The sequence below is a fragment of the Chiloscyllium punctatum genome, chromosome 38 (genome assembly GCF_047496795.1).
Source record: "Chiloscyllium punctatum isolate Juve2018m chromosome 38, sChiPun1.3, whole genome shotgun sequence".
NCBI classification, from domain to species: domain Eukaryota; kingdom Metazoa; phylum Chordata; class Chondrichthyes; order Orectolobiformes; family Hemiscylliidae; genus Chiloscyllium; species Chiloscyllium punctatum.
In genome coordinates, this window is record NC_092776.1 from 63,182,547 (window position 1) to 63,312,115 (window position 129,569).

The 129,569-nt window shown below is 43.4% G+C and overlaps 1 protein-coding gene across 1 annotated transcript; it reads left to right on the top strand.

The window, feature by feature from the left end:
- The first annotated feature begins 6,988 nt into the window (after window positions 1–6,988).
- tacr2 (tachykinin receptor 2) lies at window positions 6,989–109,240 on the top strand. Its single transcript, XM_072558014.1, has 5 exons — window positions 6,989–7,374; window positions 24,499–24,693; window positions 66,216–66,366; window positions 103,057–103,253; window positions 107,382–109,240. Exons 1-5 carry the CDS (start codon window positions 6,989–6,991, stop codon window positions 107,602–107,604), a joined length of 1,152 nt encoding a protein of 383 aa, XP_072414115.1. The 3' UTR covers window positions 107,605–109,240.
- The last annotated feature ends 20,329 nt before the right edge of the window (window positions 109,241–129,569 follow it).

Below are 129,569 nucleotides of genomic sequence, written 5' to 3' on the forward strand. Positions count from 1 at the left end.
AACTGAGCACTAGTTTCTTACACAATACAAACAAAAAAAGGCATGCAATTTAAATACAGAACATAGTTTGAAAAATCTTAAAAGCAAAGTCTCATCCCATTTCTTGACACTATCTGTTAGAGATTCAAATCCAGAAAAATTACCCCTCTATATCAAATCTTTAAGTTCACAATGGCTGATTCTTTAAAATCCTTTCATGTGAACTGTGAAGTCTTCTTAGATGAATACTCACAAAACTGACAGCTTAGACTTGCACTGCTTTGAATAATCTACACATTTCTGACCAAACAGTCCTTGTTTGTAATTTTCACAAGCAAAACTTTTCTACTGAGTAAAACAGTTCTCTGAACTGATCTACACTCCTTTCAAGGAAACAAACTATCTTTGCTTCTGACCCCAGTCAGGCCTTCACCAAACCATGTGAAAAGCTTTCAATTTCTGTGTTTTCTAAGCTAAAATCAATTCTTGATTATCCTGAACTAAAACAAGCCTTCAATGTTTACTCCAGCTCTTGTAAACCATTAGAATAAAACTAATCTTACATTAATACTGCAGGCACTCCCTCCTCTTTGACACATACTGGATTAGGTCACTGTTCTGGAAGAATAGTTTCATGTAAGAAAGTTTGCTCATGCAGTATTTCGAGGATCCTACTCAGGAAGGGGCAAAACTCAACCTACTGTTGGGAAAAAGGGCACTACAGGTGACTGAGATGATAGTGGAGGAGCACTTTGAGACCAGTGACCATGGTTATATTAACTTTAAGATAAAGTTAAAAATCACACAAACCAGGTTATAGTCCAACAGATTTATTTGAATGTACTAGTTTTCGGAGTGCTGCTCCTTTGTCAGGTAGCTGGTGGGGCAGGATCATAAGATGCAGAATTTATAACACAGGATTGCAATATCATGCAGCTGATACGATATATCATATCTCGTGCTATGATTCTGCATCTTATGATCCTGCCCCACTAGCTACCTGACGAAGGAGAAGTGCTCAGAAGGCTAGTTGATTGGAGTACTTTATATGCAGGCAAAGAAACCTCCAGCAAATGGGAGACCTTTAAAAGTGAGATAGTTAGAGTTCAAGGTCTGGAATGTGGCCACTGTTGGCTGTGGGGCTGGAGGAGGTTTATTTGGAAGTACTAGCTTTAGGAGTGCTTCTCCTTCATTAGGTAGCTAGTTGGGCAGGCTTAGGAGCTGAGGGAAAAACCCAAGTGCTCAAAAGGCGGTGAAGCACAGGGGGAGAGACAGGGACTGGCACAGTGACTAATCAAAGCCAAGAGTCTCACAGACTGACGGAGGATCCAACCTGGAAACCAGACATCGACTAATGGGATGGTCTGAAGATTTGAGAAGAGTGCAACAACTGACACAAAGCCCCTGCAATACAGAATATTGTTGCAACAACACATTGGACCTCTGAGAGATTATAAATATTTTGAAAAAAAATTTATCCATCACCACTCCTTCACCACCCAACGCCTGGAGGAGGAACGCCTTATCTTCTGCCTCAGGACCCTTCAACCCCAGGGCATCAAAGTGGACTTCACCAGTTTCCTCATTTCCCATCCCCCCTCCATCTTCCCCAGTTCCAAACTTCCAGCTCAGCACCGTCCTCATGACCTGTCCCACCTGTTAATCTTCCTTCTCACCTATCTGCTCCACCCTCCTCTCTGACCTATCACTTTTACCCCCACCTCCATCCACCTATTGCACTCTTAGCTACCTTCTCCCAAGCCCCACCACCCTCCCATTTATCTCTCCACCCCAGAGGCTCCCAGCCTCATTCCTGATGAAGGGCTCTGGCCCGAAACGTTGATTCTCCTGCTCCTTGGATGCTGCCAGACCTGCTGTGCTTTTCCAGCAACACACTCCCAACTCTGATCTCCAGCATCTGCAGACCTCACTTTCTCCTAGAGTTCACGGTCTGTCTGTTCCTGTGAGGCTGAAGGGCAAGGTTGGCAGGAATAGGAAGCCCTGGATGACAAGAGATATTCAGGCTTTGACCAGAAAAAAGAAGGAGACATGGCTTAGGTAGAGGCAGCTGGGATCAAGGGAATCCCTGAAAGTATATAGGGAATACAGGTGTTTATTGAAGAAGGAAATCAGGACAGTGAAAAGGGGGCATGAGATAGCCTTGGTTGAGAAGATTACAGTGAATCCATAATAGTTCTTTAAGTATATTAAAGAAAAAAGAATAACGAGAGAGAGAGACTAGGTCCCTCAAGGACCAAAGTGGACACGTATGTGTAGAACCACAGGAGATGGGTGAGGTCCTCAGTGAATATCTCTCCTCTGTTTACTGTGAAGAAATACATGAAGACTTGGGATCTTGGGGAAGTTAGTGGTCTTGTCTTGGGGACAATCCATATCACAGTAGAGGAAGTATTGAATGTCTTAGAATGTATGAAGATGGATAAATCTCCTGGTCCTGAGCAGATATATTCAAGAACACTGCAAGAGGCTAGAGAAGATATTGCGGGGTCCCTGACATTTTAGCCATAGGTGAGGTCCCAGAAGACTGGTGGGCAGTGAATGTTGTGCCCTTATTCAAGAAGGGCTGCAAAGAAAAACATGGAAACTATAGACCAGTGAGCCTAACATCTGTGGTAGGTAAGTTACTTGAGAAGATTCTGAGAGATAAGATATACATGCTTTTGGAAAGAAAGGGTTTGATTAGGAGCTGTCAGCATGGCTTTGTGCATGGGAGAACATGCCTCACAAATTTGTTAAGAGTTCTTTGATGAAGTGACCAGGAAGGTTGACAAGGGCGGGGAGGTGGACATAGTCTAAGTGGATTTCAGTAAGGCCTTTGATAAAGTTTCACATGATTAGGCTGCTCTGGAAGGTCAGATTGCATTGAATCCAGCGGGAGCTGGCAAGGTGGACACACAATTGGGTTAATGGTAAGAAGCAGAGGGTAATAGTGGAAGGATGCTTGTTGGACTGGAGGCCTGTGATTTGTGGAGTGCATCAGGGGTTGGTGCTGGGCCCATTGCTGTTTGTTATCGAAATCAATGATTTGGATGAGAATGTACAAGACATGATTAGTAAGTTTGGCAGTATTGTGAACGGTGAGGAAGGCTATCAGAAATTGCAGCGGGATCTTGATCAGCTGGGGAAGTGGGCCAAGAAATCACAAATGGAGTTTCATATAGATAAGTGTGAGGTCTTGCATTTCAGAATGTCTTGATGAAGGAGTGTCATGATGAAGGAGTGTAGTGGAACAGAGGAACCTTGGAGTTCAGGTGTATGGTTCTCTGAAAGTGTATGGACAGGGCAGTGAAGAAGGTTTTTGGCATACTGGCCTTCATCAGTAGGCAAAAGTGGGTACTGCAGATATTGGAGATTAGAGTCAAGATTAGAGTGATGTTGGAGAAACTTTTTCAGCACCACTCTAATCTTAGTCTTCATCAGTAGTTGAATAAGGAAGTTGAGAACAAAGAACAAAGAAAATTTACAGCCCAGGAACAGGCCCTTTGGCCCTCCAAGCCTGAGCCGATCTAAATGTACTGTCTAAACATGTCAGTCAATTCCTAAGTGTCTGTATCCCTCTACTCCCCACATATTCATGCATTTATCCAGACGCATCTTAAATGAACCTACTGTGCCTGCCTCTACCACCACTGCTGGCAACGTGTTCTAAATGCCCACCACCCTCTGTGTGAAGTATCTTGCACTTAGATTGGATTAGATTACTTACAGTGTGGAAACAGGCCCTTCGGCCCAACAAGTCCACACCGACCCTCCGAAGAGCAACCCACCCAGACCCATTCCCCTTCACCTAACACTATGGACAATTTAGCATGGCCAATTCATCTAACCTGCACATTTTTGGATTGTGGGAGGAAACCCACGCAGACACGGGGAGAATGTGCAAACTCCACACAGACAGTAGCCCGAGGCAAGAATTGAACCTGGATCCCTGGTGCTGTGAGGCAGCAGTGCTAACTACTGTGCTACCGTGCTGCCCCAAAAGGAAAAAAAAAAGAAAACGATGTTGTTGAGGTCGCACTTGGAGTATGTTGTTCAGTTTTGGTCACCTTGCTATAGCAAGGATGTTATTAAAATGGAAAAAGAGTATAAGAAATGTACAAGCATGTTGCCAGGACTCAACGGTCTGAGTTATAGGGAGAGGTGGACAAGCTAAGAGTCTTTAGGAGACTGAGGGGGGAATCTTATAGAAGTGTATAAGATCATGAGAGGCATGGATAGGGTGATTGCACTCAGTCTTTTTTCCAGGGTTATGGAAACTCAGACTAGAGGGCTTGAGTTTAATGTTAGAGTGGAAAGAATAAAAGGGAACCTGAGGGTAACTTCTTTACACAGAGGGTGGAATGAGGTGCCAGTGGAAATTGTTGAGGTGGGTACATTAAGAACATTTAAAAGTCAATTGGACAAATATGTGGATAGGAAAGGCTTAGAAGGATGTAAGCCAAGTGCTGGGAAATGGGGTTAGTGTAGGTTGACATTTAGTCGGCAGGGTTCAGTTTGGGTTAAAGGGCTTGCCTCTGTGCTGTCGGACTCTTTGACTCTATGACTAGTCTTTGTTTTAAACGTTTCTGAAAAGTGACCAATCCCATATGTCATTATTTTAAAGTTCCTAAGAAATGAGCTGTTGGCAGAAGTTGGTGTTGCTCCTAAATAACATGAATATTCATAAAAATCAGACATTTCCCATCATTCATTCCTACAAATTATTTTTCTCCATGTGTTTCCAGATGTTCTGTTGTTACTTCATTAATGCCTGACGCTTTTTCTGTACTCAACAATTTCAAAGCATTGATATTTCATCCATTGTTTACCTCAAAATATTGAAGGGTCTCTTGTCTATAATAATTGCGCAATTTATTTAAATATGGGTGAACACTAAAACATTGTGGTTCAACACATTAAGTAACAGATGTGATCAAGACAAAAACTAAATATTTCACAGCAGTCCACCCAGATATTAGTGAGGTCATAGTCACCAAAATGTTTCCAGAAATTGCTGGAAAAACTCAGCATATCTGGCAGCATCTGTGGAGAGAAATCAGAGTTAACGTTTCAGGTCGAGTGATAGCATGATAAACACATAAGCCACGCTAACATTCCCGCCGCAACAGACAGTCCACCACCCCGACACATAATAACCCCTTCACAGTGTTCAATCCACAGTTTCCTCACCCATTTCTTATCATGTAATCTCGGCAAACTAATGATGCACCACACGCGCACACACAGCGTACACAGAAACTGACTCTTGTACACCATTTATTCCAATGCCAGAATGCTGCAGAAATCCAGTCAGGACTCATCAGGACCAAGATTCCAAGGATTTTGAGCAGGCAGATCAGGAAAAGAGGGACATCGTGTCATAGGAGAGCTACAAACTGCTCTGACCCTCACAAAGACAGCATGGGGTGCAAGCCACAGTATTTGTTTAATGTCTCCTTACTTCCCGTGTCCCACATGATAATTTCACGTTTCTGCTTCAATGAGACCCAGGCTTCTCTTTTCTCTCGAGCAGCTTTTCGCTAATTTTCCAACTTAATGCCATATATTATTTTTAAAAATGATTAATTTTTGGCCAGCCTTTGTTGCATCATAAAAATTTCCCAGTCATCAGCCAACTTTATAAATATCTTCTTTAAATTTCTGTTGTTAGTTATGTTCAAAAAACTATAGAGGTTTATTTTTCAAAGGAATGCATATTTGTTGCAAGTTACCTTAAGGTCCTTAGGGCCGGCCAGGTTAGATTTGAGCAATGCTCACTTTGTACCATCTGGTCAAACACTCCCAGACAGGCAAATTAAAATGCTTTCTTGAGCTGTTTCTCATAAAATCATATACAATCTGGAATTTTCCAACTGAAACGTTATTCGTGTTATTCCTCGACGCTGATTAGTTCATTTCAAACAAGGCCAGGCGCTAGTACAGAGAAAGAATAATTCGGGGCGTGGTCTAAGTATCTCCAATAACTTTCCCACAATAGTGAGGGGCTGGCCAACCTGCTGTACAAAGGGCGTCGCCGCAAGACAGGGACAGTAATCTCACAAATTAAAACTGTTATCTGTTTTAAAACTGTCTAGTTGTGGAAATGTCGCTAATTGCCATACGTGAGTTCTACCAATATTGTACTTCAAATGGGGAAAATCCGTCCAAGGTCATTGTAACGTGGGCATTAACAGAATAAACGTTGACAATGTCCAGACTGATTGAAGAAAGGGATAGCTTATGTCAGTGTCTGTCAGTTTGGTCAAGCTGCACTTGGGGAAGACTGTGTGAGATCTGTCTGGAGTGAATGTCACCAAGCCCATTGCTCCGCCCCTCGGATATACACACATTGCAACTCCTAGCAGCTGGACCAGGAAACCGTTCCTGCAAGCACTGCTCTCATCAACGCTCGTCGCTGGTTAGACATTTGGGAGAGTAATCGCCACGCCTTGGTATTTGCAGATCTTGGGATTGTGAGAAAGTTCGCTGGAAATCCCTTATCAGGTCATCTTGATAGTGAGCTGGGTCTCTGTGATAGTGATCTGGGTCTCTGAGTGATTAGTGAGCTGGGTCTGAGTGTTAGCTGGCTCTCTTAGTGAGCTGGGTCCTGTGATCGTGAGCTGGGTCTCTGAAATAGTGAGCTGTGTCTTTGCGGGATAGGGGGCTGGAGCTGGGTCTCGCTAGTGAAGTGGATTGGGAAGTTTGGCTCCAAATAGGGACAGAGAGTTTGGGTGAGTGTAGGGATGGTGGAATTACGTCTGTATAGGACGGGGTGTTTAGGTCTGTATTAGGGACGAGGGGATTTGGGTCTGCATAGAGACGCGGGGCTTGGGACTGCACAGGGGCAGGACAAGAGATTTGGGTCTATATTGGGACGAGGGTTGGGAGGAGGGGTCTGGTTCTGGCCTGGGACAGGGGGTTTGCGTCTGTGTCGGGACGCAGTTGGTCTGTATAGGGGGAGTTGTGAAGTGTGGAGGCGGTGAGAGCTCAGGCTGGGAGTGAAATTGGGATGAACGGCGAGACAGAAGCGGATCTGAATGAGTCTGAGGTCAGTGCCAACGGCACCTTGGCCAATGCATTTGCCCAGCCAGCCTGGCAGGTGGGTCTCTGGGCAATCGCTTACTCAGTGATCATCTTGACTGCTGTCTCTGGCAATGTGATCGTGGTTTGGATTATTCTTGCTCATCAGAGGATGCGGACTGTCACCAATTACTTTCTGCTGAGCCTTGCGGTGGGGGACGCCTCCATGGCTGCGTTCAACACCGCCTTCAATTTCATCTACGCCGTGCACAACGATTGGTACTTCGGCCCGCACTATTGCCGCTTCCAAAACCTCCTGCCCATCACTGCCGTGTTCGCCAGCATATACTCAATGACGGCCATTGCCCTGGACAGGTAAATAACTCTCTACCCGGGACTGACACCCTGGGACAGCTCTCCACCCGCAACAGTCAGAGGGTTATAGAGTCACAGAGAACGGAAACAGAGTTTTAGGTCCAACTTCTCCGAGCCCACCAGATATTCTAAATTAATCTAGTCCCATTTGCAGGCGTTTGGCCCATATCCCTCTAAACCCGTCCTATTCATATACCCATCTAGATGCCTTTTAAAAGTTGTAATTGTACCAGCCTCTACCACTTCCTCCGGCAGCTGGTTCCATACACTATTCTGCCTGAAAAGTTATTATGGAGATAGTGTGATTAAAAAGGCATTAAGATTGATCAGCTTGGATTGTATGAAATAGTTGTACAGGTTTGGTGAGCTGAATTGCAGATTCCTATTCCTATGTTCCTGTGAAAGGTAGCTTCTCAGGTAGCGATATATCTCTGTGCTTTCTCTTTATGGCAACATTTAACATTACAAGGCATTTCCAAAGTAACTGTTAGGTTTCCTGCAGGCTCATTTCTCCCTGGCTCTCGGGGAGAAAAGCTTCTAATGTCTTTCAACATTTGTTCCATTCAGCCCACATCCTTTGTCTTAGGGAAAATGTTAGAAGCTGTTACTAAATAATTTGCAACTGGACATTCGGACAACTTCAATGTAATCAGGCTGAGTTCACATCGTTTTGTCGTCATGTTGCACATTCCCACAGTGTCTGCGTGGGTTTCCTTCAGGTGCTCCAGTCTCCTCCCACAGTCCAAAGATGTGCAGGCCAGGTGAATTGGCCATGCTAACTTGCCCATAGTGTTCAGGGATATTTAGGTCGGTGCATTTTTTGGGGGCTAAATGAAGGTACTCGGGGAGGAGAATGGGTCTGGGTGGGTTTTTCTTTGGAGGATCGGTGTGGGCCAAATGGCCTGTTTCCTTACTGTTGAGATTCTATGATTTTGTGATGTTTGACCAATATATTTGAGTCCTTTGAGGAAGTAAAATATGCTGTGAATAAAGAGGAACCAATGAATGTATTGTACATAGATTTCCAGAAGACTTTTGATAAAGGTGCCACATTGTTGGTTATTGTGGAAAATAAAAGCTCATAGTGGAGGGAGTAGTATATTGACATGAAAAGAAAAGTGGCTAACAGGAACCAATAGGCATACTTCAGGTTGACAAGAGGGGTACCACAGGGATTGGTGCTGGGGCCTCAACTATTTGCAATTTATATCAATGATTTAAATGAAAGGACTAAATATATGGTCACCAAATTTGCTGATGAGATGAACTATAGCAGATAAGAGCAAGAGTAGGTCATTCCACACCTCGAGTCTGCTCCCACATTCATTACGATCATGGCGTATAATTAAGTTCAATTACCTACTTTTTTCTAAGTTACTGTAGCAATTATTACTTCTTTACTTATGTCGTCTTCACAACTTACTTTCCTCCCAGAAAGTGGGAGTGGGAGTGGTAGAGTCAGATTCATTGGCGACCTTTAAGCGGCATTTAGATAGGTACATGGATGGGTGCTTAATCTAGGATAGAAGTTCGGCACAACATCGTGGGCCGAAGGGCCTGTTCTGTGCTGTATTGTTCTATGTTCTATGTTCTATGTTCTAAAGTAAGGAAAAACAAAAGACCTGAGGATTGGGAAAAGTTTAAAAATCAGCAAAGGGATTGATTAAGAAAGGGAAAATGAGAGTAAGCTTACAGTGATCTTTAGAATTCACTGTAAAAGTTTCTATAGTATGTAAAGAGAAAAAGACTGATGGAACTAATATTGGTCTCTTACTGTCAGAAATGTGTGACTTTACAATGGAGAAGAAAGACATTTCTGACAAACTAATTTTTATACTTAACTTCTGTCTTCATAAAGGAAGACATGAATAACATACCGGAAACGATGGGGAACACTGGGTTTATTGAGAGGGAGGAGCTGGAGCAAATCTGTACTAGTTGAGAAAAGATGTTGGGGAAATTGACGCATTGAAGGCTGATAGCTTACTGAATTTATCCCCAGATAATCTACATCTCAGAATTCCAAAAACCGTACTTAGGTTTACACAGATGATTTAGAGTTGGGGACCAAATATAGTGTGTCAAGTTCACAGATGATACTAAGATGAGTAATAGAGCAAAGTATACAGAGAACACTGAAAGTCTTGTTATGGAGAAATTATAGAGAATCACCAGGAGACACAGAAGTAGGTCTTTTATTTGCAAACAAAAAACCGCGACACTGAGAAAGCAGATTTTCGAATGCCCATGAACCCCAGGGTCCGTGGATTTTTATATCTTTTTTAAATCATGTTTCTGTTAGCTTATCAGCATGTCCAACTATATTAATCACAGTACATAGAACATAGAACATAGAACAATACAGCGCAGTACAGGCCCTTCGGCCCTCGATGTTGCGCCGATCAAAGCCCACCTAACCTACACTAACCCACTATCCTCCATATACCTATCCAATGCCCGCTTAAATACCCATAAAGAGGGAGAGTCCACTACTGCTACTGGCAGGGCATTCCATGATCTTACGACTCGCTGAGTGAAGAACCTACCCCTAACATCAGTCCTATATCTACCCCCCCTTAATTTAAAGCTATGCCCCCTTGTAATAGCTGACTCCATACGCGGAAAAAGGTTCTCACTGTCAACCCTATCTAACCCCCTAATCATCTTGTACACCTCTATCAAATCACCCCTAAACCTTCTTTTCTCCAAAGAAAACAACCCCAAGTGCCTCAGCCTTTCCTCATAGGATCTTCCTACCATACCAGGCAACATCCTGGTAAACTTCCTCTGCACCCGTTCCACTGCCTCCACATCCTTCCTATAGTATGGCGACCAAAACTGCACACAATATTCCAGAAGCGGCCGCACCAGAGTCTTATACAACTGCAGCATGACCTCAGGACTCCGGAACTCAATTCCTCTACCAATAAAAGCCAGTACGCCATATGCCTTCTTCACTGCACTATTTACCTGGGTGGCAACTTTCAGAGATCTGTGTACATGGACACCAAGATCCCTCTGCTCTTCCACACTACCAAGTAGTCTACCATTAGCCCAGTAATCCATCTTTTTATTACTCTTACCAAAGTGAATCACTTCACACTTAGCTACATTGAACTCCATTTGCCACCTTTCTGCCCAGCTCTGCAGCTTCTCTATATCCCGCTGTAACCTGCCATATCCTTCCTCACTGTCTACAACTCCTCCGACTTTCGTATCATCCGCAAACTTGCTCACCCAACCTTCTAACCCTTCCTCCAGGTCATTTATAAAAATGACAAACAGCAATGGTCCCAAAACAGATCCTTGCGGAACACCACTAGTGACGGCACTCCAAGATGAATCTTTGCCATCAACTACTACCCTCTGTCTTCTTCCAGAGAGCCAATTCCTAATCCAAACCTCCAACTCACCCTCAATGCCATATCTCTGTATTTTCTGCAGTAGCCTACCATGGGGGACCTTATCAAACGCCTTACTAAAATCCATATATACTACATCTACCGCTTTCCCCTCATCTACCTCCTTCGTCACCTTCTCAAAGAATTCAATAAGGTTTGTGAGGCACGACCTGCCCTTTACAAAACCATGCTGACTATCCTTGATCACATCATTCTTATCCAGATGTGCATAAATCCTATCCCTTATAATTCTCTCTAAGACTTTGCCCACAACAGAAGTGAGACTCACTGGCCTATAGTTACTAGGATTATCCCTACTCCCCTTCTTGAACAAGGGAACCACGTTTGCTAGCCTCCAGTCCTCTGGCACTACTCCTGTCGACAAAGAGGACACAAAAATCAAGGCCAATGGCTCTGCAATCTCCTCCCTTGCTTCCCAGAGAATCCTAGGATAAATGCCATCAGGCCCAGGGGACTTATCTATTTTCACCCTTGCCAGAATTTCCAACACCTCTTCTCTACATATCTCAAAGCCATCCATTCTACTTATTCGTGCCTCAGTATTCATATCGACAACAATGTCCTGTTCCTGAGTGAATACTGACGAAAAGTATTCATTCAGCGCCTCCCCAATCTCTTCAGCCTCCACACGCAACTTCCCATTACTATCCTTGATTGGACCTATTCCTTCCCTAGTCATTCTTTTATTCCTAACATACCTATAGAAAGCCTTAGGGTTTTCCCTAATCCTACCAACTAAGGAAAGTACCTCACTGTAGCTACACAATAAACCAGTAATGGTAGTTCCCATGATCTCTTTAGTTGTACATTCTACTTAATGTTATTCTAATGTCAGGGTTAGATATTTATTACTAACTCTGCAACAGTGATCTTCATCCCAGACTAACCTGTCATGATAGATATTTAGCTATTCCATCTATTACAATAGTCTCCTGTCTCAAGCCGATTCTGCTAACTATTAATTAGATATTTTAATGTCATGTCCCAAATATTTATAGTCCCAATCCTGTCATAATAACACTTAACAGAGAAACTTGCTTGATTACTTGTGTTATCTCATCTCGCCAAAGATATTTTCAGCCTTAACCTTACTCTGCTAATTGGTGTAAGAGCATTCCACTATTCTTATCCCATCCTGCCTTCCACAGACCACAGATTGCCAGTGGTCTTCATGCTTTAACCATTTCCATGCTTTCATGTTCTTTATTTTCCAAATTCCCCCCTTTGAGACCTACTGGTCTCACCTAGAGAAAGAAGACAATAAGCTCAGCCCCTCTTGTGCCCAATACAAACAATGTAGGTCCCAACACGGACTAAATAATTTTCAGAGTCTGAGACTTAAAGGGTCATTCCTCCATTCCTAGGCCAAAAACCTGTCCTCCAATAACCAGAACAGGAAAAGAAATCCAAGATTCATCACAATCTATGACCCGTGCGTTCTTCAGAAGTATCATTGATGTCTCCACATGGACATATTCCTTGCACCGTGGCAGTTATCAGATCATAATAGTAGAGTGGTGGGGTTCCGTCAGAGGTGCAGGCACTTCCTGGGGTAGCTGAAATGACCACAAGTTGCCATATAGTGACATGAACTAAAAAGGACTTAATAAAAGGTAAAGCACAACAAAAGACAAAGGCAACAGCAAGAAAAACTGCACCTACAATAAGACCAATCTTGACAAACCATGCTGCCCAAAACCCTAATATATTATTTAGCCAATCAAAAGCCTGATGACCAAACCCCGCATTGTCTTTTAGCTCCTGTCTTAGAGTCTTTAGCTTTTTCATTGCTTTAGTAAAAGATCCCCCAGGGCTAGTGGTGTTAGGTATAAAGGTACAGCAATGTTCCCCAAACATCACACAAACCTGTCTGTTTTGCCATGTCATTTTGATAGTAGCATCCAATTGTTCTCCCAAGGCCACAAGGGCATCATCAGTATAATTGATAAATCTCTGCTGGTTGTAATAAATGTAATTAATCCATTCAGCATTCTTGCTAACCCCTATCACTGGGCTGAGAGCCTCCCAGACTGTGGCAATCTCATTGCGGGCCTTAAACTCATTAGGAATATCTCTTGGCTATCCTATGCTATCAATCCGAATTGTCAGATCAGGGATATACCACCGCTTAGTTCGGCGCAAAGCTGACTGTGATGTAGCATCAAGCTGCATGTCTGGCAATATAACTACCTCGTGTAGGAGCATTACACCGGCACAGCTGCCACTCCAGTCAGCGGCAGCGTTGGGTGCAGCCCCCCTTTCTTATCACACAGCCACCGCGTATCTGCCAGTGGGACATGTTGAGAATTTAAAACAGCCCCAAATGTGGTGTCCACCTCTAATTCAATCGTATTCCCACAAAGACCCTTAAAATAGCCTACTGGTGTGGAGCCATTTTGCTTAAAGCATTTAAAACTCAACCCTTCCCGTATCCTGAAAGCAGCCACGGGGAACGTGTAATTAGTCTTATTGGTGGACCATTGGGTACTATAGCCACACCACCGTTGGAGTTACTGCCTGCCCATGTCATCCTGCTGATAGAATGTAGAGGTCTGAAGTAGAAGGCACTAAAACGGGCAATGCAATTGCCTGTAAATTGATAAATCATCCGGATTAAGAGGTCGGCTAGCGTGCTGCAAAGGCCATTGAGTACAGGTGGTCGACTTATAAGACATGGGGACAACATAGTATGAGGGGGTTGCGTTAGTACACAAGAAACAGTCCTGTCTAGCCATCATTACAGCCGTATAGTTTGCCCATTGATACCAGTGATTGTCATGGGCATGTACCCATGTTAGGGCAGCAAGGTCTGCACTTCTAATATGTCTTTGCCTCCCAGCCTGAATGACCCTGGTATTATCAGTCCAGGTCTGCCAAGTTACTGATCTCCAAGTCAGAGTATGCAGGTCGGGCATCAGAGAGGGGGGTATCAGGGCATCCCCCATGTCTTCCCTATCCCTGCTGCCAGGAGAACTATGCTCCACATCTCCATCACAATCATTTCTGGAATGATCAGTATCCCCAAGAACTTCACTTGTACCTTGTTCGGAACCCTATTGAGGGGTGCTAGCCTCCTGTGTAGCCTGCCCGTGTCCAAGTTCCTCAGCCTCAGCTCCACTTACCCCAGTTAGTTGTGCTGGTGAGAGAGCTTTAGTACAATGATTAAGGTGGTACCATATGTGTCATCCTTCCACTTGGATGGTGGTCTGTGATGCCTTAGGTCACTACGAAGGGTCCCTCTCTCCTCGGCTCATTCCAGCGTCTTTGAAAAACCCGCACATACACCCAATCCCCGGGTTTAATAGGTCCTTCCTCATTGACAGGTGTTGGTTCCCTTTGTGTTTCCTGCAGGTGGATAGTCTCATGTATCATAGTTAGCTGCTGCATATATTGCTTAAATTCTAAGCTTAACCGCTCCAAGCTAGGCCCTTTGTATGGGCCTCTCTACCTGGGCACTGGCATAGGTCTACCTGTGAGCATCTCATGCGGTGTTAGATTGGTCATGTGATTAGTCTGCATGCAATAACTCATTAGCGCCAGCAGCAGTGCATCAACCCAATTAAGGTGGGTGGCATGGTGGCACAGTGGTTAGCACTGCTGCCTCACAGCACCAGAGACCCGGGTTCAATTCCCGCCTCAGGCGACAGACTGTGCGGAGTTTGCACATTCTCCCCTTGTCTGTGTGGGTTTCCTCTGAGTGCTCTGGTTTCCTCCCACAGTCCAAAAACGTGCAGGTTAGGTGCATCGGCCATGCTAAGTTGCCCGTAGTGTTAGCTGAAGGGGTAAATGTAGGGGGTATGGGTCTGGGTGGGTTGCGCTTCAGCGGGTCGGTGTGGACTTGTTGGGCCGAAGGGCCTGTTTCCACACTGTAAGTAATCTAATCTAAGGTTGGTGTTTAATTTGGCTTTCAATGTCCCATTGTTCCTTTCCATCATACCCTGTGAGTGGGGATGATACACACACCCAAACCTCTGTTTGATTCTCAAAGACTGCAGCACCAACTTAACTACTTTCTGAATGAAGACAGACCCATTGTCTAAGCTGATCTCCAATGGTATACCAAACCTTGGGATACCTTAATTTGTCAGAAATTTCACTACTGTCCCAGCTCCTGGTTTCAACTTGACTCCCACCTGGCTTGCTGATTTCCCTCTCCCCAGATCTATATCATGCTGCGATCACAAAGTGGCTAGTAATGCATCCAATTGCTCATTACCATATTGATCGTCTGCACTGTCACTGGCATGCTTTGCTGGGGTGTTACCTTGACTTCGTTTGGTTTCCTTGTCAAGTTGCAGCATGCTAGGATTTTAATATAGCTGCCATCCCCAGATTCCCAAGCCCCTGTCGTGAGGATATGCCATACACTCACTGTTTCTACATGCCTGGCCATAGGTCCTAAGTCTTTAGATTGATACCCCTTATTACTAGTAAAGTTACATGTGGTGCGGCGCCTGATATACTATACCACTTTTCCAGGAACGCATTTCTCTCTATTTGCAGGATCATTCCCTGCTCCCCTTCACTTCTCGAATGTTAGAGAGTAGTGACTTCCCGCTGCCACTGCCTCTTTAACACCTCATCTGAGACTCAAATATCACTGTACAGTGCAGCTCAGACTTAGGTGGTCTTGCTTTAGTCAACATCGTCAACACTTCTGCTTCCCACATCTCCCAAATGTCTTGAATATTACTTGCTATATCCCCTATCCAATAAACATTAATATCTTTAACTTCTTGCATCACTCATTGTGTATTGGCCTTTTCTACGACCAAAGCCTGCTGTGTGCACTCCAATCTTACCTCTAATTGTAGTAAAGTATCCCCACCTAACAAGTTAATTGGCATCTCTTTAGGCACTAATATTGGCAGAACTATCTCCCTACCTTCCATTTCTAATCTTACTGGAGCTGTAAATTGAGTTAACTGAATTCCCTGAGAACCCTACAATTTTAATAAATTTACTTGACATGGGAAGGTGAGAGGCATACCACAGCTCTACACAAGTTTATGTAGCTCCAGTATCTATCATCACCGGTGTCTGCCGCCCTTCTATATTAATTTGTATTACTGGTTCTTGATCAGCCTCCCATGCTACTACAAGTGCCCCTACCCATCCAGGTTCTCAGGGCATCCCTAACACATTCCATACGGGTTAACAGGTCCTGCTGGGCCTGTAGGTGTCTGGGAAGTGGCCACTGGGGATTCCCACTGTCTAGGCCTGCTGTAGCACAGAGAGGGGCCCGATCCAATAAGGGCAATTTCTCCTAAAGTGGCCTGGTTGGTGGCTTCCCCAGCACATCATTTCTGGCCCCCTCTGTGCCTGATTATTTATCATGTACCTTAGTCCCCCTTAGTCCCCTTGGGGACCCCAGTTTTGTTTAGGCTGTTGTTTAAATCTGCCCTGCCCTGGATACGTCACCTGCGGGAAAGCTTCTCTAAAAACCTCCATTGCTGGCAAGGGACTTTCTGGCCCCTGTCTGGCTACCTGATAGGACCCCCCTTGTGCTGGTACTTGGTTCACTCCAGTGTTCATTACTGTGTCAGTTCTTATTGGCAACACCTTTTTAGCCTTCTCTTTTTCTTTCTTTTTAAGCTCTTTGAGCTGCATTTGCGCCAGCTTCCTTTGCGCCTCCTTTTGCTGTTCAGACAGTTTCTTTTTGTCTTTTCGAAACCTTTCAACTGCATGAGCTACATGATCTCTAAATTCTTGGTGGCTCATTGATGAAGAAGGGCTTATGCCCGAAACGTCGATTCTCCTGTACCTTTGATGCTGCCTGACCTGCTGCGCTTTTCCAGCAACACATTTTTAGGCTCATTGATGATGTCAGACCCACCACCTCCTCCAGTCTTGACCTGACTTGGGAAGGCAATGCCTCAATGGTGGAATTTTGGAACATTGTGGTCAGCAACTGATTAGTCTCTATGTCTTGCTCTGTTTCCAGTCTCCACTTCTTTAACTGTTTCTCCAAGTATCCAGCCAGGTTTTCACTTTCTCCCAGTGGATCCCCCCTCAGAGCCTGGGGGTCCATTTTGGGTGGATAACAGACTCTTAAGGCCTGCCATACATTATGTCTCACTCGATCAAACCCGACTCCGTCAATCATTGGATTGTCTGCCGCATTTTTCAAACGGGCTCAGATCATTATTTCCTTTAACTTCGGGAGCCCTACCAACCTCACCAGTGCCTTCAAGTCTCCTATAGCCAGCAATCGCCCTGTGGTTTCATCTTCAAAAGCCCTGATCCACTTTCCTGCTCCTTCATGTAAACAGGGCAGCGCATTCTTCAGCCCTTCCAGATCCTGAGTTCCCCAAGGAATGCATTGTGGGTTTCTCCCCTCTTTTATAAGGAGTGGTAGCATCTTTCCCTGTTGGCCTTTTTCCATTGACCGACACTACTTCTCAATAAACCCTCCTCAGGCTCTGAGTCCGATGCTATTTCTAATTCCTCCCATTCTTTAGGTACTGGGGCCTTTTTCTTTCCTTGTCTCTCATCATCCCTTTCTGCTTGCTCTGTGTCACTTTCACTGCTTTTCTCTTCAGCCCTTCTTTTGTATTGCATTGAGTATTCCTCAATTGCTTTTTGTTTCCTTAGCCCATGCAGCACACTAATCTCATATTTCAGCTTTTCCTGCTCTCCTCGTATGGCTTCTATTTGCTCCTGCCTGTCCCTTTTCTTTCTTTCTCTTCTTTCCCTCAGTTCATTTTTGTCTTCCGCACTTCCATCCTATTCTAACTGTTCTTCTATTTCTAATGTTCCCTTTATTACTGGAAACTGCTTCACTGCCTCTTCATTTGAGTAGGGAGGAAGTCTATTCAACTCCTCCACATCTGGGTGAGGCGGCGGTGGTGGGGGGGGGGGGGGGTGGCGGGGGGCTGATTCCTGCTTTTCTGTTTCCTGAAACTGCTCAGCTTGTTCTTTTGCAGCTTTCCTAGTCACCACAGGTGCCTGACAAGCTACCTTCAGTTCCTCACCCTCTTTCCCGAAAAGTTTCAGTATTTCCATCTCCAGATCCTTTTTTTGGCTTCTATTTTTAGATTTATCTTTTAGATTAGATTACTTACAGTGTGGAAACAGGCCCTTCGGCCCAACAAGTCCACACCGCCCCGCCGAAGTGCAACCCACCCATACCCCTACATCTACCCCTTACCTAACACTACGGGCAATTTAGCATGGCCAATTCACCTGACCTGCACATCTTTTGGACTGTGGGAGGAAACCGGAGCACACGGGGAGAATGTGCAAACTCCACACAGTCAGTCGCCTGAAGCAGGAATTGAACCCAGGTCTCTGGCGCTATGAGGCAGCAGTGCTAACCACTGTGCCACCGTGCCTGAGGCTTATAGTTCTTAATTAGTCCTTCCATCTCATTGCACATATGTATATCAAAGGTACCTTCTTTTGGCCTTTTAGTCAATAAATCCTTAGTTCCTTTTTCCCATTTCTCAGAAATTTTTACAATATCATTTCTTGCCACTAGAAATTTCTTACTCAGTTTCTCAACTGCAGTGCCTTTATCCATTCTAACATATATTTCAGTCCAGCTAATGTATTATCTTTGCTGTCATAAATCACTTCCTCATACCATTCAAGTCTGGTAGGGCTTTGTCAGTAGTATAAGCAATCCCTAACTTTATAACTTGCAATTGTCCCTTCTATCAATCCTAAATGTCCTCAATTGCAGTTAGTTAATACACACAACCTATTTTCATTCATTCAGTCTAAACCAATCTAACACTTCACCTTCAAAATGCACCAATCACTAACAGTTTCTTAAGAAATTTCTCTCTCAAAAAAAAATCTTAAATTCTAACAGTGTAAAATAAAATCAAAATACTCCTGGATCTTGAGCTCCAGGGAAACAAAACACAAACATTTAACCACCAACAAACAATTATGCATACAAATCAGATCACAAAGATTAAACTATAAACTCTCTCTCACACACACACAGAATTTCTGCAAGCTACAGCTGCTCTCTCTCTCTCTCTCTATCTCACACACACACACACACACACACACACACACACACACACCAGCCAAGAACGTGGCTGTAATTCAATCTCTGTCAGCCAGAGCCTTACTTAAACAGACCCTTTGTTCATTTCCAAAAGTCCTATTATCCTACAGGCCTTATCTATAACATTTAACAGTCTAGTAACATTATAACACTATGACTATTCTCTGCTATTTCACTTTTAATCATCCACTACCAATCTGCCGGCGTTCTAAACAGGTCTACCAGTGCTTCCAGTAAAACAATTTCCCCATATTTATTCTGCCCTATCTATTTATAGGGTCTTACAAAACAATTGCCCCTTCTTTATTCTGCCCTGTCTTTTTATCGGGTCTTATAAAACAATTTCCCCTTCTTTATTCTGCCAAATCTATCTATAGGGTCTTATATACACCACCGTGGACTTTTTACTCAGACAATTGCTACGTTTTATTCTTACTCACCCCCTACCCCACTGCGCAGTTTTCTTGACCAATTCTCCACGTCTCCTTCAGCAACAATTTATCTCTTGCCTTTGGATATTGGATCGAAGAGCCCCTCCGGCAGGTTCCCGCATCTCCATGTGCCCAAGGACCATTCCAAGCCAACAAAATATAGTCCGAATTCAGCAAAAATGCGAACCTTTTTTTGTTAAGTACCCTTATTCTGTCAGTCTCGGGAATGCCCCTGGTGGACCAAGAAGCGCCCTGTTACTGCTGCCCTCTGTCCAGGTGGGTCTCTGCACGACCCTGCTCGCAGCGCCAAATTTGTTGTGGAGAAAATATAGAGAATCACCAGGAGACACAGAGAGTTCGTCAAGAAGTAGGTCTTTTATTTGCAAACAAAAAACCATGACACTGAGAAAGCAGATTCTCGAATGCCCATGAACCCCAGGGTCCCTGGATTTTTATATTTTTTTAATCATGTTTCTGTTAGCTTATTAGCATGTCCAACTATATTAACCAAAGTACCTCACTGTAGCTACACAATAAACCAGTAATGGTAGTTCCCATTATCTCTTTAGTTGTACATTCTACTTAAGGTTATTCTAATGTTATGGTTAGATATTTATTGCTAACTCTGCAACAGTGAATTTCCATCCCAGACTAACCTGTCATGATAGATATTTAGCTATTCCATCTATTACAATAGTCTCCTGTCTTAAGCTGACTCTGCTAACTATTAATTAGATATTTTAATGTCATGTCCCAAATATTTATGGTCCCAATCCTGTCATAATAATACTTAACTTGCTTGATTCTTGTGTTATCTCATCTTGCCATAGTGATCTTTCAGCCTTAACCTTACTCTGCTAATTGGTGTAAGAGCATTCCACTATTCTTATCCCATCCTGCCTTCCACAGACCACAGATTGTCAGTGGTCTTCATGCTTTAACCATTTCCATGCTTTCATGTTCTTTATTTGCCATAGTGTGCAGGGGGATATAGTTAGGTTGAGTGAGTGGGCAAGGCTCTGGCAGGTGGAGTACAAAGAACAAAGTACAACTCAGCACAAGAACAGGCCCTTCAGCCCTCCAAGCCTGCGCTGCCACATTTTTCTCTTTCATACTAAAACTGTCTTCACTTACAGGATCCATATCCAATGTTAGTAAATGTGAGGTCATCTATTTTAGTTGGAATAACAGCAAAATTAACGATTATCTAAATGGTGGGACAAAGCGAAGACTGCAGATGCTGGAGGCATCTAAATGGTGAAAACTTGCAGTACACTGCTGTGCAGAGGGACCTGGGTGTCCTTATGTATGAATCAGTAAAAGTTAGTTTGCAGGTGCATCAGGTAACTAAGAAAGCAAATGGAATATTGTCCTTCATTGCCAAACCTGGATGTACTGGCGCTGAAGGGTTCACTAGGTTGCTTCCAGAATTGAGAGGGTTGGCTTATCATAGAATCATAGAATATCTACAGTGTGTAAACAGCCCATTTGGCCCACCAAGTTCACTCTTACCCTCTGAAGAATATCCCACCCAGACCCATTCCCCTACTCTATTTCACTACATTTCCCCTGACTAATGCACCTAGCCTCCATGTCCCTAAACACTGTGGGCAATTTAACATGGCCAATTGGCCTAACCTGCACACCTTTGGACCGTGGGAGGAAATCGGAACAAACTCCACACATACAGTTGCCTGAGGCTGGAATCAAACCCAGGTCCCTGGTGCTGTGAGGCAGTAGTGCTAACCACTGAGTACATTTGGGACTATACTCATTGGAATTTAGAAGAATGAGGAGGGATCTAATAGAAACATATAAGATTGTGAAAGGAATAGATAAGATAGAAGCAGAGAGGTTGTATCCACTAGAACTAGGGCATAGCCCCAAAATAAGGGATAGCAGATTTAGGACTGAGTTGAGGAGGGAACGTCTTCTCCCAAAGGATTGTGGATCTGTGAAATTCTCTGCCTAATGAAGCAGATGAAGCTACCTCGTTGAATGTTTTTAAAGCAAAGATAGACAGATTTTTTAACAGGAAAGGAATTAAGGGTTATGGTGAGTGGGAGGATAAGTGGAACTGAGTCCAAGAACAGATGAGCCGTGATCTTATTGAATAGTGAGCAGGCTCAATGGGCTTATTTCTTTTATTCTTATATTTTATACAGACAAAAGTAAATGATATAGAGATTTTTTGAGTGAAGGGGCAAAGATTCAGCCAATGGAGTATAATATGGGAAAATATAAAATTGTCTATTTTGGCGGGAAGGATAACAAAGAAATATATTATGTAGATGGTGAGAGTTTGTAGAGATCTGGGTGTCCTCATGCATGCAAGTATTGAGTAAATCTAATCGGATGTTAGCATTTATTGCAAGGGAAATTAAATACAAAAGTAAAGAAGTTGATCTTCAGTTATAGAGGGTACTGATGACAGCACATCTGAAGTATCATGCACAATATTAGTCAGCTTATTTAAGGAAGGATATAAAAGCATTGGGAGGAAATTTTCAGATTTCTATTTGAGTTTCTTCCTCTTGGCAACCAGATCACATGTTCATATTTTGGAGCAAAGGTGTTCTTAGCAGGACTCCATCTCCATCTCCTTTTCAGTCTGTTTTAAACACAACTGTCTTGTAAAGGCCAGTACTCATGATATTTCCCCCAAAAAACAGAGCAGTAATGATTTTTATTCCTTATTGATATCAAAATATAACAAATTGCACCATTGTAAACAACTGAAGAACAAATGTATTACGCACTGTAACATTCTTCCTCTTGTGAGACATTTTGCAATTATTCATATTGTGATGGTAATATTCTATGGCCTAGTCCATGCGGTCATTTAAATTTAAAATGCAGTGTGAGTTCTGAAAGTCTCAACTGTCTTTTAAATGAGGATTTAATTTACTAATAATATTCTCTCAATATTTGTAAAATATCTTTATTTTCATTTTGCTTAAGCAATGCAGCTTTTCTGTATTCTTGGCCAGAAGACTATATTGTGGTTCTACATTTTTCATGTTGCTTTCCAAAATCTGTATTGGATTGTGCATAGTCTAATCCCTGAGATAATATATGTGATGGGACCAAATGCTTCACAGATTGTTAGGTCTGGTTAACTTTATCAAGAGCAACTTTAGTAATTGCTGCCAAGCCACCTGGCTTTTGAATACTGGTGGCTGTGAATTGTAAACAAAAGAGAAATTCCCTGTCCACATTCTGGGTTCAGTAATTTGCTTTATCCTTCTTGAAAGCCAGACACTAAGTTATCATCAGGGCTTTCAATTTGCAACACAGACTTCTGTTCAGTTTTTAATGCCTTCAATGTCTGCAATTTTTTTAATGTCTTAGTCTATGAAAAACATTTCAACCAGCAAATCACCTGACAAGTGACGAAGGATAATTGAATTAATCTTATCCTGTTTGTATTCTTTATCATTCCCGATGAAGGGCTTTTGCCCGAAATGTTGATTTTCCTGCTCCTCGTATGCTGCCTGAGCTGCTATGCTTCTTCAGCAACCACTCTAATCTTGACTCTGATCTCCAGCATCTGCAGTCCTCACTTTCACCTGTTTGTATTCTGTCAGGTCTGCTTGAACTGAAAGAGATCATAAATTATTTTTTACAAATCTTTTATTGTTTTATTTTGCTTGTGCCATTCATATAATGCAAGTTGATTACAACCTTTGGAAAATTCTAGTCAGCAGAAACCAAGACAGAGCTCAAACACACAGTCTTATAATGTGTAGACCTCACAGTCAACAAACGCAAGAGAATAGTAAACATGTCTTTCTATCAGGGTCAGGTTAAATAAAATGTGCACTATATACACATTATGCTTGAAATGGCATGAATGGTCAATCGTCCAGCTTGTACAGTGACCAGAGGCATTGAAGCTGCCCAGGAAACTAAATTAACTCATTTCAAAAGTCTTCCATATAAGCAAAATTTCTCTGGTTTCTGAAAAGTTTAATCATAATTTCTGGACCCATTTTTGCAGTCTCTTAAGAATCCTTCTGCTGTTAACATTAAGTCAGGCTGCGAAGAATCTAACCATCTGCTAATATTCAGTATGCTTTTACAATCCAAATCAGTTACGTCTACAAGATCATCAATGGAACAGCCAGACTCCAGGCATGCCTCAAGTCCAAATAAGCCTCCTTGAAACCTAGTTCCAAATGTCTTATACTGTATTTAATTGAAAAGTGAACCAAGTGTCTACCCACACCAATCTCATTTGCTGCATCATTGTCAATTTTAAAAAGGAATCCTGTAACTCTTGCCCTCCCTAGCTAAAACTGAACTACCTGCCTTATCCTCCTTGACTGTCTGATGATCACATAATCACTTTCTTCCCAAAGCCCCTTACTCTATGAGGTGACCATCTCCAGAAGAATATAGCTGCCTGGCTAACTGCAGTAATGCCAGCTATTGCTTTAGCTCCTCGAACTGATAACATTTCCTGCACGCGATTGTCTAGGACACAAGAAATGTCCTAGTGTTTATACATGCTACAGGATGTATGCTTGATAGGGGTGGTATGGTGGCTCAGTGGTTAGCACTGCTGCCTCACAGCACCAGGGAGCCAGGTTTGATTCTAGCCTCGGGTGACTGTCTGTGTGGAGTTTGCACATTCTTCCCGTGTTCTGCGTGGGTTTCCTCCGGGTGCTCCGATTTCCTCCCACAGTCTAAAGATGTGCAGGTTAGGTGAATTGGTCATGCTAAATTGCCCACAGAGTTAGGTGCATTAGTTAGGGGGAATAGGTCTGGGTGGGTTACTCTTCGGAGGGTCAGTGTGGGCTTGTTGGGCCAAAGGGCCTGTTTCCACACTGTAGGGAATCTAATCTTCCATAACTCCACTGATTAGATTATTACACTGAAAGCTGTGAAACAACATTGTACATTACTCTGAATCACACAGTACTATAGACAGCTTGACGTAACTGTGCAGTTGATATTCCTCGGCCAGTCCGCTTTACAGATTGCACAAAATGGGTGTGGAAGCCTTGTTGGAATGTTAGAGCTTACTTCCTAGATGCTTTTAAAGGGAAGTTATAAAAGCACCTAATGTAAAACAAAAGAGTGGAGGAATAGGGTTGGGTGAAGTAAGATTGGAGGATGTCTGTGTGGAGCGTGATCATTGATTTGGATAGGTTGAGCCAAATGGAAATGTTTGATGTAATTGTAACAAGAGGATAATATTGAGATCTGATTATCTGCGGTATAACACTTGTTGTATTTCACCACATAGGTACATTGCCATCATCCACCCTTTGAAGCCCAGGCTGTCGTCCAGCTCAACTAAGCTAGTGATTGGGGTTATTTGGTTCCTGGCCCTGGCTCTAGCATTCCCACAGTGTTTCTATGCCCGCATTGTGCAATCAGAAAGCCGTGTGATCTGTAAGGTGGACTGGCCTGGGGATGTCGGAGGACAACATCAATTGACGTAAGAATATATTATCAGTTCCTTCCACTGGTAACTCTACTGCTACAAACGTTACTAATTGTGTACATTTACAAATGAGGACAATTATCCAAAAATAATTTCCACAATTTCATGGGGGAAAATAACATTCTCAAATCTGTAGAAATTTTCATCTCAAGCAACCTACAATTTATGGTGCAAGGACACGAGCCACTTGTAATGAGAAATTATGTGCAAATAACTGTGTTTCATTGGAAGAACCTGTAACAGTATTATAGGTTTGAACTTTTGTTGGTTTGAGGAATTGGTAATTGTGCTTCAACTTGTGATTTGAAAGCTGGTAAGGATCAGAGAAAAGCATTTGCTTTATTATTATCCAAACTGATTGCTGGGTTCCAGTTATGTCAAGGCTGTTTTTGTTGCTATCATTCCAGCATAACACAGTTGATGATCAGTAATGCCCCGACATGTAAGGGTTTAGATTCCTTTATTTTTGTGACCACCTGCAACTGACCTGATTCCCAGATTAAGTTTCTGTACTTTTCTAGGACCAGGGAATGTTTCAGTAAAATCCAGCTAAGATTTGCCAGATGACTATGGGTGCAGCATTTGCCATAGTATGGCAATTCAGAGTGATTCCATTATGTTCTGTCTTCACATCATTTGGCACTGTCACTGCATGAAACGGGACAGACTTTGAATAGGGCTAGCAATTCAAGAGTCAGCATCCATGAGGTGCTTGTGGGCCTTCTACAGCAGCAGAACTGTAACCTCATGGCCCAGCATATCCCCATTCAACTCTTACCATCCAGCCAGGGGATCAATTCTAGTTCAATGAAGAGGACAGGAGGACATGCCAGGAGCATGGCATACACCTGACTGTGTGGAAAATTGCCCAAGTATGTCCTATAATCAAAAAGCATGACAAATCCAACCAAGCCAATTACCACTCCATCAGTCTACTGTTGATCATCAGTAAAGTGATGGAAGATGTCATCAACAGTGCTATTAAGCGGTACCTGCTCAGCAAAAACCTGCTTAGTGACACATAGTTTGAGTTTGCCAGGGCCACTCACCTCCTGACCTCACTATAGCCTTGGTTCAAACATGGACAAAAGGCCTGAGTTCCATAGATAAGGTGAGAGTGGCAACCCTTGACATCAAGGCTGCATTCAACCAAGCGTGGCATCAAGGAGCCAAAACAAAACTGGAATCAGTGGGAATCAGGTGAAGTTCTTTGCTGGTTTGAGTCGTGTCTGGCACATAGGAAGACAGTTGTGGTTGTTGGAGGCCAGTCATCTCTGCTCCAGGATGTCTCTACAGGAGTTCCTCAGGATAATGTCCTAGGCACAACCATCTTCAGCTACTTCATCAATGACCTTCCCTCCACCACAAGGTTAGAAGTGGGGATGTTTGCCAGTAATTGCACAATATTCAGCACCATTTGTGATTTCTCAGATGCTGAAACAGTCCATGTTCAAATACACAAAATCTGCACAATATCCAGGCTTGGGCTAATAAGTGGCAAGTAACGTTCATGCCACACAAGTGCTGGGCTGTAACCATCACCAACAAGAGACAATCTAATTACTGGTCCTTGACATTGAATGGTGTTGCCATCACTGAATCACCTACTATTAATATCCTTTGGGTTACCATTTACCAGTAACTCAACTGAACTTAGCAGGTAAACATAACGGCTACAAGAGTAGGTCAGAGGCTAGGAATATTGTGGTGAGTAACTCACTTCCTGACCCCTCAAAACCTGTCCACCATCTACAAGACACAACTCAGGAGTGTGATGGAATGCTGCCCACTTGCCTGGATGGCCCACCATCTACAACACACAAGAAAGTTAAAGCCATTCAAGACAAATCAGCCCACTTTGATTGGCATAGAAACTAGAACTTTACAGTGTAGTACAAGCCCTTTGGCCCCCGACCTGTGAAACCAATCTGAAGCCTATCTAACCCACATGATTCCATTATCATCCATATGTCTATCCAATGACCATTTAAATGCTCTTAAAGTTGGCGATTCTACTAATGTTGCAGGCAGGCCATTCCATGCCCCTACTACTCTTTAAGTAAAGAAGCTACCTCTGACATCTGTTCTATATCTATCACCCCTCAAATTAAAGCTGTGTCCCCTTGTACTAGCCATCACCATCTGAGGAAAAAGGCTCTCACTGTCCACTCTATCTAACCCTCTGATTATCTTATATGTCTCATTAAGTCATCTCTCAAACTTCTTCTAACAAAAACAGTCTGAAGTTCCTCAGCCTTTCCTTGTAAGGCCTTCCCTCCATACCAGGCAACATCCTAGTAAATCTCCCCTGAACCTTTTCCAAAGCTTTCACATCCTTCCTATAATGCGGTGACCAGAACTGTACACAATACTCCAAGTGCGGCCGCACCACAGTTTTGTACAGCTGCAGCATGAGGTCATGGCTCAGAAACTCAATCCCTCCACTAATAAGAGCTAACACACCATATGCCTTCTTAATAACCCTATCAACCTGGGTGGCAACTTTGTGTGATCTATGTACATAGATACCAAGATCTCTCTGCTCATCTACACTACCAAGAATCTTATCATTAGCCCATACTCTTTATTCCTGTTGCTCCTTCCAAAGTGAATCACCTCACACTTTTCTGCATTAAACTCCATTTGCCACTTCTCAGCCCAGCTCTGCAGCTTATCTATGTCTATCTGTAACCCACAACATCCTTTGGCACTATCTATAACTCTACCGACCTTAGTGTCATCCGCAAATTTACTAACCCATCCTTCTATGCCCTCATCCAGGTAATTTATAAAAATGACAAACAGCAGTGGCCCCAAAATAGATCCTTGCGGTATACCACTAGTAACTGAACTCCGGGATGAACGTTTCGCATCAACCACCACCCTCTGTCTTCTTTCAGCTAGCCAATCTCTGAGTCCAAACTGTCAAAACACTCTCAATCCCATGCCTCCGTATTTTGTGCAGAAGCCTACCGTGGGGAACCTTATCAAACTCCTCACTGAAATGCATATACACCACATCAACCGCTTTACCCTCATCCACCTGTTTGATTGCCTTCTCAAAGAAGTCAATAAGTTTGTGTGGTATGATCTACCCTTCACAAAACCATGTTGACTATCCTTAATCAACTTATTCCTTTCTAGATGATTATAAATTTCATCTCTGATAACCTTTTCAAACACTTTAACCACAACCGAAGTGAGGCTCACTGGTCGCTAATTACCAGGGTTATCTCTACTCCCCTTCTTGAACAAGGGGACAACACTTGCTATCCTTCAGTCTTCTGGTACTATTCCTGGAGTCAATGACAACATAAAGATCAAAGGCAATCCCTGGCTTCCCAGAGAATCTTAGGACAAATCCCATCTGGCCCAGGGGACTTATCTAATCTCACACTTTCCAGAATTGCTAACATTTCCTTCTTGTGCACCTCAATTCCATCTATTCCAGCAGCCTGTATCTCAATATTCTCCTCAACAACAATGTCTTTTTCCAGTGTGATTACTGACGAAAAATATTCATTTAGTGCTTCCAGTATCTCCTCTGACTTCACGCACAACCTCCCACTACTATCCTTGATTGGCCCCAATCTTAGCTTAAAAATGTGTTGCTGGAAAAGCGCAGCAGGTCAGGCAGCATCAAAGGAGAAGGAAAATCGATGTTTCGGGCATAAGGAGGAGGGTGTGCCAAGCAGGCTAAGAAAAAAGGTAGGGAGGAGGGACTTGGGAGAGGGGTGTTGGGAATGCGATAGGTGGAAGGAGGTTAAGGTGAGGGTGATGGGCCGGATAGGGGGTGGGGGCAGAGAGGTCGGGAAGAAGATTGCAGGTCAAGAAGGCGGTGCTGAGTCTGAGGGTTGGAACTGAGAAAAGGTGGGGGGAGGGGAAATGAGGAAACTGGAGAAATCTGTATTCATCCCTTGTGGTTGGAGGGTTCCTAGGCAGAAGATGAGGCCCTCTTCCTCCAGGCGTTGTGTTGCCATGGTCTGGCGATGGAGGAGGCCAAAGACCTGCATGTCCTTGGCGGAGTGGGAGGGGGAATTAAAGTGTTCAGCCACGGGGCAGTTGGGTTGGTTGGTGTGGGTGTCCCAGAGGTGTTCTCTGAAACGTTCCGCAAGTAGGCGGCCTGTCTCCCTAATGTATAGGAGGCCACATCGGGTTCAGCGGATGCAGTAAATGATGTGTGTGGAGGTGCAGGTGAATTTCTGATGGATATTGAAGGATCCCTTGGGGCCTTGGAGGGAAGTGAGGGGGGGACGTGTGGGCGCAAGTTTTGCATTTTTTGCGGTTGCAGGGGAAGGTGCCGGGAGTGGAGGTTGGGTTGGTGGGGGGTGTGGATCTGACAAGGGAATTGCCGTGGGAGTGGTCTTTCCGGAACACTGATAGGAGTGGGGAGGGAAATATATCCTTGGTGGTGGGGTCCGTTTGGAGGTGGCGGAAATGACAAAGGATGATCCGATGTATCTGGAGGTTGGTGGGGTGGTAGGTGAGGACTAGTTGGGTTCTGTCCTGGTGGCGATTGGAGGGGCAGGATTCAAGGGCGGAGGAGCGGGAAGTGGAGGAGATGTGGTGGAGAGCATCGTCAACCACGTCTGAGGGGAAATTACGCTCTTTGGAGAAGGAGGCCATCTGGGTTGTTCAGTATTGGAATTGGTCCTCCTGGGAGCAGATACGGTGAAGGCAAAGGAATTGGGAATATGGGATGGCGTTTTTACAGAGGGCAAGGTGGGAAGAGGTGTAATCTAGGTAGCTGTGGGAGTCAGTCGGTTTATAGTATACGTCCGTTTTGAGTCGGTCGTCCGAGATAGAGATGCAGAGGTCTAGGAAGGGGAGGGAGGAGTCTGAGACGGTCCAGGTAAATTTGAGGTCGGGGTGGAAGGTGTTAGTAAAGTGGATGAACCGTTCAACCTCCTCGTGGGAGCACGAGGTAGCGCCGATACAATCATCGATGTAGCGGAGGAAAAGGTGGGGGGTGGTGCCAGTGTAGCTGCGGAAGATGGACTGTTTGATATATCCAACGAAGAGGCAGGCATAGCTGGGGCCCATGCAGGTGCCCATGGCTACTCCTTTGGTTTCCCCTCAGATGTGGTTGACGATGCTCTCCACCGCATCTCCTCCACTTCCTGCTCCTCCGCCCTTGAACCCCACCCCTCCAATCACCACCAGGACAGAACCCCACTAGTCCTCACCTACCACCCCACCAACCTCCAGATACATCGGATCATCCTTCGTCATTTCCGCCACCTCCAAACGGACCCCACCACCAAGGATATATTCCCCTCCCCACCCCATCAGCGTTCCAGAAAGACCAGTCCCTCCATGACTCCCTCGTCAGATCCACACCCTCCACCAACCCAACCTCCACTCACGGCACCTTCCCCTGCAACCGCAAAAAATGAAAACTTGCGCCCACACCTCCCCCCTCACTTCCCTCCAAGGCCCCAAGGGATCCTTCAATATCCATCAGAAATTCACCTGCACCTCCACACACATCATTTATTGCATCCGCTGCACCCGATGTGGCCTCCTCTATATGGGGGAGACAGGCCGCCTACTTGTGGAACGTTTCAGAGAACACCTCTGGGACACCCACACCAACCAACCCAACCGCCCTGTGGCTGAACACTTTAATTCCCCCTCCCACTCCGCCAAGGGCATTCAGGTCCTTGGCCTTCTCCATCACCAGACCATGGCAACACAACGCCTGGAAGAAGAGCATCTCATCTTCCGCCTAGGAACCCTCCAACCACAAGGGATGAATACAGATTTCTCCAGCTTCCCCATTTCCCCTCCCCCCACCTTTTCTCAGTCCCAACCCTCAGACTCAGCACCGCCTTCTTGACCTTCTTGCAATCTTCTTCCCGACCTCTCCGCCCCCATCCCCTCTCCAGCCTATCACCCTCACCTTAACCTCCTTCCACCTATCGCAATCCCAACGCCCCTCCCCCAAATCCCTCCTCCCTACCTTTTATCTTAGCCTGCTTGGCACACCCTCCTCATTCCTGAAGAAGGGCTTATGCCCGAAACGTCGATTCTCCTTATCCTTTGATGCAGCCTGACCTGCTGCGCTTTTCCAGCAACACATTTTCAGCTCTGATCTCCAGCATCTGCAGTCCTCACTATCTTCTCAAAGCCATTCAATTGTACCAATCACTACAAAGTCTGCCACCTCTCAGCCCATCTCTGCATCCTGTCAATGTCCTGCTGCAGCCTACAACAGCCCTCTATACTGTCAACGACACCCCCAACCTCTGTGTCATCTGCAAACTTGCTCACCCATCCTTCAATCCCCTCATTCAAGTCATTAATAAAAATTACAAACAGTAGAGGCCCAAGGTCAGAGCGCTGTGGAACATCACTCACCACTGACTTCCAGTCAGAATATTTTCCTTCTACTACCACTCGCTGTCTTCTGTTGGCCAACCAATTCTGTATCCAGACAGCTAAGTTCCCCTGCATCCCATTCCTCCTGACCTTCTGAATGAGCCTACCATGGGGAACCTTATCAAATGCCTTGCTGAAGTCCATATACACCACATCCACAGCTCAACCTTCATCAACTTTTCTAGTCACATCGTCAAAGAACTCAATAAGGTTTGTGAGGCATGACCTACCCCTCACAAAGCTGTGTTGACTACATTTAATCAAGTCATGCTCTTCCAGATGGTCATAAATCCTATCCCTCAGAATCCTTTCTAACACCTTGCAGATGACAGACGTGAGACTTACTGGTCTATAATTGCTGGGGATTTCCCTATTTCCTTTCTTGAAGAGAGGAATTACATTTGCCTCTCTCCAGTCCTCAGGTGCGACTCCAGTGGAGAGCAAGGATGCAAAAATCTTCACAAGTGGCGAAGCAATTGCATTTCTCGTTTCCCAAAGCAGCCGAGGACAAATCTGGTCCAGGCCCGGCGACTTGTCAATCTTAATGTTTGAAAAACTTTTCAGCACATCAGCTTCCTCTATCTCTATCCATTCCAGCATGCACACCTGCTCTTCAAAGGTTTCATTCACTACAAAGTTTGTTTCTTTCATAAAGACAGAAGCAAAAAACTCATTTAGGGCTTCCCCTACCTCCTCAGACTCCACACACAAGTTCCCTATGCTATCCCTGATCGGCCCTACTCTTTCTTTGACCATTCTCTTATTCCTCACATAAGTGTAAAATGCCTTTGTGTTCTCCCTAATCTGTTCTGCCAAGCTTTTCTCGTGCCCCCTCCTGGCTCTCTTCAGACCATTTTTGAGCTCCTTCCTCGCCTGCCTGTAATCCTCTAGAGCTGAGCTTGACCCTAGCTTCCTCCACCTTATGTAAGCTACGTTCTTCCTTTGATGAGAAGCTCCACCGCTCTCGTCATCCAAGGTTCCTTTATCTTACCCCTTCTTGCCTGTCTCAGAGGGACATATTTATTCATCACTCGCAACCACTGTTCCTTAAATAGTCTCCACATGTCTATAGTCAATTCTATAGTCAGTTCTATCGAAAATTCCCAATAAAGTGACTGCTCCTTTCCTGTTACTGAATTCAACCTATACTGACTCAGTAGACAAACCCTCCTCAACAACGTCCTTTTCTTTTTTTTTAATTTAGATATTTTTATTAGAAATTTAACATTTTTACAAGTTTACAAAAATAAACAAAACTCTCAAATACAAACATTGATATACAATTAAATCAAATATACAATAGCCAAAATTAACAAAAGAAAAAAAATACCGAAAAAGAAAAAAAAACAAAACTCAACTTTCTACTAATCTAACCTACAACTAACCAGAGTGTATATTTAAGTCTCTTACATGCTCGGAATGTGTTAACATCAAATGTAATAAAACCTGTATTCGTGCGGGATTCCTCTCCTAAGGGGCCCCGGACCAGCCAGGTTTGTAATCTCAATTAAATAAAAGCCCTTGTTAGGATAGCCGAAATATCTGTATTTATGTAATTCAAGAAGGGCTGCCATACTTTATAAAATAATTCGCTCTTTCGGTGCACCATATTTGTAAGGAAGTCAAGGGGAATACATTCCATAATTAATCTGTGCCAATTTGAAAGTCCAGGGGGGCCCTCAGCCACCCAGTTCACCAAAATATTTTTCCTTGTACAGAAAGAGAGAATAGAAAATAGTCTCTTCCCGTACATGTCCAGGGAGGGAAAGTTCGAAAAGCCCAAAAGGAAAGATACAGGGTCCACTTTTATTTCCGTTCCTAAAATTTCTGTCAGGATACTTGCTACTTTAGTCCAATATCTACGGATCTTATGACAGGACCATAGGCAATGTACAAGAGTGCCCACCTCTATTTTGCATTTGGGACACATTGGAGATGCTCCTGCCTTAAATTTTGCCATCGAACCAGTGCTATATGGGCCCTATGAAGTATCTTCAGCTGGATAGTCTGGGTTCTGTTAAAGATAGTAATTCTTCTAGCGTTTTCCCAAATATCATTCCATGTTTCTATAGAGATTTCTAGTCCCAAATCCTGATCCCACGTTTTAAACAGATTGTCCATATCTCCCGATACTTCATCATGTAGTAAATGATAAATAGTGCTGACGGAAGATACCCCCACTGGTCGTAGGACACTACATTCTCTATCTGATTTATAAAGACTATCTAATAACGTAGTCTACTTCTGTATATAGTCTCAAATTTGGAAGTATCGATAGAGGTCTCCATTAGGTAATCCGAATTTCTGACGCAGCTGTTCAAAAGACATCAGGACCCCATCCTTAAATAGGTCCCCTAGACATGAGATACCCCTGGATCTCCAGAGTTTAAAAGGGGCATCTGTAAACCCCGGTTGGAATCCCCACGCTCCCACTATCTGTGCATAGGGGGATGTTTTATGTGAATTACCCTCATTTTGCCGCATTATATTCCAAGCCTTAATTGTGTTTAGTATTATAGGGTTTTTACAGTGATCTGTAATGATTTTCCTCTTGTCTGAAAATAAAAGGTTAATAAGTGAGTATTTTACTTGAGAAGCCTCGATGTCCAACCAGATTGATTGTGGATCAGACAAGACCCAATCAGCTATGTAACTTAATAGGGAACTTAACCAATATTTCCTAAAATCTGGAAAGTCCAGTCCTCCCCTTGTCTGTGGAAGCTGTAGCTTCTTCAGCTTAATGAGGGGCCGTCTATGATTCCAGATAAAGGAACCCAACCAGCCATATAATTTACGTAGAGCCATCCTCGGCAGCATCACCGGAAGCATTCTCTTAGGATATAGGAGACGGGGCAGAACATTCATTTGAATTAGTGCTATTCTACCCAACCAGGAAATTGGAAGGTCTCCCCATCGCTGGAGGTCCTGCCTTATCCTTTCCAGTAAATGCACAAAATTAGCTTTATACAACTGACCAAATACTGGAGTAATAAAAATACCTAAATATAAGAAGCCCTCCAGGGACCAACGAAAGGGAAAAAGGGATCCGTCCACTAAGTGGGGTGTCATAGCAAGGCCACCCATTGGCATAGCCTCCGATTTTGAAAAATTAATTTTATAGCCTGAGAATGCACTAAATTTATTTATAACTTGGATTAGGCGAGGTAAGGACATCAGACTGAGGAATAGAAGAACATCATCTGCATAAAGGGTTATTTTATATTTACCTGTACCAATCCTCGGGGCCGTTATATTAGGATCAGCTCGTATAGCTTCTGCTAGTGGTTCAATTATTAGCGTAAATAACAATGGCGAGAGAGGACATTCCTGACGGCAGCCCCTACCCACACTGAAGCTATCCGAACCTAATCCATTGGTAACCACAACTGCTTTGGGATCACTATACAATGTTGAGACCCATTTGGTAAACACCTGTCCAATGCCAAACCTTTCCAATGTGTAAAACAAATATGACCATTCAACCCTATCAAATGCCTTTTCCACGTCTAATGAAACTACTACTCCTGGTATCTTTCCCTGATGACAGGCTTGAATCATATTCAAAACCCTTCTAATATTATTGGATGATCTACGGCCCTTAATTAAACCCCGTCTGATCCTCCTTTATAATATGTGGCAGTACCCTTTCTAGTCTCAGTGCTAACATTTTAGAAAGGATTTTAAAATCTACATTTAGCAAGGATATTGGTCTGTATGACGTACAATCTTCTGGATCCATTCCTTTTTTAAGGATAAGAGAGATATTTGCCTCTTTCAGCGAAGGCGGGAGACAGCCCTGACTATATGCATAGTTATACATGTCCATAAGTGGACCTGCCATTATTTCTGTAAATTCTTTATAGAATTCAGCTTGAAAACCATCTGGGCCCGGTGCCTTACCGCTCTGAAGTTGCCTAATTGCATCAAGTATTTCTTGGACTGTTAGAGGAGCATTTAGGACCGATACCTGTTCTGGAGTTAGGCCCGGAAAGGTCAAATTTTTAAAAAATGACTGCATCCTCCTAGTCCTATCTTCACAATCCTGCGATTTATGTAACTCAGAATAAAATTCTCTAAAGATCGCAGTAATCTTTTTATGATCATGGGTCAGAATACCTGTACTTTCCTTGATAGACGTAATAGTCTGAGGGGCCTTTTTTTTCTTTGCAAGAAATGCTAAGTATCTACCCGGTTTGTCGCCATATTCATATAACCTTTGTTTTGCAAATAATATTTCCCTCTTAGCCGTTTGAGTAAGCGTAGTGTTTAGAGCTGTCCTAAGAGCCGTAATCCTTTGCAATTTAATAATAGAAGGTCCATCAGCATATGCTGTTTCAGCTGCTTTTAAGCGAGCTTCGAGCAGACGCTTTTGTTCTCCCTTCAATTTTTTCTGGGTCGCTGAGTAAGAGATGATCAAACCTCGCGTGTAAGCTTTGATGGTCTCCCACATCATTGTTGGGTTGCTAGCCGTACTTGAATTAATTTCTAAAAAAGTTTAAAATTCGTGAGAGAAGTACTTTACAAATTTACTATCTTTCATTAGGAAGGTCCATATGCCAATGCCGAGGGGATGTCCCATTGTTCCTCGCCTTAGTTTCCATATATACAGCAGCGTGGTTGGAAATTGCTATACTACCTATTTTACAGGATGATATGGAATTTTTAAAAATTGAGGGGGCAAAAAACATATCAATTCTGGCATGGCATTTATGTGGATTGGAATAAAAAGAAAAATCTCTGCTCTGTGGATGAAGACATCTCCATACATCTACTAATCCTAATTCTTTGTTCAGATCCACCAATTGTCTAGATCTGGGAGATATTCCTGCAGTACTCTTGGGAATCCTATCTATTTCCGGATCCATAATACAATTAAAGTCTCCCCCTATAATTGTATGACGGGCACCAAAAGCCATCAATTTTGAAAAAGCTTCCGTTATAAATTTAAAAGGGTGTGCCGGGGGGCAGTGCAAATTTAAAATCCCACATTCCTCTCCGTTTATGAGGGCTTTGATCAAAATATATCGTCCAGATTTGTCTTTTATCTGATTTAGGATTTTGAAAGGGAAATTCTTCCGAACAAGAATAACAACTCCCCTGCTTTTTGAGCTAAAAGAAGAAAAAAAGGCCTGATCAAATCCACCCTGTCATAATTTCAAGTGTTCTTTATCCAACAGGTGTGTCTCCTGTAGGAGAGCTATATCGACTCTTTCTTTCTTAAGATTTGGTAATATTTTCTTCCTTTTGACTGGCGGATTACTCCCCTTGACATTCCAGGTGCACCACTTAACCGACTGATCAACCATAATCATCTGGGCAAATCTGAGACCCCTCGGGAGGGGAACCCCTATCTAGAACATCCCGAGCATAGAGCATATAAAATTTACAAAAATAAAGGCTCTCTAATACGCTCACAACAGTATAATAAAAAACTATTTCTAAATAAAAAAAATATAAAATGTACCTAAGTGGAGATTTTCCCCCTTGTTCCCAGGGGGTGTCACTTCCTCTCCAAAAGTCCATCATATCCTCTCCCAACCAATGCCCCACCCTTGACCCAGGCGCTCCTCAATAAAATGAGGAGAATTCAGATATAATACAAAGCTAGAGTTAACAGTGAGCACCCTACCCCCACCCACACCAACACCTGGATATATTTGGTAATGCTAATACCATATATAAATATATAACTATAAAATTACAAATAAATCAACAAATAATAATTAAATATAATGATACAAAATAACAAGGGAGAAACAACCCCGCTCCTAAAGACAGAGGTAAAATAGAATAAGGTAACCACCTCCCCCCACCAACATTAACCAAACCCTCCAGCTTATATATATATATAATATATATATACACACACATACATACCCACATATATACATAAAATAATAAAAGAAAACAACCCCAAGGTGGGGGGGGGGCAGAAAATCAAATCCCTCTCCCCACCCCCCATGATAATATTAAACAGTAAGTTCAGAAAAAAGAAAAAAAAAGGGGAGATATAGACCAAAGTGGGGGGAAAGGCAAACCAACATCCATTATCTCTTACAGTTTATCTAAGAGAGTCCAAGAATTCCTTAGCCTTTTCTGGTGATCTGAAGTTATATATGGATCCTTCATGGTTAAAGCGTAGCGTCGCTGGGTAGCGTAAGGAGTACTGAATATTTAAGTCCCTTAAATGCTTCTTCGCCTCGTCGAATGCCTTCCTCTTTCGGACCAGAGCTTGGGAAAAGTCCTGGAATAACATGATCTTTGATCCTTTATAGATCATAGCTTGGGGGTCTTTTCCAAGATTTCTAGAAACTTCTAGGAGTATCTGCCTCTCCCTAAAGCTCTGCAGCCGGAACAGGACCGGGCGTGGGTGCTGGTTCGAGCCGGGCCCGCGTATTGCGACCAAGTAGGCCCATTCTACCCTTACCTGGCCTGATCCAGCTTCCAGATTTAAAAGCTGTGGCAGCCACTGCTCCAGGAATGCTGTAAGCTGGCCTTCCTCTTCCCGTTCGGGAAGGCCCAGCAAATGAATATTTTTCCGATGACCTCGATTATCGAGGTCGTCAATGTAATTCTCTAAGGTCCAGACTCGCTGTTCGAGAGTCCGGACCTGATCCACGGCCGATAGCGCTGCAGTTTCGGAGGTCGCGGCCTTTAACTCCGCCCCTCCGACTCGGCGCTCGATTTCCTGGATGTCTTGGTCGTGCTTCTGCAGCGCGGCCGAGAGTGAGTCCCGTTGATTTCGGGACTCCTCGACAAAAGCGTCGATCTTCGCGTCCAGTTTGGAGATCATCTCCACAAGGCTTGTTACTGTAGGTAAGTCCCCCGGGGCGGCTGTGGACGCCTCTGCTGCAGCTGAAGAGGGAGAGGGTGGGGGAGGGGGAGGGGGTCCTGCTTGCTGAGAGCTGCGGGCTCCCTTCCCTTTGGTCATTTTTACTAAATACTAGACTATTTAAATGTAATACTAAGCAACTATTTAAATTTAACAGCTATTATGAATGATTTGGTGAGTGTGGTGGGGGTGGGTGACCCACTTTACCCAAGTCTTGGGAAGAGCACTATAGACTCAGACTTGCTGGGTCGCTGCCATCTTGAATCCCCCCAACAACCTCCTTTTCTGCAGCTGTGATTTTAGGCAGAGTAGAGGAACAGAGGGATCTTGGGATCCATGTACATAGATCCTTCAAAGTTGCCACCCGAGTTGGATAGGGTTGTTAAGAAGGAGTGTGTTGTTTTGGCTTTCATTAACAGAGGGATTGAGTTTAAGTGCTGCAAGGTTTTGCTGCAAATCTATAAAGCCCTAGTTAGACCAAACTTGGAATATTGTGTCTACTTCTGGACACCTCATTATACGAAGGATGTAGATGCTTTAGAGAGGGTGCAGAGGAGATTTACCAGGATGCTGCCTGGATTTGAGGGCTTGTCTTATGAAGAGAGGTTGAGTGAGCTTTTCACACTGGAAAGGTGACTTGATAGAGGTGTACAAGGTAATGAGAGGCAAAGATAGAGTAGATAGCCAGAGACTTTTCCCCAGGGCAGAAATGGCAGTCATGAAGAGTTGTAATTTGAAGGTGATTGGAGGAAGGTATGGGCAGATGTCAGAAGTAGATTCTTTACACAGAGTGGTAGATGTGTGGAATGCACTGCCAGTGAGGGTAATAAAGTCAGAGACATTACGGACATTTAAGCAACTGCTGGACAAGCACATTGACAGCAATAAATTGAAGGGCGTGCAGGTTAGGTTTATCTTAGATTAAGATAAATGCTCGGCAGAACATTGTGGACCAAAAGGCCTGTACTGTGCTGTACTGTTCTATGTTCTATTAAATTACTAGAGAAACTCAGCAGGTTAAGCAGCATTGATGGAGAGAAAAACAGAGTTAACATTTTGAGTCCAGTGATGCTTTGCCACAATTGAAAATAGCTGGAATGGCTGGTACTCATGGTGATGATGGGGCAAGGAGACTGAACAGAATACATGGAGACAGTGCCCAGAGACAGAGAAAATATAGTGATGGCAAAAAAGGAGGTTCTGTTAAACTGAGAGAGAAAGAGACAAATGCTAGGTAACAAGAGGTGTTAGATAGTTGAAAATGAGTTGGTGTGCTAGGACCAACCTAGGGGTGTGGGGGGAGGGTAACAAACATAGAGCAAGGTGTTCACATTCTGAAATTGGTAAACATGATATTGAGTGTGGTGTGACATTTGAGGCATAAGCTCTTCAATTCTTCTGCTCCTCGGATACTGCCTGATGTGCTGTGCTTTTCCAGCACCATACTCTTGAATCTGATTTCCACCATCTGCAGTCCTCACTTTCTCCAAATTTGATATTGAGTCCTGAAGGCTGCAGAATTCCTAAGTGGAAAATGAGATGCTAGTCTTCCAGCTTGCGCTGAGCTTCACTGGAGCACTTCAGCAAGCCTGAGACAGAGATGTTGGTCAGAGAACAGGGTGGGGTGTTGAAGTGGCAACTGGAGCTGAGGTCATTTTGAGGACATAGCATAGGTGTTCTACAAATGTCAAGGGCAGTCACTCTTGCCTCACCTCTGGAATTCAGCCCTTTTGTCCGTGTATGTACTGAGGCTGTAATGAGGTCAAGACCTGAGTGACCCTGGCACAACACAAACTGAGCATTAATGAGCAGGTCATTGAAGTGTTAAAGCATTTGATAGTACTGCCAACAAACTGAACCATTATTTTTCAGATGATCGAGAATATACCGAGAATTTTGGTCAGGTTGGACGGGGTTGACATTTCATAATGCAGCCTGCTGCTCTCTGTGCCACAATGTCAGGAGTTGGAGAGCTTTCTCTAGCACTCTAGTGCTGGGACTTCATTGACTGCTTTGTAGTGTTCTGCTCATTTCATAGGGACTGGTAATGTGAGTCACGTATGGTGTTTATAATTTTGCCTGTGTACCGTGAGTGAATCGACCTTGCGAGATAACACAAGGTCACTGTCTTCCATTGCATTCTTACAATCTCTGTCACTAAGCAATGTTGCCACTTCACAGAGCTGTCCTGATAGGGAAATCTGATTGAGACAGCGCTTCAGCTCAGCCTCATTGTTGTTGTGAGGTAACTGCTCAGAGAGAATGGAAAAAAGGAAGAGTAGAAACTAGCACTGGGTCAGTGATTGAGGCAGAAGCTGTCATAATTCTAGTTTTGATTGCATCGTGGATGAAGGAATATGAACTGAGCAGGAGTCATGTTTTGAACTTTCTGCTTGTGTCCATGGTAAGTACTGACATAGAATGGCTGGCCCAGATGGCCTCTTTTATGTTATAACTGTTGTGTATTTGCCCATTACCAACCGTCTCTTGGAAATAGCCTCCTCTCTGCTGCAGTGTTAAAGATGTACAGGGCATTGGCACAACGCATTGCCCCAGGTAGACACTACATCAGCAGCTTGGGGTGTCTGTTACAGAAAACTTTCCCACCTCCAATCCTTGGGGTAACAACTGAATTCAGCAGCTAACCATGTTATTGAGAGACACTTGCTCCTGTTATTGGAAACTCAGTTCAGAGATGCCTAAAAACACAGACACAAATTAGGAGCTATTCAGTCCCTCAAGCCTGCTTTGCCATTCTATAAAATCATGGATTATCTTTCAAATCCCACAATCCCATCTATTTCCAATATCCTTTGATTCTCATGCCTAACAGAAATCGATCTACATTGACCTTAAAATTATTCAAACAAAGCAAGTTATTTGTGTATCCCACTTCATAGAACCCTTACAGTGTGGAAGCAGACCATCAGCCCATCAAGTCCACATTGACCCTCCAAAGACCATCCCACCCAGACTCACACCCCTATCCAATACCCATAACCCTGCCTAATCTACCTAACCTACATATCCCTGGACACGACAGATTATTTAGCATGGCCAATCCACCTAACCTGCACATCTTTGGTCTCTAGGAAGAAACCAGAGCACCCGGAGAAAGCCCACATAAACACAATGTGCAAACTCCACAAAGGCAGTTGCCCGAGAGTAGAGCCGGGTCCCTGGTGTAATGAGGCAGCAATGCTAATCACTGAGTTACAATGCCACCCTGCAAAAACTAAGCAACAAATTCCAGAATTAAAGACTGACATAACTGGATAGTCTGATTATTGCAGAGCTGTGCTAATTGTAAGTTTATGGAATTTGAAATCAAATGATTGCAATAACTTCATTGTAAGTAAGTTAAACATTCATAATTCCTTCATTTTGAATGTGCCACTATTGTTCCACTATGTGCCATTGCAGCCAGCAGGTGAAGGATTAGTTTTCAGGAAGCCTGAAGTACATAATACTGGTGACCTTCCCCTGTGCTGAGCACAGAAAAAGTGTGCTGCGTAAGTGCATTAACTCTATGCACTTGTTGCTCCTAGTACTGAGACCATTGCACTCAATACATTGTAATAAAGTACCTCCAAATGGCAGGAGGGAGGCAAGAGAAAGATTCCAAGGAATCCAGCATGCAGTACCTCCCTCAATGTCCCAAAACTCCACTGATTGTTTCCAGTTATGGCAATGGAAGCATGAATTTAGCTCCTAGTCTTATGAGAACATGCAGAGGAAGAGGCAATAGGAACTCTTTTACTTCATTCTCTAGCTTGCTTGGGAACAGACATGGGTTCATTAAGCACAGAGTAAGGAAATTAATATCAGGGAGCACAAGCTCCCTTCAATTAGAAGCTGATATTTTTCTTTCGGATTAAGGGAAAAATATCAAGAAATGATGTCCTTTTCAGCCTTACAATGCTCTTTGGCTTTCCCAGTTGAGCAGAGAGAAGGTAGGAGTCTCTGCTGAGCATTTGCAGTCATGAGGTATTGGCCCTGAATATTAAAAGGATCCTATCCCTGGGATCTTTCCAGTCAGCGTTCAAATTCCAGCTATGTCACTTATATGTAGCAAAACTATCACAATTCTGGATTTTTCCTGCCAAAATGAGACACGTTTAGTTAGTGTACTTATGTGACCTATGTTGTGTGTCCTGACAGCTCTCCAAACCTTTAGGTGCTAGGGAGAAACTGAGTATATGAGTAAGAGTGCTAGCTTGGGTTCAGAAGTTGTATATGGATTGGTCAAGTGTAAATGGACGGTTTTGCATTGGCGAAAACTCTGAAAGGTTTCCAGTTTCAACTTTTGCTGGATGATTAATTCCCACTAAAAGCAACATGACAATAACTTGATTATCTGTTTCTTGTGATGTTGTCTGAGGATTAAATATTGGCCAGATCTAGTGCCCATTGGAGACTGATTAGCAAGGTTAGGTCTCATGGAATACAGGGAGAACTAGCCTTTTGGATACAGAACTGGCTCAAAGGTAGAAGACAGAGGGTGGTGGTGGAGAGTTGTTTTTCAGACTGGAGGCCTGTGACCAGTGGAGTGCCACAAGGATCGGTGCTGGCTCCTCTACTTTTTGTCATTTACATAAATGATTTGGATGCGAGCATAAGAGGTACAGTTAGTAAGTTTGGAGGTGACACCAAAATTGGAGGTGTAGTGGACAGCGAAGAGGGTTACCTCAGATTACAACAGGATCTGGACCAGATGGGCCAATGGGCTGAGAAGTGGCAGATGGAGTTTAATTCAGATAAATGCGAGGTGCTGCATTTTGGGAAAGCAAATCTTAGCATGATCTTATACACTTAATGGTAAGGTCCTAGGGAGTGTTGCTGAGCAAAGAGACCTTGGAGTGCAGGTTGATAGCTCCTTGAAAGTGGAGTCATAGGTAGATAGGATAGTGAAGGCAGCGTTTGATATGCTTTCCTTTATTGGTCAGAGTATTGAGTACAGGATTGGGAGGTCATGTTGCGGCTGTACAGGACATTAGTTAGGCCACTGTTGGATATTGCGTGCAATTCTGGTCTCCTTCCTATCAGAAAGATGTTGTGAAACTTGGAAGGGTTCAGAAAAGATTTACAAGGATGTTGCCAGGGTTGGAGGATGTGAGCTATAGGGAGAGGCTGAACAGGCTGGGGCTGTTTTCTCTGGTGCGTCGGAGGCTGAGAGATGATCTTATAGAGGTTTACAAAATTATGAGGGGCATGGATAGGATAAATAGATAAAGTCTTTTCCCTGGGGTCGGGGAGTCCAGAACTAGAGGGCATAGGTTTAGGGTGAGAAGGGGAAGATATAAAAGAGACTTAAGGGGCAACCTTTTCACACAGAGGGTGGTACGTGTATGGAATGAGCTGCCAGAGGATGTGGTGGAGGCTGGTACAATTGCAACATTTGAGAGGCATTTGGATGTGTATATGAATAGGAAGGATTTGGAGGCATATGGGCCGGGTGCTGGCAGGTGGGAATAGATTGGGTTGGGATATCTGGTTGGCATGGATGGGTTGGACCGAAGGGTCTGTTTCAATGCTGTACATATCTATGACCCTATGACTCTATGGGATCTTTTATATCCTGCAATAAGGACCTGTTCAATCACATACCAAAGTTAGCACCTTCGTGCAGGACACCCTTAGTACTGCTCTGGATTGTCAAGCACAAAGAGATAGACTAAATGGCACTTTACTGAAGAGTGCACAGTGACAGAGGGACATGGAAGTGGGCGTATATTAATCTTTGAACGTGATAGGGCATATTGAGAGAGTGGTTAGCATGGCAATTGGAATCTTGCCTTTTGTAAATAAAGATAATGACTAAAAAAATGGATGTTATGTTGAACCTTCAAATTTGATAAACATATTCAAGATTATTATAGGCTCAGAGAAACAAAGTTAAGAACAGGTAAAAGCAAAAATAAAAGCAAATACTGCAGGCATTGAAAATCTCAAATGAGAACTTAAAAAAGAGATTAGGAGAGCTAAAAGGGTATATGAAAGGATACTGGTAGGTAAAATAAAGGAAATTCCCAAGTTGTTTTAAAAATGCATTAAGGGTATCGAGGGAAAGAGTAGGGCATATTAAGGACCACAGTGGTAGTTTGTTTGTGGACCAGGATGATGATCTAGGTTCAGTTCCAAATGAATACTTTGCATCTGAGTTCACCAGTGAGAGAGGTGATATGGATACAGAAATCAGGGAGAAGGTCTGTGATACAGTTAAAGAAATTGCCACAAACAGAGAGGAGATTCTGAGTGGTCTAATAGGCTTAAAAGTGATAAATTTCCAGAGCTGAATGAAATATATCCTGGGTTGTTGAGTGAGGCAAAGGCGGAAATAGCCAGGGCACTGGTAATAATTTTCAATTTCTCTTGGGCCAGAAGACAGGTGCTAATGTGGTATTGTTGTTCATGAAGGGGGCAAGGAATAAACCTGGAGACTACAGGCCAGTCAGTCTAACCTTGTTAATAGGGAAACTGCTGGCAATAATTCTGAGGGACAGAATTAGTCTGCATTTGGAGAGGCAGCAACTAATCAAGAACAATCAGCATGTTATTTGTGAACGGAAAATCATGTCTGATCAACTGATAGAATTTTTTGAAGTGGTGACCTGTGGCCAGTGAAAAATTGAAATTTTTTGCGAATGCTCCGCTTTTGCCTCACTCAACAACATAGGATACATTTCATTCAGCTATCGAGATTTATCTACTTTTAAGCCTGCCAGACCACTCAGAACATGCTCTCGGTCGATGCTAATTAAAAAAATTATAACACAGACCTTTTCTATGACTTCTATACCTATGTTGGCCCAGTCATTAGTGAACACCAACATAGAGTGTTAATTTCCAACCCTACCTACATCCTCCAGCTCCACACACAAGTTACCACTGCGGTCCTTAATGGGCCCTACTCTTTGCCTAGTTATCCTTTTACCCTTAATGTACTGTATGGTAATTTAGGATTATCTGTTATTTTACCCGCCATTATTCTTTCATGCTCCCTTTTTGCTCTCCTGATTTTCTTCCTAAGTCCCTTTTGCACATTCTATACTCCTGTAGGGATTCTGCTGTTTGAGCCCTCAGTATCTGTCATGAGCCTCCCTATTTCTCTAATCCAATGCAATATATCAGGGTTCACAGGATTTGATGGTCCCACCTTTTACCTTTAGTGGAACATATTCACCCTGTAGTCTCCTTATTTCTGTCTTGAATCCATCCTAAGGCCATGGCACAGACTGAACTAAAATTTTCAGCTCCCAGCCCACTGGCCAAATCATATCATATCTTATTAAAGTTAACCTTTTCCGTGATTGAGAATATTAATTTCAGGCAGATTCTTGTCCTTTTTTACAACAATCTTGAATCTAATGGAGTAATGGAGTAATGCGGCCCGGTGGCAAAGTGGTTAGCGCTGCTGCTTTCCAGCGCCAGAGACCCGCGTTCCCCTCCCGCCTCAGGCGACTAAGGGTGTGGAGTTTGCACGTTTTCCCTGGGTTTGCTCCGGTTCCCTCCCACAGTCCACAAATGTGCAGTTTGGATGAATTGGCCACCTGCAGTGCGAGGTGGCGGGTCGGTGTGGACTTGTTGGGCCGAAGGGCCTGTTTCCACCCTAATCTAATTTCTGAACTAAACAGGCAATATCTAATTCTGCTTTGTGGGTGGCACAGTGGTTAGCACTGTTGCCTCACAGCGCCAGAGATCCGGGTTCAATTCCCGCCTCAGGCGACTAACTGTGTGGAGTTTGCACATTCTCCTCGTGTATGCGTGGGTTTCCTCTGGGTGCTCCGGTTTCCTCCCACAGTCCAAAGATGTGCAGGTCAGGTGAATTGGCCATGCTAAATTGCCCGTAGTGTTAGGTAAGGGGTAGATGTAGGGGTATGGGTGGGTTGCGCTTCGGCGGGTCAGTGTGGACTTGTTGGGCCGAAGGGCCTGTTTCCACACTGTAATGTAATCTAATCTAATGATCATCGTCTGCAAAACACTCTCCCACTGATACTCAACCATTTGCCCAGTTTCATTACCTAAAATTAAGTGCAGGTCCTTCTACACACAGGCTTAAAAAGCAGTCCATAAGATTGTAAAACCACAAGGAATGGAAATGGGATTAGGTCATTTGGCTCTTTGTGCCTGCTCTGCCATTCAATAGGATCATGGCTGATCCAACATTCCTCAAAACCACTTTCCTGCCTTTACCCATAACCCTTGAGTCCCTGACTGATCAAGGATTCTCCCCCAAAAGCTCTTAAATCAGCACCCCTTCATTCAGAGACTCTTCTTTATGCAGTTCCGCCAACAGTTCTAAGTCACTACATTACCAAAAGAACGTGGATACTTTGGAGAAGGTGTAGAGGAGGTTCACCAGGATGTTGACTGGTATGGAGGGTGCTAGCTATGAAGAGAGGTTGAGTAGATTAGAATTATTTTCATTAGAAAGACAGAGGTTGAGGAGGATCTGACTGAGGTCTACAAAATCATGAGAGTTATAGACAGGGTGAATAGCAAGAAGCTTTTTCCCAGAGTAGGGAACTCAATTACTAGGGGTCATGAGTTCAAGATGAGAGGGGAAAAGCTTAAGTGAGATATGTGTGGAAAGTTCTTTACACAGAGGGTGATGCGTTCCTGGAACGCATTCCCAGTGGAAGTGGTAGAGGAGGGCACAATAGCAGATACGTGAATGGGTGGGAGCAGAGAGATACAGATCCTTAGAAAATAGGTGATAAGTTTAGATAGAGGCAGGCTTGGAGGGCTGAAGGGCCTGTTGCTGTGCTGTAATTCCTGTGCTGTAATTTTCTTTGTCCTTTGTTCCCTCTGGGCATAGATTTTCCCATGTGGGGAAACATCCTCTAAGCCTGTTATGAATCCTATATATTTCAATGTGATCACCTCTCATTTTTCTAAACTCTAATAGAGTAGAGTTCCAAAGCATTTAAATTTTGTCCTCCATACCAGTGATCATCCAAGTGAACGTTTTTGGAACTGCCTCCAATGAAACATTTTTTCCTTAGATAAGAGGACCAAAGCTGCTCACAGTACTCCAGAGGTGATCTCACCAGCACCTTGTACCATTGCAGTAAGATTTCCCTATATTTATACTGCAACTGCCTTGAAATAAGGGCTGATATTCCATGAGCCTTCCTGATTACCTCCCACATCCCTCCATATAAATAATACACTGTTCTTTTGCTCCTCCTTCCAAAATGGACAACTTTATATTTTCCCACATTGTACTCCATTCGCCAACTTTTTGATCACTTACATAATCCATCAATATCTCAGTTTGAGTGTGAGATACATGGGTCAGAAACAACTGTGTTTAACTTAAATAAAGGGAATAACAATGAAGTAAGCACAGAGGTGGCTAAAATGAACTGATTGGATAGCTGGCAGGACAAACCTTAAGTAAGCAGCGGTAGACACTTAAGGAGACATACACAGGTGAAGTCCCAGAGGACTGGAGGATGGCTAATATTGTACTATTTTTAAGAAAGTCTGTAGGGAGAAGCTTGGAAACTATGGGCCTGTGAGTTTAACATCAGTAGTGGGTAAGTTATTGGAAATTATTCTGAAAGATAGGATTTACATGCATTTGGAGAGACAAGGATTGATTATGGATAGTCAGGATGGAATTGTGCAAGGAAAATTATGTCTCACAAACTTGATTGAGTTTTTTAATGAAGTAACCAAAAAGATTAATGAGGGCAGAGTGGTAGATGTTGTTTATTTGGACTTTAGTAAAGCCTTTGACAAGGTTCTGCATGGTAGACTAATTGGTAAAGTTAGATCACATGGAATTCAGGGTGAGCTTGCCAACTAGATACAAAATAGGCTTAATGACAGGAGACAGAGGCTAAGGTAGAGGGTTTTTTTTTGAACTGGAGGCCTGGTTTACCACAGGGATTAGTACTGGGTCCACTTTTGTTTGTCATTTAAGTAATTGATTGGATGAAAATATAGGAGGCAAATTTGCCGATAACACTAAGATTGGTGGTACAGTCGACAGTGAAGAAGGTTATCTAAGATGTGAGGTGATACCTTTTGGGAGGTCAAGTACAGTGGAAATTATACAGTGAACACTTCAGAGTATTGATGTGCAGTGGGATCTGGGTGTATAGGTGCCCAAAATACCAAAGATGGCAGAACAGGTAGATGAGGTAGTTAAAAACTGCTTGTGGCATGCTTACTTTCACTGCAAAGGGCATTGAGTATAAAGATAGACAAGTTATGCTGCAGCTTTATAGAACTTTAGTTAGGCCACACTTGGAATATTGTATACAGTTCTGGTTACCACATTATCAGAAAGATGTGGATGCTTTGGAGAGGATATAGAAAAGGTTTACCAGGATGTTGCCTAGTATGGGAGATTTTAGCTATGAAGAAAAGATGGATAGACTGGAGGTTGAGATGCGATCTGATAGAAATACATCAGATTGTGAATGGGATGGATAGGGTGGGAAAGTATGAGGCTTTTTCACAGACTGCAGGGGTCAATTATTAGGGCACACAGGTTCGAGGTATGGGAGGTAAGTTTAAAAGAGATGTGTCATAGAATCCCTACAGTGTGGAAACAGGCCATTTGACCCAAAAAGTCCACATCGATCCTCCATAGAATATCCCATCCAGATATATTCTCCCACTTCATTACCTTTACATTTTCTTCTGACTAATGCACCTAACCTACACATCCCTGAAAACTATGGTCAGTTTAGCATGGCCAATTTACCTAACCTGCATATCTTTGGACTATGGGAGGAAACCGGAGTACCTGGAGGAAACCCACACAGACACAGGGAGAATGTGCAAACTCCAATTTATACTCCATTCATCAACTTTTTGATTACTTACATAACCTCAGTTTGAGTGTGAGAAACATGGGTCAGAAACAACTGCGTTTAACTTAAATAAAGGGAATAACAATGAAGTAAGGACAGAGGTGGCTAAAGTGAACTGAGTGGATAGGTTGGCAGGAAAAAACAGTAAGTAAGCAGTGGCAGACATTTAAGAAGACATTAAATTAACCCTGGGTCCCTGGCATAGTGAGGTAGCAGTGCTAACCACAGGTGAGGCACATTTTTCACACAAAGGGTGGTGAGTGCCTAGAACATGCAGACAGGGGAGGTGGTGGAAGCAGACACAGTAGCAGCATTCAAAAAAACACCTGGATGAATACATGGATAGGAAGGGAATAGAGGGATATGGACCCTGTAAGTCAAGACAGTTTTGGTATGGAAGGACAAAATGTGTCAGTGCAAGTTTAGAGGGCCAAAGGGCATCCTGTGATTTAATGTTCTTTGTTCTTTATTCTACAAAAGGATCTTGATCAATTGGGTCAGAAGACTGAGGAGTAGCAGATGGAATTTAATTTGGATAAATGTGAGGTATTGCTTTTTGTAAAATAACAAGGGTAGGTCTTATACAATTAATGACAGAGCCTTGGGTAGTTTTGTAGAACAGAGAGGTTCAGGTATATAATTTTTTGAAATTTGCAGCATAAGGTGATTAAGAAAATGTTTAGCATGTTTGCGCTCATTGCTCAGACCTTTGAGTTTCGGAGTTGGGATGTCATGTTGAGGTTGTACAGGATGTTGGTGAGGCTACTTTTGGAGTATTGTGTTCAGTCTGGTCACCATGTTATAGATTAGAATGCAGAGGGTTCAGAAAAGATTTAACAGGATGTTGTTGGGAATGGTTTGAGATATAAAAATAGACTGGAAAGGCTGGGACCTTTTTCACTGGGATGTAGGAGGTTGAGGGGTGACCTTATAGAGGTTTATAAAATCAGGAAGAGCATAGATAAGGTAAATAACAAAAGGATATTCCCTAGGGTGGGGGAATTTCAAAACTAGGAGGCATATTTTTAAGGTGAGAGGAGAAAGATTTAAGTTGTACACCAGGGGTATCATTTTACATTGGTTTGTGTGTGGAATGAACTGTCAAAGAAGGCAGTGGGTGCAGGTACAGTTACAGTGTTTAGGGGTGGCATGGTGGCTCAGTGGTTAGCCTCACAGTGTCAAGGACCCGGGTTCAAGTCCAACCTTGGGCGACTGACGATGTGGAGTTTGCACATTCTCCCCTTGTTTGCGGGGGTTTCCTCCGGGTGCTCTCACAATCCAAAGATGTGCAGTTTAGATGAATTTTGCCCATGGTGTTTGGGGATGTTTAGGTAGGTGCATTAGTCAGGGATAAATACAGGGTAGGTGAATGGGTCTGGATGGGTTACTCCTCGGAGGGTCGGTGTGGACTTGTTAGGCCAAAGGGCCTGTTTCCACACTGTAGGGATTCTATTCTTATCTAATCTAATCTAAAAGTCAAATAAGTTTATGAATAGGAAAGGTTTGCAGGGATATGGGCCAAATGCAGATGGGATTAGGTTAGCTTGTGAACATGGTCGGCATGGACTTGTTGGACTGAAGGATTTGTTTATGTGCTGAATGATGCTCTTAGCACAAATATATACCAGTAAGTATGAAAGACTCTAACCATGGCTGACCAAGGAAGTAAAGGGAAGTATTAAGCTGAAATAATAACATGTGAGGAGGCAAAAATCAGTGATAGCCCCAAAGACTGGGATAAATTTTGAAACCAGTAAAGAAGGACAAAAATATAATAAAGAGAGAAAAAATAAATTATGAGGGCAAACTAATGGGGAATTTAAAAACTGACAAAAAGAGCTTCTTTAAATATGTAAAAATGAAGCAAGAGGTGAAAGTAAACATAGGCCCATTAGAAAATGAATCTGGGGAGATAGTTATGGGGGATAAGGAAATATTAAAAGAGATAATCAGATGTTTTGCATCAGTTTTTATGGCGGAAATAAACCTTCTCTAAGATTCAGTGAGGATACTTCGACCATGCCGTTAATATTAAAGAATACAGAAGAGGAATTCAGTACCATCACCATCACTAGATAAGTAGCATTAGACACACTAATGGTCCTAAACTCCCCTGGCCCTGATGGCTTGCATCTTAGGATCCTAAAAGAGGTATCTATAGAGATGGTGAATGCATTGGTTATAATTTTCCAAAAATCCTTGGATTCTGTCCTGAATGCATTTAAGAAACTTGCTCCCTCTAAACCTTTCACGCTATGACTACCTCAGTTGTAACCTTTTCTGATGAAGAGCTTATGCTCAAAACGTCGACTCTCCTGCTCCTCAGATGCTGACTGACTGGCTGTGCTTTTCCAGCACCACACTCTTTGACTCTGCACTTCAGCATCTGCAGTCCTGACTTTTTCCAAAGTTGTAGCCTTCCACTATTACCAACCTATTTCCTTTACAGTTCACTGAAATTTGCCTACATATCTGTTCTTCTATTTCTTTTGGACTGTTATGCAGCCTATAGTACACTCCCAGCAATGTGATTGCTCCTTTTGGTTTTTAAGTTCTGCACATGTGACTTCATTTGAAGGGCCTGTTTCTACCTCCTGCCTAAAATCCACAAACCTGACTGCCCCGGCTGACCCATTGTCTCAGTCTGCTCCTGCCCCTCCAAACTCATCTCTGCATACCTCGACACGGTCCTGTCCCCCTTAGTCCAAGAACTCCTCACCTACGTTCGGGACACCACCCACGCCCTCCACCTCCTCCATGATTTTCGCTTCCCTGGCCCCCAACGCCTTATCTTCACCATGGACATCCAGTCCCTATATACCTCCATCCCCCATCATGAAGGCCTCAAAGCCCTCCGCTTCTTCCTTTCCCGCCGAACCAACCAGTACCCTTCCACTGACACCCTCCTTCGACTGACTGAACTGGTCCTCACTCTGAACAACTTCTCTTTCCAATCCTCCCACTTCCTCCAAACCAAAGGAGTAGCCATGGGCACCCGCATGGGCCCCAGCTATGCCTGCCTCTTCGTCGGATATGTGGAACAGTCCATCTTCCGCAGCTACACTGGCACCACCCCCCACCTTTTCCTCCGCTACATCGATGACTGAATTGGCGCTACCTCGTGCTCCCACGAGGCGGTTGAACAGTTCATCCACTTTACTAACACCTCCCACCCAACCTCAAATTTACCTAGCCATCTCAGACTCCTCCCTCCCCTTCCTAGACCTCTCCATTTCTATCTCGGGCGACCGACTCAACACGGACGTTTACTATAAACCAACCGACTCCCACAGCTACCTAGATTACACCTCCTCCCACCCTGCCCCCTGTAAAAACGCCATCCCATGTTCCCAATTCCTTCGCCTCCGCCGTATCTGCTCCCAGGAGGACTAATTCCAATACCGAACAACCCAAGTGGCCTCCTTCTTCAAAGACCGCAATTTCCCCTCAGACGTGGTTGACGATGCTCTCCACCGCATCTCCTCCACTTCCTGCTCCTCTGCGCTTGAACCCCGCCCCTCCAATCACCACCAGGACAGAACCCCACTGGTCCTCACCTACCACCCCACCAACCTCTAGATACATCGTATCATCCTTCGTCACTTCTGTCACCTCCAAACAGACCCCACCACTAAGGATATATTTCCCTCCCCTACCCTATCAGCGTTCCGGAAAGACCACTCCCTCCGTGACTCCCTCGTCAGGTCCACACCCCCCACCAACCCAACCTCCACTCCCGGCACCTTCCCCTGCAACTGCAAGAAATGCAAAACTTGCCCCACACCTCCCCCCTCACTTCCCTCCAAGACCTCAAGGGATCCTTCCATATCCGTCACAAATTCACCTGCACCTCCACACACATCATTTACTGCATCTGCTGCACCCGATGTGGCCTCCTATACATTGAGGTGACAGGCCGCCTACTTGTGGAACGTTTCAGAGAACACCTCTGGGACACCCGACCCAACCAACCCAACCGCCCCGTGGCTGAACACTTTTGACTCCCCCTCCGCCAAGGACATGCAGGTCCTTGGCCTCCTCCATCGCCAGACCATGGCAACACGACACCTGGAGGAAGAGCACCTCATCTTCCACCTAGGAACCCTCCAACCACAAGGGATATATACAGATTTCTCCAGCTTCCTCATTTCCCCTCCCCCCACCTTATCTAATGTCCCAACCCTCGGACTCAGCACCGCCTTCTTGACCTGCAATTTTCTTCCCGACCTCTCTTCCCCCACCCCCTCTTCGGCCTATCACCCTCACCTTAACCTCCTTCCACCTATCGCATTCCCAACGCCCTTCCTCCAAGTCCCTCCTCTCTACCTTTTATCTTAGCCTGCTTGGCACACCCTCCTCATTCCTGAAGAAGGGCTTATGCCCGAAACATCGACTCTCTTGCTCCTTGGATGCTGCCTGACCCGCTGCGCTTTTCCAGCAACACATTTTTCAGCTCTTGCTCAAAAGACTTGCGATTTTTTCTTGGTCATGAGGGATGCCACTGATTGGGGTAGGTAGGAAGTGAGGTGAAATATGTAGGAAGTTATGATGAGAAATCTTGCTAGACCTTAAGGGAAAACTCAGATGCAACGCACACTTTGCCAAACCTACTGTAAGCTTCATCTCTGTTTCTCTGTCCACAGATACTGCCACACCCGCTGAGTTCCTACCACAATTTCTGTTTTTATTTTCGATTAAGAATGGTGTTCCTTTTAGGAAACACTGATTTCAGGCTTTGGGCAAGAGTTCTGGGAAGGGTGGGATGGCAATGAATAACTTTTTTATGTCAAGTGGTAATGGCCTGAAACTCACAGACATTCAATTGTTCGAAAAGAGAATTAGATGGCCACTTAAAGGAAGCAAATTTCCACGGCTATGGTGAACAAGCAGAAGATTGCATCTGACTGAATTGTTGAACAGAGAGCTGGCATGTGTCTCATAGGCTGAATGGCCTGCCTCTGTACCATAAATGACTCCATAAATTTGTTAACGTTTTGTATGAAGGCTCAATTGTATCAGTCCTGAAATTATCTTCCACTAATTTGAATCAATGTCGCTCAATAATCAAAGTCTCATAAGCAGTTATAGCACACCTGGAAGCCATTCAGCCCATTGAGTCCATGCCAATCAACAAAGATCTGACTGCACTAATCCCATTTTCAAGCTTTTGGTTTATGGCCCTGGAGGTTATGACAGTACAAGTGACTAGCTCAATACTGAATAAATGTTACGAGAGTAACTTTTCAAGCAATGAGTTCTGGACTCACACCATTTTTTCAGGGAAAAACAATCTCTCAATTCTTAGCTTTTTATCTCTTACCTTAAACATATGACACCTGTTTATTGACCTTTTTACTAATGTCAAATGTGCCTTCTAATTCATGCTATTTATACCCTTCTTAGAGTCATAGAGATGTACAGCATGGAAACAGACCCTTCGGTCCAACCCGTCCATGCCGACCAGATATCCCAACCCAATCTAGTCCCACCTGCCAGCACCCAGCCCATATCCCTCCAAACCCTTCCTATTCATATACCCATCCAAATGCCTCTCAAATGTTACAATTGTACCAGCCTCCACCATATCCTCTGGCAGCTCACTCCATACACGTACCACCCTCTGCGTGAAAAGGTTGTCCCTTAGGTCTCTTTTATATCTTTCCCCTCTCACCCTAAACCTACGCCCTCTAGTTCTGGACTCCCCGACCCCAGGGAAAAGACTTTGTCTATTTATCCTATCTATGCCCCTCATAATTTTGTAAACCTCTATAAGGTCACCCCTCAGCCTCCGACGCTCCAGGGAAAACAGCCCCAGCCTGTTCAGCCTCTCCCTGTAGCTCAGATCCTCCAACCCTGGCAACATCCTTGTAAATCTTTTCTGAACCCTTTCAAGTTTCAAAACATCTTTCCGATAGGAAGGAGACCAGAATTGCACACAATATTCCAACAGTGGCCTAACCAATGTCCTGTACAGCTGCAACATGACCTCCCAACTCCTGTACTCAATACTCTGACCAATAAAGGAAAGCATACCAAACACCTTCTTCACTATCCTATCTACCTGCGACTCCACTTTCAAGGAGCTATGAACCTGCACTCCAAGGTCTCTTTGTTCAGCAACACTCCCTAGGACCTTACCATTAAGTGTATAAGTCCTGCTGAGATTTGCTTTCCCAAAATGCAGCACCTCGCTTGTATTTCAGTCAGACCCACACCAACCCACATTGAGCCTGTGTCCAGTTCTGGTCAGCCCTGACCCCAGTATTGAGTCCACTATTATTGTATTGGCTATTTGGTACTACAGCTGAAAATGTGTTGCTGGAAAAGTGCAGCAGGTCAGGCAGCATCCAAGAAGCAGGAGAATTGACGTTTCGGGCATGAGCCCTTCTTCAGGAATCTCCAGCATCTGCAGTTCTCACTTTCTCCTATTTGGTACTACAATCCACTTCACTTCACTGTTCTTCGTTTTTCTGCATACCCCTCCGCTTTTTGTTCTCCAACACATAATCAGCTAATACTATTGGATCATCCTCCATGGCCCTTCGAGCCACCGCAGGGAGGTTTATATATAATATCTTCCTGTGTATGACATTGTGTTCTCACATCGCCTCTGGCTGTTTGGTCAATTACCTTAAATCTGATTCCTCTTGATACTGACCCTTTTAGCACAGGAAACATTTCTCCCTTATTTGCTCTCTAATATTTGCTCTATACCCTATGTATTAATGAAACAGCAATAACCATTCCCATTTGCATTAACATCAATTTCTAAGTTGCTGATTGTACTGTCTTCAGTGCTACATTTAGTTCACACACAAACATCTGTTCTTACTTGCACACATCTCACGCACTGACAGCACGAACAAAGTGAAATCAATATTACCTATGATAGACAGTGTACAGTCTATCGTAAAACAGATTTATCAAGGCAGAATTTGTTTTATTAGATTGCCTATAGTGTGGAAACAGGCCCTTAAGCCCAGCAAGTCCACACTGACCCTCTGAAGAGTAACCCACCCAGATCCATTCCCTTACATTTACCCCTGACTAATGGGTCTAAAATATGGGCAATTTAACATGGTCAATTCACCTGACCTGCACATTTTTGGATTGTGGGAGGAAACCCACACAGACATGGGGAGAATGTGTAAACTCCACACAGTGTCCTGACGCGGGAATCAAACCTGGGTTCCTGGTGCTGTGAGGCAGCAGTGCTAACCACTGAGCCACCATGACGCCCTTTTAGCTTATATATTTTCAGATCAGGATCCTTTATCAAGCCTGTTTGGGGATATAAACAAAAATCAAACTGTTATATTGCCAGTGACTTTCTGATGATTGTGTCTCAGATGCATGAATCAATCTGAGAACTATTCAGAAACATCACATGTTTAGCAATTTGTCACTTTCAAACTCAGGATTTCAGTGGGTGTAACAGATTTAACAGAGCTCCTGTCTGAAATAGGGAGAGCCTGAGAACTCGGGCTGACACATCACATTTGATCCTGGTGATTTAGAAGCTCTGAAAATGGTGGTGCCTGTGCTTCTGTCCATTTCGAGCATGGCCTGGGTGATACCTCCTGCTATAAAGGACATTGAGGGGACATGCCTGCTGTGCCAAGAGAAATATGAAAGCATATAGAGTCATACAGCACAGAAGCAGATACTTCAGTCCAACTAGTCCAGGCCAATCATAATTCCAAGTTAAACTAGTCCCACCTGCCTGTGCTAGGTCTGTATCCCTCCAAACCTTTCTTATTTATGTATTTACCTAAATGTCTTTTAAACAGAGTAAGTGTACCTGCATCCACTGTTTTCTTTGGCAGTTCATTTCACGCACAAACCACTCTCTGTGTAAAAAAAATTGCCCCTCATGTCCTTTCCAAGTCTTTCTCCTCTTACCTTAAAATATGCCCCCAGTCTTGAAATCCTCCACCTTAGGGAAAAAAAAACATCTGCCATTCTATATCTATATGTTCCTGATGTTATAAACCACTATAAGGTCATCCCTCAACCTCCTATGTTCCAGTGAAATAAAAAGTCCTAGCCTTTCCAGAGTTTTCCCATAACTCTAACCCTCCATTCCCAGTAACATCCTGGCAAATCCCTTCTGAACCTTTTAAGCTTAATAATATCCTTCCTAAAGCAGGGCAACCAGAACTGGACACAATACTCCAGAAGAAGCCTCACCAGTGTCCTGGGCAACCTCGACATGACATCCCAACTCCTATACTCAAAGGTCTGAGTAATGAATGCAAGTGTACTTAACCATGTAAACAAATTGCAGAGAAGTGAAAAGTCATAGATAAAAGGAAGATATCAACTTCCCCAACATTAACTGGGGTGGTCACAGTGCAAAAGGTTTCGAGGATGTGGAATTCTTAAAAGGCATTAGCAGAGCTTTATAGCGTACAAGGGAGGAGGCGGTCCTGGACTCAATTTTAGGTAATGAAGACAGGACATGGTTGAAGTATCAGTGGGACAGCATCTTGCAGATAGTGATCTTAACCTGTTAGATTCAAGATTATGAAAAAAGACAGAGATGAGCCTGTAATCAAATTTTGCAACTTGGGGAAGGCTCAGATATGATTTAGCCAGAGTGCACTGGGAGCAGATATTTCCAGGTAAATCCATCTCAGAACAGTGGGATACATTCAATATATTCCAATTAAGATTACCATCATACTTTGTGAACCCTGGAATTCAATAAAAATCTGGAATTCAGTCTGATGATGAAATCATTGTCAATTGCCAGGAAATCTGCTTCACTGAACTCCTTTAGAGAAGGAAATTGCTGTCTTTATCTGGTCTGGCCATCATGTGACTCCAGACCTACAGTAATATGGTTGACTATTAACTCCCTTCCGGCAGGGACAGGGCAAGGGAACATATCATGGTTAAGTGTCAATTAAGGGATCATTGGATGTGTGTGCATATCTAAACATATATATCAAGATTAGAGTGGGTGCTGGAAAAGCACAGCAGGTCAGGCAGCATCTGAGGAGCAGGAAAATTGACATTTCGGGCAGGAGCTCTTCATCAGGAATGAGGTGAAGGGCTCATATGTCCATATGGGGAACAAATAATCAGTGTGTGGAAGTTTTGTCCAGTGTGAATCGGAATAAAACTTTAATATAAAACCATAAGACATAGGATCAGCAGTAATTCATTTAGTCTGCTCTGCTATTTAGGGAGATTCAGGGTGAGTTAGTAAGTTTGCAAGGTGGAGTTGTGAATAATGTAGAAAGTTATCAAAGGATACAGCAGGATGTAGATCAGTTGCAGGTGCGAGCGGTGAAATGGCAAATGGAGTTTAATCTGGGTAAGTCTGAGGTGCTGCACTTTAAGAGATCAAATGTTAAGAAAAAGTATATAGTTAGTGGCAGGACTCTGAATAGCATTGATGTACAGAAGGGTCTTGGGGTTCAAGTCCATAGCTTCCTGAAAGTGGCCACTCAAGTAGAGAGAATCGTAAAGAAGGTGTACGGCATGTTGCCTTTATTGGTTGGGCAATTGAGTACAAGAGTCAGGATGCCATGTTGCTGCAGCTTTATAAGACTTTGGTTAGGCCACACTGAGAATATTGCATTCAATTCTGGTCATCACATTCTGGAAGGATGTGGAGGCTTTGGAGAGGGTGCAGAACAGGTTTATCAGAGTGCTGCCTGGATTACAGGGTATGAGCTATAAGAGGCTAGAAAAACTTAGGTTATTTTCTCTTAAGCGGCAGAGGCTGAGGGGAGACTTGATAAAAATCTATAAAATTATGAGATACAGAGATAGCGTTGGCAGTCAGAATCCTTTTCCCAGAGGTGAAATGTCTAATACTAGGGGGCATGCATTTAAAGTGAGAGAGGGAAAATTTAAAGGAGATGTGAGGGGCAAATCTTTTTACACAGAAAGTGGTTGGAATCTGGAATGCACTGCCAGCAGTTGTGGTGGAGGCAGATATGATAAGGACATTTAAGGGACTTTTAGATAAGCACATGAATATTGAAGGAATGGAGGGATATGGATCAAAAGCATGCAGAAGAGATTAGTTTCATTTGGCGTCATGTTCAGCAAAACATCATGGGCCGAAGGCCCTGTTCCTATGCTGTATAGATCTATGTTTCATGTTCTATGTTCTATCACAACTGATCTAACAATCTTCAACTCCACTTTCTTGCCTATTCCCCATAACCCTTGATTCCCTTACAGATTAAAAATCTTTCTGTCTTGGACTTGAATATATTTAATGGCCCCCTCTGTGTGAAAGACCTCCACAGATTTATTATGCTCTGAAAAAAGAAATTTCTCCTCATTTCTGTTCAAAATGTGTAACTCCTTATTCTGAAATTATTCCCTCTGGTATCAGACTCTTCCATAAGGAGCGGTATCCTGCAGGTGTCTTTGGTCTCTGCCTTTGTAGTTTTTTTTAAATGACTTGGATGAGGAGGTTGAGGGGTAGGTTAGTAAATTTGCAGATGACACAAAGGTTGGAGGTGCTGTTGATAGTATTGAGGGCTATTGCAGGCTGCTGCGTGACATAGACAGGATGCGGAGCTGGGCTGAGAAATGGCAGATGGAGTTCAACCTGGATAAATGTGAAGTGATGCATTTTGGAAGGTTGAACTTGAATACTGAATATAGGATTAAAGACAGGATTCTTGGCAGTGTGGAGGAACAGAGGGATCTTGGTGTTCAAGTACATATATCCCTCAAAGTTGCCACCCAAGTGGATAGGGTTGTTAAGAAAGCATATGGTGTTTTGGCTTTCATTAACAGGGGGTTCAAGTTTAAGAGCTGCAAGGTTTTTCTACAACTCTACAAGTCCCTGGTGAGACCACACTTGGAATATTGTGTCCAGTTCTTGTCGCCCTATTATAGGAAAGATATAGATGCTTTGGAGAGGGTGCAAAGAAGGTTTACCAGGATGCTGCCTGGACTGGAGGGCTTGTCTTATGAAGAGAGGTTGACTAAGCTTGGACTTTTCTCTCTGGAGAGAAGGAGGAAGAGAGGTGACCTGATCGAGGTATATAAGAGGCATGGATAGAGTCAATAGCCAGAGACTTTTCCCCAGGGCAGGATTGACTGGGATGAGGGATCATAGTTTTAGGTTATTAGGAGGAAGGTATTGAGGAGACATCAGAGGTAGGTTCTTTAGGCAGAGAGTTGTGAATGCATTGCCAGCGGTGGTGATGGAAGCGAAGTCATTGGGGACATTTAGGGACCTGCTGGGCAAGCACATGGGCAGTAGTGAATTGAGGGGTGTGTAGGTAAGGGTATTTTATTTTAGATTAGGGATTAATCCTCGGCACAACATCATAGGCCAAAGGGCCTGTTCTGTGCTGTACTTTTCTATGTTGTATTTTCTATGTTCTAAGGAAACAACCTATCTGCATCTACCCTATCAAATCATCTTGTAAGGTCAACTCTCATTCTTCTATATTCTAGCAAATACTGGACTCAAACTCCCCTCATTAGACTGTCCCTCATACCCAATATCAACCAAGTGAACATTCTCTGGATTGTCTCCAATGTTAGAATAGCTCTTCTTCAATATGGGGCCCAAAACTATTTACAGTATTCTATTTGTGGTGAGATTGGTGTCTTTATAGGTTTAGCAAAACTTATCTACTTTAAATTTCATTGCCTTTGAAATAAAAGGCAATATTCCATTGGCCTTTCTTATTTTTTTGATTGATGCAAGAGTACTCCCATAGTTCCTGCAGTGTTTCTCTATTTAAATAATATTCAGCTCCTCTATTCTTTCTGCTAAAGTGTATAATCCCACATTTCCATACAGTATATTACATCTGCCAAGATCTTAGCACTTGCTTAACCTGTCTATACTCACCTGTGACACCCTTTGTGCCATCTTGAATTCCCACCTTTTTTTGTGTCATCATCAAACTTGGTGATAGTGCACTCACTTCCCTCATCCAAGTCATTAATATATATTGTAAAAGGTTGTAGTAATGATAAGGTCCTAAGGGAGAGTTGCTGAACAAAGAGACCTTGGCATGCATAGTTCATAGTTCCTTGAAAGTGGAATCGCAGGTGGTAGGATAGTGAAGAAGGCGTTTGGTATGCTTGCCTTTATTGGTCAGAGTATAGAGTACAGGAGTTGGGAGGTCATATTGCGGCTGTACAGGACCTTGGTTAGGCCACTGTTGGAATATTACGTGCAATTCCGCCCTCCTGCCTATCTTGATGTTGTGAAACTTGAAAGGGTTCAGAAAAGATTTACGAGAATGTTGCCAGGGTTGGAGGATTTGAGCGATAGGAAGAAGTTGAATAGGCTGGGGCTGTTTCCCTTGGAGCGTCGGAGGCTGAGGGGGTGACCTTATAGAGGTTTACAAAATCATGAGGGACATGGACAGGGTAAATAGAGAAGGTCTTTTCTTTGGGGTGGGCGAGTCTAGAACTAGAAGGTTTAGGGTGAGAGAGGAAAGGTATAAAAGAGACTTAAGGGGCAACTTTTTCACACAGAGGGTGGTGCGTGAGTGGAATAAGCTGCCAGAGAAAGTGGTGGAGGTTGGTACAATTGCAATATTTAAAAGGCAAAAGTGAGGACTGCAGATGCTGGAGATGAGAGTCCAGATTAGAGTGGTGCTGGAAAAGCACGGTAGGTCAAGCAGCATCTGAGGAGCAGGAAAATCAATGTTTCGGGCAAAAGCCCTTCACCTTCCCCTGCCACCGCAGGAATTGCACAATCTGTGCCCACACTTGCCCCCCTGCACATCCACCAATGTCATTTACTGTATCCGTTGCTCCCGATGCAGTCTCCTTTACATTGGGGAGACTGGACGTCTGCTTGCAGAGTACTTTAGGGAACATCTCCAGGATACCCGCACCAATCAACCACCCCCTCCCCCCCCCTCCGTGGCTGAACATTTCAACTCTCCGTCCCATTCTGCCGAGGACGTGCAGATCCTTGGCCACCTCCACCGCCGCTTCCTCACCACCCGACGCGTGGAGTAAGAACCCCTTCATCTTCCGCCTCAGACTTTACCAGTTTCCTCATTTCCCCCCACCTTACTCCAGTTCCAACCTGCCAGCTCAGCACCATCCTCATGACCTGTCCTACCTGCCAATCTTCCTTCCCTCCTATCCGGTCCACCCTCCTCTCCGACCTATCACCTTCATCCCCACCTCCATCCACCTTTTGTACTCTTGGCTACCTTCTCCCCAGCCCCATCCCCCTCCCATTTATTTCTCCAACCCGGAGGCTCCCTGTCTCATTCCTGATGAAGGGCTTTTGCCCAAAACATTGATTTTCCTGCTCTTTGTATGCTGCCTGATCTGCTTTTCCAGCACCACTCTAATCTAGACTGTGTAACATTTAAAAGGCATCTGGATGGCTATATGAATAGGAAGGGTTTGGAGGGATATGGCAGCTGGGACTAGGTTGGGTTGGGATATCTGGTCAGCATGGACGAGTTCGACCAATGTGTCTGTTTCTGTGCTCTACATCTCCATGACTCTATGACTGATCTCAATGGCATTCAACTACTTTGAGGTCACGATCCTGAATTTTTCCCTTCTATTTCAACTCTCTGTCTTCTATTAGTTAGCTGATCGTCTCTTCATGCTAATATACGACCTCCATACCATGGGTTCTTGTTTTATTAAGTAGCCTAGTATGTGGAACTTTCTCAAACACCTTCTGAAAATCCAAATATATTTTATCCACTGCTTCTCCTTTATCTATCCTACTTGTTAACTCCTCAAAGACTTCTAGTAACTTGTTGGCAAAACTCAGCAGGTCTTGGTAGCATCTGTGGGAAGAAAGCAGAGTTAATGTTTTGAGCCAGGTGACTCTTCATTAGAATTGATAGCAACTAGGGAAAAAAAGAGTTATTTATGCTGAAGACAATGTTTGATGGTCAAGGGGAGGTGAGTGAATAGATGGAGATGGAGCCCAGAAAGAGAGATATGAAACAGGTAGGAAAACAAGGAAACTATGGAGGGCAGGCTAGGACAGAAGAAAAGTGGCAATAAGAGCTAAGAGTAGGAGAGATTGGGTGAGTTATGCTGAAAGGAGACCATACAATGTGATAGCAGGCCTGAGAATGGGTGAAAATGGGTTGGTTGTGCTAAAAGCAACCAATGTCATAATAGGACTGGATATGAGAGTGAGTAACAAACATGGAATGGTGCAATCAGGCTCTGAGTGATTGAACTTGAAACTGGAGTCCAGAGGCTGCAGGATCCTCAAGCTGAAAATGAGACATTGTTCTTTGGGCTTGCGCTAATGCTCGCTGGAACATTGCGCTAATGCTCGCTGGAACATTGCAGCAAGCCTGAGATAGGGAACCTGGTGGTCTGTTGAAATGACAGGTGACTGGAAGCTCTGGCTCATTTTTACTGACAGATGTTCTGCAGATCAGTCACCCAAACTGTGCTTTGTCTCCCCATTGTAGAGTAGTGAATACAGTAGACTGTGCAGGTAAATCACTGTTTCATCTGGAAGGTGTGTCTGGATGGTGAGTTGGGAGGAAGTAAATGGGCAGGTGTTACACCTCCTGTGATTGCATGGGAAGATACTGTCGGAGCGTGGAGAGGAGTAGACCAGGGAGTCCCAGAGGGAACAGTGCCCGCAGAAGTCTGACAAGGGAGGGGAAAGGAATATGTGTCTGATGGTGGGATCTCACTGGAGGTGATGGACTTACAATCCTCTGGATGTGGAGCTGGGAGGGTAGAAAGTGAGGACCAGGGATACCTTTCTGCTGTTGTGGGAAGGGACAGAGGGGGTCAGGGCCAAAGTGCGGGAGATGGATGAGACACAGCTGGGGGCCCTGTCAAACACGATGGTGGTAAAGCCTTGTTTGAGAATGGAGCTGGACATTTCGGAGGCCGCCTTGTTGAAACTGACATCATCGGAACAGATGTATTGGAGATGGAAGAATTAGAGAATGGGATGGAGACCTTACAGGAAGTAGGATGAGAGGATGTATAGTCAAGGTAGTTTTGGGAATTGATGGACTTATAATGGATATTGGGGGTCAGCCCAGAAATGGAAACACAGATGTTGAGAAAGGGAAAGGAGGAGTCAGAGATGGACCAGTTGAAGGTGAGGGCAAGGTGGAAATTGGGAGCAAAATTGTGAAATATTTCCAGTCCAACAAGAGAGGGATGCAGCACCGATGGTGTCATCAATGTATCGAAGAAAGAATTATGGACAGGAGCTGGAATAGGACTAGAACAAGGAATGTTGCACATACCCCTAAAAGATAAGCATAACTGGGACCCATGCAAGTACCCAGGATGACCGTTTCACCTGAAAAAAGTGGGAGTAGTTAAAGGAGAATTTGTTCAAAGTGATGACAACTTAGCCAGGCCGAGGAGGCTGGTGGTGGATGGGGATAATTCAAGCTTTGTCCAGGACAAAGCAGAGAGCCTGGAGACCAACCTGGGTGCAAAGGTACTGCACATCCATGGCAAAGAGGAGGAGGCTGGAGCCCACAAACTGAAAATTCTGAAACTGACATAAAGCATCAGGAGAATTGTGAATGTAAGTGGGGAAGGACAGGACAAGGGGAGGAAAAAAGATCAAGTCAAAGTAAGAAGAGATATGTTCCATGGGGCAGGAGCAGGCAGAAACAGCAGCTCTACCCCGGTAGTTCTGTTTCTAGATTTTAGGGAGAAAGTAGAGTGGGTTGTATGGGTTTGGGAGACTATGGGCTAGGAGGCTGTCATGGGGGGATCCCAGATGAGGTGAGGGTGATGACAGTCATGGACACAAAAGCCTCGTATACCATGGTGGGGTCATGGTGGGGTGGTAGCAGCAAGTATTTGAGAACTGGAGCTCAGCCTCCACATCATAGTGGCCAATATGCCAGACAACAACTGCACCATCCTTGTTGGCAGGTTTGACGACAAAGTCAGGATTGGACCTAAGAACATGGAATGCAGCCAGTTCAGAGAGAGAGAGTTTTGAATGGATGAAGGGGGCAGAAAAATTAAGGTGACTGATGTCACGTCGACAGTTCTCAATGAGTAAGTTGAGTGTGGGTAAAAAGGTCAGGGAGGGGGGGTATCCCAGTGGATGGACTGTTATGGACCAGACCACACTCCCTCAAAATATCAAGGAGATTGCTTAGACCCTAACTTCTATTTAAAAGCAAGTGTAGGATGCTGTGTTCCAGATCTGATTCGATTGGTCCACTACTAGGCTTTAAGAAAAACACACAATACTGTTATATCACAATTAAAATACAAATGAATAAAAACTTTGACTCTGTTGAAATACTTAATATAATAATACATTATTTAATGACTAATCATCAACTGTCCCAATAAGCAACATCCCCTAAACACACTCTTGGCAGAGGCAAATCCAGAAAACAAATTTTCCTCATGTGCTATCATGTCTACAGTCTGGGAGAAAGAAACACCAAAAAAAACAATCTAGCAGCAAAGGTGAACTCAAGCTTTTAGCTGCAGTAGAAAGAGAGCTCTATTTATTAGCTTCAACAGCCAACTCCAAATCCCAACTGAAAGCACAGTTAAAACCCTAGGTCTGTGTGAGCCTGACTCCATCCACTCATGCTTCTATTGTTTAATCTAAAAAAGCACTCAGGGAACTCAAAGCTGTTTACCCATTGGCTTCTGAAGCAGATATTCAGTACCACTGTGGCAACACCTCTCTGCAAGAGAAACAGCACAGAACAAAACTCTCTTAAAGGCACAGTACCATCACAGGAGAGCATTGAAGGCAAGTGAAAGTGTCTGTGGGATGGCAGGGGGAGGTCCCCTGTCCACAGAAATGGGCATGGTGGGGGTGGGGGGGGTTGATGATGGAAGAAGTGTTCAATGTCATGTCCAGCCTGAAATTCATTGAGGTGGGGGCACAGAGGGATAAAACTGAGCCCTTTGCTGAGTACAAAACATTCAGCATCAGAGAGCTGCAGGGATAGTAAATATCTAACAAGATTTGGGGTCAGGAGAAGGGATGGAGTCAGAGTAAAAGCTAGGGGAGGGAGGTTCCAGAGTATCTAACAGTTCTGATAGAGTCAACAGACTCAAAACTCAAACTAGTTTCTTCCCACAGATGCTGCCAGACCTACTGAGTTTCCGAGTACTTTCTGTTTAGTTTGAGATCTTCAGCGCCTGCAGTTCTTTGTTTTATTCTAGTAAATTGATCAGACAATTTCCCCTTCACAAAGTCTTTTCAACTCTGCTTGATCATATTATGTATTTCTAAATATATTGTGATTGCATTCTTTATAATAGACAAACGATTCCCCAAAGCCAGATGTTAAACTCACTGTCCTATAGATGGAAAAATGTATGCCCAAACTCAGTCCTTTAACCTCTGGTGTTTAACAACTTACTGAGACGAGCTTTATATTTTGGATTTTACAGAGTTCACATTCCTCTAGTGTTATGTTTTCATGTAGAATAAACAAAACCATTCCTTTTATGGAATTTCTTTGAATATTTTTTGAATATGTACAAATTGCATTATTGATCGTTGTGTCTTCCAGATATCAACTTGTGGTGATTATATTGACGTACCTCTTACCATTGATTGTGATGGGAGTTGCCTATACAAAGGTGGGAAAAACACTGTGGGCCAGCGAAATACCCGGAGACTCAACAAAAAGATATAGTGAGCATTTGAATGCAAAACGAAAGGTTTGTAGCAAAACAAAAAAAAAATCTGTGATCAATTTGATTTAGAGAGGAGGGCATGTACCTGATGAATGCTTGCCATTACCTAAGACCAATGGGATTAATTCATTCAGTTAAACAGACTGCCATGGTTGTTACTGAGTTTAAATCCTTATTCCTTGAATTGTTTAATTTTTAATTCACTGATGGGATATGCACATCCCTTGCTAGGCCAGTATTTATTGCTCATCTTTAATTATCCTGGAGAAAGTGGTGGTAAGCTGCCCACTTGAAGCATGGTCAGGGTGAGGGGAAGGAGAGTGGACAGAACAGGGCAAAGGACATTGGACAGAATAGGGGGAGAGTGTGGACAAGATGGAAGGGGAGAGAGTTCCAGAACAGAGGGAGAAAGTGGATACGGTGGTGGTGGGGGTGGGTGGGGTTTGAGTGTGGAGAGAGTGGGTAGGGAGAGAGTGGACAGGATGAGGGGAAGAGAGTGGACAAGGTGGGGGCAGAGTGTGGACAGGATGGGGGAGAGTGAACACAGTGAAGTGGGAAGAGTGGACAGGGTGGGGAGAATTGGCAAATTGGATCCAGAATTGACGAATTAGCAGGAAGCAGACTATGATCGTGGATGAGAGGTCTTTTTCCAACTGGAAGTCTGCATCCAGTGATTGATAGGGAGCCATTGCTGTTTGTGGTTAATATAAATGATTTAGACTTGAATGTAAGGCGGTTAAATGTAAGTGGGTAGGACAAGCATAGTGAAGGAATACATGATGAACAGCAGGATCCTGGGGAGCACTGAGGATCAAAGGGACCTTGGTATGCATGCCTGTTCCCTTAAGATATCAGGACAGTTGAATAAAGTGGTTAACAAGGCATATGGTATACCGGCCTTTTATCAGTCAAAGCATCGAATTTGAGAACAGGCAGGTGAAGCTGGAACTGTAGAAAATATTGCTTAGGCCACAGCTTGAGTATTGTCTGCAGTTCTGGAGGGATGTGATAGCACTGGAGAGGGTGCAGAGGAGATTTAGAGTTACATAGAGAGCCATAGAGGATAGAAACAGGCTCTTTGGCCCACTATATCTATGCTGACCAACAAACACCAAACTACACTCATCTCATTTACCTGCACTTTATTTATATCCTACTATGTCCTGGCATTTTAAGTACTTGACAAGGTGCTTCTTAGATGTTGCGAGTGTACCGGCCTCCACCACACTCTCAGGCTGTGTGTTCCATATCTCTATCACCCTTTGTGTGAAAAAAACTCTTAGGTCTCCTCTGAACTTACTTCTCACTTTAAACTTATGCCCTCTGATCTAAGACACATCTACCCTATCTACCCTATCTACCTGTAATATACCCAGTCAGATCCCCCCAGCCTCCTCTGCTCCATGGAAAATAAACCAAGCCACTATCGAGTCTCTCTTCATAACTGAGACTTTCCACCCCAGGCAACATCCTGGTGAATCTCTTCTGAGCCCTCTCCTGTGCAGTCATGAACTTCCAAATGTGTGGTGACTAGAAACGCACACGGTGTTCTATCTATGGCCTAACTAATGTTTTGTAAAGCTGTAATTTTACCAGGGTGTTGTTTGGGTTGAAGACTTGCAGTTATGAAGAGAGATTGGATTGACTGGGTTTGCTTTCCTTGGAGCAGAGGAGATTGAGAGGGGACCTGATTGAGATGTATACACTTATGAGGGGCATTGATAGGGGAGACACAAAGAAATTTTACCCCTTCAAGGAGGGATCAATGACCAGGAACAGATTTAAGGTAAGGGGTAGAAGGTTTAGAGGAGATGTGAGGAAAAGCTTTTTCAGCTAGAGGGTGGTGGGAATCTGTAAGGATGGAAAAGGCCGAAACCCTTATAACGTTTCAGGAGTATTTAGATGTGCACTGGCAATGCCAAAGAATACAAGGCTATGGGCCAAGTGCTGGAAAATAGAGATACTAAGGCCAGGCGTTATATTGTTCTGCATGATACAGGAGCTGGTGGACCTTACCTATAGTGAGTGCTGGATGCTTCAAGAATTCTCGCTCAGAGTTGATGAGTTGGAGTCTGAGCTTCGAACACTGCAACACATCAGGGAGGGGGAGTGTTACCTGGATTCTGTGTTTCAGGAGGCAGTCACATCCCTCCTTAGATTAACTACCTCAAATTAAGTTAGTCGTCAGGGACAGGAGTGACTATTAGTGAGACAGTTAGCAGGTCCAGAAGGTAATGCTGAAGGAGCCTCAGCCCTTGAGCTTGTCTAACAGATTTGAGATTCTTGCTCCCTATGTGGACAAGAGTGGGAGTTGTAGGGAGGATGAGCAAATTGACCATAGCACTGTGGTATGCCATTCAAGAGAAGCGTTGAAAAGAGAAATGTAGTTCTAATTGGTATAGTATAGCAGGGGAATAGACACTATTCTCTGTGGCCAGCATTGAGAGTCCCAAAGGCTGCATTGCCTGCCTAGTGCCCAGCTTCAGGATATCTCACCTGGGCTGCAGAGGAAATTGGAGAGGGAGGGGACAGAACCAATTGTCATGGTTCATGTAGGTACCAATGATATAGGTAGAAAGAGGAATGAGGTTCTGCTGAGGGAATATGACTACCTTGGGATTAAATTGAGAGCAGAACCAAAAAAGGAGGCATCTACTTGAACTAGTTGGCACAGGGTCAACAAGATTAAAGAGGATTGACTCAAAGATTGGTGTGGAAGAAACAGGTTTGAATTCATGGGGTACAAGGAAAAGAGGGAGTTATTCCAATGGGATGGGCTCTACCTGATTCAAGCTGGGACCAGAGTCTGGGCAAATTGCATAACTGGGGCTGTGGATAGGGCTTTAAAGAGTTGGAGGAATTATGGAGCGTTCAGATGTGTGGAAAATTAAAACTCAAAGGTAAAGGACAAGTTGGGATTGCAGGAAAGGTTTGGAGGGATATGGACCAGGTGCTGGCAGGTGGGACTAGACTAGGTTGGGATATCTGATCAGCATAGACGAGTTGGACTAAAGGGTCTGTTTCCATGCTGTACATCTCTATGACTCTATCTCTATGAACAGTTGGAGAATTTATAAAGAACAGTGCAATAATTATGGGTAACTTTAATCTTCATGTTGATTGGGTTAATCAAATTAGAAAGGGTAGCTATGGCAACAAATTCATAGAGTGATGGTGCTGATTGTACCCAAAAAATAGAAGGAAGGGACAGAATGCGTGAATGTCAAATTACACCAAAGGACCATTAGAGTGTAGAGAAATGTGATAATAGAACAAAATTGAAGGCTTCATATCTTTACGCATAAAGCCTTCAGAATAGGGTAGACAAACTGACAGCACAAATTGAAGTAGATGAATATGATCTCACAGCCATTACAGAGATATGGTTACAAGGTGATCAAAATGGCAACTTAACATTCAGGGATTCAAAGTTTGGGAGAAGATTTGTAGCTCGGGTGCTCGTTGTTGTGGTTCTGTTCGCCAAGCTGAGCATTTGTGTTGCAGACGTTTCGTTTCCTGTCTAGGTGACATCCACAGTGCTTGGGAGCCTCCTGTGAAGCGCTTCTGTGATGTTTCCTCCGGCATTTATAGTGATTTGTATCTGCCGCTTCCAGTTGTCAGTTCCAGCTGTCCGCTGCAGTGGCCGGTATATTGGGTCCAGGTCGATGTGCTTATTGATTGAATCTGTGGATGAGTGCCATGCCTCTAGGAATTCCCTGGCTGTTCTCTATTTGGCTTGTCCTATAATAGTAGTGTTGTCCCAGTCGAACTCATGTTGCTTGTCATCTGAGTGTGTGGCTAGTAAGGATAGCTGGTCATGTCGTTTCGTGGCCAGTTGGTGTTCATGGATGCGGATCATTAGCTGACTTCCTGTTTGTCCTATGTAATGTTTTATGCAGTCCTTGCATGGGATTTTGTACACTACATTGGTTTTGCGCATGCTGGGTATCGGGTCCTTTGTCTTGGTGAGTTGTTGTCTGAGAGTGGCTGTTGGTTTGTGTACTGTTATGAGTCCTAGTGGTCACAGTAGTCTGGCTGTCTATCAGAAATGTTTTTGATGTATGGTAGTGTGGCTAGTCCTTTGGGTTGCGGCATGTCCTCATTCAGCTGTCTTTCCCTTAGGCATCTGTTGATGAAATTGCGGGGGTATCCGTTTTTGGTGAATACATTGTAGAGGTGTTCTTCTTCCTATTTTTGCAGTTCTGGTGTACTACAGTGTGTTGTGGCCCTTTTGAATAGTGTCTTGATGCAACTTCTTTTGTGTGTGTTGGGGTGGTTGCTTTCGTAGTTCAGGACTTGGTCTGTGTGTGTGGCTTTCCTGTATATCTTTGTGGTGAATTCTCCATTCGGTGTTCTCTGTACCATCACGTCTAGGAATGGGAGTTGGTTGTCCTTTTCTTCCTCTCTAGTGAATCGGATTCCTGTGGGTGTGGCGTTGATGATCCGGTGTGTGTTCTCTATTTCTGTGTTTTTAATTATTACAAAGGTATCATCTACATATCTGACCCAGAGTTTGGGTTGAATTTGCGGTAAGACTGTTTGTTCTAACCTTTGCATTACCGCTTCTGCTATGAGTCCAGAGATGGGTGAGCCCATGGGTGTGCCGTTGATTTGTTCAAATATTTGGTTGTTGAATGTGAAGTGTGTTGTGAGGCACAGGTCCAGTAGTTTGAGTATGCAGTCTTTGTTGATAGGTTCCCCGTCTTGTTGTCTGTTCCTTATGTCCAGCAGGTTGGCTATTGAGTTTGACTGGGACAACACTACTATTATAGGACAAGCCAAACAGAGAACAGCCAGGGAATTCCTAGAGGCATGGCACTCATCCACAGATTCAATCAATAAGCACATCGACCTGGACCCAATATACCGGCCACTGCAGCGGACAGCTGGAACTGACAACCGGAAGCGGCAGATACAAATCACTACAAATGCCGGAGGAAACAACACACAAGCGCTTCACAGGAGGCTCCCAAGCACTGAGGATGTCACCTAGACTGGGGACGAAATGTCTGCAACACAAATGCCCAGCTTGGCGAACACAACCACAACAACATTCAGGGATGTTTGACCTTTTAGAAAGATAGGAGGCATGGACAGGTGATGGGGTAGCAATATTAATAAGAGATGAAATGAAGACAGTTGTGAGAGATACGCTAGGATTGGATGATGCTGATCTATTTGGGTGAAAGTAAAAAGCAGTAAATGAATGAAGACATTGATAGGACTAGCAAATAGACCCCAAACAGTAGCCATCCTATTGGAAGGATGTTGTGAAACTTGAAAGGGTTCAGAAAAAAATTATAAGGATGTTGCCAGGGTTGGAGAACTTGAGCTATAGGGAAAGGCTGAACAGGCTAGGGCTGTTTTCCCTGGAGCGTCGGAGGCTGAGGGATGACCTTATAGAGGTTTATAAAATCATGAGGGGTATGGATAGGATAAATAGACAAAGTCTTTTCCCTGGGGTGGGGGAGTCCAGAACTAGAGGGCATATGTTTAGGGTGAGAGGGAAAAGATATAAAAGAGACCTAAGGGGCAACTTTTTCACAGAGGGTATGGAATGAGCTGCCGGAGGTAGTGGTGGAGGCTGGTACAATTGCAACATTTAAAAGGCATCTGGATGGGTATATGAATACGAAGGGTTTGGAGGGATATGGACCAGGTGCTGGCAGGTGGGACTAGATTTTGTTGGGATATCTGGTCGGCATGGACAAGTTGGACCGAAAGGTCTGTGTTTTGCTGTACATCTCTATGACTCTATATTAACTGATCTTTCTTCCTTTGATATGGAGTGTCCATTAGATAATTCACTTCACTGACCTTCTTAATTACCTTATATAGACCACTGAATCTTGTCTTCAGATTTTCCTCCTGTAAAGGTAACAATACTAACAGCTCACAGTCTAAGGATACAGGATAGGCCATTCAGGACTGAGTTGAAGTTTCTTCATCCAGAAAGTGGTGAACCTGTGGAATTCTGTATCACAGAAAGCAGTTGAGGCCAAAACATTGAATGTTTTCAAGAAGGAGTTAATATAGTTCTTAGGGCTAAAAGGATCAAAGGGTATGGGGAAAAAGTGGGAACAGGGTATTGGGCTGGATGATCAGCCATGATAATATTGAATGACACAGCAGACACAAAGTGTTGAATTACCTACTCCTGCTCCTGTTTTTTATGTTTCTATGTTTAACCCCACATCTCGGGCTTGAAATGTTCTGCTATCTGCATCCTTACTTGCCCATTCTTTCATCTTTGCCTGTGAAGTTTTTTTAAAAATTCCTGTCTTCTTTGTAAACTCCTGCCAGTCTCTCTAGAAACACAGACAAATGATCTAACATTCATCTTCCTGTTCTAAAAGCTTATTATGAACCCCTTATCTCATGACCATAAATTAATTTGAATGGATTGAACCCCGTAGATTCATTTGCCAAATCACTGGTAGCAAATAACAGAAAAACTGACCTTTGTCCTATGCAAAGGAATCTTCATGACAATGTGCTTTCATCATTGTCTTGAGAATCTGATTGCGTATCTTTAACGCCTTCCCTGTGTTTGTCGATGATATGCTATAGATGTTAACTATTTTCTTTCCAAGTTAGTCAATATATCTTGAAAAAAAAGTTAGATACAGATTTGGACCCTTGATCTGACTGCATTTCACAATACATAATAATCTGACTGATAGTTCATATTAAGTAAAAACAATTGAGTAGTTTTATTCATCACTACTGTAGCTGTGATTGCCCTCAAATGGATGGCCTTTTAGAACCAAGGTGTCATATCCATAATGGAGGAGAAAGTGAGGACTGCAGATGCTGGAGATCAGAGCTGAAAATGTGTTGTTGGAAAAGCGCAGCAGGTCAGGCAGCATCCAAGGAGCAGGAGAATTGACGTTTCGGGCATCAGCCCTTCTTCAGGAAGGGTGAAGGGTGATGTACTTTCATTTTCTGATAATGATCCTTGACAGTCTACCATCACCCTACTGAATGCTTCTACAAAAACCAGTATCGGTACTAAAGGTGCTGGATAGATTGTATGTTACACATTTAGAATGTATGATATATCTTACAACATTGTGCAAATCCTTATGAACATCCTGGGGAATATCATTGACCAGATGAACTAGACTCACTATTTAAATACATTGGCTATGAGGGCAATTCAGAGACTAGGAACACTGTGGCAAGTAACTCACCTCCTGACTCCACAAGGACTGTACAAATCAGGAGTGTAATGGAATACTCTACACTTGCTTGGATGGGTGCAGCTCCAACAATACTCAAGAAACTTGACACAATCCAGGACACAACAGCTGACTTCGTTGGCACCATGTTCACAAACATCCATTCCCTCCACTACTGACGTTCAGTCGCAGCAGTATGTACTATCTGCAAGATGCACAGCAGAAATTCACCAAAGATCTGCCACAGGTGTTGCAAAGCCACAGCCACTTCCATCTAGAAGGGCAAAAGCAGCAGATACCATAGGCACACCACCAGAAGCAGAAGTCTTCTCAGGAGAAAAGTAACAACATTGAGCAGGGTGGATGTCACTTCCACTATGTTAGAGTGATACAGCATCAGTCACAACAAGCCAGACAGAACTTAATTGATACAAACCCTCAACAGATAATGAGTTAGGTGTGCACATTGTTGATTGAATGTGGATTTTGTGTCATATCGAAATCATTTGCTTACTAAAGCATTTGATAAAGTCCCTTATGATCGCTGGTCCAGAAGATTAAGTCACATGGAATCCACAGTGAGTAGTAAATTAAATACAAAATTGGCTTGATCGAAGACAGGATGTTTCTCAAGCGGTGTTTTTTTGACTGGAGTTCTGTGACCAGTGGTACTCTACAAGGATCAGTACTAGGACCTCTGTTGTTTGTCATATATGTAAATGATTTGGATGAAAATATAGATGGTCTGATTAGTAAGTTTAGGCGAAAGTGAGGAATACAGATGCTGGAGATTAGAGTCGACAGTGTAGTACTGGAAAAACACAGCAGGTCAGGCAGCATCCAAGGAGCAGGAGAGTCGGTGTTTCGCACAAAAGTCCTTCATCAGGAATCAGTAAATTTGATTAGTAAGTTTGCAGATGACACAAAAATTGATGGAGTTGGCAATGATGAGGAAGGATTTCGAAGGATACAACAGGATAAAGACCAGTTTGAAAGTTGGGCAGAAAAATGGCAGATGGATTTTGATCTGGATAGGTTACAATGTTGCATTTTGGGAGGTCAAATGAAAGAGAGAAGTGTACAGTAAATGGCAGGGCCCTTAGAGGCATTGATATATGAGGGATCTTGGGATGCAAGCCCATAGCTCCCTCAATGGAGCAACACAAGTGTATAAGATGATAAAGAAAGGATACAGCATGCTTGCTTCCATTGTTCGAGAATTGAGTATAAAAGTTGGAGAGTCATGTTGTAGCTGTATAGAACTTTAGTTAGGCCACATTTGGAGTATGTGTGAAGTTCTGGTTGCTATACTATAGGAAGGGTTTGGGGGTTTGGAGAGGGTGTAAGAGAGGTTTACCAGGATGTTGTCTGGATTAGAGTGTATTAGCTATAAGTAGAGGTTGGACAAACCTTGATTGTTTTCGCTATAGTGTCAGAGGCTGAGGGATACCCTGATAGAAGTATATAAAATTATGAGGGGTGTGGAGAAGATGGATAGTCAGAGTCTTTTTCCAAGGGTGGAATTATCAAATATTCAAGGGCATGGGTTTAAAGTGAAGGGGGGAAAATTTAAAGGATTTGTGCAAAGAGAGGTTTTTACACACATGATGATAGGTGCCCGGAACACATTGCTGGGGAGATGGTATAAGCAGATAGAATACCAACATTGACTAGGCAGAAAATAGAGGGATACAGATCATGTATCCCACAGATGGGATTAGTTTAGTATCATGTTCGGCACAAATATGGTGGGCAGAAGGATCTGTTCCTGTGCTGTACTGTTCTAGGTTCTATGTTCTATAAAGGTAAGCAGTCCTTGTGATGTGCAAAAGCAAATGCAGTTTCTCTGTTAATTCTGTCTTTGCCTCTTTTAATTGTGCAATAACTGTTGCTGTTATCAACTGTTTGAAAGCTGGTCCCACTTTGCAGAAAGACATTGTCTGGACATTAGAGAAAGGTTAGCACTCATTCATACATGATTTGAACATCATCTGGCACTAAGTAAAATTGCTTCTGAGACATCCTTAATGATTGCGGATCTGAGAGCTGTGCAGTGAGTCCTGCATGGCCATGATCTGTTGAAGAGGTATCCTGATGCAGATTCTTCTATCCACCCATCATTACTCAATTTTCAGTGCTTGCAAATTCATATATGCCGCTAAAAGAATACGCAAGGCTTTAGTTGACTTTACCACAACACCTGAATTTCAGTCAGCGCTTAAAAATTCTTCTGTAACCAGAAAAATGCAGTGTGGAGCAGAGTTTAGTTAGAACAGGGGATATTGTGCATCAGCTACTGTTTGAATAGTTTAAATGAACCTTTGCCCTAGAGTAGTGTGCCTTCATGAATGAACTTTTACACAGATAAGTGTGAAACAAGAAGGCAAGGCATAAAGGTATTAGCTTTACAATCTGAAGTCTCCTTACTAAAATACTCACTCATGAACCAACATCTCACCTGTAGAACATCTGTTCTTCTTGGGATATATGAAGAGGCTGTTAAACTCTGTTATGATATCCACATCTCTTAATTCTGCAGCTAAAAGATCAGTTCAACAGACCAGTAAGACTGGGAATGCAGAAGTGCAAGGGAAGTGCTGTGCATTCCTCCAGTTCATGGAAATGGTATTCGCTTTGATGGCTATCTCCAGCCAGACTAGTCCTCAGGGAAAAGGATAGCTGTCCTCTCCACAGCCATCTTCAGGCACTGAAAACAAAAGCAGGGTTTCAGCTTCCCTTTCTCAACCCTCTCCTTTGGTAATGTGTTCCAACAAATATGGAATGGTTGTTCTTGGTTTGCCATGTTTGAATTAGTGCACAACTGGAGTTTAACCATGGCACCCCACGGTCATGGAAACCCTCCATGAAACTCACTGAAAATGACATTTAGCCCAATTATGGGAAGATTCAGCCTTGTGTTGGTAATCCATTCTTGATGGGACTGACTGCGTGCTGGGAATGTACATGGATTCGCTGTGATCACATTCTATTCTAATCGGGATTAACATTGCACTGATAAATTATTCCAGGTAGCATGGACTCTGTTTTGGTAAGCAATTCCAGAACCTATTGAGACTTTGTGTAGTTGATCTATTTCACAGTGGATTTAGAACATAGAACATAGAACATAGAACAGTACACCACAGAACAGGCCCTTCAGCCCACGATGTTGTCCCAACCATTGATCCTCATGTAAGGTAAACCTAATGTACAAACCCTCAAATTTCTGTGACCATATGCAAGTCCAACAGTCTCTTAAATATCCCCAATGACTTTACTTCCACAACTGCTGCTGGCAACGCATTCCATGCTCTCACAACTCTCTGTGTAAAGAACCCACCTCTGATATCCCCTCTATACTTTCCGCCAAACAGCTTAAAACTATGACCCCTCGTGTTAACAATTTCTGCCCTGGGAAAAGTTCTCTGGCTATCAACACTATCTATGCCTCTCATTATCTTGTACACCTCAATTAGGTGCTCTCTCTTCCTTCTTTTTTCCAAAGAAAAAAGTCCGAGCTCAGTCAACCTCTCTTCATAAGATAAGCCCTCCAGTCCAGGCAGCATCCTGGTAAACCTCCTCTGAACCCTCTCCAAAGCATCCACATCTTTCCTATAATAGGGCGACCAGAACTGGACGCAGTATTCCAAGTGCGGTCTAACCAAAGTTTTATAGAGCTTCAACAAGATCTCATGACTCTTAAACTCAATCCCCCTGTTAATGAAAGCAAAAACACCATATGCTTTCTTCACAACCCTGTCCACTTGGGTGGCCATTTTAAGGGATCTATGTACCTGCACACCAAGATCCCTCTGTTCCTCCACACTGCCAAGAATCCTGTCTTTAATCCTGTACTCAACTTTCAAGTTCGACCTTCCAACATGCATCACTTTGCACTTATCCAGGTTTAACTCCATCTACCACCTCTCAGCCCATCTCTGCATCCTGTCAATGTCACACTGCAGCCTACAACAGCCCTCTATACTGTTAACGACACCTCCAACCTTTGTGTCATCTGCAAACTTGCTGACCCATCCTTCAATCTCCTCATCCAAGTCATTAATAAAAATTACAAACAGTAGAGTCCCAAGGACTGTGGAACACCACTCACCACTGACCTCCAGGCAGAATACTTTCCTTCCATTACCACTCGCTGTCTTCTGTTGGCCAGCCAATTCTGTATCCAGACAGCTAAATTTCCCTGTATCCCGTTCCTCCTGACCTTCTGAACGAGCCTACCATGGGGAATCTTATCAAATGCCTTGCTGAAGTCTCTCTACACCACATCCACCTCTCGACCCTCATCAACTTGTCTAGTAACATCCTCAAAGAACTCAATAAGATTTGTGAGGCATGACCTGCCCCTCACAAAGCCGTGCTGACTGCATTTAATCAAGCCATGCTCTTCCAGATGGTCATAAATCCTATCCCTCAGAATCCTTTCTAACACCTTGCAGACGACATGAGACTGACTGGTCTGTAATTGCTGGGGATTTCCCTATTTCCTTTCTTGAAGAGAGGAATTGCATTTGCCTCCCTCCAATCCTCAGGTACGACTCCAGTGGAGAGCAAGGATGCAAAGATCTTCGCAAACGGTGAAGCAATCACATTTCTCATTTCCCAAAGCAGCCAAGGACAAATCTGGTCTGGGCCTGGCGTATTGTCAATCTTAATGTTTGTCAAAATTTTCAGCACACCAGCTTCCTCAATCTCTATCCGTTCCAGCATGCTTACCTGCTCCTCAATGGTTTCAATCACTACAAGGTCCTTTTCTTTAGTAAAGACAGAAGCAAAAAACTTATTTAGGGCTTCCCCTACCTCCTCAGACTCAATACACAAGTTCCCTATGCTATCCCTGATCAGCCCTACTCTTTCTTTGATCATTCTCTTATTCCTCACATACATGTAAAATGCCTTTGGATTCTCCCTAATCCTTCCTGCCAAGCCTTTTTCATGCCCCCTCCTGGCTCTCCTCAGACCATTTTGAGCTCCTTCCTCGCCTGCCTGTAATCCTCTAGAGCTGAGCAAGACCCTTGCTTCCTCCACCTTACGTAAGCTGCCTTCTTTCTTTTGACAAGAAGCTCCTCCACTCTCATCATCCAAGGTTCCTTTATCTTACCCCTTCTTGTCAGTCTCAGAGGAGCACATTTAGGCATCACTCACAATAACTGTTTCTTAAACAGTCTCCACATGTCTATAGTGCCTTTACCATGGAACAATTTCTCTCAGTCCATGCTTCCCAACTCACATCTGATAGCTTCATAGTTTCCTTTTACCCAATTAAATATCCTCCCATTGTGCCTGCTTCTCTCCTTCTCCATAGCTATGTAGAATGTGAGGCAGCTGTGGTCACTATCACCAAAATGCTCTCCTACTGCAAGATCTGATACCTGCCCCGGCTCAATGCCCAGCACCAAATCCAAAATGGCCTCTCCCCTCGTCGGCCTGTCAACGTACTGAGTTAGGAAACCCTCATGAACACACCTTACAAAAACAGCTCCTTCCAAACCATTTGCTCGAAGGAGGTTCCAATCAATATTGGGAAAGTTAAAGTCACCCATTACAACAACCCTACTACATTCACACTTTTCCAAAATCTGCCGACCTAAGCTTTCTTCAATCTCCCTGCTGCTATTGGGGGGGCCTGTAGTAAATCCCTAATGAGGTGACTGCTCCCTTACTGGTCCTAATTTCCACCCGTACTGACTCAGTAGGCAGACCCTCCCTGACAATAGTAACTTCTGTAGCTGTGATAGCCTCTCTGATTAGCAGTGTTACACCTCCTCCTCTTTTCTCCCCCTCCCTATTCTTTTTAAATGTTCTAAACCCTGGAACATCCAGCAACCATTCCTGCCCCTGAGAAACCCACGTCTCTGTTATGGCCACAACATCATAGCACCAGTTACTGATCCATGCTCTAAGCTCATCACTTTTATTCCTGATACTCCTTGCATTAAAGCAAACACACTTTAACCGATCCCTTGGTTCTTCCCAGGAAATTCCTTCCCACTGGCTGTGCTACCTCTTGCTATTGCCTCATCTCCATCAACTCTCACACTGGTATACAGCTCAGGTTCCCACCTACCCCCCCCCCCGCCATACTAGTTTAAACCCTCCTGAACCACTCGAGCAAACCTTCTACCCAGGACATCGGTCCCCTTCCAGTTCAGATGCAACCCGTCCTTCATGTACAGGTCCCACCTTCCCCAGAAGGCATCCCAATTATCTACATATCTGAAGCCCTCCCTCCTACACCAGCTGTGCAGCCACGTGTTAAGCTGCGCCCGCTCCCTGTTCCTCGCTTCGCTATTTTGTGGCACCGGTAGTAAACCCGAGAACACTACTCTGTTCGTCCTGCTCTGCAGCTTCCACCCTAACTCCCTGAAATCACTTTTTATATCCTCAATCCTTTTCCTGGCTATATCATTAGTGCCAATATGTAACATGATTTCTGGCTGTTCGCCCTCCCCTTTCAGAATTTTATACACCCGATCGGAGACGTCCCGATCTTGACCACAAAATCTTTACTCTGTCTTTTTTAATTCTCTCATAGGATGTGGGTATCGCTGGCTGGGACAGCATTCATCGCCCAACCTTAGTTGCCCTTGAGAAGGTAGTGGTGAACTATCTTCTTGAATTACTGCAGTCCATATACTGTAGGTAGATCCACAGTGCTGTTAGGGAGGGACGTAGAATTTTGAACCAGCCACAGTGAAGGAGTGGCAATATATTTCCAAGTCATGATGGTGAATGGTTTGAAGGGGAACTTGCAGGTGGTAGTTTTTCCATGTATCTAGAATCATTGAATCCTTATAGTGTGGCATCATGCCATTTGACCGTTGAGTCCACACTGACCCTCCGAAAGGCATGACACCCAGATCAATCCCCTATCCCTGTAACCCTGCATTTCCTGTGGTTAAACCACCTACCCTGCACATCCCTGCACACTACGGGCAATTTAGCATGGCCAATTCACCTAACCTTCATATCTTTGGACTGTGGGAGGAAACCGGAGCACCCAGAAGAAACGTGGAGAATGTGCAAACTCCACATAAACATTCGCCCAGGGGTGTAATTGAACTCAGATCCCTGGCGCTTTGTGGCAACAGTGCTAACCACTGAGCCACCATGCTGTCCCAAAGAAGTTTTGACTCCTTCAAGCCAGGATTGAACCAGCGACCTGAGGATCTGGTGCCCTTGTGCTTCCAGATGGAAGTGGTCGAGTGTTTGGAAGGTGTTACTGAGCATCAGTGGTGGAGGGAATGGATGCTTATGGATGTGGTGCCAATCAAGCGGGCTGCTTTGTCCTGATTGCTGTCAAGCTTCTTGAGTGTTTTTGTAGCTGGTCTCATGCAGGCAACTGGGGATATTCGCAACAATCTTCAGACAGAAATGCCAAGTGGATAGTCTATCTCAGCTTCCTTCAGTGATTGCCAGCATCACAAATGCCAGTCTTCAGCCATATTGATTCACTCCACATGACAACAAGAAATGGGTGGAGCCACTGGTGGCTGCAAAGACGATAGTTGAAAATTGTGGTATTGGAAAAGCACAGCTGGTCAGGCAGCATCTGAGAAGCAGGAGAGTCGATGTTTCGACCGTAAGCCCATCATCAGGAATGGGGAGGGGGGTACCCAAAGATAAATGGGAGGGGAGTGGGGTTAGGGGGAAGGTAACTGGGAATGCGATAGGTAGGTGAAGGTAGGCTGTGATGGTGATAGGTCAGAGAGGGTTGGATCTGGGATAAGGTTCCAACATTGATTCCGTGTGATTGCCAAGACAGAAAATGATGCATTCTTTCTCCATGCGTCTGGTGGTTAGAGTTTGGTGGTGGAGGAGGCCAATGACTTGCATGTTCTTGGTGGGGTGGGATGGGGCATTGAAGTGTTCGGTCACAGGGTGGTGGGGTTGTTTGGTGGGTGTGTCCCAGAGATGTTCTCTGAAATGTTCCACAAATTGGCATCCTGTCTCCCCAATGTAGAGGAGACCACACTGAGAGCAACGGACATAGCACATGATGTCTGTGGAAGTACGGGGCCCCTTGGCCCTCACCCAACTCATTCCTGATGAAGAGCTTATGTGCAGAATATTGACTCTCCTGCTCCTCGGATGCTGCCTGACTGGCTGTGCTTTTCCAGCATCACACTTTTCGACTCTGAACTCCAATATCTGCAGTCCTCACTTTCTCCTACAAGGGCTATGGGCCCTGACAATATTCCAGCATTAGTACTGAACACTTGTGCTCCAGAACTTGCTGTATCTCTAGCCAAACGGTTTCAGTACAGTTACAACTCTGGCATCTACCCAACCATGAGGAAAACTGCCCAGGTATGTTCTGTACATTAAAAGCAGGACAGGTCCAACCTGGCCAATTACTGCCCCATTAGTCTACTTTCAATCATCAGTAAAGTGATACAAAGTGTCCCCAACAGCACCTGCTCAGCAATAGATGAGTGACTGGCAGGAGAGGCAGGCTGGTAATACAGGAGTCTTCTGTGGCTATTCCCCTCTCTAACAAGTATATCATTTTGGATACTGTTGAGGGGGAATAGCCTGTCAAGGGAGTATATCAGCGACAGCCAGGCCTATGGCACTACAATAGGCTCTGCTGGACATCAGGGTCGGGCGAAATCCAAGCGAGTGATAGTGGTCGGAGACTTGCTCATTAGGGGAATAGACAGGCACTTCACTGCCCACGTTTGAGACGTCTCTGAGCCATTGCACGAAATTCATAAGGTCAATGTCTTTGTGACATTGGTACCAACGACATAGGTAGAAAGGGGATGAGGTCCTTCAGAGTAAGTACAGGGAAAGAGGTTGAAAAGCAGGACCTTGAGGGTAATAATCTTTGGGTTACTACCAGGGCCATGTGCTAGTGAGAGAAAGAATTGAAAGAATTTGGGCGGCACGGTGGCACAGTGGTTAGCACTGCTGCCTCACAGCGCCAGAGACCCGGGTTCAATTCCCGCCTCAGGCGACTCTCTGTGTGGAGTTTGCACATTCTCCCCGTGTCTGCGTGGGTTTCCTCCGGGTGCTCCGGTTTCCTCCCACACTCCAAAGATGTGCAGGTCAGGTGAATTGGCCATACTAAATTGCCCGTAGTGTTAGGTAAGGGGTAGATTTGGGGTATGGGTGGGTTGCGCTTCGGCGGGGCGGTGTGGACTTGTTGGGCCGAACGGCCTGTTTCCACACTGTAAGTAATCTAATCTAAAGAAAGGTAGGACAGATGAATGTGTAGCTAAGGAGGTGGTGTAGGGGGCAGGGTTTCAGGTTCTTGGATCATTGGGACCTCTTCTGGGGCAGAGGTGACATGTACAAGAGGGACAGGTTGCACCTATACTGGAGGGGAGTCAACATCCTCACAGGGAGATTCACTAGTGCTACTCGTGAGGATTTAAATGAGAATGGCAGAGGCCTGGGAACCAGAGCAGCAGGTGAGTAAGTGGAGAGATTGAGGGGAATGTACATATAAGGGTACCAGTAATCAGAAAGAAAGGACAGGCAGAGACACGTAGATGAACACAATGGTACTAATAAACTGAATGTGTTTATTTCAATGCAAGGAGTATCATAGGTAAGGCAGATGAACTTAGAGACTGGATCAGTAACACGGGACTATGATGTTGTGACCATTACATAGAAGTAGTGGAGAGAGGGACGGGACTAGCTGCTCACCATTCCAGGGTTTTGTTGTTTTAGACGAGATAGAGAGGAATGTAAAAGAGGTGGAGGAATTGCATTATTATTCAGGGAGAATGTCACATCTGCACTTAGAGAAGATACACTGGAGGGCTCAACCACTGAGCCACTATGGAAGCTCAAAAATAAGAAGGATGCATTCACTCTGATGGGATTACACTATAGGTCCTCCAACAGCCACTGAGACAAATATGTAGGTAGATCATGGAAAGATACAATAAAAAGAGTTATGATAGTGGGTGACTTTAACTTCCCCAATATTGACTGGGACTGCCTCAGAGCAAGAGGCTTAGATAGGCCAGAATTTGTTAAGTGCATCCAATAGAGTTTCTTGAAACAGTATGTGGATAGTCCAACTAGAAGAAGGGCCATATTGGACCTTGTACTGGCTAATGAGCCTGGCCAGGTGACTGACCTTTCAGTGGGAGAGTGTCTTGGAAACAGTGATCACAACTCCTTAACGTTTAAGGTAGCTATGAATACAGACAGGTCAGGATCTTATGGCAAGGTACTAAATTGGGAGAGAGAAAATTTTGGCAATATTAGGCAAGTGCTAAGGAGTGTTAATTGGGAGGAGCTCTTATCAGGCCAGTTCATATTTGACATGTGGGAATTGGTTAAAAACCTGCTGATGAGAGTTCAGGACCGGGATGTTTCAATAAGGAGGAAGGACAAGGATAGCAAGTTATGGGTAACGAGGGAAGAATTGAACAAGGTTTAGGAAGCTAAAATTGGACAGGGCCAATGAGGAATATAAAGACAGCTGGAAAGAATTCAAGCAGGGAGTTAGGAGAGCAAGAAGGGGCTATGAAGTGACCTTGGCAAATGGGGTTAAAGAGAATCCCAATGCATTCTATACAGCCATTAAAAACTAGGGAGAAGGTGGGACCACTCAAGGGTAAGGGAGGAGAATTGTGCTTGGAGGCAGAGTATCCTAAATGAACACTTTGCATCAGTATTCACCCAGGAGAAGGATATGGAAGATAGGCATTTGAGGGCTCAGTGGTTAGCATTGCAACCTCACAGTGCCAGGTTCGATTCCAACCTTGGGCGACTGTCTGTGTGGAGTTTCCACATTCTCCCTATGTCTGTGTGGGTTTCCTCTGGGTGCTCCGGTTTCCTCCCACAATCCAAAGATGTGCAGGTGGACTGGCCATGCTAAATTGCCCACAGTGTAAGATGCATTAGTCAGAGGGAAATGGGTTTGGATGGGTTACTCTAGGAGGGTTAGTGTGCACTTATTGGGCCAAAAGGCCTGTTTCCACAGTGTAGGGAATCTAATCTAATAGTGAGATTTACGTGGAGCAGGCTTACACATGACATCAATTTGAGATCAAGATAGAAGTGGTGTTGGGTCTCTTGAAAAGTATTGGGGTGGATAAATCCCAAGAGTTGATAAAATGTGGAACTGGATTAAGCACAGCAGGTCAACCTGCATCAGAAGAACAGGAGAGTTGACGTTTTGGGCAGGACCCTTCATCAGGACTGAGAAGGGGGAAGGAGGCTGAGAAATAAGTAGAGGAAAGAGGATGGGGCTAGGGGAAAGGTTGGTGAGATAGTCTTAGGTTGATGGAGGTAGGAGGTTAATGAGACTGGTCGGTGGGTAGGGTGGAGCAGATAGGTGGGGAGGAAGATGAACAGATTAGGTCAGGTAAAAAGGGTGGGGCAGAAGGCAAGTGCTGGACCTGGGACAAGGTAGGGGTTGTGGAGATTTGGAAGCTGGTGAATTCTATGTTGAAGCCATAAGATTGTAAGCTCCCGAGGCAGAAGATGCGGTGTTCTTCCTCCAGTTTGCGCGTGGCCTCATTTTGACTATGGAGGAGGCCCAGGATGGTCATGTCATTGGGGAGAGGGAGGGGGTGTTGAAATGAATGGCAATCGGGTAGTGGGGTTGATTGGAGCGTGTGGACCATAGATGCTGTCTGAACCGGTACCCGAACTTGCCCTCGGACTATCCAATGTAGAGGAGATCACATTGGCAGCAACAGATGCTGTAAATTAGATTAGAGAAAATGCAGGTAAATATCAGCTAGATTCGGAAATGGTTCTTTGGGACATTGGAAGCAGGATTTGCATCTCTTACGGCAGCAGGAGAAGGTGCCAGATATGGAGGAGAGGTTTGTGGGGAGTATGGACCTAATGAGGGAGTCACAGAGGGAACGGTCCCTATGGAAAGCATATAGGGGTGGGGAAGGAAATATCTTTTCGGTAGTGAGGTCAGACTAGAAGTAATGTGTTGGATTTGTAGGATTAGTGGGGTGGACAGTGGGGGACACTGTCCTTGTTGTGGTCGTGGAAGAGTGGCGGGATTGGCAGAAGTCTGGGAGGTGGAAGAGATGCAGTCGAGTACATCATTAATCATGGGGGGGGGGGGGGGGTGGTGGAAATTACTGTACTTGAAGAAGGACATCTGGGGTAGAATCCCTCATCCTGGGAGCAGATGCAATGGGGGTGGAGGAATTGGGAGTATGGGATCGCATATTTTGCAGGAGGGATGATGGGAGGAGGTGTAGTCAAGGTGCTTTGGGAGTTGTTGGGTTTGAAATAGATATTGATACTAAGTCGGTTGCTGGGGATGGAGAGGTGTTAGAGATGGTCCAGATGAATTTGAGGTCAGGGTAGAAGTTGCGGGTGACATTGAAGAACTGTTCGAGCACTTTGTGGAGCATGAAGCAGCACCAATACAGTCATCAATGTAGCAGAGGAAAAGGTGGGAGGTTGGTGCCGGTGTAACTATGGAAGAAGGACTGTTCTATGTATCCTATGAGGAGGCAGGCATAGCACTGACCCATACAGGTACCCATGGCTCCCCCTCTGGTTTGTAGGAAGTGGGATTATTCAATGGAGAAGTTATTAAGGGTGAGGACTAGCTCCCCTAATCAAGTGAAAGTATCAGTGGAGGGGGACTGGTTGAGTCTGTGGGAGACAAAGAAGTGGAGGGATTTTATGCCCTCCTCGTAGGGGGGATGCAGATGTACAGAGACTGGATGTCCATGATGAAGATGAGGTGTTAGGGACTGGAGAGTTGTAAGTCCCCAGAGCCCGATGCTATCTAGTGCAGAGTATTGAGATAGGCAAGAGAGGAGATTGCTGGGTCTTTGAGTAAGATCTTTGTCTCCTCACTAGCCACTGAAGTGGTCCCAAAGGACTAGCAAGTAGCTCATGTTGTTCGTCCATTCAAGATGGAAAATAAGGATAATCCAGAAACCTATAGACTGGTGAGTCTCACGTTGGTGTTTGGGAAGCTATTGGAGAGCATTCTTAGGGTTAGGATTTACATGCATTTGAAAAAGCATGGCCTGATAAGGGATAGTCAGCATTGCTTTGTGCAGGGCAGGTCATGTCTCATCAACTTGGTTGAATTATTTGAGGAAATGACAAAGGTGGTTGATAAGGGTAGACCAGTGGATGTTGTCTACATAGATTTTAGAAGACTTTTGACAAGGTCCCTCATGGTAAGCTCATCCAAAAGATTAAGATGTATGGGATCCATGGTGGCTTGGCCATAGAAGAAAGAGGGTAGTGATGGAAAGGTGTATTTTTGACAGGAGGTCCATAACTAGTGGTCTTCCACAGGGATCTGTACTGTGACCACTGCTATTTGTGATTTATATAAATGACTTGGATGAAAACATAGGTGGTTGGGTTAGTAAGTCTGCAGATGACACAAAGATTGGGGGAGTTGTGGACAATGTAGAAGGTTGTCTCAATTGACACAGCAGGATATAGATCAGTTGTGTATATGGTCAGAGAAATGACAGATGGCATAAGTGTGAGGTGCTGCACTTTGGGAAATCAAATGTTAAGGATGGCACCCTGAACATCACTGATGTACAGAGGGATCTTGGGGTTTTAGTCCATGGCTCCCTGAAAGTGGTCACACAAGTAGATAGGATGGTAAAGAAGGCATGTGGCACGCTGGTCTTTATCGGTTGGGGAATTGAGTACAAGGGTCAGGATGTTATGTTACAGCTTTATAAGACTTTGGTTAGGCCACACTTCGAGTGTTATATTAAAGTTTGGTTGTCACATTACAGGAAGGATGTGGAGGCTTTGGAGAGGATGCAGAAGAAGTTTACCAGGATGCTGCACGGATTAGAGGGTGTAGGCTACAAGGAGAGGCGAGAAAAACTCAAGTTGTTTTCTCTGGAATGGCGGAGGCAGAGGGGAGACTTGATAGAGATCTATAAAATTATGAGATACATAAATAGGGTTGATGGTCAGAATCTTTCTTCCAGACTTGAAATGTCTAAAACTAGAAGGTATGCATATAAGGTAAGAGGTGGAAAGTTCAACGGAGATCATCGTAGAATCCCTACAGTGTGGAAACAGACCGTTTGGCCCAATAAGTCCATGCCAACCCTCTGAGAAGTAACCCACCCAGACCCATTCCCCTAGTGTTACTAACCCAAACCTTAAACACTATTGGCAATTTAACATAGCCAATTCACCTAACCTGCACATCTATGGACTGTGGGAGGAAACTGGAGCACCTCGAGGAAACCCATGCAGACACGAGGAGAATGTGCAAACTCCCCATAGGCAGTTACCCAAGGGTGGAATCAAACCCAGGTCCCTGGTGCTGTGAGGTAGCAGTGCTAACCACTGAGCCACCGTGTTGCCTGCACAGTGAGGGGCAAGTTTTTCTCCACAGACAGTTGTTTGAGTCTGGAATGCGCTGCCAAGAGTTGTGGTAGAGGCAGATACGATAGGAGCATTTAAGAGACTTTTAGATAAGCACATGGATATGCGAGGAATGGAGGGTTATGGATTAAGGGCAGTCTGAAAGAATTGGCTTAATTTGGCGTTACATCTGGCACAATGTTATGGGCCAAAGGGCCTATTTCTGTGCTGTACAATTCCATGTTCTATGTTCTATATTCTATGTTCTAATGGCCTTCTCAGTGATGCCCAGTTTGGAATCCACCAGGACCACTCAACTCCTGACCTCATTACAGCCTTGGTTCAAACATGGACAAAACAGATGAATTCCAGAGGGGAGGGGAGAATCATAATCCTTGACATCAAGGCCATATTTGACCAAGTGTAGCACCAATGGACCCAAGCAAAACTGTAGTCAGTGGGGAAAATTCTCCACTGATTGGAGTCATACCTGGTACAGAGAAAGATTGTTGTGGTTGTTGAAAGTTAATCAAGTCAGCTCCAGGACATGTCTCCAGGAGATCCTCAGGATAGTGTCCTCGGCCCAAACATTTTCAGCTGCTTCATCACTGATCTTCTGCCCATCATAAGGTCAGAAGTGGGGATGTTCCCTGATTAATACACAACATTCAGAACTATTCACGACTACTTCGATATTGAAGCAGTCCATGTGCGCACACAACTAGATTTAGGCAATGGCACTGGCTTACAAATGGAAAGTAACATACACAGCTCAGGCAATGACTGTCTCCAACAAAAAACAATCCAACTATCAACCTTTGGCAATCAATGGTGTTTTAATCATAGAATTCCTGACTATCAACATCCCAGGAGTTACCATTGACTAGAAACTCAACTAGACTCACTATATAAATGCAATGACTACAAGAGTAGGTAAGAGGCTGGGAATAATGCAGTAACTCATCTCCTGACTCTCCAAAGCCTGTCCACCATCTTCAAGGCACAAATCAGAAGTGTGTTGGAATACTCCCCACTTGCCTGGATGAGTGTTACTAGCTGCAAAAGCTTGGGTTCCAGGTTATTGAGCATTGATTGAGTTACTGTTGTGGATCTGCAAGGGACAGAATTATGTTGATAATTTGTTTAGATGGGTGTTCACATTGCAGGTTAGAAACATTTAGAGAAAATGGGGAGATGCAGACCTCCCACGAGAGAATTTTTAAAAATCCCAAAGAATAATAACTATCTGTTTTCATAATCTATTTTAGTTGGAATTGTCTTTGTCTGGTTATTTATCCTAGAGAGGATGTGCACACTAATAATCTAATGTCTAATCTAATAATGATAGCCCTACATTAGTAACAGGGAAAAAGCCAGAATTATGAAAGATGTGATAAGTAATTATTTGGATCTGACTGGCCATTGTTTGCATGGATTTGTGAATGGGAAATCTGGTCAGATCAATGAATCTTTGAGGATGCTACTGGCAGAATTTATATGTGGGAATTAATGGATGCACTATATTTGAATTTTCATCAGGTTTTTGATGAAGGGTAAAGGATTAGCAAAATTAAAGCACGTGTTATGAACTGCATGGATTAAGGAAAATACAGTCAAAATAAAAAGATCAGTATATTGACAGGCTGTGACACATGGGACACTGCAGGGATCATCACATGGGCCCCAACTGTTCACCAAATGTAACAATTTCAAATTTGCAAATGAAGCCAAACCAGGTGGCAATTGTGTTGTAGGGAAGCAGCAAAGCAGTTTCATGAGGAATTGGGAAAACTTATTGTGTGGACAAGAACAATATCTGGTGGAATAGAAATTTGAAAAAATGTGAAGCTCTTCACTTCAATAGAAGAAAAAAACATGCAGAGCAATTCTTGAATGGCGAGAGATTAGAATGTGCAATTGTACAAGGGGGACATGGATGCCCTCATCAATAAGTCACTGATGACTAGCATGAAGGTGCAGAAACTAATCAAGAAGGTGAATGATATGTTAACGTTTAGTTATTGTAAGATAATTTAAGAACAGGAGTAGCAACGTTTTCATTCAATTTGCATACAATGTGCACCTGAAACACTGTGTACATTATTGATACCCTTACTTTAGGATGAATACTTTAAGAAGGATATTATTGCTATGGAGGGAGTGCAACAAAGGTTCACAAAACTGTGCTGGGGTAATGAAATTGAAGAGAGATTGGGCAAAGTGCAATAAACACAAAAAAATGCGGACGCTGGAAATCCAAAACAAAACAGAGAGAGCTGGAATTCTGATGAAAAAGTCACTGGACTTTAAACATTAGCTCTGTTTTTCTCTCAACAGATATTGCCAGATCTGTTGAATTTCTCTAGCAGTCGCTATTATTGTTTGATAAACTGGGCTTATATTCACTGGAGTTTTGAAGAATGAGAGATGATCTCACTGAACATTAGAAAATATTTAAAAGGATAAGCAGGGTTGATGCAGGTACAATATTACCACTGGTTGGGGAGAACCTAGAACCAGGTGGTAGAATTTTAAAATAAGGGGGAAACTACTGAATATTGAACTGAGGAGAAAAGTATTTACTCAGAAGGTTATGAATCTTTGGAATTCTCTCAGGCTGTGGAAGCTCAATCATTGAGGGTTTTTTTGTTGAGATCGTTCTTTAAAAGTCTGTCATTGACATAAAGACATATTGTGATAGTGTAGGGAAAAGGCTTTGAAGCAGATGGTCAGCAATTATTGTATTGAATGACAGAGCATGTTCATTTGGTAATCACTCTCTGCATAAAATTATTCATGTTTCAATGATCCATTCCAGTTAAAATGTCTCATGCTTCAGTGATGTATTTGAGTATAAAATTACTTAGTTTTCAATTATATGCCAATATAGAATGATTCCTATTTCAATGATCTTTCCAGTGTAGAATGACACGTCTCAGTGATCCATTCCAGTGTAGAATAAATAACGCCAATATTTTGGTGATTTATTCCAGTGTAGTATGATATATTTTTCAATGATCTGTTCCATTGTTGAATAATTCATGTTTCAGTGATTTATCCCAGTGTTAATTGATTCATGTTTCAGTGATCTATTCTAGTATAGAATGATTCATGCTTGGGTGATCTACTCCAATGTTTCGGTGACGTGTCCCAGTGCAGAATGACTTGTTTTGATGATCTATACGAGTGTACAGTGACTCAGGTTTAGATGATCCATTCCAGTGTAGAATGACTCATGTTTTGGTGATCTGTTCCAGTGTAGGATGACTCAAGTTTTGATTATCTTTTCTAGTGTGGAAAGACTCATGTTTAATTGGCTAAACATCTGGTGTAGGAGGGAGGGCTTTGGATATCTGGATCATTGGGACCATTGGGATCTCTTCAGGGCAGGTGGGACCTGTACAAGAAGGACAGGTTCCACCTAAACTGACGGGCACCAATTGCAGGGAAGTTTGCTAGTGCCACTCAGGAGGGTATAAACTAGTGTGGCAGGTGGGGATGTGGTGGGAACCAGAGCAGTAGCTCAGAATGTGGAATGATTGAGGAGAAGAGAGGGGCTAAATCAATCAAGTCTACCAGGAAGAACAGACAGGGTCAAGTTAATGAGCACTGGGGTACTGGCAATCTGAAGAGTATTTATTTTAATGCAAGGAATATAACAGGTTAAGCAGAAGAGTTTAGAGCCTGGATTAGTACATGGGACTACGATGTGGTAGCCATTACAGAAATTTGGTTGAGAAGAAGGGCAGGTCTGGCAACACAACATTCTACAAAAATTGATCCATCTAAAGTACTCGAATTATAGTATTTCCAGTCTATTGTTCGAGTACTTTAGATGAATCAGTTTTTGTCCAATGTGTGCAAGAGGGTTTCCTGACACAGTATGTAGACAGGCCGACAAGGGGAGAGGCCACATTTGGATTTGGTACTGGGTAATGAGCCCAGCCAGGTGTTAGATTTGGAGGCCGGTGAGCACTTTGGTGATCGTGATCACAATTCAGTTATATTTACTTCAGCAATGGAAAGAGATCAGTATATAACACAGAGCAAGTTATTTCTGGGGGAAAGGCAATTATAATGCAATTAGGCAAGCTTTAGGATGTATAGAATGGGGAAGGAAACTGCAGGGGTTGTGTTGCAGCTGTACAAAACTCTGGTGCTGCTGCATTTGAAGTATTGCATACAGTTCTGGTCACCGTATTTTAGGAAGGAAAAGGAAGCTTTGGAAAGGGTTCAGAGGAGATTTACTGGAATGTTTCCTGTCATGGATGGAAGGCCTTATGAGGAAAGGCTGAGGGACTTGAGGCTTCTTTAGAGAGAAGAAGGTTGAGAGGTGACTTAATTGAGACATACAAGATAATCAGAGGGTTAGATCGGTGGACAGTGAGAGCCTTTTTCCTCAGATGGTAATGGCTAGCACAAGAGGACATAGCTTTAAACTGAGAGGTAATAGATATAGGACAAATGGCAGAGGTTGTTTCTTTACTCAGAGAGTAGTAGGGGTGCAGAATGCACTGCCTGCAACAATAGTAGGCTCACCGACTTTTAGGGCATTTAAATGGTCATTGGATAGACATATGGATGAAAATGGAATAGTGTAGGGTAGATGGGCTTCAGATTGGTTTCACAGGTCAGCATAATATTGAGGGCCAAGGGGCCTGTTTCAGGTGAGAGAAAGGGATGTAAAAGGGGTGGAGGAGTTTTATAACTGATTAAGGAGAATGTCACAATTTACTAAGGGAGGAATCCGAGCAGTCTAAAAAAAACGGTTCATCCAGCGAGGCAATATGGGTAGAATTTAGGAATAAGAATGGTGTAATCACTATGATGGGGTTATAATGAGGGCCTCCCATTATCTAACAGGAGATAGAGGACAGATATGTAAGCAGATCATGGAAAGATATGAAACCAGCAGGACTTTTAGAAATAATTCATTGATGGGATGTGGATGGCCAGCATTTATTGCCCATCCCTAATTGCCCAGAGCGCAGTTAAGACTGAATGGCCTGCTAGGGCATTTCGATGGCTGTGGGTCTGGAGTCATTCCTAGGATGGTAGATTTCCATCATTAAAGGATATTGGTGAACCAGATGGGTTTTCTAACAATCAGCAATGGTTTAACTACCTCACTAAATTCTTATGTCCAGATTATTACTGAATTTAAATTCCACCATCTCCACTGACAGGATTAAAACCAAGGTCCCCAGAATATTACCTACCTTTATGCATTAACAGTCTAGCAAATAATATACTCGGTCATCTTCTACCCTATTTTCACACAAAAGCCAATACAAGTTTGGAACACTGGCAACTGATGATCGATTAGTTGTTGATTTTAAAACTGAGATTGATAACTCTTACCAAAAATACAGACAGAAGGTTAAGGGGGTATTCAGTAAACAGATGAAAAAGAAGGAAAGAGAGATACAATAGCCTGTGAAGTAGCAATTCGAGTAAGATATTGGAATAATAAACTTTACTGCAGAGAACCGTTAACTGGACAGTTTCAGTGCTGGAGATGTTACAGTTGTAAAGTCAGAGGGATCCAAATCTCATCGGAATTCCACATATCTCTCTGAACCAAGATCCTGAGTTAGCAATGAGAAACAAGAACCACAGTTCATACCTAACTAGTGGGGAACCTAGCATCTCCCTTTATCTGAGGCTGGAGTGTCCAAAACAATGCCAGCAAGCTCCTGTGCCTGGGCCCATACGTTATATTCTATTACCAGTCTCCATAAACGTCTCTTTGTAGTTGATGCTTTACCTCCATGGGCTGCCTGATTGGGAAAAATTGCTCCCCCACCAGGAGATATTGATCAATAAGGGAGTAAAGTTCACCAATTCCTGAGAGTCACAAAGTTTAAACATCGAACTAATAGGAGATGAAAAATGGGTGCAAAATGTACCAATTTCTGGAATCAACGCAAAACCTATCCCAAACCTGACTTTAGAGTGGATAAGGCAACTTGCTAAACATTAAATAACTGTCTGTAACAGATGTACGTAAGATGCCTTAGACCCATTTTAGGCTCCCTTTGTAAAATTGTCAGAAGTCACACGACACCAGGTTATAGTCCAACAGGTTTATTTGAATTCAGAAGCTTTTGGAACGCAGCCCCTTCATCACTGCATCGGGTGTCATGTGACTTCTGACTTTGTCCACCCCAGTCAAACACTGGCAGCTCCACATTACTGTTAAATTAGTCACAGCGAGAGAAACTAAGGAATTTTTAGTGCCTCCATTCTTTGAATTTTGCCCCCAACACATCGGTGGAAATGGAGAAACTACTTAACGACAAGTAACTAGGATATCACTAATAGCAAGCAGAATGCAACTGAATTCAAAATTATAAACAGAGAAGGTGAAGATAAAAATCTGGAAGAAAGCCAATTTCGAGGACATTAAAAGGGAACTAGCCTAGGTAAATTTGAAAACCAATAAATGGAAAATAGAGTTGAACCAGCTCCTAAAAGAAGGAAATGAGTCAGCAGCAAAAGCTGGAGTTCTTCAGATTAATGGAGAAATCAATGAAACATAACAAACTTGCCTCTAATAATAGAAAATAAAATCAAGCAGAGCATTGAGTGAATGGAAAGTTTAAAAAAAACCTAAGAAACATGGATTGATGATCTCAGTGAAGGCACCCCTCATAGCAGACTATTCTAAGCTTGAATTTCACATTCAATTTAAGGGAGACAGGATAGAGTCTGAGGCCACTTCTCAAAATTTTAAATAAGGCAATTATGAAAGCATGAAAGTAGAGCTGGCTGAAGTGAATGGGCAAATTAGGTGAAAAGATAGGTCAGAGGAGATGCAGTTGCAGACATTTAAGGGATTATTTCAGAATACACAGTGTAGGTACATTCCAAAGAATAAGAAGACTTCCAAGAGATGCTATCACCATCCATTATTAAGTATAAATATTAAAAATAGCATCAACCTTGAAGGAAAAACATAATTGTGTGAAGAGAGATGATAGGTTAGAAGTTTGGACAATGGCAAACCATGACCAAAAAAGGGAAAAATTAAGATTGCAAAGAGAAAGCAGCCAGGAATATATAAATATATTAATGGAAAATAAGGAAATGGGTATTTTGCATTAGTCTTCATGATGTTGAATACAAGTAACATCCCAGAAGCATCTATATGGGTGGCACAGTGGCACAGTGGTTAGCACTGTTGCCTCACAGCGCCAGAGACCCAGGTTCAATTCCCGCCTCAGGCGACTGACTGTGTGGAATTTGCACATTCTCCCCGTGTCTGTGTGGGTTTCCTCCGGGTGCTCTGGTTTCCTCCCACAGTCCAAAGATGTGCAGGCCAGGTGAATTGACCATGCTAGTGTTGGGTAAATGTAGGGGTATAGGTGGATTGCGCTTCGGCAGGTCGGTGTGGACTGTTGAAGGGCCTGCTTCCATACTGTAAGTAATCTAATCTAATCTATAAAAAAATTAGGAAATGGCAGGAAGAGAGAACTCTGGAAAAGAACAATTGCCAGAGAAATGGTACTGAGTAAATTGTCAGAGCAGCAGGCCAACAGGTGCTCAGATCCTCATGAACTTCATCCAAGGATCAACTTGCTAACAGGAAGCAGAGAGTAGACACAAACAGGTTTTTTTCAGGTTAGCAAGATGTAAGCAGTGATGTACCATAGGGATTGGAGTTAGGAATTAACTGTTCACAGTTTATGTAAATGACTTGGATGAAGAGACAGAATGCATAGTTGCCTAATTTGCTGATGACACGAACAAAGAATCATAGACTCATACAGCATGGAAACAGATCCTTTTGTCCAACTTGACAATGCCGACCAGGTTCCCAAACTAAACTAGTCCGTCTTGCCAACGTTTGGCCATATCCCTCCAAACCTTTCCTATTCATTAACTAATACAAATATATTTTAAATTTTGTAACTGTACCTCCATCCACACTCCCTATGGCAGTTCATTCCATACACGAATTACTCTCTATATAAAAAAGTTGCCTCTCATGTTCTTTTTAAAATCTTCTCTGCTCACTTTAATAATATGTCACTTAGCTTTGACCTCCCCCACCCTCGGAAAGACCCTTGCTGTTCACCTTTTCAATGTTCGGCATGATTTTTTTCCAGTGAAAAGAAACTGAGCCTTTTTTTTTGTAATTCAAACCTTCCATTCTTGGCAACATCTCTTCTGAATTGTCTCCAACTAAGTTGTGAAGAGGACATAAGCAGACTACAAAAAGATTAAGTGTGTCGGAAGCAATTCAGAGGATTGGTTTTGAAGAAACATGCATGTCCTCTAGTATCTGCAAACCAGACTAATAGTTTCAGGAAGAAAGGTTGGACGAGCTATGTTTGTATTTGCTGATATTCATAACAGGCAGCTTGATTGAAAACACATGAGGTACTAAGGGGTCTTGACAGCTTGGACGTGGAGATAATGTTTTCTCTGATGGGATAATCTTGAACTAGAGCTCACTGTTTAAACATTAGGGGTCATTTATTTCAATCAAATATGAAGTTAATTTTTTTTTGAAGGTTCGGTTTTTGGAACTCTCTTCCTGTAAAGCAGAGTCCTTGAATATTTTAAGGCAGAAGTGGGTTAACACTTGTTAATCAAGATGGTAAAAGGTTATTGGTAGTCAGTGGGAATGTGGATTTGAGGTTACGATTAGATCTGCTGTGATCTTACTGAATAATGCAGCAGTATTAAGTGGCAGAATCACCTGCTCATTGCTTGTACGGAGACAGACTGATGACAAATACAAAAAGAAAATAATTCATAAACATGAAGAACAAAATACAAAGTTCAATAAAGGGCCAGTTAAAGCTTTGTGCAGATGATTAATGAGGTTTGCAGATACTAGAGGACATGCATGTTTCGTCAAAAGAAAAGATTTGAGGTAAGGTGCCATGCAGGATCTTTTCAACAAAATGAAGACACACGATATATGAAAGAGTGTGGCAACATTTTGGCAAGCTGCTTAAACAAACAGAAAATAGTGAGCAGTGGAGTGGGTAGGAGTTGTCTCCCTTTCTCTTTGCCCAACAGTTAGAGTGACCACCTTCAAGAACTGCTCCCCTAGTGAGAATCAGCACTTTCAGGAACTGTATCCCAGTGAGAAGCAGCATCTTCAGAAACCATCACCTCAGTGAGAGGCAGCACCTCAGGAACTGTTCCCAAACGTTGCTGAGCAACATATCTGACTGAGTTAGATTTTTTCCCAGTTTTAAGCTCCAAAGGCATGAGGGTGACATGAGATAGATTTGGCAGAGTAGGTTAAGGTGAATCCAAAGAGATTTTGCAAGTACATTAAGGGCAAAACAGTAACCAGGGCACCTTAAAGATCAACGAGACTGTCAACGTGTGGACCCACAGGAGATGGGTGAGATCCTAAATGTTAGTATTTATGATGGAGGAAGACATGGAAGCTAGGGAACTTGGAGATGTCAAGAGAGATGTCTTAAAAATAGAGGATGTTACAAAAGAGGATGTTCTGGAGGTCTTAAAATACATAAATGTCGATATATCTCTGGGATCTGATCAAGGGTATCCCAGGACATTATGGGAAAGAAATTGCAGGGTCCCTAGCAGAGATATTTATATCATTAGCAGCCATGGGTGCGGTGCCGGAAAACTGGAGGGGGGCTAATGTTGTGCCATTATTTAAGAAAGGTTGCATGGAAACGCCAGGGAATAAAAGACTGGTGAGCTGAATATTAGTGGTAGATAAATTGTTGGAGATTTTGAAGATAGATTCTACCTGCATTTGGAAAGACAAGGACTGATGAGGGATACTCAGTATGGCTTTGTGCATGGGAGATCATGTCTCACAAATTTGATTGTGTTTTTTGAAGAGGTAACCAAGAAGATAGGTGAAAACAGAATGGTAGATGTTGTCTAATGTGGACTTTAGCAAGGCTTTTGACAAGATATCATATGGTAAACTGGTTAGTAAGATTAGATTGCATAGGATCCAAGGAGAGCTAACCAAATGAATGCAAAACTGGCTTGACAGTAGGAGACAGAGAGTGGTGGTAGAGGATTGTTTTTCAGACTGGAGGCCTTTGACCAGCAATGTGCTGGGTCCACTGTTGTTCATCATTTATTTAAAAGGTTTGCACGAGAATATTAGAAGCATGGTTAGTAAGTTTGCAGTATGATGGACAGTGAAAAGGATTGTCTCAGAGTACAACAGGATCTTGTTCAACTGGACTAGTGGGCCAAGAATGGCAGATGGAGTTTAAACGTGAGGTGTTGTATTTTGGTAAGATAAACCAGGTCAGGATTTACACAGTTAATGGTAAGGCCCTGGGATATGTTGTTGAACAGGGAGACCTAGGGGTGCAGATACATAGTTCCTTAAAGTTGGCATCACAGGTGACAGAGTGGTGAAGAAGACATTTGGCACGCCTTCCTTTATTGGTCAGCGCATTGAGTACAGGAGTTGGGACATCATGTTATGGCTTTACAAGATATTAGTAACGCCACATTTCGAGTACTGTGTACAATTCTGATTGCCCTGCTATAGGAAGGACGTTATTAAACTGGAAAGAGTGCGAAAAAGATTTACAAGGATGTTACAGAGACTGGAAGGTTTGATTTATAAGGAGAGGCTGGATAGGCTGTGACATTTTTCCTTGGATTATAGGAGGCTGAGGGGTAACCTTATAGAGGTTTAAAAAAATCATGAGGGCATAGCTAAGGTGAACAGCCAAGGTCTTTTCCCCAGGGTCAGGGAATCCAAAACTAGAGGGCATTAAGTTTAATGTGAGAGGGGAAAGATTTAAAAGGGGCAAGTCCTTCATGCAGATGGTGGTATGGGTATGGAATGAATTGCCAAAAGAAGTGATGGAAACTGGTATAATTACAAGATTTAAAAGGCATCTGGATAGGTATATAAATAGGAAGGGTTTAGAGGGATCTGGGCCAAATCCTGGCAAATAGGACTAGGTTAATTTGGGATATGTGCTTGGCGTTGATGAGTTGCAAGTCTTTAGCTCTATGATACTATAATACATGTGTTGATATCTGTAGACTGATTCATTTTCAAGTGATCTATTCCAGTACAGAATACCATGATGTGAGATCAGTGAAAGATGACTCATGTTCTATTAGTGGATTCCTGTCTAAAATTACATACGTCTCACTAATCTATTCCAGTATAAAATGACCAAAGTCTCAATCTACTCCGGTGTGGAAGGAGTAATGCATTCAAAATAAATTCCAGTGTAGAATGATATGGTACATGTTTCAGTGATCTATTCCAACGTCATCTATTCCAATGTAAAATGGCACGTGGAACCATAGAATCCCTACAGTGTGGAAACAGGCCATTTGGCCCAACGAGTCCACACTGACCCTCTGGGAGAGTAACCCACGCAGACCTATTCCTCTATCCTATTACTGTACATTTACCACTGACTAATGCCCCTAACCTATACATTCGTGCACACTGTGGGCAATTTAGTATTGCCAATTCATCTAAGCCACACATCTTTGGATTGTGGGAGGAAACCAGAGCACCTGGAAGAAACCCACACAGATATGGGGAGAATGTTCAAACTACACAGATAGTCGCCTGAGGCTAGAATCAAACCTAGGTCCTTGGAGACCTTCATTATTATCTCCTGCTCCTTGGATACTGCATGACCTGCTGTGCTTTTCCAGCACCACACACTCTTGATTCTGATCTCCAGCATCTGCAGTCCTCACTTTCTCCTTGGTGCTGTGAGGCAGCTGTGCTAACCACGGAGTTACCATTCCACCCATGTTTCATTGAGCTATCCAAGTGTAAAATACCTCATGTTCTGATACTCTATTCTAGTGCAGGTGCTTTAGGTTTCAATGATTCATGTTCGAGTGATATATTCCAGAGTGTAATGATTCATGTTTAAGTGATTTTCTCCGGTATAGAATGAGACTATTTCGATGACATATCCCAATGTAGAAAAGTTCATGTTTCAGTGATCTTTGCAGTGTATAATGACTGCTGTTTCAGTAATCTATCCAGTGTGGAACAATCCATGTTTTGATTACCCATTCCACTGTACAATGATTCACCTTTCAGTGATCAATTCTAGAGCAGTGACTAATGTATCAATGATCTATTCCAATGCAGAGTGACCAATTCCAGTGTAGAATGACCCATGTTTCTATTATCTGTTCCAGTGCAGATTGCATCATGTTTGCATTACTTATTTCAATGTTGAATATTCATGTTCATGTTATGGTGATCTATTCCAGTGTGGAATGATACTAGTTTCAATGATCTATCCCAGTGTAGACTGACTCACCTTCCAGATGTATTTCAGTGTAGAATGGTCATTGTTTTAATAATCTGTTCCATTATACAATGATTCGTGTTTCAGTGATTTATTCCAACGGAGAATGATTCTTGTTTTGATGTTTTATTCCAGTGATCAATTGCTCATGTTTTCGTGATCTTGTCCAATCTAAAGTGACTCATGCTTCGATGATCTATTCCAATGTAGAATTGCATATGTTTCAGTAATCCTTTCTCATGTAGAATGATTCATGCTTTAATGATCTATTCTAGTGTGAAATAACTCATGTATCGATGATCTGTTCCAGTTTAGATTGATTCGGGATACAGTGGTCTCTTCCAGTGTAGGCTGATTTATTTTCAAGTGATCTCTTCCAGTACAGAATGTCATGATGCCAGTGTAAAATGACTCATCTTCTGATGATGAATTCCAGTATAAAAAGATACTTGTCTCAGTAATCTATTCTGGTGTAGAAGGCGTAATATTACCAATATTCCGGTGATCTATTCCAGTGTAGAATAATTCATGTTTCAATGATCAGTTCCATTGCAGAGTGACTCATGTTTCAGTGATCTATTCCAGTGTAGAATGTCTGTTTTGAGAATCTATTTTATTCTGAAATTACTTGTGTTTTTGGTGTCCAATTTAGAATGACTGACGTATCAATGATCTGTTCCAGTGCAGAATGCTTCATGTTTCAGTGATTTATCCCAGTGTAGAATGAGATTAGTTTTGATGATCTTTCCCAGCATAGAAAGACTCCTGTTTCAGCCATCTATCCAGTATAGCATGTCCCATGTTTTGATGATCTATTCCACTGTACAATTATTGACCTTTCAGTGATCTGTTCCAATGCAGGGTGACCTGTGCTTCAGACATCAATTCCAATGAGTCAATAACCCATGTTTCCACTATCTGTTCCAGTATAAAGTGACCCATATTTCAATGACCTATTCTGGTATGGTATGATTCAAGTTTCAGCCATCTATCCAGTGTAGAACAATCTATGTTTTGATGACCTATTCCATTGTACAATGATTCATTTTTTAGTGATCAGTTCCAGTGCAATGACCCATGTTCCTATTATCTATTCCATTGCAGATTGAACCATGTTTACATTATATATATTACAGTGCAGATTGAACCATGTTTCAATAATCTATTGAGTGTTGAATAACCCATGTTTTGATGATGTATTCTAGTTAGAATACCCATTTTTCAAATGTCTATTTCAGTATATAATGATTTTTGTTTCAGTGATAATTCTTATTCAAATATTACTGATTTTTCTGTTATCAATTCTAGTGTAGGATGACTCACCTTTTGATGATCTAGTCCAGGGTTGAATGATCCATGTTTTGATAATGTATTCCAGCGTGGAAGGACACTTGGGATATGGAAGATCTCAGTGTGACTCGTGCTTCAGTGATCTATTCCAGTGTAGAATGACTGATTTTTTTTAGTGATCTATTCCAGTGTTTAGGTTGCTGAATATTTTGATGATCTAGAGACGAATGATCGGTGATCTTTCAAGTGAAAAAATGACCCAGTTTTTGATCATCTATTGCAATGTAAAATGACTCATGTTTCGGTGATCCTGCCAGTGCAGAATGACTGACTCGTATTTCAGTGACCAATTGCAGTGAAGGGTGATCAATTTCTTTTTGGCTTAGTCCAACACACAATAATGCATTTTATTTAGTCATCTTTTAAGTGAAAAATGACCCATTTTAATAATCTATTGCAGTATAGAATAACTCCTGTTTCAGTGATCTTTTCAAGTGTAAATTGACACGTTTCTGTGATTTATTCAAGTCTCGAGTGACTGATGTTTCAGGGATCTACTCCAGAGTAGAGTGACCCATGTTTTGATGACCTACTCCATGTTTCAGTGGCATATTCCAGTGGATAAAGACTTGTGTTTCGATAGTTTAATCTGGTTCAATTACTTGTGTTTCTGTGATCAATTCTAGTGTAAAAATGACCCATATTTTGATGATCTGCAGAATGATTAGCCTTTCAGAGATCTGGTCCAGCGCAGAATTTTTCATGTTTCAGGGAGTTCCCTGAAAGTGTGAAATTATTTGGGCTTCAGGGATCCTTTCCAATCTATATTTTTTCAGGTTTCAAGGATCTGGTCCACTGGGTTCGCTATATAAATACAGCAGCTGCAAGATTAGGTCTGAAACTAGGAATACTGCAGCAAGTATTTTTTTATTTTTTATTTTTTTTAATTTTTAAAAAAATTTTAAATTTTTTTTATCATGACTCCCCAAAGCCTATCACCATTTAGAAGGCACAAGTCAGCAATGTAATGGAATACTTCCCACTTGCCTGGATGGGTACAGCTCCAATAATACTCAAGAAGCTTGACACCATCCAGGTTCAAAGCAGCCTCCATCCATCACCTTCAACATTCACTCCATCAGTACTGTTTAAAAAGTGGCAGCAATGTGTATCATCTACAAGAGACACTACTGCAATTTATCATAAATCCTTTAACAGCACCTTCCAAACCCACGAGCACTTCCATCTGGAAGGACAGGGGGAGACACCACCACGTAAACGTTCCCCTTCAAGTCACTCCCCAAGCTGACGTGGAGATATATCACCATTCCTTCAAAGTTGCTGGGCCAAAATTCTGGAACTCCTTTTCTAAGGACATTGTAGGTCAATCGACAGCTCACCACCACCTTCTCAAGGGCAACTAGGGATGGTTAACAAATCCTGATCTAGCTAGTGTTATCCGCAGCCCATGAAAAATAAAAACACTAAATCCGTAAATCAAACAGCTCAACAAAATTGATAGACAGGATCTTTGTTCTCAATGATCTGTGTTTGGTATGCCCAATAAATATTAAAAGTTTGCTGTGATAAAATCTTCTTACACATCTCTAAGATCACTTTTCAAAGCTTGCCTGATGTTCTTTACTCTGTTTCAGGTTGTGAAAATGATGATTGTGGTTGTTCTGACCTTTGCCTTTTGCTGGCTGCCCTATCATTTGTATTTCATTCTGGCCAGTTTCAAGAAGGACATCTATTATGAAACCTACATACAGCAGGTGTATCTGGGCATATTCTGGCTAGCCATGAGCTCAACCATGTACAACCCCATCATTTACTGCTGCCTTAACAACCGGTGAGCACAACAGCCCAACATTGGGTACATGGGCAGGCAGAGGGGAAGCTGGTGGCAGTGGATACAGAGACAAGACAGGCAGGGGGCTGAGTACAGAGAGGGGCAATAGGCACAGTAATAATCATGAAACTGGCTGACAAGGGCAGATAGATTGATAGAGCCAACAACAGTAACAAAAACTTTGTCGGGACTTTAATATAGCCAACTGTCCAAAACATTCGAAGTATCATTAAAAAAAATGACACTGAGCCATGTCAGGATTGTTATAATTAACGATTGATGTTATTTTTAGAGAGACGAACAGAGCAGGGAATGAAAGATGATTAGACATCTTTAGAAATCCTGAGTTTAGAGTCCAAGCAAATGAAAGCACTCTCCACTAATGATGGTGTGAAAAAAATTCAGAGACTTGAATTAGATGAATACTGAGATCTCCAAAGGTTTGTAGGGACTAGAGTGGGTGACAGAGAGAGGGAGGGGTGTAGGGCCTGGAGGAAGTTACAGAGATAGTGTGGATGTAGGGGTTGGAGGAGGTAATAGAGATAGGGAGGGGTTTAGGGACTGGACAGGTTACAGAAATAGGGAGGGGTGTAGGGCCTGGAGGAGGTTACAGAGATAGGGAGGGGTGTAGGGCCTGGAGGAGCTTACAGAGATAGGGAGGGGTGTAGGGCCTGGAGGAGCTTACAGAGATAGCGAGGGGTGTAGGGCCTGGAGGGATTACAGAGATGGGGTGGGTGTAGGGGTTGGAGGAGGTTACAAAGATAGGGAGGGATGTAGGAGCTAGACGGGTTACAGAAATGGGGAGAGGTATAGGGCTTGGAGGAGCTTACAGAGATCGGGAGAGTTGTAGGACCTGGACGAGGTGACAGAGATAGGAAGAGGGGTAAGGACTGAAGGAAGTTATAGAGATCGAGAAGGATGTGGGGGATGGTTCAAAGATTGTTGGGAAATGCCAGCTGTAATGATACAACATCGAGATGAGAAACTTTAGATCGAATGAATTGTAGGTGAGTGCAGTCCCAAACAGATTGATGACAGTGGAGATGCTTCAGACCAGAATGATGTGAACATCAGTCGAGAAGGATGAGGGCAATTTACCTTCATCACAGTCACACAGGATGTCATTGGTGAGTATGACAGCAGCTGTCTTAGTGATGTGGTTGTGGAGAATGTTATCTGAATGGTTTAAACATGGAATTCTAGGAATGGAGACACAGACTTGGGAAACTGGTTGTGGAATTTGAGAGGAAAATGACATTGATGGAAGGATGGGGGAATTCTTGTTATTGTTTGGAGCAGGGGTTGATGATAGTAGAGGAGGGAACAGTACTTGAAAAGGATGACAGCTAACTTGTGTCGGGTCAAGATACTGACAGTTCAATGGGAATAGAGTTGAGGCAGCAGGAGGTGGGCAGACTGTCAGATAGTTTGGATGCGTGTGAGGAGGCAGGCAGAGAAAGACCAACATTAACCATCAAACACTGCCAATTGTATATAGACAGATGAAAGAACAGGCAAGTTGGCAGGCAAATGCAAGTACAGAGCAAGACAAATGGAAGGTAAGCAGGCAGCAGATGGGTAAATAGATACAGGCAGATACAGGCTGTTCTGATATTGCAGTAATCTATGTTCCTAATGTAAGTTTATTGACTACTCAATTTTACAGCTCCTTCCAGGCATTCTTTACATATGGTTCAGGATATAGAAAGTGTATTCCTTACATTTTCAATATCCTGAAGCAGTATACTTAATCAATCAATTTTTATCTCCTGTCTCCAAATCACCCATGTTATTTCCCATCTATTAACCACTATCAATAAATCACCCGTGTAGTCAATTGGATACTTACAGGCAAAGCCCGTTGAGAGCAATGCTAACCATCAGAGGGTGAGAGGGCATTGGGAGAGTGAGCAGGACTAAATAAAAATGGAGTTGGAGGGGGAGTTAAAGCACTGAGCCCTCGCGGTGCCGCCCTCTTCCCTAAAGAGACCAAGCGTATTGGGAGACACCGTATGGTCCCTCTTCAAGGACACCCAACGGCACAAACATAGCTGGGAAAAAGGGGCTGATAATCCACAGAGATGACCCTCTCCACAGTCCATTGCCTGGATCTGTTTATAACCAGCCTGGTCAGGCCCAGAAGCAGACCCATGAGGACATCCTTTAAACTGCCTGTATCCCTCCGCACCAGGTGTCCAAAGATCAGGAGTGGTGGGCTGAAGTGCAACCTAAAGCACAACGTGGGCGGCACGGTGGCACAGTGATTAGCACTGCTGCCTCACAGCGCCAGAGACCCGGGTTCAATTCCCGCCTCAGGGGGCTGACTGTGTGGAGTTTGTACATTCTCCCTGTGTCTGCGTGGGTTTCCTCCGGGTGCTCCGGTTTCCTCCCACAGTCCAAAAATGTGCAGGTTAGGTGAATTGGCCACGCTAAATTGCCCATAGTGTTAGATGCAGGGGTAAATGTAGGGTATTGGGCATGGGTGGGTGCGCTGCGGCGGGTCGGTGTGGGCCGAAGGGCCTGTTTCCACACTGTAAGTAATCTAAAAGATTTTCTCAAATCACTAAAAAGACAGCTTCGTATGTATGTTCAGACAATTAATAGTCCCATCTGCTTCTTCTGAACATTAAATAATCTGACCAAACATTAACAGGATGACTAAATAAATATTCCAGAACCAAGATTGGTTGATTTTTCTTCAATGTGGAAATGTTGGTGTTGGACCGGGTGGACAAGGTTAGAAGTCAGATGACACCAGGTTGAAGTCTAACAGGTTTATTTACAATCACAAGCTTTTGGAGTGCGGCCCCTTTGCCAGGTGAAGTTAGAGAGAAGCACACAGAACACAGAATTTATAGGCAGAGAGATGCAAATGGTGTGAGTGGAGTGTCGACGGGCTGCATAATAAGCCTCTGCAGGTGATCAAGACTATCAGACAGTGTGAGTAAAATTTGGTAAGTGGCCTTCAAGATATACGACAATGCAGAAACGGAGCAGAAACTGATAGCCAAATTCTATACCCATGAAGATGGCCTCAATGATGATCTTGAGTTTATGTTGTGCAATGGTGTGACCCCATCACACTGTTTTGTATCTGTGAAGTTTTCCTTACTGTTCTGTTTTGACACCACCACCTCGATAAATTGTTATGGTCTCTCTATCTTATTTAGTTTGGACAATTTTGGATTACTTATTACATTGGTTATGTTATTCCAGCCATTTGGTTTGTCTCCAGCACTACCTTATTTTTAGTCTATGTAATTATCTTTCTGTCTCATTTATTCAGATTATAGGTCAACTCTTTCCTTGTTATTCGGTTGTTGACACTTTACTCACACCATCTGACACTCTCGATCACCTGCAGAGACCTACTATTTCACCCTGTCGACATTCCACTCACACAACTTGAATGATCGATCTGCCTATAAAGCTTGTGATTTCAAATAAACCTGTTGGATTCTAACTGGGTATCATCTGACTTCTGACTGATTTTTCTTCTGTAAGTGTGGCAGAGCCGAGGAGAGTTGATGAAATTAAGATACAGATCAGAACAGGGTTGAAGTGCTCCTCCTAAACTAATCAGCACTAAATAGATTCTTCATATCACAAGCGGCAGTTATTATAGAGACCAGGCAGTTCTGTGATGGCTCCCAAGAATATTTTCCAATCACAGGAACATCATTTACAAGGCAGGAAGTTAGGAAATGAGAATTGCTTGATCTAGAATGACCAGTCACCTTGATTCTCTTCCACCGTCGTCTTATTGTCTAATCATAGCACTCAGTTCCTGGTTTGCAACAGAGGTGAGGAAACTGCAGTGGCTGAGTGTTTTCTACATTATCTGCCTTTCCCAAATTATTATGTCAATCCCAATATTCCTCATCCGCTGTTTCCAAAAGGAAGTAATGTGTAAGTGGGTAGTGGGTAGTGTAATTGAGGTGGGGGGATTGCCAGACCAGATTGTGGAGGATGGTTGGGTACTGAGCTACACTGGGGTGGGCGTCATGTGGTCACATTGGGATTGTGGATTTCGTTACTTTAACATTTCCCCCACGTCTCTGGAATGTGTACAACATTGTCGAATCCCATGATGCATTATGTATCATTTTTCATGTTGTCGTTGCCCAGATTCCGCATTGGATTTAAGCGAGCTTTCCGCTGGTGCCCCTTTGTACATGTCAGTCCCTACGATCAACAGGAGCTAACGACAGTGGTGAGCTTCCGAATGACATGCAGCAGCACATACACTGGAAACAGGATGGAAACAATGGTAACTAGCCACATCGATTCCAATCATGATGAAACTGAGGAGGCAAAAGCAAAATTCATCACTTCTCAGACCATTCTTTGAAATGCTTTTGGTCGTGTATAGGATCTCTTTAGAGCTGAGGACTAATATTGAAACTGGCAGCTCCCACATTGTCTGGGTTCAAGGAGATGAAACAATGAACCATTCTCCAATGCTGACTCTCAATTCTTTGACTGAGATGCTTGACTTGATGTTCCTGAATCTTCCGTACCTACTCCTGTTCTTCAGTTCGGATTCCTGATTTTCTAATCTAGCTGCCGATTCCCTGAAACTGGATCCTGATTCCTGGACCATGTTTCCCAAATTCCTGCATCTCTGACCCAGTAATCTAAGCTCTCCAGAGAACTGAGCACACTAGACCTGCTCAGGCTCAAAATAACCACTTCATCAGGCTGACTGAATACCTTAGCAAGTTACAGGCCTTTCAGGTCACCTTCATTCCAATGTCTACATTTTGGGCCTTCCACCCTATCATCATGAATGTGCAGGAAGAATGTAATTTGTGTAAATACAAGATAAAGAAAAAAAGGACTTGTATTTACATTGCGCCTTTCACAACCTCAGGTTTCTCTTTTCAGTAAATGAGGCATTTTTGAGGTGCAGGTATTGTCATTGTAAATAGGGTTATAATAGTAATAAGCCTGTGCATGAAGCAGTTTCAACTATCTGTGTATAGGGAATGTGATTTACAATTGAATGAAGAGGCTATTTTATCACAGAAAAAAACCTTGTTAAACTTAAGGTTAATCATCTTTAAATTTTATATTCAATTATTACATTTGTATTTTGCTGTTGTTTCACTTTAACTTTGAATTGAGGAGATTTCAGGATGCAGGAATCAATTAGTGACACTACTGGTATGGACCATTAGACCATAATCCTGTTTGTGACCCACCCTTCCACTAATCGGGGTTTAAACAGAGAGAGAGGACAGAGCCTCTGAGAAAGCATATCATTCTCACTGCAATTAGATGACCCAGAGTGAACTGAATGCATGATTAAAACTTTATACATTAGAGTGTCTTCCTTTGAGCAGAAAGGTTTTAAGGGGAGATGGAATCAAGGTGTCTAACAGTATGAAGAGTTTTACTGGATTAGATAGAGAAAAAGCAGGAAGACTGGTAACCAGAGGGCACAAATTTCTAATAATTGACAGAAATCCATTTGGAAATAGTACAAGTTTATTTTACATAGTGCAATATTATGATCTGAAAGGCAGAGGAAGAGTGGGGAAAGCACATTCAATCATAAATTAAAGTAGGGAATTGAATAAAGCCTTGAAAAGGGACATTTTTCAAAGACATAGGTAAAGAGCAGGGGAAGTGGAGTAATCAAATTGATCTTTTAAAAAGCCAGAATAGCTGTGATAAACTGAATAGCCACCTCCTGTTTGCATCTTTCTTTGGCAATGACAGCACAAAGCAAAGAAATCCTTCAAAACAGGACCATCCATCCAAATCTGAAGAAAATCACAGCCTTTCGGCACAGTGGTTAGTACTGCTGCCTCACAGCACCTGAGACCCGGGTTCAATTCCCACCTCAGGTGACTGACTGTGTGGAGTTTGCACATTCTCCCTGTGTCTGTGTGGGTTTCCTCCGGGTGCTCCGGTTTCCTCCCACAGTCCAAAGATGTGCAGGGTCAGGTGAATTGGCTATGCTAAATTGCCCGTAGTGTTCGGTAAGGGGTAAATGTAGGGGAATGGGGTAGGCTGCGCTTCGGCGGGTCGGTGTGGACTTGTTGGGCCGAAGGGCCTGTTTCCACACTGTAAGTCTAATCTTTCTCTGTCTCTCACTCTCTCTCTCTCTGGAAAAGAGGAAGTATATTTAGGAGACCCAAGGTGCAGCATAGAATAGGGGACAGTAGGACAAAGCAACTAAGTTAATGCTGAGGATCATTCAGAACAGAGTGATTGGATCCAGGAACAAGTGAGCCCTCACAAGGCTGCTAGTATCTCCAAGAGCCCAAGGAATATGAACAACATTAAACAGAATGCTATTTCCAAATCCTACCTGCACCTGAGCTGAATGGTGTTAACGCAATTTTATTTACACTCACATTCGCCAATGTTTAAGAACAGTTCAGACTAGAATGGTAGTTGCACAGAGTAAGAGTATCAGCAGTGGTTTCACTCTGCACCTTTATTAAATGAATTCCTGTTCAGATTGGTTATTATACCCAACTGTTTTGGCCACTGGCCTCACTAAATTCAACACTGGAATACAATCAGGATACATCAGGGAAACAGGTACTTTGGTCCATTTAGTCCATGTCAGTAATTACTCACCTTACTCCGATTTGTTATCTCATTTCTGTCATTCACCAAACTAATTTAATCTAAGTACTCTTGGCTAATCTAATCTTGAGCTATGATATTGTTTCTGTCTCAAACACAAGCCCAGAATTAAATAACAGAGGGTTGCCTTGTCTCAGACTCTCAGTTACTGGTTATAGCCTGATCCCACTTCCCCTGTCCATCTTTTCCTTGTTCTGAAACAGAGGTGCACGTCAAATGTAAATTGCTGCTAGCTTAAGGATGAGTTTTGTAAACAGGATCCAGAAGTTGTGGAGTTGTGTAGTTATGTTTTCCTGGCTATCCTAGAATTGCGACCGCTACATCCCACCACCAAACCGAGAATGGCTGCTATCCACAAACCAGCCACTGGCTGTGGCACCATGATGCCACATTCAGACAAGGCAGGACCTGGCAACATGCTTATGATTCATTCCTGAAGGAGGAAGCATGAAACAGTCATGCCAGCAGCACAGTAGAGTTATTTAAGAGGCTAGGCAACCTTATTGCAAGTAATTTCATATTTTTGGATCTTTTTCCAATGTCTGGAAATACTCCGATGTTCTGCTAGACTTGTCATTGTTTTCTCACTCCATCACAGGGAGTGAAGAAAGAGGCAGGGGTCCTGCCCTTGGACAGAGAGGTGAGCGAGGGCAGTGGGCAATGGAAAGGGAAGGTGGGTAGGCATGGATGGACATGTTTCTGAGATGGGTTAAAAGGAGAGTAAGTACAGTTTAATATGGACAAATGTGAATTTTCAGGAAACTAAAATTGCTGGGAAATCTCAGCAGGTTTGGCGGCGTCTGTGGAGAGAAAGCAGAGAAAATGTTTCGAGTCCAGTGATCCTTCTTCAGAACTGACAGAAAGCTTGGCAAAGATTGGTATATAAGGTTGGGGTTGGGCAAGTGGGGAGAAGAATAAACAATAAATGGAAATGGAGCCCAGAGACAGAGATCAACAGTCGGACAGAAAAAGGAATGGGTAAAAGTCAACCTAGACGTATCAAGAGCAGCTAATGGGGATCATTAGTAGCTGCCAATGGTTGTGGTGTAAGCTCATGTTTGTGGGGGTTGGGGTAAGGCCCTAAAATCATTGAATTCGATCTTGAGTCCTGATGACTGCGCGATCCCCATGCAGAAATTGAGATGCTCTTCTTCCAGCTTGCACTGAGCTTCACTGGAGCACTGCAGCAAGCCTGAGACAGAGATTTTGACCAGGGAACACAGTGGCAGGCAACTGGTGATTTGGTGGTAGTTTTGTGGACAGAATGTAGATGTTCTGCAAAGCAGTCACCCAGTGTGTATTTCCTCTCCCCAATGTAGAGGAGACCACATGGTGAGTAATGAATACAGTGAAGTGCAGGCTTCCTCTTGAAGGTGGGTCTGGGGCCTTGGGAGGTGAGAAGAGAGAAAGTAAATGGGCAGGCGTTACACCTTGTGTGATTTCTCAAAGATCCATCCCATGCTGGCAATGTTTTTCTACAACCTCTACCATCAGGGAGAAGGTACAGAAGCCTGAACACACGCATCAGCCGGTTTTGTAACAGTTTCAACTCAACTGTTATGAGAATATTGAATGGACTCTCAAACTCTTAACGTTCGCCTGTACCTGTGCTTTTGTTTTTGCCGCTGTTTACCTATTATTTATTATCTATGCTACTTAACTATGTGATCTGCCTATATTGCTCATTGTGTCTCAGTACACATGACAATAAATTCAATGCAGTTCAATTCAATTCAAAGGAAAGTATTGCAAGGCTGTAGGCAGGCATGGGGAGTGGAGGAGGAGTGGACCAGGGTGTTCGAGAGGGACCAGTCCCTGCAGATTACTGACAAGGGAGGAGTGGAGACTATGCGTCCAGTGCTGGTATCTCACTGGAGGTGGTGGAAATAGTAGATTATGATCCTTCGGATATGGATGCTAGTGGTTTGAAAACAGGACCCGATCACTGCTGTGAGAGGGAACATAAGGGGTGAGGGCCGAAGTGCAGGAGATGGGTCGGAGTCGGCTGAAGGCCCTGTTGACAATGGTGCTGGGAAATCCTCAATTGAGGAAGAAGGTGGTCATATTGGAGGCTCCCTTGTTGAAGTTGGCATTATCTGAACAGATGCAATGGAGACAGAAGAACTGGGAGAATGAAATAGGATCTTTACAGGATACAGGGTGTAAGCATGCATAGCCTAGGTAACTGTGGGAGTCAGTGGGTTTGTAGTGGAATTGGTGGCCTATCCCTAGAAATGGAAACAGAGATGTTGAGAAAGGGAAGAGAGGGGTCAGAGGTAGACCAGATGAAGGTGAAAGCAGAGCGGAATTTGGAAACAAAATTGATAAATATTTCCACTTCAGAAGAAAGGGAAGCAGTACTGATGATGTCATTGATGTACTGGAAAAAGAGTGGGGGCCAGATTAGGACTAGAACAAGGAATGTTTCATATATCCCACAAAGAGACAGGTATAACTGGGGCCCATGAGGAATACTAATGGCCACCCCTTTGACCTGAAGGAAATGGAGGAGTTAAAGGAGAAGTTTATCAAAGTGAAGACGAGTTTGGCCAGGCAAAGGATGGTGGTAGTTGATGGGGACAGTTCACTAGGAGCTCTTCCCCTCACATTGCTACTGTCCTTGTCTTTATTAGATTAGATTACTTACAGTGTGGAAACAGGCCCTTCGGCCCAACAAGTCCACACCGACTCTCCAAAGAGCAACCCACCCAGACCCACTCCCCTACGTTTACCCCTTCACCTAACACTATGGGCAATTTAGCATGGCCAATCCACCTAATCACATCTTTGGACTGTGGGAAGAAACCGGAGCATCCGGAGGAAACCCACACACACACGAGGAGAATGTGCAAACTCCACGCAGACAGTTGCCTGAGGTGGGAATTGAACCCGGGTCTCTGGTGCTGTGGAGCAGCAGTGCTAACCACTGAGCCATGTTTAAATCACTCCAAGCAGCATTCTATCCAGCCACAATACCAAAATTGTTTTTGTAAAAGCCACAAATGATATCTGTGGTGACTTTCTGACCACATCCTTCCTGATCTGTTTGCAATCTTTGACATTGCTAATTACACCATCCTGCTCCAACACCTCGCCACAATTATCCAGTTGGATGATACTGCGCTCATCCACTTCCATTACTTCTTTAAACAGAGCCAGGGAATCACTTGCAATGTCTTCTCTTTCTGTTCTCACATTGTTAGCCTGGTGTCCCCCGAACATCAATCCTCAGCTGTCTTCCTGTTTCTCATCCACATGCTGCTCCTTAGCATCATCATCTAAAAACAAGATCCAGATGGTGGAAGAGTAGTTATCACTGCTGCCTCACAGTGCCAGGGACCTGGGTTTGATTCTAGCCTTGGGTGACCGCGTGGAGTTTACACTTTGTCCCTGTACAAATTAGGTGGATTGATTGTGCCAAGGTTAGGGTGGGATGCTCTTCGGAGGGTCAATGAAGAATCAATGGGCTGAATGGCCTCTATCTGCACTTTATGGATTCTACGATTTTAGTTTTCACATGTAACATGATAACACCCAGGTCTAAATCACCACCTGCTCTTTTGACCATTTCACTGCTGGCAAATTGTCACATTGCTTGCTTGACAAGTTTTTCCTGAGAAAGGATTTTCTCTTATTGAATATTAAGAAGACTGAAGCCATAGTTTTGGTTGCTTTTTCAAACACCGACTGCTGGGTCCACCTCACTCATTGGCAACTGAGCAATATTTGTGTTTTTAATATTTGTGTTGTATCTGATCATGAAATGACCTTCTGGGCTCACAAAGTACCATCTCTAAGACTACCCTGGTAAGATTCGCCCCTTTTAGCTAATTAAACACATTCATACCTCTGTTACCTCTTGTCTATTTCAATGCTTTCCTGCCTGGTCTCATACATTTTACCCTCTTTAAAATGGAGATCAGAGATAACTCTGGTGGTTGTGTCCAAACTTGCAGCAAGACCCATTCCCCTGTCCCTCTTGTACTCACTGATCTACAGTGATGTCTGATAGCCATGTTTGATTTTAAAATACTGATCCTGGTTTTGAAATCACTCCTTATTTAAGTATTAATCACTATTTCCATAACCTGCTGTAATTTTGTGCTCATCCATTTTCTGGCCACTTGTCCCTCTTATAATTACTCAACCAATCGTTGCCCTATGCTGGGAAATTCCCTCCCTAGATTGCCCTTTTACACTGTCCTTCAAACCTCCATGTTTGACCAAACTTTTGGTCACCTGACCTAATATTGCTCTGTGACTCAGTGACAGTCTTTGGTTTAATGTGCTTCTGTGAAGCATAAATAGGACCATTAAACGTAGGAGCAGGAGGAGATCATTCGGCCCATTGAGTTTGCTCTGTCATTCAGGGGACCCTGACTGATCTGACAACCATCAACTCTACTTTCCTGCCCTTAGCCCATAATCTTTATTCCCTTACTGATTAAAATGTCTCTCTCAGCCTCGAATGTATTTAATGACCCAGCTTGCACTACCCTCTGTGGTAAAGAATCCCACAGATTCACTACCTTCTGAGAGAAGAAATTCCTCCTCATCTATGTCTTAAATATGTGACTCCTTATTCTGAGATAATACTTCTGTCCTAGACTCTCTCACAAGGGGAAATAACTTCTCTGCATGTATCCTGTTAAGTCCCCTAAGAATCTTGTATGTTTTAATAAGGTTCATTCTTCAATGAGTACAGGTCTAACTGAGAAAACTTTTCATCATAAAAGCTGATACCTAGTATCAACTGAGCGAACTTTCACTTACCTGCCTCCAATATGTCATTCTACTTTTAAAAAGGACCAAAATTGTTCATAAAATTCTAACTATGGTCTGACTAACGTCTTGCATTGATGTAACAAATACTTTCTATTTTTATATTCCATTCCCTTTGAATTAAAAGTGCTATATAAATTCTCTTCTCAGATCAGCACCGAATGGTAATGCTAAATTTTCAGTTTGTGATGATAAGCAGTTTTTCATAAATGAGATGAAATGTCCTTTTGAGGCTCTGTACTCCAGGCTGGTGTGTCAACCAAGATGATGTGCTCAATTCTCTGGAAGAGGGTACACAACTCAAGAGATAAGAATTAAGCACTGGCACAATGCTTAATGGTGGTGAAGAAAATATCAATTTATTTTTGTAATATTTAAACAATGAAAGTAGGTATAATTCCAATTGTTTAACACCTCATGAGAGATGTGTTAGCAAGGTTATATCTCATAGAATACAGCAGGAAGTAGCTGTTTGGATACAGAACTGGCTCAAAGGTAGAACACAGAGCATGGTGGTGGAAGGTTGCTTTTCAGAATGGACCAGTGGTGTGCACAAGGATCGATGCTGGGTCCACTGCTTTTTGTCATTTATCTAAATGATTTGGATGTGAACATAGGAGGCATAGTTATTAATTTTGCAGATGACACCAATATTGGAGGTGTAATGGACAGTGAAGAAGGTTACCTCAGAATACAACGGGATCTTGATCAGATGGGCCAATGGGCTGAGGAGTGGCAGATGGAGTTTAATTTAGATCCATGCAGGGTGTTGCATTTTGGAAAAGCAAATCAGAGCAGGACTTATACACTTAATGGGAAGGTCCTGGGGGGTGTTGCTGAACAAAGAGTCTAGCGTCATAGTGTGAATGGCTCATAGTTCCTTGAAAGTAGAGTTGCAGGTAGATAGGATAGTGAAAAAGGAATTTGATATGCTTTCCTTTATTGATCAGAACATTGAGTATAGGAGTTGGGAGGTCATGTTGCTGCTGTACAGTACATTGGTGAGGCCACTTTTGGAATATTGTGTGTAATTCTGGTCTCCTTCCTATTGGAAAGATGTTGTAAAACTTGAAAGGGTTCAGAAAAGATTTACAAGGATGTTGCCAGGGTTGGAGGATCTGAGCTATAGGGAGAGGCTGAACAGGCTGGGGCTGTTTTCCCTGGAGCGTCGGAGGCTGAGGGGTGACCTTATAGGAGGTTTAAAAGAGCATGAGGGACATGAATAGGATAAATAGACAAGGCCTTTTCCCTGTGTTGGGTGAGTCCAGAACAAGAGGGCACAGATTAAGGGTGAGAGTGGAAAAATCTAAAAGGTACCTAAGGGACGACCTTTGCGCACAGAGGGTGGTACGTGTATGGAACGAGCTGCCAGAGAAAGTGGTGGAGGTTCGTACAATAACAGCAATGAAAAGGCATCTGGATGGGTGTAAGAATATGAAGGTTTTAGAGGGATCTGGGCCAAATGCTGGCAAATGAGACTAGATTAGTTTAGGATATCTGGTTGGCATGGACGGGTTGGACCGAAGGATCTGTTTCCATGCTGTACATCTTTATGTCTCTATGACTCTATGGTTGGCTTTAGCTTGAGGCTGTGGGTAGTGGGTGGAATTGTCCAAAACACTAGCTCATTTGATAACTTGTTCAATCCATGCCAGCTGCCAGTGCTCCTAACCTAATAATCAGCCGCTTCATCAAACAAAGCTGGATTAAAATCACATTAACGTCGAAAACAAATCATGCCCTTGACCCCTCTACTTAGCAGCTATAGAGTGGAAAGTTAATCTTTTCATATCTGATATAATGGAGTGCTTTGTGTTTCTGATTACAAAGCAAAGCTATTGAAAGTCATTTACTCAATGGAAAGATTAGCAAATGGAACAGGTTCTGGTGCCTTTCACTGCTTGAATCACAAACTGATAGATTATATTCTTAATTTTGTGAATTTTGTATCCCTGAATTATTCTTTATACTTTTTTTCATGAAACACTCCCAGGGCAGGTACAGCACTAGTTAGACACACAGTGAAGATTCCTTGAACAGAATAATAATCCTAAACCATTCTTGGGACAACCCTGGATCAGGTGTATGCCTCAGATGATCAACTTCAGATGACCAGCTCGATATGAGAAGCTTATACAACTCACCGTGAAGGCAAGGAACTAGCTGAGAATACAATGTTCTTTCAGATTGCCTGTTTCATTAATTTTTGCCAGTTTATTACAACCTGGATTTTATACCGACCTAGGGATCTCCTTAGTAACATATCATCTCACAGAAACAAAGACAACAGACAGGTTCTCGAATTTGGATGCAGAAAACTATACAAGTCTTGTGTATATTAGATAATACATTTTATATATTTTCTCAATTATATTAAAGTTGTTTAAACAATCAGCATGCAATACACATTTAATGGGAAAGGCAATTATGGCAGTAACAATAATAGGAAAACCAAGTATAATCTTGTTTCAAATAAGAGAAGTCAGCTTTTAAGTCTAAATAATATCACAGTAAGAAATGTAAGATATCTATAAACAGTTAAAGTAGTACTTACTTTATATCATTGAGTAGAAAGCTACAGAACTTAGCATGATAACTCCATTACAAATAAGGGGAGAGCTACACCACTGAATGTTGATGGCCTAGAGCACTCAAGTACATTCAGGCATGTTTAATAATTCTCTCTCTCTTGTGAAAGGATGAATCCTAATTTTAAATTCTTAATTCATAGGAAAGTCATTTCTAATCTTAGAACTCCAATAAATCTGAAATAGGGTTGCAATAGTGACAGATTTCAACTTGCAAACATTAACTGGAGCAGTTATAGCGTGAAAGGTTTAGAGAGAACAGAATTCTTAAAATTGCATCCAGGAGAGCTCTTTAAGTCAGTACATAGAAGGCCCTACCAGAGAAGTTAAAGAAGTTAGCATCACAGCGAGGAGGCTCTTAGTGATCTGGCAGGCTTAAAAGTAGAGTCTCCAGGCTGGGTGAAATATAGAAGCTACTTGGATGCTGCCTGAACTGCTGTGCTCTTCCAGCACCACTAATCCAGAATCTGGATGAAATATATCCTAGATTGTTTAATGAGGCAAGGGAGAACCAGGTTTAGAAAAATTTTCAGTTCCTCCCCTGCCACAGGAAAAGTGCCAGAGTACTGGCGATCAGCCAATGTGGTGCCATTATTAAAGAGGTCATTGAGGAGAGTTTGTCTACTGAGTCATTATAGGTGAAAGTCAGAAACAGGCAAGGAGCAGTCATGTTATTGGGAGTTTTTTTTATCAGCCCCCAATAGCAACAGAGACACAGTGAAGCAGACTGGGAGACAGATTTTGGAAAAGTGCAGAAGTAACAAGGTTGTTCTCATAGGTGACTTCAACTTCCCTAATATTGATTGGAACCTCCTCAGTGCAAATAGTTTGGATGCAGCAGATATTGTCAGGTGAGTTCAGGAAGCATTTGTGACTTAATATGTAGATAGGCCAACTAGAGGGGTGGACACACACACACAGGGATAGGCTGAATAGGGAGGAGGCCATATTGGATTTGGCGCTTGGCAACAAACCAGGTCAAGTGTCAGATCTCTTGATGGGAGAGCATTTCGGTGATAGTGATCACAACTTCCTGACCTTTATTATGGTCATGGAGAAGGATAGGAGCAGACAGTATGGGGAAGTATTTAAATGGGGAGGCGGAATTAAAATGCTATTAGGAAGGAATTGTGGGGCAGAAATTGGGAACAGATATTCTCAGGGAAATGCATGACAGAAATGTGGAGGTTGTTTAGGGAGCACTGGCTGTGAGTGAAGGAACTTTGGATGATAAAAGATATGGACTATCTAGTCAAGAGGAAGAGGAAGCAAGGATCAGACAGAAGTCAAGAGGTTACAAGGTAGCCAGAAAGGAACTGACGAATGGACAATGGAGAGGGCCTTGGTCGGTGGGATTAAGGAAAACCCAAGGTGTTCTACACGTATATGAGGAACAAGAGGATGGCCAGAGAGACAGTAGGACTAATCAGGGATGGTGGAGGGAACTTGAGCCTGGAGTCAGAAGAGGTAGGGGAGGCCCTTAATGAATACTTTGCTTTGGTATTCATTAGTAAGAGGGAACTTGTTGTTTGCGAGGACAACATGAAACAGACGGGTATGATCGAACAGGTTGATGTTAAGAAGGAAGGTGTGCTGGAAGTTTTGAAAAACATAAGTCCCCTGGATCAGACGGGATACACCCAAAGTTACTATGGGAAGCAAGTGAAGACAGTGCTGCGCCTTTGGTGATGATCTTTGTGTCCACTGGAGTAGTACTAGATCATTGGAGGGTGGCAAATACCTTGTTCAAGAAAGGGATTAGGGAAAAACCTGGGAATTACAGACCTGTCAGTTTTATATCAGTGGTGGGCAACTTATTGGAGAGGATTCTGAGAGGCAGGATTTATAATTATTTGGAAAAGCATAACTTGATTAGAGATAATCAATGGCTAAGTGAGGGGCAGGTCATGCCTCAAACTCCTGATTAGAATTATAGAGATGTACAGCATGGAAACAGACCTTTCTATCTAACCGGTCCATGCTGACCAGATATCCCAAACCTGCCAGTACCCGGCCCATATCCCTCCAAACCCTTCCTATTCATATACACATCTAAATGCCTTTAAATGTTGCAACACCACTTCCTCTGGCAGCTCATTCCATACACGTACCACCCTCTGCATGAAACAGTTGCCCCTCAGGTCTCTTTTATATCTTTCCCCTCTCACCCTAAACCTATGCCCTCTAGTTCTGAACTCCCCCACCCCAGTCTATTTATCCTATCCATGCACCATATGACTTTATAAACCTCTATAAGGTCACCCCTCAGCCTCCAACACTCCAGAGAAAACAGCCCCAGCCTGTTCAGCCTCTCCCATAGCTCAAATCCTCCAACCCTAGCAACATCCTTGTAAATCTTTTCTGAACCCTTTCAAGTTTCACAACAACAAGTTCCACGCAAGTTGAAAGAGTTGTTAAAAGGAGTATAGTGTGTTGACTTTCATTAACAAGGTGATTGAGTTTAAGAGCCAAGAGGTTTTGCTGTAACTCTATAAAGCTGTGGTTAGACCACACTTGGAATATTGTGTTCAGTTCTGGTCATCTCATTAAAGGAAGGATGTGGAAGCTTTAGTGAGGGTGCAGAGTAGATTTACCAGGATGCTGCCTGGACTGGAGGAAGGTTGAGGGAGCTGGGGCTTTTCTCATTGGAGCGAAGAAGGATGAGAGGTGACTTGTCAGAAGTGTACATGATGACGAGAGGCATAGATAGAGCGAATAGCTAGAGACATTTTCCCAGGGTGGAAATGGCTATCACGGGGGACATAATTTTAATGTTATTGAACAAAGGTTTAGGGGAGACATCAGAGGTTGGTTCTTTACACAGGGAGTGGTGGGTGCAGGGAATGCACTGCCAGCAGTGGTACTAGAGTCAGATACATTAGGGACATTTAAGCCACCCTTGGATAGGCACATGGATGATAGTGAAATGAATGGTATGTAGGTTAGTTTGATCTTAGAGTTGGATAAAAAGTCGGCCCAACATCGGGGGGGCAATGGTGAGGCACTGTGCTGTGCTGTTCTATGTTTCATGGTCTAAAGCAGGAAACTACCAGCCAGTCAGTCTAACCTTAGTGGTGTCAACCACTGGAAATAATTCTAAAGGACAGAATGAATCTGTACTTAAAGAGGCAGGGATTAATCAAGAGCAGTCAATGACCAACTTGATTGAATGTTTTGAACAGGCGACCAGGTATGTAGATGAGGACATTACTTTTGATGCTGTCTACTTTGACTTTAACAAAGCTTTTGATAAGGTCCCACATAGGAGACTGGCATCAAAAATAAGAGCCCATGGGATCCAAGGAAGTTTGACTAATTGGATCCAGAATTGGCCGAGAGACAGGAGGCAGAGGGTTTGGTCAAGGGGTGTTTTTGTGACTGGAAGTCCGTATCCAGTGCAGTTCCATAGCGAGTAGTGTTGGAGCCCTCTCTTCTTGTGGTATATGTTAATTATTTTATAGTTAACTGTAGGAGGGTTGATCAGTAAGTTCATGAATGGTGAGGTGGTGAATTGATGGGGTGGTGAATAGTGATAAGGATAACAAGGCAAAGGGATACATGATGAATGGGAGGGAAGCACGGAGGATCAGATGGATCTTGATGTGTGTCTACAGGTAACAGGACAGGTGGATAAAATGTCAAGAGTGTGATGCTGGAAGAGCACAGCAGGCCAGGCAGCATCTGAGGAGCAGGAGAATCGATGTCTCGGGCAGAAGCCCTTCATCAGGAATGTGGCATGTGGGCTGTGGGGGGTTGGGGGGAGCTGACAGACAAATGGGAGGGGTGTGGGGATGGGGTGAAGGTAGCTGACAATGCAATGGGTAGATGAAGGTGGGGGCGAAGGTCGTAGGTTGGAGAGGGATAGATGCCAAGTTGGAGGCTTGGGACTGAGATAAGATTGCGGGAGAGGGTAAATGAGGAAACTGGTGAAATCCACATTAATCCCGTGTGGTTTCAGGGTCCCAAGGCAGAAGATGAGGTGTCGGATGGTTAGGGTTTGGTAATGGAGGAGGCCCAGAACCAGTCCTTAGTGTAGTGAAGGGGGGGGGGGAGGTGAAGTGTTCAGCCACAGGGTGATGGGGTTGGTTAGTGATGATGTCCCAGAGATATTCTCTGGAATGATCCACAAGTTAGCGTCCCGTCTCCCCGATGTAGAGGAGACCACATCAGGTGCAACGAATACAGTAGATGACATGAGTGCAGATATGGGTAAATTTCTGTCAGATGTGGACGGGTCCTTTGGGGCTTTGGACAGAGGTGAGGGGGCAGGTGTGGGCACAGGTTTTACACTTTCTGCAGTGGCAGGGTCAGGTGCCGGGAGTTGGGAGGCGTAAATCTGACAAGGGAGTCGCGGAGTGAATGGTCTCTCCGAAACGCAAATAGGGGTGGGGAGGGAAATATATCTCTGGTGGTGGGGTCTGTTTGTAGGTGGCCGAAATGGTGGAGGATGATGTGATGTATACAGAGGCTGGTGGGGTGGAAGGTGAGGACCAGAGGTGTTCTGTCCTTGTTGCGTTGGGAGGGGTAGGGTTCGAGGGCGGAGAGGCGGGAAGTGAATGAGATGCGCTGGAAGGCATTGTCCACCGCATGGGAGGGGAAATTGCAATCTTTGAAGAAGGAGACCATCTGGGATTTTCTATGGTGGAATTTGTCATCTTGGAAACAGATGCAGCAGAGGCAGAGGAATTGGAAATAAGGGATGGCGTTTTTGCAGGAGACGGAGTGGGAGAAGGTGCAGTCCAGGCATCTGTGGGAGACTGTGGGTTTGTAGTAGATGTCTGTGGTTAGTCAGTTGCCAGACATGGAGATGGAGAGGACCAGGAAGGAGAGGGAGGTGTCTGAGATGGTTCAGGTGGATTTGAGGTCAGGGTGAAAGATGTTAGTGAAGTTGATGAACTGTTCAACCCCCTTGTAGGAGCAGGGCGTAGCAATGATACAGTCATCGATGTAGCGGAGGAAAAGGTGGGGAATGGTGCCGACATAGGTGCGGAAAATGGACTGTTCACGTAACCGACAGAGTCAGGCATTACTGGGGCCCATGTGGGTGCCCATGGCTACCCCATTGGTTTGGAGGAAGTGGGAGGATTGGAAGAAGTTGTTGAGGGTGAGAACCATTTCTGCCAGGTAGATGAGGGTATCAGTGGAAGGATACTAGTTGGGATGGTGTGAGAGGAAGAAATGGAGGGGTAGGAGGCCTTCGTCATGGCAGATGGATGTGTATTGGGACTAGATGTCCATAGTGAAGATGAGGAAATGGGGGCCAGGGAAACAAAGATCTTGGAGGAGGTGAAGGACATGGGTGGTGTTGCAAACGTAGGTGAGGAGTTCCTGGACCAAGGGAACAGGACTGTATCAAGGTATGCAGAGATGAGTTCAGTGGGACAGGAGCAGGCTAAGACAATGGGTCAATTGAGGAAGTCAGGTTTGTGGATCTTTGGTAGGACGTAGAATTGGGCAGTGCAAGGTTCGCAGACGATGAGGTTTGAGGCTGTGGATGGGAGATCCCCTGAGGTGAGGAGGTTATGGATGGTCTGGGAGATGATTATTTGATGAGGGGAGGTGAGGTTGTGGGTGAGGGGGCAGTTGAAAGAGGTCTTTTCCTTAGGTTGGGGGAGACCAGAACTAGAGTGCATAGGTTTAGAGGGGGGAAAGATATAAAAGGGACCTAAGGGGCAACTTTGTCACGCAAAGAGTGGTGCATGTATGAAATGAGCCAGAGGAAATGGTGGAGGCTAGTACAGTTGCAACATTTAAAAGGCATCTGGATGGGTACTTGAATAGGAATAGTTTGGAGGGATATGGGCCGTGTGTTGGCAAGTGTCACTAGATTGAGTTGGGATATCTGGTCGGCATGGACTTGTTGGACTGAAGGGTCTGTTTCCACACTGTACATCTCTATGACTCTGCAAATCATTGGTCAAACCATATTTGGAATATTGTGTTCACTTCTGGGCACCTGTCTGGAAGGACTTTAAAAGCTCTAGAGAGAGTTCAAAGAAATTTTAATGGATACCAAGAATGAGGGATTTTTGATGAAAGAAAGGTCAGAGAGTTTATTCTACTTAAAGCAGAGAAGATTAAGAGGTGACCTCATTGAGATGTTCGAATTTATGAATAAGTTTGACAAATATTCCATTTCCACTAGTTGGTATATCAGTAACTAGGGATCACAATTGCAAGATTGTCAGCATGACAGCTAAGATTGATAATGAGGAGAGCGGTTAGGATTTAGAAAATGCTGCCTGGGAGAGTGATGGAGGCTGATTCCATAGAAGGTTTCAAAAGAGAGCTGAATATATATTTGAAGTGATGAATTTAGAGGGCTCTGGAGATAGAGCTGGAAATGGCTCTAGCTGTGTGGCTCTTTCAGGAGCCGGTACAGACATAATTAATTGTATGGCCTCCTTCTGTACTATAAAATTCGATGAATCCACCAGTGACTGACAGTGGGAAGGCAGATACGGGAATCAAGATCAGCAGCAAGTGTGGTAAGAGTGGCAGAGGGAGGAGAGAATTTGGTCTCAACCTTTGAACAAAACCAGTTTCCACCCCTTCCTGGGGAAGCCAGAGGAACCCTGACTGGGTTTGCTGCTTGTGCTTCCCACATGGCATGCATATCACTGGATTAATCCTGGCAGTGGCAGGATGAGGCTTTTGACTGGGCATTAATTGCCCAAATAACAGCTTTAATTATCCCAGAGTACTAGAGGATGGTCTTCCTGAATGAACTTAAAACAAGTGGAGGTGGGAGAGTGGTAGGCGGTCTATCCAGCACATTTCCCCTGGTTAGATTTACCTCTCCAGCACTAAACTCACTGCAGGAGACCACAAAAGTTCACACCTTCACTTCATTGACTGAAGCATGAGCCAGTAAAGAAGTTATATCAAACATTTTGAGAAGAAAGGCAGACATCAGCTGAGAACCATTTTCAATCCTAAGTTCAGTTTTCGATACAAAATTTGAACGAGGATGTGAAAGTGCTAGGATGTGGTGCAAAAATGATTTCCTAGAGTGAAGGAGTTTGGTTAGTGGGAGACTGAAGCTGTTCTTTTTAGGCTAGAGAAAGATTAAGAGGAGATTTGATCAAGATGTTCCAAGATCATGACTCATCTTGAGATAGTAAGGAAGGAGAAACTTCCTAGCAGCACAATAGCAGTAACTAGATCTAAGGGAACTATCAGAAAACTAGTGGTAACATAACAGTCTATTTATACAACAGGGTTGAGAGATCTGGACAGCATTGGGCTTCATTGAGAAAATTCTGTTTTTTTTGGTTTGGGGGAAGTCTCATAGCTTGAAGGAAATATTTTATCAGTGAGCAGCTTTGATGAATGAGACAAGAGGTCCATTAAAATTGACCAATGAAAATTATTTATTTTAAAGACACAAAGATAAATGTTGGGTCCTTTAATGTTTGTGATACCTATAAACAATGTAGATGAGAATGTTGGTTGGGGGGGGGGGGGGGGGTGAGGGGGAGATTGATAAGTACGTTTGCACATGACACAAGGATTGGTTGGGTGGTTGACAGTAAGAAGGAATATCTAGGGTTACAGGTTTAGATGGATTGATCAGATGGAATACTGATGTGTGAGAGGTGATGCACTTTGGGAGGAGTAACAAGACAAAGGAGTACTCGAAGAATGGGAAGACATTAGGAAGCTCAGAGAAACAGCAGGATCTCGGAGTGCTTGTCCACAGATCCCCGAGGGTGGTGAGGTAGGTTAATTAAGCAGTTAAAAAGTCATATGGGACATTTAACTTTACCAGTCAAAGCACAGATTCTAAGAGTCGGGTGGTTATATTGGAGTTGTATAGGACTTTGGATGGGACACAGCTGGAGTACTGTGTGCAGTTGTGATATCCACGCTATATGAAGGATGTGATTGTACTGGAGAAGGTGCAGAGGAGATTCACCAGAATATTGCCTCAATTACAGCACATTAGTTATGAACAGAAACTGGATATATCCTTTTTCTGGTTGGTTTTCCTTGGAGCAGAGAAGGTTGAGGGAGTATCTTGATAGAGGTGTATAAGATTGAGTCATGGACAGAGTGAATAGAAAGCATTTGCTCCCCTTAGTTGAAAGAAGCATAATTTTAAGGTGACAGGCAAGAGGTTGAGTGTGGAATTGAAGAAACATTTTTTCACCCAGAGGGTGGTGGGGCCTGGAGTGCAATGCCGGGGGGAATAATTGAAGTGGAAACTTCATTGCTTAAAAGAAAGTACTTGGATCAACACTTGAACTGTCTTCACATTCAAGATCATTGGCCTACAGCTTGAAAGTGAAATTAATATAGATTTAGGGTAGCTTTGTAGGTAGAGACTCAAACCACCAAAAATCCCCAAGTCTCCAGGTGTACAAGTCCCCTGGTCTGGATGGGTTCTATCTCAGGTTACTGAGGGAAGATCGAGAGGAAATAGCTGGGGCCTTAACAGATATCTTTGCATTCTCTAGGACTGGAGAATTGCTAATGTTTAAGAAGGGTAACAAGGATAATCCAGGTAATTATAGACTGATGAGCCTGACGTCAGTGGTAGGGAAGCTGCTGGAGAAGCTACAGAAGGATAGCATCTATTTCCATTTGGAAGAAAATAGGCTTATCAGATGGCTTTGTACAGGGAAGGTCATGTCTTATTAACTTAATAGAATTCTTTGAGGAAGTGACAACGTTGATTGATTAGGGACAGGCTGTAGATATCATATACATGGACTTCAGTAAGGCTTTTGATAAGGTTCTCCATGGTGGGCTGATGGAGAAGGTGAAGTCACATGGAGTTCAGGGTGTACTGGCTAGATGGATAAAGAACTGGCTGGGCAACAGGAGATAGAGAGTAGTAGTGGAAGGTAGTTTCTCAAAATGGAGAACTGTGACCAGTGATGTTCCACAGGGATCCATGCTGGGGCCACTGTTGTTTGTGATATACATAAATGATCTGGAGGAAGGTGTAGGTGGTCTGATTGGCAAGTTTGCAGATTACACTAAGATTGATGGAGTAGCAGATAGTGAAGGGAACTGTCAGAGAATACAGCAGAATCTGGATAGATTGGAGATTTGGGCAGAGATACACCAGGTGGAGTTCATCTGGGCAAATGCGAGGTGATGAATTTCGGAAGATCCAATTCAAGAGTGGACTATATGGCAAGTGGAAAAGCCCTGGGAAAACTGATGTACAGAGAGATCTGGGGGTTCAGGTCCATTGTACCCTGAAGGTGGCAATGCAGGTTGATAGTGATCAAGAAGGCATACAGCATGCTTTCCTTCATCAGCCGGGGTACTGAGTACAAGAGTTGGCAGGTCATGTTACAGTTATATAGGGCTTGGTTTGGCCACATTTGAAATATTCTGTATAGTTCTGGTCGCCACATTACCAAAAGGATGTGGATGCTTTAGAGAGGAGATTCACCAGAATGTTGCCTGGTATGGAGGGTGCCAGCTACAAAGACAGGTTGAGTAGATTAGGATCATTTTCATTAGAAAGACAAAGGTTGAGGGGGGGTTCCTGATTGAGGTCCACAAAATCATGAGAGGATAGCAAGAAGCTTTTTCCCCAGAAGTGGGGGACTCAATTACTAGGAGACACGAGTTCAAGGTGAGAGGGGAGAAGTTTAGGGGAGATATGGAAACTTCTTTATGCAGAGGGTAGTGGGTTCCTGGAAAGCTTTCCTAGGCGAGGTGGTAGAGGCAGGCATGATAGTATCATTTAAGATACATCTAGACAGATACATGAATGGTCAGGGAGCAGAGGGATACAGATCCTTAGAAAATAGGCTACAGGTTTAGATAGAGGATCTGGATCAGTGCAGGCTTGGAGGGCTGAAGGGCCTGTTCCTGTGCTGTAATTTTCTTTGTTCTTTGCCTTTTTTGTACTGCATGATTTTATGATTCCATAACAATAATATATTCCCTATATTAAATCACAAAAAGGAACCAAGTTTCAATTTGGGTTATGGAGTCAGAGAAGTGAAATGGGATTACCTGAACAGCCCCACCAAGTGGGCTGAATGGTCTTTCTCTGTGTGTGGTTCTAGGATACAAGATAACTCAGTTCTTGACAAAGAATTTCATTCATTGTGATGTTCGCATCAGAGACAATCAGTATATATGAAATCTATACTGTTGATGCAACGTAGGGAAATGTTTAGATAAAGAACTAGAGGGAAAAATATTAACCAGGCAAGAACTTCCCTGCTCATAGTGCCAAGGTTTTTTTTAAAACCATCTACCCAGGTACGAGAATTTACAAATGTGGTCCTCACCTTCTACCCCACTCACCTCTGGATACAGCGCATTCTCCTCTGCCATTTCTGCCACCTACCACCACCACCACCACCACCGATATATTTTCCTCTCCAACTCTACCTGCATTCTGTAGAGACAATCCCTCTGTGACTCCCTCATTCGGTCCATGCTCCCAGCAACCCACCCTGCACTTCCTTTGCTGCTGTAAGAGGTTTAAAACCTGTGTTCCTCCCCCCTCACCTCTCTGCAGGGTCCCAAAGGATTTTTCCACATCAGGCAGAGATTTTTCTGCACATCCACCCACCTCATCTATTGTGTCTGTTGATTTCAACGTGGTCTGCTCTGTATCAGAGAGACAGGTTGCCAACTCACAAAGCATTTCAGGGAACATCTCTGGGACACACGACAAACAACCCCACTGTCCTGTGGCTGACCACTTCACCTGCAAGGACATGCAAATCCTGGGCTGCCTCCACTGATAAATCAAACCCACCCAACAACTGAAGGAAGTATACCTCATCTTCCACCTCAAGACCCTTCAACCCCACAGTGTCAACATCGACTTCACAAGTTTCCAAATCTCCCCTCCCCCCACCACAACCTGGATCCAACCCTTCAACTCAGCACCGCCCTCTTGACCTGTCCATCTTCCTTCCCACCTATCCACTCTACTCTTCCCACTGACCTATCACAATTATCCCCACCTGCATCCACCTATTACCTCCCCAGCTACCTTCCCCCCCCCACCTCACTCCCACCCTATTTATCACTCAGTCCACTTCCCCCTCCATATACCTTATGCCTAAAATCTCAACTCTCCTGCTCCATGGATATTGCCTGACCTGCTGTCCTTTTCCAGTGCTACACCTTTTGACTCAAACTCTAGTTGAGCACTATTGAGACTTGGGATGAGGGCATCAGTGACAAGACCAGCATTTGTTGCCCACCGCTAGATCATTGATCAATGCTAGATCATTTCAAAGGCCAGTTTTAAGAGTCAATCACATTACTATGAATCTGGAGGGGTCACATATAAACCTGATCAGGTAAGGACAGATTTCATTCCCTGCAAGATATTAGTGAATCAGATGGTGTTAAGTTTCTAACCATCCTGCTCAGAGATATTATGACCATATCTCTGGTGCAAGTGTGGATTGAACTCACGTCTTCTGGCTCAGAGGTAAGGACACTCTTATTGTGCCAGAAGATCCCTGAACCAGATGGGGTTTTAACAACTGATGAGGGTTTCATGGTAACATTAATGAGATTAGCTTTCAATTCCAAATTCATTGGTAGAATTTAAATTTCACGAGCAGCCGTGGTGAGACTGGAATTTGTGACCCAGAGAATTAGCCTAATGCAATAACATTACAACACCAACCCACCAAACATGGCATCTGACCATATGATACCACATTACAGGCCATCTATTTACATTCACAGTCATAGATCTGTACAGCATGGAGATAGACCCTTCGATCCAACTCGTCCATACTGACCAGATACTAATCTAGCTCTATTTGCCAGCATTTGGCCCATATCCCTCTAAAAGTTTCCTATTCATACACCCATCCTGATGCCTTTTAAATGTTTTAATTGTACCAGCCTCCAGCATTTCTTTTGGCAGCTCATTCCATACACACACCACCCTGTGTGTGAAAAGATTGCCCCTTAGGTCCCTTTCAAATTTTTCCCCTCTCACCCTAAACCTATTGTCCTCTAGTTATGGACTCTCCCACTTTCGGAAAAAGACCTTGGCCATTCACCTTATCATGGTTTTATAGACCTCCATAAGGTCTCCAATGCCCTTGGGAAAATAGCCATAACAGATATTATGTTTACCGTACAAAATTTCAATCTCCCTTTAGGAGACTGTTTCTTGGTTCTCACATGATTGCAATTAAAATAGAAATGTCAGTGGTGAGCATGGGAAATGTGTAACCATGTGGTGTCAGATGCTGTTCATTGGTGATAAATGAGGCTATAGAGACCCTCCTGGTCAAAATGAGAGACTCTGCAACATGATCAAAATTTTCCTGCCCAACTCCACTGGCATTGGGCACACAAAAGTAGCAAAGTGTTTTTAAATTGTGATAGC

Coding starts and splice junctions, on each gene's coding strand:
- tacr2 (XM_072558014.1), top strand. CDS start 6,989: ATGAACGGCGAGACAGAAGCGGATCTGAATGAGTCTGAGGTCAGTGCC. Junction 24,694..66,215: donor GGAGGACAACATCAATTGAC/GTAAGAATATAT, acceptor TGTGTCTTCCAG/ATATCAACTTGTGGTGATTA. Junction 103,254..107,381: donor TACTGCTGCCTTAACAACCG/GTGAGCACAACA, acceptor GTCGTTGCCCAG/ATTCCGCATTGGATTTAAGC.